General features: G+C 31.7%; 3 protein-coding genes across 9 annotated transcripts; 2 read left to right on the top strand and 1 right to left on the bottom strand.

Annotated features, from left to right (window-relative positions):
- The first annotated feature begins 23782 nt into the window (after positions 1-23782).
- Positions 23783-55872, top strand: LOC139492484 (neurogenic locus Notch protein-like). The gene is made up of 14 exons (XM_071280662.1): positions 23783-23870; positions 24125-24166; positions 25533-25615; positions 26154-26225; positions 26989-27175; positions 27517-27605; positions 29747-29824; positions 30220-30313; positions 35160-35270; positions 35997-36098; positions 37378-37416; positions 41719-41923; positions 45891-46068; positions 55738-55872. Exons 1-14 carry the CDS (start codon positions 23846-23848, stop codon positions 55843-55845), a joined length of 1413 nt encoding a protein of 470 aa, XP_071136763.1. The 5' UTR covers positions 23783-23845; the 3' UTR covers positions 55846-55872.
- Positions 55873-69324: 13452 nt separating this feature from the next.
- On the top strand, positions 69325-77630 carry LOC139492483 (ganglioside GM2 activator-like). The gene is made up of 4 exons (XM_071280661.1): positions 69325-69484; positions 73998-74205; positions 74825-75002; positions 77474-77630. The coding sequence occupies exons 1-4, from the start codon at positions 69391-69393 to the stop codon at positions 77582-77584; spliced, it is 591 nt and encodes a 196-aa protein (XP_071136762.1). The 5' UTR covers positions 69325-69390; the 3' UTR covers positions 77585-77630.
- Positions 77631-85291: 7661 nt separating this feature from the next.
- Positions 85292-143398, bottom strand: LOC139491457 (sestrin-3-like). 7 transcript variants are annotated; one of them, XR_011656543.1, is made up of 12 exons: positions 143263-143398; positions 140033-140355; positions 118338-118406; positions 95906-95935; positions 93463-93633; positions 92427-92609; positions 91392-91577; positions 90424-90556; positions 89744-89978; positions 89210-89435; positions 87865-88653; positions 85292-87645 (listed from the first exon to the last, which is right to left on the bottom strand). XR_011656543.1 is itself a non-coding variant. In XM_071279159.1 (11 exons), the coding sequence occupies exons 2-11, from the start codon at positions 140345-140347 to the stop codon at positions 88567-88569; spliced, it is 1635 nt and encodes a 544-aa protein (XP_071135260.1). In that variant the 5' UTR covers positions 140348-140355; positions 143263-143398; the 3' UTR covers positions 85292-88566. The 7 variants fall into 7 exon arrangements, 4 of the variants coding, with proteins under 4 accessions (XP_071135260.1, XP_071135261.1, XP_071135262.1 ...); XM_071279159.1 differs by having other exon boundaries at positions 85292-88653; XM_071279160.1 differs by having other exon boundaries at positions 85292-88653; positions 143018-143379.
- Between the last annotated feature and the right edge of the window lie 781 nt (positions 143399-144179).

Here is a 144179-nt window from a genome sequence, read left to right as displayed (position 1 = left end):
TTTATACTTATACTTATACTTTGCTCATTGTTGAAAGCTGTATAATGAATTGTAGTACCTGTTGCTGACATTGCTTGCTTTGACATCGGTTGTCTCATTGGGAATCATTGTATCAACACAACCAATAGTATCTTTTTTAATGCAGCACCATTGCATTCATAAGGGCGACAATCTGTAACAAATTACATGCTTCTATTTTACTGTACACTTTATACATGCATAAGTTAATATAACTAATCAAAACCAATCAGCTAGTTAAATGTTCATTGGTTAATCAGAAAGAGTTTAAATTGATTGACAGATGTTCAATCTAGCTCGATATCACAAATTAAACTGTATAAATTAAGTATGCAAGCCTATTCAAACTGACTCTAAAGCAACTTATTTTCGAGGATACTTTATTTCGTATTAACCTCTTTTCTAGCCATAATCGCGACGATTTAATTTCGCGATTTTCATCTGTATTTGGTGTAATTAGACAAGGAAATATCCAGTATTAAATTTTCGCAAAAATAAGTTGGTGTTCAGTAGCCTGAAAATTAGTAGTCAAGTGTGGAATATCTCTGTCAGACTGTAGTCCGATAGTTGATACTTGTATTCAATGTAATTTCAAACACATTAAGATATGTTTTTCCTATACATATAGGAGAAAGAATTCTTGTGTCTCAAGGCAAGAAAACTGGACAGAGTTCTACCTATCATCATAATTATGGATCAAGACTAGGGGTTGACGGAATAAAAGAACCAAACAATCACTTTCATACACTTGATGAATTCGAGCCTTTCTGGTGGGTCAATCTCGGGCAGGTATACAAGATACAGAAGGTGGTCAGTACAAATAGGATGAATTGTATAGGGTGCAGTAAGTAGACATTTGTAAAGTCATAGCTCAACCATGAAATGGTTATTACCTTAAAATTGGGAGGAGCATAGCACCAATGCATCATCCAATGAAAACACTCATACCAATGGCCTGTTTATAATATGTTTGAATCATACAAACCAGGTTTACCTAAACAACTTTGCAAATTAAATTTTATTTCTTATAGTCTTTGATTAAAAAAAAATTTGTATTACAATAAATTAAAAGCGGAGTTACGGTTTATGATTTGTTTAAGGATGATAATATGCAGTTTCAGTGTTGATTCAATGCTAAACAAAAAGAAATTTTATAGAAAATTCACAGCATTTCCCCCTTGTACTCTCATAGTTGGCAATTTGGTACTTGATAGATGGAGGATTATTGCAAGCAGTGCTAGCAATGATTTCCTTAAAACAAAAGTTTATAAATTTAGATATTGTTTTAAACAAATATAAATATGGACCAATTCAAGTACATCTTCTAGGGTGCGCTCGATGAACTGAGTAATTGATTGAAATAAAATTTGCAAACCAAACACACCTACAACATGCTTGTAAATTTGTACTTATCAATAAATTAAGATTGAAAACTTATTTTTAAACTGACTTGTAAAACTAGTTTTACAATGTTTATATTCTGTCACTAGTTCTGATTAATTCTTTGTTTAACGATAGACTCCACCCAAAGGCTTGTGTACCTTACCTAATAATGATTTCATGGTTGAGCTAGCAAGGAAGCTATCCAAAGAATCTACATGTAGCTTCATACTCGTTGGAATCTGCTGTATCACTAAAACATTTGCATCCTATGCACTAATCTCAAAACGATTTATGACAGACTTTCAAGGCACAATATAAACATATTTGTACACATTTACAATTAATATGTACATAATACAACTATACTAAACGAAAGTAAAACATTTATTTCTTAAAGAACTAATGAAGTACAATACTGTTTCTTCTCAATAAAATATTGTTGCTGGTTTTGGCAACTACAGCAGAAACATACACTGTAGTTATAAAAAAGCATATTTTCTTCGTTATCTGATAAAAGATTAAAACGTTCAGTAAAATGTATAGCTTCATGTATCACGATTCGTCTTTAAACTACATATAATGGGGATTAAAATAAAAACATGAAGTTATTCTTCAATATTAGAGCTACAGTTAAAACATGTCCTCTCGTGAACTTCCGTTTTTGCAACCCTTCAAGTTTCAATCATTGAAATATTGCAAAAACACTTTTGTTTTTATTGACAGAATATTTTTTCAGATAATGAATTAAAGTACAATAGTTATTTTTTAACCATTTTTAAGTCCTCCACTTACTTTCCGCTGCATATGCAGCAACTTTGACTCAATTCAAAACTACAGTATAAGTCATAAATGAAATTTTTTAAAATCTCTATAACTTTAAAGCTTCAGTTTTTAATGTTAGTATTACACTTTCGTATGTACAAATTTATCCTATAAATCCATTACGGAACACATAGCCCAATGTCTCAAGACAATTGACCATTATTTAGCGCATGGTGGTTTCAACCCATATCACAAGCTATGGCATCATTTGGTGTAAAAATAATCTCATGGGCCTATTTTGAATTCACCAATGATGGAAAATGCCCTGGTTCTCCAAATACCTACAGAATCACTAATAACTATACCATTGTATCGTACAATATTGAAGAAGACAAATTGTGCTGGAAACCACCATGTGTTTTATAGAGTACATAACCTTTGAACATATATCTACAGTTTTCAGTTTGTTAAACAACAAAAACCTCTATTTATTTAGTCATTTATCTGTTTTTAAAGTCCATAAAAGCTATTTTCACGTATTTGGTACATTACCAGAACTGAAACAAAATTAAAATAATGTATATTAAATATGAATAATAGAACTAGTCTTGCATGACTCAGGTTGGATATGGTTATGACACTTTTACATTTTTTTGCATTTATTACAACTTTATCATATATATGTTATGAACTTCATCTATTGTAATTTCCTTATGTAAAACAATACAAACAATGTTTTGTTACAGATTACTATTTTCGACCTTTCGATTTTTCACATTATATGAAACATGTGTATTTTTTAGATGGCTCATGGTATAATGGCATTATGTGATAAATATATAGAACATCTTTCATTAAGCATATAAAAATTGGCTTCGAATTCCCTACATAATACAAAATGATCAGGTATATGTCTTGGACTAAAAAGACCTGGCCGATTACAATTAGTACATACAACACTTGATAGTTAATAGCGTTCTATCACTTTGAACTTTTTATATTGACATATACTGTCATACGGCACAACACAGCAATCGACAACTGACGATCCTTTTATAATAGCGGAAACATATTTCAAAATATCATGGATAGGATATTGCCCATTCAAATCACAATAGTTCACCGTTTATAAAAGTTCACTTGATATTTCATCACATTTGTTGGCTATCAAATCGGTAATTAAAAGCGGAGTTACGGTTTATGATTTGTTTAAGGATGATAATATGCTATTTGAGTGTTGATTCAATGCTAAACAAAAAAACACTATAATTTGACGCCCACTTGGTTGGTCTTTTCCCTGAATGAAATCGATGTAATTACCTAATCGACTGTTTAAATTATTCACATTAATAGAAAGAAAGGTATTGAATACATTTGCTCCATTAAAACACCAAAGAAATTATCTATATTTACGTATTGTATTGAGAATGTGGTAGATAGATGACTCATACATATTTTCTTACCCCAGGAGTAGATTACTATCTTATCCGTATTTGGCACAACTTTTTGAAATTTTTGGTCCTCAGTGCTCTTCGGCTTTGTATTTGTTTGGCTTTTTGACTATTTTGATCTGAGCGTCACTGATGAGTCTTATGTAGACGAGGCGCGCGTCTGGCGTATAAAATTATAATCCTGGTACTTTTGATAACTAATTAAAGTGTTTTTCATATCTGTAAATTTTACCAATTCCAACTTCGACTAATTTTCCTTTGTTACCTTAATCAATTCTTATAGTTCCTTTTTCAATAGGAGGCCTACATCTTTGCTAGCCAAGGGTTACGATCCACTCCCGCTCTTCAAGAGCAGGAGTGGATCGTAACCCTTGGCTAGCAAAGATGGAAGGCCTACTGCACCTCAGCCAATTTTTACATCTACAAGTAACCATTTGCGGTTGTTTCCAAGCCATGTATAGTTATTCATACACATATCATTATCATTTGCCAAGTGCGTTTTAGCTATGCCGATTATAAACAAATCAAGTTAATTGATATATATTGCATGGAAAACCACTCGTCCTGGTATATGTCTTCTTCCATGTCCATTATTTATATCACTTGTGTTGGTATTTACATCAAATGATCTACTATTATCTTTAGAGTTGTCATGGTGTAGTGTTCTCATTGAGCCGTTCCTAAATGTTTGTGGTTTTCAAGATGCGTCAATTGTTTTACCACTGTTTTATACTTAATACAATGGAAAATGGAGAATGGAAATGGGGAATGTGTCAAACAACAACCCGACCATGCATGGAACAGAAAACAACAGAAGGTCACCAACAGGTCTTCAATGCAGCAAGAAACTTCCATTCCCAGAGGCGTCCTTCGGCTGGCCCCTAAACAAATATATATACTAGTTCAATGATAACGGACGCCATACTAAACTCCAAATTGTACACAAGAAAATAAAATTTCTCGAGGTATACTATTTACACATCTCTGAATTTATTAGATTTTCGTAAAACTGGTTTTGCTTTTAGTGTCGCCTTTTTTATGTCTATATTTTCAACTTCCACAAGTAATATCATAGGTTTTCTTGTATTTTCAACCTTTGGAACTGCCTTATTTATATTTACACTTGTCAGTTTCAACCCGTCTATGACCATGAAATCTACTTCGCTTTTGAAACTGCACCGGTGTCATATGAATATTCCCGGAGATCAACCGCTCTAGATTTCGTATAACAATATAATGAGTCCTTGGGCTCTATTCTTTTTCGTTAGTATTTCTATTATTTGGTATATTTTTCACATATATGATTAAGCAAGTTTTTCAAAGTTATCTTTTAATTAATCTATTTATGAACGTACCATGTCACTGACTTTGGCTTCCCTCCCCTTAAACTCTGTCTTCTGTGATTACCGTGTTGAATTTTTCTGTTCAATTTCTTTCTACGTTACTTTAAATGTCAGTAATTCTTTTCTGAATGTAATGTTGTTTACTTATGCTTTTGCAGCAGTAGTAATCGGTATACAGTTTTCTTATGGTCAATTTTATCAAGTACGGGTCTAAGGGGGTTTACCGCCACTACTTCTTTTACGTATTTTGTGGCGAAATTTGTACTAAGCAGCTCATTAACTCAGGATTTATGTAACCGAGTCTACTCGTTTGCATTACACTTTAAATTAAATTAGTATTGTAGTCAATGTATCAATTTTAAACGAAAATACTTTGTTAACAACATGAGCTCAATTTTTTTCAAACCACCATTATTAAGTGCAGACAATTATCCTCGCCGACTCTCGTGAATGTCCCTCTGATATCTTGAGCCCCTCTCCTCTTAGATTACCAGCTTTGATTAATCATGCCGATTCAAAGCCAATCCAAAAAAATCGAGTCACATGTTAATTTCAGCGACAAAGTCTTATTTTTCTAAAATTCTCTAGAGTCAGATATGTGCATGAATACAGATAAAAGAAAATTAATTCCGTAACAATGAATATTCTTTGTTGTAGCTGGTCGACTCAAGAAAATGGTTATTCATGTCGGAAATAGCTTAGATACGTGTCAAATGAAGCTATGTGGTCAGTTCATTGGTCCAGCTGTACCTAACCAGATCATAGTTACACCGTGTTTTGCATTGCCACAAGGACAAATAGTAAAATTAACCAGTGTTAATACCGCAGCACCAGATTTCTTTCATCTTTCCGAAGTTGAAGTGTATGGTTTTTAGTGTGACTTTTTTAGAATATAAAATTTATTTAATTATGTTTATTTCTATTTAAGTATTGATAAAATTGAGGTTTCAAATGTATAGTAATGATTAATGTATATACATAATCTCAATATATCAACTGTAATAGACGAACCAGTACAGGACACTTTATCTGAATGGATCAAAACTATTATATTATGCATTCAAAAGTGCATGCAAAAACTACGATGTACTATGAGCACAAGGGTTTCTCACCCATTCAAGAACCCTGAGGTTTTGGATGCGTTATCCTCTTTGCATAACAAATATATCGTTGTTCCAGCAAAAAAAAACATCCAATAATATTGTCTACGTAAGTAAAACTATTATTTGCAATGTCTCATAAAAGAGCTTAGAATAAACAGCACAACTGGTACTACTACATATTCTTGAAAGTCATTTACAAACGAGGAAAGGAGTAGGTCCGGTAAGGGCCGTTTTTGGCCTCAAACTTCAAGTTCATCTGACGAAAGATTTTGGACACCTTTTAAACACTTAAATGTCTATTTCAATTGATTCAATTATTTTCTGTGAAAGATTTTAACTGATTCACTCATTATAAACGCCCCGATTCTAGCTTAAATATGAAAAATCTATCAAATATGCCAAAAACTGTCACTTCTCATATGGTTTCTGTCAAAAATGAAAGTGGCCGCATCCGTGTTCATCCTCGACCTTTAAATATGTTATTTTTTATCATTAAACATAACTTACATTTCAATATAAAAAATGAACACGAATGCGGCCATTTTCATTTAAGACGGAAACCGTCTCAAATTTAACTAAAATGCTAAAATTGTGAAGATTTCAGTAATTTAGCATTGGGGGCCCCAATTTTTACAGTCTCATTTGTCGGGGAAAAGCAAATGAGAAAAAAACTCCAACTATCAATTATTAACATCAACCTTTATAAATATTATCTACCCTTTTACAAATATACATGTACCTGCAATCATTATCGATCTATATATCTATACCTCTCACCATATATAATTATTTGAATAAAGTATGTTTTTTATCTTTATTTATTTCTCACAAAGGCTACCTGTATTCATTAAGCAGTTTCAATTTTATCGTACATCAAGTCTTTTGTGATGTTAATTTCAATTACATTAAATTTCTGGTCGAGTGATCATTTACCACGTGCGATTTGTTAAAGGGATGTGTAGTTCATTCATAAAAAAAAATGGATTAATGATTTTGATTCCCAATAAGGATTAATTTCAAAGATATGGTGAGTAAATATTTGTTTATAATATGAACCTGTTGATACAACTTGTCGTGTTACAATTAGATGATATACATGAATACTTACACAACAGAAATTACATGTAGAGAGTTGAGAGCAGTGTACATATTATTATTCAATCAGTATCAAAGAGGTCATTGCACTGACCTGACCACGCAAAATATATATTTATATACAAAAAATGTCACACATAGTAGAAAAGGCTTCGATTTTCGTATTCGGTTTGAGATATTTGAGCAAAAGTTATCATATTTAAAATCACCGATTTACTTATCCCTTTCTTTTGATATTTTGCGATATTTCTAGTTTTCCAGATAACCCATTTCGTGATTAAAAGCACCGTATCTAAAATTTGGGTATAAGATGCATCTGCATTAATGACCCCATTAATTGAGCATAACTTAATGATGCAAGTACCCGAAACATGTGCATTGTAATGCCAAAAACAGCCCATATTTATGTAGCAGAGGCATTAAACCTTTTAAAACATAACTTAAAGTTTACATTTGAATAATTTTGTAAAACTGCTATATTTTGGGGCCTAAAAGGGGTCTTACTGAACCTACTCCTTTTACAAAATCACCAATCTGTCCATCTTTCATTTGGGATTTAACATCAAAGAAAACGAAAAAATTACCATCGTTATACTGGGTACGAAAACTTAAAAAAAATCCATATAAAGAACGATACATAGCTGGATCCTTAAAATGTTCGCTTACACATCTTTCTTAAGTGTAGACTTCTATTCTTTATGCTGTAAAAGGTGGCCTTCGAAAATATTGTGATGAGATGTCTGATCAGTGATGCCAATCAGATGTAGATTCTCGAAAATTCTAAAGATCTACTACTAAATCTCAGATCACAATCTCTGCAATGTTGCTGTAGCAACATTCAGTCCTTTGATTTTTCTACGATATTCACTAATATTCCCTATCCTCAATTTAAAAGATAGACTTCATAATCTCATTTAACAGAATTTTATCTAAAAACAAATGGACTCGAAGATATAAATTTGTTTTGTGAAGGACCACTCTGAATCTGTCAGAAAAAAGTGAAGACACATACACATACACATACATGTACGCATACATATACACACAAACATACATATACACATGCACATACAAATACAGATTCAAATACGAAAACATACGAAAACATGATAAAACAAAAAGATATTTATTACAAAACTACCCCATAGCCGGTTGGAAGGATGCTTCAAAAAATAGATTCAAAATATTACTATTTATATATTAAGTAACGAATAATGATTAAAAAGCTTTCATTCTCAATTGAAACGAATCGTATTTTTCATGTCAGGATTTTTACAGCCGACTATAATGTTTGATACGGATTTTGTTGGGGCTTTTTTTGTGGGATTGTTTTGTATTATTGAAAGCCGTTCAGTTACTTATAATTGCCTTCATCCACTTTTATTTCTTTTGGTAGATAGTTGTCTAATGGGAAATTAAACCGCAATCCAACATCTCATTATTTTTATCTTACATTAAGTTAAACTCTTCTCGTGAACTGTTTAATATCACAATTAAAATAAGTAATTTTTTCTAGAACAACTTCGATAATGTATCGCATTTTTAATACAAATACAGACATTGAGTGAGTGTGACCATATTATCAATGTTGATTATTATTAAATGTTAGATAAATTGTAAATTGTTAATTATTCAACGTAACGTGAACATTAATGTTCTAGATATCATTTGAAATAATCTAGTTGTAATAAACGATTTTATTAGTACATAAATGTTTTATTACAACATTTTAAACGTTTCATTTAAAAATATATTGTGTTGGAATACGGATGTAGAATCAACAGTGTAAAATGCCGATTCTTGCAAGATATGTAACAAAGTCAATATGTTGAACAAAAAATCATACTCAAGTAATTTCAAATAATAAATTCGATAAAAAGGAACAAAGGTTAAAGAATAATATTGAAATATACATAAAATTTGATTAAAACCAGCTAGTTTTTAGTGATGTGATTTTAATCAGATTGAATATACGTGGGAAATGATAAAGTCAATATAAAATTGAAAATGGAAATGTGGAATGTGTTAAAGAGACAACAACCCGACCAAACAGAAGACAACAGCAGAAGGTCACAAACAGGTCTTCAATGCAGCGAGAAATTCCCGCACCCGGAGGCGTCCGTCACCTAGCCCCTTAACAAATATATATACTAGTTCAGTGATAATGAACGCCATACTAAACTCCAAATTGTACACAAGAACTAAAATTTAAAAAAATACAAGACTAACAAAAGCCAGAGGCTTCTGACTTGGGACAGGCGCAAAATTGCGTCGGGGTTAAACATGTTTATGAGATCTCAACCCTCCCCTTATACATTTACCTCTAGCCAATGCAGAAAGGTATACGAATAACGATACGCACATTAAAATTCAGTTCAAGAGAAGTCCGAGTCTGATGTCAGAAAATGTAACCAAAGAAAATAAACAAAAAGGACAATAATACATAAATAACATCGGACTTCTAGCAGTTAACTGACATGCCAGCTCCAGACTTGTTCATTACATGTCGAAATCAAAATTAATTTGAAGCGCATTGATATTTTAAACCATTTAATTTGTGCAATTTTTACAATGTTTTATAAAGACACAAATTGCTAAAATCACGAAAGCCATTTTCATAAAACCTTTTACAGTGACTTGACTGTTAGTGTTGCTATTCACCAATTGCAACTCATTCAAAATTTTGACCCAATTGCAATTTGTTTTATTAAATCAAATTGTTCAACTGGTCAAAAATTTGAACAAACTGTTCAGCCAAAATGTGAAAGTGCAAAGTGATAAAATAAATCATACTTACAATCCTATAAGTCTGTAACTCCACTGTATTGATGTATTTCCTAAATCAGTCTATCAATCTGTATAGTTATATTATTGCCATTACCATACTAAAGGTGAACTGTTTTATTTTGAATTGCTATAAAAATGTCAAAACTAAGCTTTTATAGAGTTTTTCTTTCGAAAAGTATTCTATATTTATAAGAATCACACACTATGTGAATAAAAACATTTCATATTCAGTAAAATATTTTGAAATTGCAATATGTTTGTAGGAAGGGGAAATAATCGCTTTTTGGTTTCAAAAAGTCTTTATTCAAAAGAATAGTATTTTAGGTTATCTCCCCAAGGAAGCATATTGTTATTTCATACATATTTTACTGAATAATGAGGGACATTAATCTTAATTTACAATGGAGAGCTAGCAGAAAGAGCAAATTTACCAGAGCTTAATGTGAGTAATCTACAAGGTTTAATAATCTTTTAATTCTATTAATTTGTTGTTTATCTAAATACTTTTGACATCAGAAATTGTTTTTAACGACAAATAAGTTAAACGGTATATACATCACTTTCAATTCATCATGTTTTGCATTGGAAAAAGCCAATTTTGTCCGGTATGGAATCAGGCTACGATTGACAAAGGGAAGTAATTTGTTTAAAAAGTATATAATAACAGAATCAAATCGGTAATTGGCAAATGGACTATAGGCATTTTAGAAAGGTTATAAATCATTTATTGCTACAGCTTTGACAACTGAGCTAATGATACATTTTGGGACTTATAGTCCAGTAGCAGCGGTAACAAATAAACTCATCATAGATACCAGGTTTATTCTGTATTTACGCCAGACGCGCGTTTCGTCTACTAAAGACTCATCAGTGACGCTCGAATCCAAAAAAGGTAAAAAGGCCAAATAAGAAATGAAGTTGAAGAGCATTGATGACCAAAATGCCTAAAAGTTTTGCCAAATACAGCTAAGGTAATCTATTCCTGAGGAAGTATTTCTCAATTTCATTTTTTTTTTTAAACAGTTGATTTTTAAATATTACCATATCACAATGATAATTCATGACAGCACATGCGAGTGCTATAAACAGTTACAACAACAATTTATAAATGTTTTCAATATTGACCGTTTTTCTAGATTTATCTTCCTTAGAACCCATTAGTTCCAATTTATGGAATGTACTAACAATACCAACCAAGGAATTGTATATTGCTTTTTGATCAGAACAATAAAATTACATTCTAAATTGTTGGGACATATATACAGATGATTGGAAAAGATAAATATTGGTTACAAAAAAAACTACTGCGAGAACTTCAAATGTAGAGAAACCGGGGGCGTTGACAAGGTAAATAAACTCATCATAGATACCAGGTCTAAATTTTGTATATACGCCAGAAGCGCGTTTCGTCTACAAAAGACTCATCAGTGACGCTCGATTCCAAAACAATTTAAAAATGCCAAATAAAGTACGAAGTTGAAGAGCATTGATGACCAAAATTCCTAAAAGTTTTGCCAAATACAACTAAGGTAATCTATGCCTGGGGTAGAAAAGCCTTAGTATTTCAAAAATTAAAAATTTTGTAAACAGTTCATTTATAAATATAACCATATCAATGATCCTGGGGTTGAAGTCATGAAACTTTGCTCAGTGCTCGGAGCACAAAAATCATGTTTGAAACAGGGCTCCAACATTTCTATTGGTTGATTTTGGAGTACGAGTACAATAAATTGACTCGAAAGTTTTATGACTTCAAGGCCTGTTCTGCATGCATCTCATCTTGCGCTATGAGAATTAACATGCATATTCTTGAATTGTTGGGAGAATATATCGAAACAAAAAGTCTTTGTGTGATGATACAGAGATAATTGTCATCCTCGAATCACACTTTGAATATATGCCAATATGGTAAAGGTCTCTGTACATTTTGTATCTTTGTCTGTCAACATCAACACTTTTAGACCGATCTACATACAGCTTTCACACGAAGTACGATTTTGTTCGTCCCATTTTCATGACCGTGCTAGATCATTATTTTGAAAAGACAATTGCCATTGGAGTTATTAGGCTTTGGCAAAATGCTAAGAATTGTAACAAAGAAAACTTATAAACATATCTACTCTGAGACCGATTTACAGAAAGCTCGCAAATTTGGTGGAATTTTTTGCCATTTTCTAGTTGGCCATATTTTACTTACCGTCATTTTGATCTGACCATTTTTTTTAGAAATGTTGGACTTTCTTTTTTCAGAGTATTGTGACAATATAACCATATGACCACAAGTCATCTGAGACCAAGTGAGAGACAGTTCATATACTTGGTCCTATTATTTGTCATATACTTGCCAACGTGTTGAGTTGACAATTTTACACCGTCAATAATATTCGCCCAGTTTGATGAGAGTTATGGGACTTCCAGCTCATTTTAATTTTCGTAACACAATGACGCAGTGTGACATACAATTCCGTACTTATAAAAACGGGGTCAATTCGGTACGGCACAGCAACCTTTTTTCTACCTCTTACGGGTTGAGATGCTACAGGATTTTAGTTTGATCATTTGTAATTCGTAAAAGAACTCTAATATGTTGTCCAATAGTTTTAAAACTGAGAAGAAGAAGTGTTTTTTTTTTTTAAGATTATACACTTCTAGGAATATGATTGGTTATAAGCATCCGCGTGAATACCATGTTTTATCCATATTAGGTTATAAGGAGGTGTTTATTTTCAATACACGGTTAGTGGTAGTGTTACGTCCCTTTATAAAAACAACATGGTGTTGAGGAAAAAACATTTTTAAGGTTTGAACAGACGATTCAATAGACCACTTTCGAGTTCATCCGTCACCGGGAAAAACTCGTAAATTAGGTGCGCTTTGTGACGTCATTTACCAGATAGAGGGAGTCGCCTGTATCCCTAGACCTGCACTATTAACATTCATCAAGCGTCTTGGTGATCATCATTGTGCAGGATAACTAGAAATAATTTTTGTTTTGTAAGTACTTTATCACAATTCCCTAATGACATCAGTGTTGATTGTCAATTATGAGAATTTAGTTTGTCGAATAAATCGTGCAATATAGTATTGTAATTTTCTAACCACTCGCTCATTGGAATAGACGTAACGATGCCCCTAAACGCACGAATAATGTTCACTAAAACCAGAGTTTTTGACGGAAATGTATCGAACTCGAACGTTGTCTATTGATGATGAACGATTGACATACATTGATAAAACGCATTTTTGGCTAACAAGTTTTTAATATTGTCATTTGCTTTTGTATAGAACAATTGTAGTATGTTCTTAATACTCATAGTATTGCAGAGTTGAGATCCTTTTATAGATATAATACCACCATTGATGGTCCCCTATTAGTCTTTGTTGAATTTACACTTTTCCAAAAAAAATGCAGAATCTATTTTTGTTTCAAATAGATAAATACTAGGTATGAGTCAATTCGTATCCTGTCCAGTACTAGAGAAACAATGCCACATAAAGTTTTTATTACTTATAAGAAAATAACAATTACTGAAAGTTATCCAATCAAATTTTGCCTCTTAATTAATCTGTGTGCAAGCTTTGATAACTATGTAACCTCAAGTTTCCAAAATATATTAATGAAACCCCAAATAAAAAACAATATTGGTGCTTTAAAAAAAACAAAGATATATGTTTATGAGCCAGAAATGTTTACTGCAATGAAATGTAGAATAATGACCTACAACTGTCAAATTAAAGGGAATATTTTTTGGGGGACTTTTTTTCGTATGCAACCGGATGTGGCTTACCACTAGTTTTAATATCACATTTTATGATAGTCGATAAGATAGATTCGTTACATAGTGTGCAAGTAACCTTGTACGATATATATGGGGTCAGTAACTTCAATATTGGGATTCGAGCTTCGCTTTCACATGTCTAACCCAATGTGGAATTTACTTACCTAATATATATCGTTTTAGGTCACTAGCACACAATGTACATAATAATGTTTTTATCTATTGATTACTTGTGATTTTGTGCAGAATAATAACAACGGAAATATTCAGTTGCAACACATATATTAATTAGTTTTGGTTTTTTTTATGAATGTAAAATCTTGAGTTATTTCTGAATTTAAAGAATCAGATTCAACAAAACATGTCTTGCCGTTTCACCATAGCACAAAATAGAATCAATCCGAGATCACAATACCATTGACTGCTCAAAAATAGGTTATCAATATTTAAGTAGAGTGGAACAAAATAACAAACTATCCTGCCATGTGACGAATTTATTGATATGACATATGCTAATCAGTCTAGGTATTCATCACATTTTGTGTTGATCGATGTTTTTAAAGGTAACGTGGTCTCATATTGCCGGGTATTGTTTCATATTCATGAACTGGCAGATAAAAGTTACAGGGAACAAACAGGGAAAATGAGCCCATATCAACTATTAAGTCTGATTACTAATATCATAATTGAACATGCAAGACACGTGTTTCGTCTCCAAGGACTAGGTAATAAAGCAATATAAACTAACGAAGACGAGCTGATTTCAATATCAGCAGTATGCATATAGAGACATTATTACAATCGGGAAGTTGGATTTAAATTTTTTGTCGTAAAGTTTAACTATTTTTTTTTCCACCGACCATCATTGTCAATTTATATATGAAAGCCAAGATATCAGGCAGACTTAACTGTATCTGGTGTATCCTTTATCTCAAGTTATATAAGATAGATGCGTAAAACACAGTCACCAACTTTTGAATTATTTAGTGAGAAAATATCACCTTTATAGCGGAAAGTGAAATTAAAATATATTGCTTTTCCTTTTTCCTAAGAAGACCTTAAACATACCAATTTCACATTTTGATCCAACAAAGCCATCGTTACATAAACAAATATCATGTTCACAAGTTCCTCCATTCTCACAATGCTCAATGGAACATGACGCTGAAAAATTGCATATATTTTCCATTTTTATTCGATAGTTTTCTTGATTTATTGTTAATACAACTTACTACTTAGTGTACATTGTTGAAATAAGATAACATTTCTATTTCAATGAATTCCCCATATCTTCCAGTCAAATCAACTGCACATTTGAGATAAAAAAAAAAAAAGTTCCTACAACACCATTAGCAAAAGATGGTGGCATACAGTTGTCATAATGACGTTAAAAATAAATTATAATGGCTTTTTTCATTATTTTTTTTTCAGACGATATAGATCCAAGTCTCCTGTATTGCTGTTGTAAGCTTGATTTCTTGATTATACCCATCATTGAAATAAAGAACTGAATCATATATTGACAGTATAGCTATGTATAGTCTTTACTTAACCGATTCACTGTATTTAGTTACGTGAAGACTTAATTTATTTCTGTTCGAATTCAATATTTAAAATTTAAACAACATGCACATTTTTCTGCAATCTATTAACCGCTTCATGCAGAATAAAAGAGAAAAAAAATTGCGCTAATGTAACAATTTATGTTTAGAAAGAAAATTATATAAATCTTACCTGTAAACATTCGGTGAAGTTTTTGTTCCATCTGAAGTGCTGAATGTTTCATCTCAGACAGGCTTTGGACTAGCTTTTTATAACGTATCTCCAAAATTTGCAAATTGAAAATTCGAAACTGATGTTGAACATTGGTCGGAACTGACCAAACTAAATAGGGATATCCTTAAAATAATTTTTAATGACATCACTATTGTAATGTAGTTCATAATATGCCTATCATTAAGGAACAAACCTATCACTTTTGTTTGTAATCTAAAAAAAACTATAATAATATTTGTGTTTCTGTGAACACAAACTATTTTTAACACCTGCAGTGTTGAAAGTTTTATCATTAATAACAGTATAATCAAATAAAATAAGCAGACGATATAAAACAAGTTATTAAAACACAGGGCATTCTTGAGACATAATACCTAAAATAGTGTTGTCATATATAACCCAATAGCACAATCTCTGAGAGCACAACAACAATTCTAATAGAGTTATATCATCATATACTTTATGATTAAATGTTTATTTCCTGCTACGTGTCAGAAAAATATCTTCCTTGTAAAAGTAGTCTATACATACCAACCCTTAGTCTCGTTTATAACAATTCCGCGCAAACACATAGATTGGGTAGATGGATATGCGTATTATATAACCATTAAGAATATGTTTAAAAACTTAACAAAAAGAAGGAAAGAAAACATGAGAAGGAAAAGAGGTGCTCATGTCTTAAGCTCCTGCTGTTTCGTTTGTAGTAAAATGAAAGGTTTGTTACGAAATACTAGTTATTGTAATTAGCTATTAATTTCCTTTTTTCCTTTAAAAATTATATATAAAAAGATTAAGGGGTTATTAATGTAGCGCTTCATTCTAAAAATGTGCTCACGGTCAACGCTTTAACAACCCTATGAAGTTACAAAAAGAAGCATTCAACACTTATCATTACATGTTTTAGATAGGATCATGGAAACACGATTTTTATCAAGTTTTTTTATCTAATTTACCTGTGCACTTTTTTGTGGGACCTCGTGTCATCGTGAATGATAAATTTTATTGTGTAATTCAATTGATTAAGGAAAAACGCGATATTGCAGTGTAGCCAATCAGAATAACGTATTATAATGAATCATACATCTAATGTAATTATAAGAAAGTAAAACTAAAGTCATATATTTTTGTATTGCAGTTTTTTTAATGGATGCATCCGTTCACTTACCATTTGACCGGCCTTAACAATCAACACTATATCCATCCTTACATTAGACTGCTGGCATTTCAAATACACGTTGTATTTGCTATTTTGATGTGAATTATTTATTGTTATATACCTGTCATTGAAATAGATGCAGACCTTACAAGCTCCAAGACATGTGTCACAAATAGTGAGGTAGTCACCTATATTGATGAGGTAATTTAGCATCAAAATTCATACATGTAGCATGACTAGAATAATCTGATGATTTTCAAATTGAAAAAATTGAAAATCATCCTTTGATATTCATGATGCACGAGAATTATTGTTATATTGATAGGAATATTTTTATGGTCAGCGGTGTTGTTAAAAATGTTGTAAAAGCCGTAGTTTAATGTTTATTTATATTTGTATAAGCATGATAAGTATAAGGTATTATTGCATGCAATGTTATTAACTAGCTGTTTATGTAATGCTCTGGTATATATCAAGTGAAGCTGTACTCTATGAGTCTAGAGCAAATACTGATGCACCGAGAATCTATACCAGGGTCAATACAGCAACAGCTAGTTTTTAACATTGTCCTTAGATGATTTTTATTTTTCAATCAAACTAAGTAACTAACATTTATTTGAGTCGGTATAAAAATTCATACTTGAATTTGTCTCTTATTCGCGATGAAATGTTTTTTTTCTAATTAGACTATTCAAATATTTTATCAATGGTAATGCCCGTTATTGTATCTTCCAAGCATTGTTTCTGGAATAATTAAAACAAAAATTCAACCAATTAGTATCGTCTGCACTTTAATTTGTCATCTCATCTTAATTTACAAAATTAGATAAACAACGTGTCTTATGCATCAATATAGCTCTAATTTGACGATTGATACGTAGACAAGATATAACCAGAAGTATATATCCTGTACTAGCCAAATGGACAATAATAGGTTTTTTCATAAGGTTGCACTTTGTAAATACAACTGTTTCTCAAACCACGCCTCTTTTTGGGAAGATTATAATATTCATAGTTGTGTTAATTTGTTAACGTACTGGCTCCCAGATATGATCTCTATGTTTCATCTCATAGAAACATAAATTGGGACTGTTAGCAGTATAAAAACATACTATTGCGGTTGCGGTGGGATATGAATTCTAAAATAGGCATAAACAAAAGGTAGGGGTAGTACATAATTCTATGTTTTAAACTGTATCAAGTTCAGGCATATAAATGTTAAAAATATGCCACACAGCCCTGTTTTACCTTTAAATCAACATTCCATTCTAGGATATAATTTTTCATGAAACTTCATTGTTAAAATGTCACAGTTTTAGCCGCAAAGGGCGTTCCTATGGTAAATTGCATAGTCGATATTTAGAAAACAATGTGTGCGTGGGTTTTTATTTTTCTTTGATCAATACCACTCACATAACAACATTTTACTATTCAAAGCTCGTTACAGATCACATAGAAAGGAATTTCACTTTTTTTCATAAATTATAATATAATCCTTTTCGCTCCTTGAAATCAGTATAGAGAGAATAATATTGTAGAAACATTATTATTCGTTGGATATCATTTTTTTATGAATTTCAAATTCGTGTTCATCAAAATGCAAATTTTCGGCAAAACCATAAAATTAAATAGATTAAGATAAAAGAGTGCGAAACATTTTGTCAATTAAATGTTTTTAAAACATGAAAATTGTTCAAACACTGGGACTTTTCTATCGTAGCCGTTGATTAAATTGAGAATGAAATGGGGAATGTGTCAAAGAGACCATAAAACAGACAACAGCAGAAAGACACCAACAGGTCATCAATGCAGCAAGAAATTCCCGCACCCGGAGGCGTCCTTCAGCTGTCCCCTAAACAAATATATATACTAGTTCAGTGATAATGAAAGCCATACTAAACTCCAGACTGTATACAAGAAACTAAAATTAAGAATAATACAAGACTAAAGAGGCCAGAGGCTCCTGACAGGCGCAAAAATGAGGCGGAGTTTAACATGTTTGTGAGATCTCAACTCTCCCCTATTACGCTAACCAATGTAAAATAGTAAACGCATAACAATACGCACATTAAAATTCAGTTCAAGAGAAGTCCGAGTCTGATGTCAGAAGCTGTAACCAAAGAAAATAAACAAAATGACAATAATACATAAATACAAACATAAATAAAATAGCATTCTGAATCGTATACCCCTCATTAGTCCTCTGTAGATGCGACGCGCATTTCGTGTTTTGAATTACACATGTTATAAACCTGGTCCTTTTAATACCTTTAATTTGTAATTTGGATGTTTTTAAAACATGAAAATTGCCAAATGTGGTCATTTTATAAATTTTCTGTTTACAAAACTTTTGAATTTTCGAAAAACTAAGGATTTTCTTATCCCAGGCAAAGATTACCTTGTCCATATTTGGCACAACTTTTTGGAATTTTGGATCCTCAATGCTCTTCAACTTTGTACTTGTTTGGCTTTATAAATGATGAGTCTTATGTAGACGAAACGCGCGTCTGGCGTACTAAATTATAATCCTGGTACCTTTGATAACTACTGAGACATTTCTAGCCTAGCCGTTTTCTGCATTCTGAATCATGTACCACTCATTCGTCCTCTGTAGGCGCATCGGACATTTCGTGAATTACAAATTATAAACCTTGTCCTTTTAATACTTTTTTTAAAACCCAAATGCATGCTTTGTTTGTTTTAATACGTTTGTTTTCTGTGTTTTGTTTTGAGTGTAAGGTAACCCAAATTTTGTACTTTGCGGAGTGAAGGTCCATGTTTTTTTGTATTTGTTGCATCGATATTCCAGGAATTGCTAATAACTTTATATGAATGTGTGTACGTTGTTATTAGGAGGTTTCATTTAAATGAAGGGAGAATGAGTGGCAAAGGCTTTATAGCTCCTTGCATTTAACAATGTATTCGAATTAAAAGTCAATGTAATAAAAAACAAATAAACAATAATAAAAATGTATGTATACATGATTTGATCATTTCAAATCATTGAAATAAATAGTTTAAATTATTGCTTGCAGATATTTGTTGATATTATTCCTATTACAAATTCAAGTGCGTTCAATATGTTGCTTGAAATCATTTAGTAGTATACTCCTTGTCCCATCGCTCGCCGTTTACGTATTTAAATTGATGAGATACGCGGCTGTTTTTTTATCACATTGTTCGGACTTCATCAGTCGGCATGTGCTTCTAGCGACAAAAAACTTTCTCAAACAGGATTATAAGGGGAGACTATAACTGGCTGAACAATGCGATGTGGCTGTGTCTTGACTTATATTAGACATTTAACGGGATGTAATATCAAAATAGTCGTTGGATGTGAAATTTACTCTATGGTTCCTTTTCCTTTTCGTGAAGTTTTGGCTGCAACTTGATTTGCATTTTTAATTATGCATGCATAGACGGAGATGCTTACTAGTACAAAATCTAGCTTCTCTTGAAGTTGATGCAATCTTCTCAGAGATTTTGTCATTTTGATTTCTCCAAATTGATTTGAATATTGGCAAAATACTGAACACAACATAATTTGATTTTCATTTGATAGTTGATAATTTGACTTTCTGGTAATCCAATATGCATAATTAAATGAAAATAATAATCATGTTCATAATACGATTATAGGGTCAGAATAAAAGAAATTCACATCAAATAGCAAAACAAATGCAAAGAATGTTCGTAATTTTACCTACCGAATTATACTAATTACCGGGTTATAATAACATGAGCTACACGATGGGTGTCAAATGTGGAGCCGGATCTGCTTACCTTTCCACAGCACATAAGACCACTCCGGTTCGTGTTGCTAGGTCTTAAGTTTTCTATGTTGTGTTTGTGTACGATTGTTTTTCGGTCTTTGTTTTAGCCATGGCGTTGTCAGTTTATTTTTTATCTATGACTTTGAATGTCTCTCCGCAGCGGGTTGTACGAACGTTTCATTAAATTTAACGACTCATTAAAGTGTCATTAGCGTGTCATTAACTAATGTGTCATTAAGTCTGTTGTACAAATAGTTTAATGAAGTAAGAGTTCATTAAAGTGTCATTAAAAATCAATTTATTTAATGATGCATAGGGGGACCATTAAGTGTTCATTAGCAATACAAAATGGCATCCAATATTTTGATTTTCCGACTTGGACGCCAAAAACATGACCGCGTTGATAGAGAACGGATTGATCAAATGCAGGACGAGGAAGTTAGAAGGTGATACAGATTGAGCAAAGAAAACATACGCTTGATGTGTAGTTTATCTAGAGACAAATCACAGCAAGCAACCAACAAATCAGAGGCTCAAACAGTTTATCTACACATTCATTTTAACCTGTCAAAAAACACTGCCATACTGGTATCCCCTGTTTACTAAATGACGTCATATAATATTTAGAATGGAAGCGATTACGGGCACTATCTTTCTCCTGATCCGGTTTCTTCAATCAAATATGCACACCTGCCTGTTTCAACCATGGGTTTCAACTCGATGAAAAACAATACACATATTTTATCAAATGGTATAACAGCAAACAGTATAAATGATGCTAGTCCGAGATTGCTTTGACGTCTGACTGCTTTTTAGGGACTTGCTTTAAGGCATGTGATGCCGGTAGAATCGCAATCAATAGAAAAAAATAATATTGCAAATACAGCGGACTTGGGGTTGTCCTTTCCAATCTCAAAATCGGTAAAAATACATTCCAAAATATCATAAATCATAAACATGTGTCATGTGATTCCGGGAATATACATGTCATTGCTATATATATAGTAGTCGGTTGTTATTTATGAGTTATTGTCATTTTGTTTATATTCTTTTGTTTCCTATTCTGACATCTGACTTCTCTGAAACTGAGTTTTACTGTGCGTACTACTGTGCACAGTAATGAGGTGGACACAGAAGGGATTTAAAGAGGCGAAAACTAGGAACATAGTGCAAAAGACGGGCATTACCCCACTCATCTCTGTTGGAAAATAAAAATGTCAAATACCCTTAATTGAAAAAGTGTGGAAAGTGTGATTTTCAGTGGGTTTTTTTTTTTTTTTTTTTGCCTTTTTAACTAAATAACCGTATGAACTAAGTAAAATCCTTTGACATTACCGAATAGGATCAAAATGAGTTCACAATGAAAAAAATACTATCTAATCGGATAAAAAATAAAATCCAAAACACTTCAACAGGAATCAACCCCTCTGTATTTTAGAAACCGATGACGCCACTCTAAATCTGTTGACATACTCAAGTTACAGAATTTTATTAGCAATTAAAAAAATCTCCATTTAAATAAGTTGAAAATAAACAAACTGTTTATACAAATATGTGAACATTACCAAACCTGACATTTTGCATTTCGCGGGCAGTACGTTGATTAAGCATGCAGTCTCCGAATTTGGATATTTTGGCTTTTTCTGTGGAAAAAGGATTGTTTCAAAGACAAATTAAGAAAGTACAAAACACTTCATGTATACAACATATCACAAATATTTCCGACTTTGTATGGTTTCGGAGGAGTAACACTACATTATACATCTTACCATTTATATTATTCAATAACATTTTATAAAAACAAACCATCTCGCCATATTATGCATGAGTAGATAATTTTATAGCTATTGTTGTGAAATATTTTTAAAACTGACTGTCAGTTCAATGATGTATTTTGCAATGAATAGAAATAAGAAGATGTGGTATGAGAGCCAATAAGAAAACTCTCCATCCAAGTCATAATTTGTAAGAGTAAACACTCATAGGTCAAAGTACGACCTGCACATGTAGCCTTTGCTTAACCCAAAAAGCAACCTATAAAGAGCCTCAAAATTTGATTTATCCTATTTTCACCACAGCCGCAAATTTCTCCAATTAGATCCTGTATTCGCTAGCGATAGACACATATTTGAGCCGGGTTTATAGTTTACAAGAAGCAGATCGGAATCAGTTATGACGTAGAGAGTAATCATTCTAATCGTAATCATGTTCATTGACCATAAGGACGATGAATGCACATCATATAATGACGTTTCGACATCATATAATGAAGTAAACCAAACCACAAAATATAAGATTACAAGCACATAATATTATAATGACACAACCACATCATATAAAGATATTTGCACATAATATAATTGTAACTGCACATCATATAATGATATGTTCACATCATATACGTATATTTGCACATGATATAAGTATATTTGCACATCATATAAGGATCTTTGCACATAATATAAGTACATTTACACATCATATAAGAATGTTTGCACATCATATAAGAATGTGTGCACATGATATATAAGTACATTCGCACATCATATAAGTACATGTGCACATCATATAAGTATATCTGCACATCATATAAGTATATAAGCACATCATATAAGTATATATATGTTCCGGACCATATGAGTATTCGGACCATACGCGTATGGTCATGACCATATGGGTATGAACTCATATGGTACGCGTATGGTCGGGGCAATTAACACTCTGTTACAGTTTACTTTTAATCAAGGAGTTGTATTTTACTTACTTCTCAAAACTATAATATAATTAGCGATGAAAACTAACTATGGCATCAATATTTAATTTTTACGTAGTATTTGAATTATAAAAATAATACATTGTCATGTAACCCTCATTGTTTTTTTAGATAAAGTTTTTGTATTATTGAAACTTTTATAATGTAATTGTAAAAAAAAATATACCTTTATGGTCCAAATACTCATATGGTCCGGCCCGTTGATAACAAAACGAGTATTATACTCATATGGTCCGACCATACGCAAACGGTCGGACAATACGCGTATGGTCGGACCATATGAGTATACGCATTTAGTCCGCGTATGGTCCAAATACTCATATGGTCAGGAACATATGCACATCATATAAATATGTTTGCACATCATATAATGATGTTTGTACATCATATAAGGATATTTGCACATCATTTAAAGGTGTTTGCACATCATATAAGGACAATTGCACATCATATAAAGGTAAATGCACATCATATACGAAAATGGTCATAACAAGACAGTGTTGTCGTTCCTTATTAAGTACGCAGTGTTCGCTTGTTTTATACATGTTAAAGTTCAATTATCTATTCAGATAACTAACAGGAAGGATTTATGTTGTAATCTAAACTTTAAGACTACACACTCTTGCTTTGAATTTCGTTTAGAATTATGTTTATTGATTTAAACGCAAAATGTAAGTATCATCTTAATAATATGATATTCACTTATGGTTAATTAAATGACTTTTTGTTCATAGAGAAGGGGCATGTGAAGGAAAATCGGTCAATAAGGTCTTGATTAAATCGTTTCAATTTCATGTTTTGTTAAAGCTATTTCAAGATACTAGTGTACACTTACAGTAAGCATAAGACATCTTGACTCGTGTTCAATTGCATTAATACTTATGATGTCCTGTCTGAACTTAATGTATTTTTATTGATATTTCAGATATTTTTACACTGGTCATTCTTCGTTGTGTTTTTTCAAACGGTTTGTAAACTTAATGATAAGTAAAGATATCAAAATAGTTTTGAGTTAAACGAATAAATGCATCTTTTAAAATTCAATTAATTAAAAGTTGGGGTTTTGTAACGTCTATGGTTTTTTTTTTTTTGGTTTTGTATTTGCTGTATATATTTTATTCACATCTGCCTTCTGATGAAACATATAATGTATTGTTGGTATGTATGCAACATTCTTAATCATGTGTTTGTAAGATTGTTTGTGACATTTTTTACGTTTCCGTGTATGTATTTCATCATGTCATTTGTGTATATCGATTAACATGTAAAATCTCAAATGTTTTTTGTAGTTTTGATGCATTTTCGTGTTTAATGAACTATACGTCACTTAAATCATTTTTTTAGTTTCGGAGTTTCGATGTTATTCGTTTTTCGTTTACAATCATTTGTTCTAAGGACTTAACAAATTGGTGAATTTTTTTCATATTTGAAATGTATAAAACTAAACTTAATGAATTCAATTTTTTTGAATTACTATAATGATTTAATTATAAGTGAATCTAAATGTCGTGTCTTGACTCCTGGGTTGCATTTAATCTTGGTTGGAACTGTATAGCTTATAAATATAGAATACAAAATGAATACTGTACATGTGTAAGATTCATAGCTCTTAATATAAAAAAGAAGATGTGGTATGATTGCCAATGAGACAACTGTCCCCAAGAGACCAAAATGACACAGAAATTAACAACTATAGGTCACCGTATGGTCTACAACAATGAGCAAAGCCCATACCTCGTAGTCAGCTATAAAAGTCCCCTATATGACAATGTAAAACAATTCAAACGAGAAAGCTAACGGCCTTATTTATATAAAAAAAATGAACAAAAAAAGGCTCCTGACTTGGGACAGGCACATACATAAAAAATGTGGCGGGGTTAAACATATTAGTGGGATCCCAACCCTTCCCCTAACCTGTAACAGCACAACATAAGAACAAACTATAAAAAAAACAGTTAAAAAGGCTTAACTCATCAGATGGACACAAATACAAGTGGACGTGGCCGGGTACATGTACATCCTGACAACAAAAAGACACTAGGAACAGATCTGAGAGTACTCGCAGTTATCTGACAGCTAGTTCAAAGCCACTGACAACTAATGAAAAAATCATGCATCTAAAACTAAGCTATCAATCCGTACACATCCAACATCCAATGAATTTAGTGTAAGGACGTCAGAGAAAAACATGACCTTAAAACTATTTTTCTAAAAAACAACACAGTTTCATGCTTTTGTGAAAACTCAGTACAAATCTGATCACGTTCAATTCTTTTTCATTTTGGTATGCTTCAAGAAGTTATTTTTTGTGTTTTCATAATAAAACATTTTAGCTGAAGGACCATTGTGTTTAGAATGCGACCGTGTAGCCAAGCCTTCGGACTGTAGAAATGTAAAGCGATGTGGAGACCAAGAGGTAACTAAGTAGTCTCATCTTCTTTTTCCCATCTTAAATTGATTTGTTTTAATTGATTTAAGTGTCAGGATAGAAAGTTGCAATAAATCCCATGTAGTTGATATAATTCTTTTTTTTACTTTATAGAAACTGATATTTTGATACAAAAAAGACATGAAACTTTCACATCATTCATCTAAAATATTGCGACATGTTGTTGGTTCGTTGGAATCAGGGCATCACCTACGCAATTATTTAAATTTCTGACAACGAAAGGACTTGAATACAATTGAGGAGAAAACAAATCTGCTCTTTATTCACGTGACGCAATTCTTTGTTCGCATTAGGTTGATATAAAACATCAGGCTCAAGCTCAAACGTTGGAAATAGAAAATATCAGATTGGTATGAGAAAAGAAAGCATTTGCAACATAAAAAATAACAATTAAGGAGCTTTAAGTTAAGGGTTAGCATGTAATCATAGATTACCGAATATTTATGTACCAAAAATCACTTATTATCATCTGTTGAAATGTCTTCAAGTTTGAATGTTATTGTAGTTATGTAGTATTCGGAAATACATTGATACCGATAGCCATGAGTGGTTTGAAGTCGGGTGTAGTAGTACTCAGGTAAGACACCATTTTAATATCATATAACACAATTTTTCTGGTATTCTGAAAATTGATTTTAAGGGCATCGGGATACAGAATGATTTTGATATATACTTAAAAGAGAGCTTTACAGTTGATTTGATAGATGTTTATTACCTTTTAAGTGTTAATCATTAGTTTTTATTGTACATAAATTGCAGTGCGAATCAGGTCATTGGTCTAGTAAGATTACATACTTGTATCTCAAAGGTCTTGTAAGTCTGACATTGTTTGCACGAAGTTGTGCTCAATTTTGAATAGTTAGGCATGATTTTTGAATCGTATAACAGGTAACGCAAGCAAATCAGTTCATATTTGTTGCGTTAAATCATTTAAGTTATAAGTGATGTTAAACTGATTTTCTGCTATGTATTCAAAATGAGTTCATTATGCTAAAATAAAAATATAGATCTTGCCTAGCTTATAACCTTAAAGCTGAACGTTTGGAAACAGCTTGTTATATTCTAGTAAGAAGGAAATAATGATACCTGATAATCCCAAGCCAAACGTTATATCGTTTGAGTCAATTACATCGACGTCATAAATACATAACATTCATGGTATCCAATTATATTATGGAGCTAAAGACATTTGTTTTTATAAAATTTGTTAAATTGGGCTTTTTATTTGTAGCTTGCGTTATCATATTTGTATAATATTAGAAGGTGTAATAATTTTATCATGGAATAACATAACTATACATATTCTTAATTGTCTCTTTATTTCTGTCTCTCTCTGAAAGAAATGTTTTCCGATTACATCGGTAATTGGAAAAAGACTGGATTCGTATACAACCCCGATCAAGTATGGCCTTACAACAATGTCAACGAAACCACCAAGGTCTCTCAGATCAACAGGGGAAACTATAGTATGTGAGAAGTGTTGTACTGGTGATATCTGTAACGCTGGTTCACTATGTCACACTGTGGGTATGTTTAATTGATCTTCATGAGACATCTCAAATTGTATTCTATTTCATTTTAAAAGGGGCATTTGGTAAAATAGAGATTAACAACAGTATACCTGATATTTAACCGTGTTCTTTCGTGTATACTATCGGACACGTTTCTAGAGTTTGGTTTTATTATTTGATTATCTCAATTCTTTTGTCCAGACATATAACAACAAAAATCACATTGACACATATAGTTATTTCAACAGTAAAACATTATTGATATTTTTATTGAAGTTCGAGAAAATGAATAAGACTTTAATCAAATAAAAAAATTGTCGATACTAGTATTATGTTTGCAACATTTTTCATATTTAGGATTTCAACATGAAATGGTATGTTTCAACTGTTCCTGGGCGAGCACTGCAGATGGATGTCACACTATTGAATTATGTGCTCAAGACGAAGTAAGTTTTTTTTGTATTGACAACTGGTTCATGGTGATGCGTATACTGTCAGATTGTACTGTCGACTAACCTGGCCCATATACATATGGAGTTCATGCTAGTTAATGCTAGTTTGACTTTTCAGTACAATTAATTCTGTTTGTTGCAGGACGTTTGATATTTACTTAATTATTTAACCTGCCTATCAATTAATCCACTTGTTCAAGTGTTGACAAAAGAACATGTTCAATATGTTTGTCACATAATGTTTTCAATACAATTAATGTGTATTTTTCAAACTTTGAACATTTTCTTGCTTTCGCACGTTTAAATTTACTTAAGTCATGAGTACACTTTATGCATGGATTTAGTTTACGCCAGGACTCTTTAATGAAAGATAAAATACTCTAACCATATTGCGTCATGGTATGTACTGGCATTGTTATGTGCATTATTTTTTGTCTCTTTTCACCTTCATAACTAATGTCACCATACAGACAGCTAAGACTAGATAAACATATAAGAAGTTATACATTCCTTGTGTAAAATGATTACATTCTCATTATGAATTTATTGGTACTTTGATTTATATAAATGGTCAATTTTGAAAATTGCCGAAACCTTGTGAATGAGTAAGATAAACATTCATTAAGGAATTTGAAACAAATTTATACAAACTAAAGAAATCTGTTCAATACATTTCTGTTGATGATTTTGATGCACATTTCACTTAATTCTTTTTTATGGGAAGTGAACCTGCATGTCCTTACCCAAATCATGATAATTAGTATTCAAAAGAAAATCCAAAATCTTTGCAACCGAAAACACTTTGTTTTTGCTGCGGACGTGCATGTCGCATTTTTAAAAATACCCGAAAATTTCAGCAATCTTTAAAAAAAAACTGTTGCTTTGGGATTTTGTCCGGTACTCAATTTTGAACAACGCATTCAAAAATACGAACCAATATCGTAATAACCTACAATCACATAGAACTATACAAAACTTAAAATACAGTTTCCTAAATTTTCCTTATATTAGAAATAAGAGTCGTTTGAGAAGATATTTTACGACAAGAGTGATGATGTTCATTTGTGAACTTTTCATTTTATGAAAGAACATTCTAGCAACGTCCGTCAGAAGAGTATAAATCTCAGAGTTGATACGATATTCCATTAGTAATTGTTCCTGCTACTTTTTCCTATGTTTACGTAGTAAGTTGTTGCTTACAGGGAAACTACGTACATAAACTGAACCAAAGGCTCATAATGATTTAGTTGAAGTCCATTATGATTTCGGTAATAATCATTTCTGTTTCCTACATATCAGAACTTATCATTAAAGTTTTAATAGCAATGAACAGCTGGGACCGCCGACTTGTCCTAAACATTTCGGACGGAAGAAGTTCCAATGTTGGTTGGTTTCGTGCTGCTTAATCTATAGTTAGTTGTTTAGGACCGTTTTTTACCATGCAATTATTTCCTTTTTTCAGTAGTTTTGTCTGCTAAATTGTCGACTGATTCTGTCAGTTTACTATTTATTTTGTGTGTATTTTTCATAATATTTTATATCCCTTTTTTCTGTCTGTTTTGTTTCCCTTACTGTGTGTATTTGTTATAAATAGTATCGGACATTCATCAAATTGTCATTGAACAGTACCTCTTATTTCTTTTGGTTTTTTTTTCTTTTTATTGTTACGTTTAAACAATATGTGTAAACTAAGGGTATTCTTATCCTCTATACTCTTCAACTTTGTATTGTTTGGCTTTATAACTATTTTGATATGAGCGTCACTGATTGGTCTTATGTAGAATAAACGCGCGTATGGCGTTCTAAATGATAATCCTGGTACTTTTGATAACTACTTATCCCAGGAATATATCACCTTGCCGTATTTTGCACAACTTTTTGGAATTTTTGGTCATCTATGTACTTGTTTGGCTTTACGACTATTTTTATCTAAGCGTCATCGATAAGTCTTATTTCGACGAAACGCGCGTCTGGCATATTGAACTTTAATCCTGGTACCTTTTATAACTAATTCCATATTTTTTAAACTTGTTAAGTCCCAGTATTGTTGACGTTTTGAATAATCTTGGACATCTATAAACTAATAATCTGTTTGAAAGATACATTTGATTGCCACTGATATATTATCATTTCAGATGTGTTTTATTCAGAAGTTAAATGCTGTTGATTACGGCTACAATGCATGGAAAACTGGCTGTCAACACAAAGAAGTGGTGTGTAAATTATGTTTCTTATAACATTACCATTTAGCATGTTATACCACCGTACTACCTCAACGTGTCATGCACCTTTTCACTTCAATGTTTCATACCATCACACTTAAGCGTGAAAAATGCTAATTTCACATACATTTATTTACAAAACTTTGTAATTTAAAGATGTCGTAAACAATTGGCACTAAAAAGATCAAGCCCGTTGATCCGATTAACTAAATCACGTCTGTTGCTTTGTATAAATGATATGTGATAGAAGTATTACCTTTCGAAAATTAATGAATACAATAACTTTGTTTTTAGGTTTATGTAAAGACATAGAAGTAATTTATAAATACCTATACTGAATATTACTTATTTTTTTATATATATTCCTAATTCATTCATTATTCAAGTGCCAGAAAATGCAACTTAGTCAAGGAAATACCTGTCAGGAATCCTGCTGTAGTTCGGACTTGTGTAACTCTCAGTGCATCAGTAACGGTAACGGTAATTATCAATTTAAACAATATAACAACTTTCTTAGAACGCATACTATGATTACCGAAATGGTGATTTAAGTCATTGTCGTTAAACACCTTTTTAGCTCTTCAGTTGTTCTTGGTTAGCGCTGTTGTATTATGAAAGACTGAATTGTTAAATGAATTAAGCCGTTTTATGTTTTTCGTTTTTTGTCATAAACAGCTAGGAGACATTGATGATGAGTTGTTTCTTTGCGCAATTTATTTTATATATTTATATATATCTTTAAAAGTGACAGATGAGATCATTAAACAAAGAAAAAGTCGAAATTTAGAATACGACCTTGGTCTCAATTTCGTTTAAGTGAACCAAGGACTTCAAACCTAAATACCTCAGTCTCTTCCACTTACCATTCATGCGTTTACATCATCAATAAATACAGAAGAAGAGAAACTCTCATGTGGAGTTTTTGTGTTGCTTCTGTAAAATTAAATCAAAGGACATAATGAGAAATTGAGTAAAATGATTATGTCAATTTCTTTTACGGCTACCGAGGAGATGCACGAACAACATAAACAATGAAAAGTCTTCGACTAAACAGGGTCAAATTTGATAGCGCAATAACTGATGAATATAATTTGCAAAACAATAAAAACAATTAAAGCGACATATTGAGAATCAAAATTACATGCAAGAAAATATTTGGAGAAAGAATTTTTTTTCGAAGTGACGTTTATTTTATGACTGGTAACTGTCTTGCAATAGAATATATTTTTACAAGCACAATAATATAAAGATGGGATTGGGTTTGTAATGGTGTTATTATTTGCATTTTCTAACCATGTCAGTTTTTCATCTGTGTTTAAACAACATATCATATGCATATAATTGCTTTGGACTTAAAACATATACGCGAAATAGCTGAATTATTATCTTAACATTTACATACATTTAGATCATAAAAATAAATTAAGTGTAAGATAATGAAATATCATGTAACAACAAATAGTAAACACACTTGAAAACAAACCACTTGAAAACGAACAACTTAAACAAAAACAGTGTAGACGAACCAGGAGTAACTCAACTATACTGACAAAAAAGACATGTGTGAAACTTCAAAATATGCAACATTTTAACAACAAACATAACACTATTTCAAACAGAACTTTCAAAAGAAACATCATAACTGAATACATGCAGGGTTGGCAAAGTATTACCCGCCCGGGTTTTACTGGGCGGGAAAACCCGGGTTTTCCCGGGCTGGGCAATACTCCCTGATATGGGGAATACTGGGCAATACTGGGCAATATGATTTTTTAAGCTTATTTCAACACAAAATAGTAAAGACTTGTTGTAGTTTCATAGTATTATAGCTAAATATATACATTTTATACAGATAACCATTGAGAGTCATTTCTAGAAGATTAAAAATTCAATTTCATTCTCCACATAAATTCCATGTAGGCAAAATACAAGATTTGCACATTTTAGGATTGCTTGTTAATTTCCAAGCATTGTTTCAATAATCATTACACCTTATTGCAGTGTTTATGTGAATTGTAAATTAAATTGCTATATATGCAACCATGATTGCTAAATAAACACCCTACAGGGTCTTGTCATTAACTATTATAGAAATGAAAAGACTGATTATTGTTATATAAACATATCTGTGTTCTAATCTGAATATTCACTTATTAATTAATTTTGTACATTTGTACATCTATCATAAATTATTTCAAAGTAATTTTTCTTACATGTACATGTACATGTAATCCTTAAATTCTTTATACTAGTTATAAATAGTTGAAAAAATAATTTTTATCAGAGTTGGAAGAATAATTCTTTCTCAGATGTATACACTTGTACTTTTGTACATGTATGTATCATATGACTCTCAAACAAGTAAACTAATTATTTATAAATAAAAATAGGTTTATATATATCTTAAATGTATTGCATTTGTGTTTGATTACTGAATCCTTTTTAAAATTTAGGCCAGTATCTTATATTACCCAGTATTGCCCAGTATTACCCAGTAAAACCTAGTAAAACCCGGGTTTTCCCAGTATTTCCCACTGGACTGGGCAATACTCATAAAACCCGGTTTTTTGCCAACCCTGAATACATGAATGTATACACATATTCTACATATTATTAGTTACTTGGTATGTTAGTGACCTTATACGATATATATGGAATTTACTGACCCCATATATATCGAATTAGGTGACTAGCAAAAAGTAAAGTCACAAAAATACTGAACTCAGAGGAAAATCAATTCGGAAAGTCTATAATCACATGGCAAAATCAAATAACAAAACGCACTAAAAACGAATGGACAAGAACTGTCATATTCCTGACTTGGTACATGCATTTTCAAATGTAGAAAATGGCGGATTGAACCTTGGTTTTATATTTAGCATAACCTCTCACTTGTATGACAGTCGCATCAAATTACATTAAACACCGTGTAATAAATTTGTCTTACCGACTATCTTAACATTTGGTATTTTGACTAGCAAAGACATCAGGGTGCTATAAACAGTTTCGTATAAAAAAAACTAGGGGTTATTTCCCAACTAAAAATAGACATGGAGGGAAGTCCCTTTTTATCAACATAATTGGTGAAAAAGTATCATGTTTTTTGTATTTGTTTGTAAAAATATGTTAATTAACTTCAATTAAAGCAGGTTGAATGATTAAAATAATTTTAAGAAAATAGATTAAATATACATGTTTTGAGGGGAGACAACACTGTAAACAGTCTGGTTTTTTTTGGGGGTTTTTTTTGGCAGTAAAAATTGAAAACTTATTTGCAGCCACTGTAGCTCTTTTCGGAGCAGGCGAACGTACCCTGAAGCATGAATTTTTTGAAAGACCAGTTACAAATCTACGAAATTCATAAATTATGAAAAATGTGCAGGTATCATGTCTTTAGGTGTGTGCACATGACCTGATTTCAGTTTTTTTAAGCTTAAATTAGGCAAGGTTTTTCCCAGTTTCTCTGGATAAAACTTTTTATACCATTAAAAGAACACTTTTTTATTCCATTATAAACTATAGAACATTCTGATTCCAGTGATATATAGTTTTATATAAGTATCTTTATTAATCATTCCTACACTAAGGGTCACTTATACATGGTTCCTCAAATATGACGTCATAGAAAAAAAACTGTTGATTGCACCCTCAAGTCTCCAATACATAGTATTGAGATCGTACTTCTATTTGTCTATAGAGGAAACAAATGGCAACAATAACAACCTTTTAACTTAACTTTAACTTAATTTTATGCATTTATTTCAATCGTTCGTTTTAAAATTGTTATACGATGATGACTGATAGTGGAATTACCTATTTGTGGATTCTTATAAATTCTTTATATAACGTTTGGACTATTTTCAATCTCGGTCTATTTTTGATATTTATTCTTACATACTTTTGATTTTTTAACCCTTTATGCTAACATTGCCAATGTAAATTTTAAAATTGTTTGCATGCACATTGAACGACAAATTTATGTGACGTATAAAATTTTCTGACGTCAGACACACAAATCAATGAATGTGTTTGTAATAGATGTTTTTGTGTTTTGTTAAATTGTCCCTTTTAAAATTGTTATACGATGATGACTGATGTACCCATATTGTGTCTGTTTAGTTAACAAATCAATGTAAATATAACGGAATTTGATGAGACTGTCATCAAAGTGACAGGGTTAGCGCTATAAAACCCGGTTTAATCCACCATGTTCTACATTTGAAAATGCCTGTACCAAGTCAGGAATATGACAGTTGTTGTCCATTCGTTTTTGATGCATTTTGTTATTTGAAATTGCCATGTGATTATGGACTTTCCAAATTGATTTTCCTCTAAGTTCAGTATTTTTGTGATTTTATTTTTATTACATGCATCAATTTCTTCGTCTGTTGAAGGCAACAATAAAAACTTGATAGCTTTAACTTTGTTTTATGAACTTATCGCAACCTTTCATCATTAATTTCTTCGTTTGTTGAATCCTTTCAGATATTTCTTCAACACCGTGTCGTTTTTATGAAGGTTTGTGGTATCGTTTTTGTTTTGAAAGGGAAGTAACTCCTTACTAACCTCAAATGGTAACTAACCATGGATTGTAACTAATCCTATTTTTTTAGGACATCCTATATCAAATATACATAGTCACCACGTGTAATCCTTTAACCAATCATATCTCTATAAATCTATAGGAGGTAAGATACATTTGTAGATATGCTTAAATAAGTATTCAAAGTGTGCCTAATTGAAGAATATGTTTTTGACTTTGAAAATAATTTTAATACTTTTTCTTTATTTAAACTGTGTATAGGCGATCAAATTTTAAGGGTGATACCACCATTGATTTTCCCCTATTAGTCTTTGTTAAATTTGCATTTTTCAAAAAAATGTGCAGAATTTATCTTTGTTTCAAATAAAGAAATACTTGGCATGAGTAAAGTTTTATCCTGTCCAGTTCTAAAGAAAAAAATCAAATAACATTTCATTGATATAAGACAATAACCATCATTGGAAGTTAACCAATCAAATTGCTCCCCTTATTTTATCTGTGTATAAGGTTTAGTCACCATGTAATTTAAAGATTAAAAAATTTTCTATAGAAATCTCAAATAAAATATAATGGTGTTTTGAAATACACAAGACATATTTATGACACAGAAAATGTTTTACTGCAATAAAATGTAGGATTAATTACCTACAACTGTCAAATTCAAGGAAATATTTTTTTCGACCTACTTTCGTATACAACCGGAAGTGACGTACCATGATTGGTGGTATTACACCTTTACCAAAATATTCGAAATGTAGATTTTAAATATGAACAGTATTACAGGGTCTAAATGTGTGGACAAGTCACCGACGTGTAGAAACAGTGCCTTTCAAGCGTTTGCATGTCCAGATAAGGAACTTCAAAAGTCGTGCATGAAGTCTTGTGGATTGTGCCGTAAGATATATATTGATAATAGGTTACATTAGGTATATAACAAAGAGAAAGTTATAATAAAAAATATGAATAGGAAAACATTAACAGACATTATTCAAGATTGACGAAAAGTTTTCTATTTTGCTTTATTTCGTAGAAATTTAAAGAAAATGACATGAGATTAATCAACATTGCATTTTCGAACTACAGTTTATTCGTTGGGAATGGCCGATGAAGATTTGAAAAGACAGTCGTTACTCCAGTGGGTACTGATTGTGTACCATACTGTTTTGTACTAATTTAAAGCAGAAATATTATCAAAGACAAGAAAAAGTAACTTGCAAAGATTTTTATTTCACTTTCCTATATATTGATGGTTTCTGTCACTCAAAAATTTACAATTTTACGTCTGAAATATTTCATTGAACTTGAGATAACTGATAAGACCGAGAGTAGGAGGTCTGTTTAATACCTTGTTATTGTTGTTTTACTTCGTTGTGTATATCGTTGTTTAAGATGGACGACCTCAAAATAAAACCAATTATCGACCGAGAAATTAATAAGCAGTATACAAATCAGTATATAAATAAATATAATACTTTGAAGTATATCAAACCATACTCACATGTAAAAATAAATTTGCTTTTCACCTATGCACGGGCATTCTAACCATATATGTTGCCAATACGATACAAGACTCTAACTTCCAAAATGTATAATCTAGTATATTTTTTAAAATAATTACAGACTGTGACCCGAACCCTTGTGCCCATGGGACTTGTAAAAGCAGTTTACAGGGATACAGTTGTTCTTGTCATCATGATTATACTGGATCAATATGTGACAAAAGTAAGAAATATAAGCTATTTTAATACATAATAAGTTTACTTAGAAATATGGTCATGTATTTTAGTCTGCTCACTTTATTTTTCTTCTCATTTGAATACAATTCAAATTTCCGTGCCAAACAATATAATAATCTATAGAATCGTGTAATATAAGCTACACTTCATCTGAAATTATCACAAGCCCGAGGAATTCAACAACCTCTTGTCAAGTTTTGTAGAAATATGAACTACACAACTACTTTTCCATAGGTACTATTTCTGTATAAAAAATATGTAGTATTGGAAAACTACTTTTAATATATTCAGAACTATGTTGTTACTCTAAAATCATTTTAATATTTAGGTACCTGTGTTTGACAGTACTTGATTTGTACTTGACATTTTTAAAAAGTACTTCAGGTTTTGGGTAACACTGTTACATTTTCTGCATTTTGAAAGTTTGTATATTTCAGATCTCGTAAAGTTATAATTTCCAAACATGGAATATTGTTGGGTTTTTTTTCTGTACCAAAGCTTTAATTGCCAATCAATTACTGTAAAATACAGATACCTAAATATTACAATAATTTTAGAGTAAAGAAATAGTACAAAATATATTAATTTGGAACTGCAAAATTGAACACATCGTTTATTTTAATTTATTGATGTATTTCAGGGAGACTTCAAGTATCTGATGATGTTTTGGATACACATTTTATTATTGCTTATGTAATGTAATTTTACAGTTTCCATAAATATCAATTGATTTAAAATGTTAATTAATAAGATATGCAATTGACGAGTTAAAAAAAACATCAATAACCAAATAAAAACAGTTGTCCCCAATAGGGCTAAGGAAATTTATCGCACTACGGATAATATTAAAATTTACGGTACCTATTTTCCTGCACCAGATGCACATTTCGATAATACATGTCTGTTCAGTTCAGTGATGCTCATGGCCAAAATATTTGAACCATTCTCTTAACGGTAGAAAAATCTCATCAAAAGTACGCGGTTTATAATTTGATACGCTGAATATGTTGTATACATAAGCCTCATGAAGGCTGCGCATATCAGAACAGTTGCAATGCAACGAAGTTAAAAATGGCTTGATTTTGAACTGTAACTGTAGTTTATGAATAAGAATAACATAATGATCATCAATTCTAGCTATTTGCACAATGCTGTATCAAACGAACAAAACACTATTAATTAATTAAACAATCTTGTATAGGATTTGCGTTTGAATGTAATAGATGAGCACAACTCAAATTTCTAGTGTGCCCCTTATTTTGCAGAAATTCCTGAAAGACATATTTGGAAGTGGAGCGACTGCTGTACGTATATGTATTGATTCAAATAGGTTAAGAGAATATTAAAACTAAACTTGACATTGATGACTATCTTCTCTCATTTTTTATTACAACTTGACAACAATGTCATACAGCCATTTCAACACCATTTTATCATAGACGTCTAAATATTTGACAAATCTAGGAAAGACTTTGCAATTTGAATAACTTAGGGCTCCGTCCGTCTCATGTTGTTGTTAAATTCACCTAATATACAAATTAAAGGTCACAACTTAAGAAAATTGTAATATATATTATATCCAGACATTTGTAATTGTTGATGTTTTTTTATTGATTGTTTTATCTCTAAAATCAAGTAATGCTTGAATATAACAGAAAATCCTCTTATCATAAAACAGGATAGCTTGTGTAAAATTCAAGACACAATTTTCAAAGAGAGTTCTGCAACACTATCAATGATATTGGATAGAAAATGCTCAAAAAGATTCGAAAAAAAAATTCCTGTTTTAAAAGATTTTGACTTGATTAAGCAAAAAACCAAAACAACAATATAATAAAAACAAATTGGGGTGAAAAAGTGAAACATCACATTTGTTTTTAATTTTTATCGAAGGAAATGTCAATGTCTATTCATTTGAAATCAGTTAAGACATCAGATTCAACACTTAGCCTATTTTGTGCGCTGTATGAATTTTCTACACCATGTGAGAGCAGTTGATACAATTTTGACTTTCAATTTTGACCCCTTTCTTTACAGTTTCCAAACAATGTATCTGCCAGAAATTTGACAAACATAATTGTTGTACTTTTTAATCCACAACTGATTGAAGGTTTACCTAATTTTTATAGTAATATTACAATATCACTGAAACACATATTAGAACATTTAAGAGAATTTCCAGAAATCAGTGATAGTTAATCATTTTTTTTTAATTTATATTACTTTTAACCCAAAAATGCTTTGACATGTTTCCCTCAAATATGTCATATGCAACAATTTTATTTAGTAGAAATTACATGAAATTGTATCGTTTAAGACAGGCCGATTTTTTATTTGTAAGTAAATCTAATCATTCGCGTTTTTATTTTTTTGTTCATTCCTTGTGGGATTTAGTGAGTTGTCAAAGGAACCAGACTCATAGTTTGATACATCTGTCGTGCTTTTCGTCTACTTAAGACTCATCTACGTTTGTAACACATGCCATATTTTGTTTAGATATATTTTAACAAGAGTTAAATACTCGTTCCTTGGACTTTTCTCTTTGACATGCAGTTTACTACAAAATACTCTTTCAGTTATTTGAAAGATGTTACAATATTTTTTAGTAAGAGGTACTAGTATGCATCAAAGATGAATTTAGAAAAAATATTTTTGTTTCTCTGGGTAAAATTTCTTTTGATGGAAACTTAAACATTATTAAAGACATCAAGTTCAAGCAATATTGACATATGCATATATAAAACTTTACTACACCGAACATCGTTTATACATTTTTCGATTTTCGAATTAGAGAAAACAAAGCGAAGAAAAACACCGAGAAGGTTACTTGTTATCACATAAGCAACACGACGGGTGCCACATGTGGAGCAGGATCTGCTTACCCTTCAGGAGCACCTGAGATCACCCCTAGTTTTTTGTGGGGTTCGTGTTGTTTATTCTTTAGTTTTCTATCTTGTGACATGTGTACTATTGTTTGTCTGTTTGTCTTTTTCATTTTTAGCCATGTCGTTGTCAGTTTATTTTCGATTTATGAGTTTGACTGTTCCTTTAGTATCTTTCGTCCCTCTTTTACTTTTATCAAATGAATGACAGATGAAGCAATTTTGAGTCTTTATTTGTTTCATTCTGTTACTTGCTATAACACCGTCTGTTCTAAGTTCAGAGGAATTGATCGGTCTATTTTTGGTAATTCATTTGATGCCTAGAGTAGGAAGAAAGAAAGTATTGGTATTATGAATGTCTTATAGAATCAGATAAACATATTTCATACATAAAAAAAAATAAAACGACATTGATGACTGAATTTTCAACAGATAAGCAAGTGTTTCATGAAGCTTTGTAAAGGATCACACTGATTCAAAAAATCTCTGAAAAAGACATTATCAAGATGCTTGATTTTTTGGTTGACAACGCGTGCCGACAGATTGTCGCATTCAAATGGGAACCAAGTATGCCCCTCTTCTTGTCCACTTGTGTCTTTGTTATTATGAGGCTGACTTCAAACAGGAACTTCTTAGGATGAAAAAAAGGAAGTTGGCAATATCCTTTATCATTACTTTTCGCTATAAAGATGATGTTCTTTCCCTTAATATTCCAACGTTTGTGACTATGTTGAACGCATCTATCCAACCGAACTAGAGATAAAGGATACGAAAAATACAGCTAAATAAAGGCAAGTCTGCTTCAAATCTTGACTTACATCTATAAAATAACAGTGAGGGTCGGTTGAAAAGAAAACTTTACGAATAACGAGATGATTTCAGCTTCCAAATTGTGAGGTTTCCATTTATATGTAGCATTATTCAAGCAGCGCCTGTATTTGGAGTATATATCTCCCAATTAATACAACCAGAACCCTATGCCTGATAAACGAAATTCCGGCGCCTGTCTTTCCTATTACGATTTCCTGGATCAAGTGTTGCTGCTCACAAGGAAGCTATTAAACCAAGAGTTCCAAATGGTGAAGTTGAAATCATCCCTTCGTAATTTTTGCGGACACAATCACGAGTTGGTTGACCGTTATGGAATAACCGTTTAACAGATGATATCAGATATCGTAACTCAATTCCCTTCCCGTTTCATGAATGTGACATATCGAATTAGACTATTTACCGGGTTTGTAATAACATTAGCAACACGACGGGTGCCACAGGTGGAGCAGAATCTCCTTACCCTTCCGGAACACCTGATATCCCCCAGTTTTTGTTGGGGTTCGCGTTGCTCTGTCTTTAGTTTGACATGTTGTTTGTTTTTTACTATTAGTTGTCTGTTTTTCTTTTTAATTTTTAGCCATTGCGTTGTCACTTTACTAGCGACATATTAGTTTGACTGTTCCTCTGGTATCTTTCGCCCCTCTTTTGGTATTGTTCAAGATCGATTTATTGGTTCAAATTTGATTTCGTAATGTTTCATACATGAAAAGAATCATTAAAATTCAAACACTTTTTGGAGACATAATTTATCCTATTTATCCTAGAACCTTTGGCAGTTCTTGCAAATCCTTCAAATTTTGTTTTTAACTTTGATGTGTTTGTTCTTGATATTTAAACTACTGCTGATTAAATTTGACAATTTTTTAATACTTGCTTATAATCTACAGCATTTATAATTTCTTTATAACAATGTTTTAATTAAACTAGGATTTTTGTTCAAGGTAAGGTTTTCTTTTGACACTGATGTTACATTTTTGTTATAAATATAGTATTTAAATTGTGTCATAGATCAAACTTGCTTGTGCAGTGTAGGTTTATATGTTTTTGTGTATATATCTATTTGAACGAGTTTAAGCCAGTTCAAGTCATTTTCTATAGTGTGTCTTTTAATGTTGAAAATTACACCACTATCTCAGGTAAGGATGAACGTTGGCGTCTGTTTAACTTAAAAACCCGCAGCATTTGTATGAGCCTGTCCTAAATTAGGATTATGTGGTCCAGTGGTTGTCGTTTGTTGGTGTGCTTTACAAGTGTTTCTCGTTTCTACTATTTTTTATATAATTCAGACCGTTTGTTATCCTGCTTGAATTTCTTTCGGCTAGTAATTATTTTTGGAGCCCTTTATAGCTTGCTGTTCAGTATGAGCGACGGCTTCGTTTTGAAGGCCGAATTTTGACCTATAACTGTTTACTCTTTGGGTAGTGTTACTTGAATGGATAATTTTCTTATTGACACTTATACCACATCTTATTTACCTTATGATAACAATTGGACATAATTTGATGCGTCGGCATATATCAATAGAACGAAGTTTAAAACATTATACTGTGTACTTAGTTAGAAGACAGGACATATGCTATTCATTTATTAAAGACTTCCTGACTGATAATATTATAGATATACTATCAATAATATTAAAATGTTCAGCAACAAACATTCATTACGACTATATAACATTCTAAATTTGATGTTCAGTTGTTACCAAACCCACACGTTATTGTAGGGAGTCTCAACTTAGCCGGTCAGCCATTCTTGAGAGGCTGGGTCTGAAACGAATATTATATATATGACCTTGAATAATTTACTATGTAGAATGTACTGAGATGTAAAAATACCTTTGACTTTTATAACAAACAGCATAATAATTTAGTCCAACCTTTCTTGTATTTGCAGCGATTGATCGGACTGGAATCGTAATAGATAATTTCGATGTGTATCCAAAGCCTATAAAAATACCAGGAAATATCTCAGTAACACTGAATAGTAGTATTTCTCGCAGGCTTCCAGCTGATTCTCATTACAGACTAAACGTCACAATTGATAAGAAACTTTTAAACCACTGGCATGCGGTTCCGTGTTCAAAAAGAGTCGGGACATGGTAATGCATTCAATTGTTTTATATATATTTAATCCTTAGAAACTAAAGCGGCAGTATTTGTCATCGATTTATAATGTATGCATATTTCATTCGCTAAGTCCATGTATGTAGTGACATTTTTGATTGATATAAACGTAATAAATGTATTGATTTTTTAAGTCAGGGTTTTTTTACCACACATTACTTAAAACGTTTATTTAATTTTCCTTAGATTAAAGCATTTGATTCTGAAATTTGATCGACCTGTAAAACAGTTATTTCAAACAGGATAGCACATACTCAAATCTAACGAATATGTTGTTTACTTAGACTGAAATTTAGCGACGATCGGGTAATTTTATCGATCCTTTAAATAAACTTATTCCAAAACGAATTTTATGTGTTTCCCTCAGTTTTAGTTAGTAAGACGGATTTGTTTGTTTTTTTCTCAATCGATTCATGAATTTCGAACAGTGGTATACTAGTTTTGCCTTTATTTATATTGTAATTAATTCTTTCAATAGTATTTTTATTGGAATAAATATTGATTTTGTTAACAGTAAATTAAAATAAAACTGAATATTATTGTTCTACAAGCTGTCGATACATGTATCTTGGCATTCCACAGTCAGGGTCATGTTGGGTTTTTTTCTTTGCCTGTTTGTGACTTCTTTGCACTGAATTGAATGTTGAATGTGTACTCATTAATAACTTAGTCTTAAATTCATGATTATTTTTTATTAGTTCTTATAAGTTTTGAACTAGCTGTTAGTAAGTGCGAGTACTCTCAGATCTGTATTTAGCATCTTTTTTGTTATTGAGAAATACAAATACCCATCATTGTCTACTCTGTGTTTTGTTATATGTATTTCTGTTTGTATCCATCTGATGAGTTAAACCGTTTTCAACATATTTTTATAGTTTGTTCTTATTTTGTTATGTTAACCACTGTCCATTGTTATGGGGAAGGTAAGCGCCTTCAAACTAGTTTAATATCTCCGCATTCTGTATGTGCCTGTACCAAGTTAGGAGCCTGTCATCTGGCATCTTAAATTTAATGCATGCCAAATTATGATAAAACAAATCCTGCTAAAGAAGTTCATTTGACTTATTCGGATGCAAATATATAAAGCGATACTGTATGGGGCTATGATATCAAGCGCAATCTTTGGTTACAAGGGCAAACCTATTGTAGTACGAATTTAAGGCCGAAGCATGTCTTAGTGTCAAAATGTTTATATTTGGTTGCTAAGGACAGTTAACATTACAATTATTATGTTTTGCAATACCAGATGTTTTCCCCTTCAGAACAAAAATAAGAATCAAACAGACAAACGATTTGTGGTACAGTTGTCCTTTAAAAGTGCATTTCTTCACTCCACAGTAAGGAATTAAATCAAAATTAAAGTTAATCTTCTTCTATTATTGGCTTTCTAAATAAACTCATCATAGATATCAAGATTTTAAAAAATGTATTTTCGCCAGACGCGCGTTTCGTCTTCAAAAGTCTTATTAGTGACTCTCGAATCACAAAGAAGTTAAAAAGGCCAAATAATGTTGTTGAAATTGAGGACCAAAAATCCCAATGTTTTACCAAATACAGCTAAGGTAATGTATTCCTGAGGTAGAAAGGCTATAGTATTTAAAAGATTCAAAGTTATGTAAACGGTTGATGTTATTATTATGAACAGATCAATGATTATTCTAGTTCATTAAGCCAACAGTTTGTACTATACATTTGTATATGAATGTAATCGATGCCTTCCATAGATTTGTTTTTTTTTATTTAAAATGGTGAAATATAATTCTTTTTGTGTGTATCAATTGCATCCTCCTTCATGTATTTGCTATAAGAAAATTCAAAAAGGGGCATGAAAATGTAGCATATTCCTCCTAAATTAATCTAAATGAAAAATAGGCTTTTTTCGTCTAATTTATTCGTAAAATATAATAACAAAGTTCGTGCGACAAAAAGTTGAAAAATATATAATTTTTCGTCCTTAATGCTCTTCAACTTTGTACTCTATTTGGACTTTTAAACTTTTTTTATTCAAGCGTCACTGATGGGTCTTTTGTAGACGAAACGCGCGTCTGGCGTATATATAAAATTGTAATCCTGGTATCTATGATGAGTGTATTTGCAACCAGTGGGTCGATGTTAATGCTGGTGGAGATTTATTTCCCCCAGGGTATCACCAGGCCACTAGTCAGCACTTCTGTGTTGACTTGAGTTATCATTGATGTTCATAATCATAAATTAGTTTTATTAACAAAATTTTGAATTTTTTAATAAAACTAAGGTTTTTCTACCTCAGGAATAGATTACCTCAGCTGTATTTGGCAAAACTTTTAGGAATTTTTGGTCATCAATGCTCTTAAACTTCGTACTATACTTGGCCTTTTAAACTTTTTTTTATTCCAGCGTCACTGATGAGTCTTTACTAGACGAAACGCGCGTCTGGCGTATGTATAAAATTTAATCCTGGTATCTATGATAAGTTTATTTACAATAATTGTTTGACCAATGTTTGGTATGAATATGAAAATACGAACTGTCATACAGAAAACAGCCCATATTACATATATTACATAATCTTGATGTTCATATACACCCACTATAAAGGCAATTTTTATTTTCAACTATGCAAATATGAAGTTTATTGCACACTAGCTCTCATAACTGAAAAATTCACAGGGTCTAAAATGCTAAACTACACATTTACTGTGGTATTCTACATTTGAAGCAAAAATGTGTTCTTCAATGTATTTTTCGGCTACATACAGACATATCTGAAAGGTTCATGTCTTTCACTTAAGTACAAGTACATCAAGTTGGCAGCAACATATACACGTTTGTTAAGTTGATAGGTAAAACTATAAAGTTTTGTTTATAATAGCCCTGCTAGATACTTTTGATCCGTAACAATGGAACTCGTCCTTACCTCGGGACTTTAAAACTTCTTCTGGCTATTTTTACAGACAACAGGGCAATATTCTGGATAGTTACAGATTATAAATGCTCTTTTCCATATTGACCTCGGTATCAACCTGAGTCTTAAGTAGAGGGCCGATATGGATCGATGATTAATACCAGGGCCAATATTGAAAAGACAAGTTATAATCTATTTATCACATATTTTACTTTTGCTGCATAGAGAAAAAAAGGTTAAATTATAACGATAAATTAACCAAAACAGGTAAAATCTTAAAAGATAATCACATTTTCAATATATAGTTTTTTCATTTGCTGCGTACAAACTTATTGTCTCATTTCACTTTATTTTTGAAATGGTAATACACAAAATCAAAAATTTAGCAAAATAAACCTAAATCGATAATAGTTGGTTAGACATTGTTAGTCGTGGCTATTGTAGCTGAATTCCCAATAAGTTATTTTGTTTGTTAATAAACTTGTGTGTACTGTATTCCCGGACTATGTTGCACATTTTTCTGTTTTATAAATACGACTGTATTCTTAATTCCTGGAATGTTATTATTTTACATTAGACACTCTGCGTTTATCAAGTGGATAAAAAAAACTTTGTTGTTTCCAATAACTGAAGAAATTTAAACAGAAAACTTAAAGACAATGACCGTAACAATGATTTTTCATGTAACCACAAAGTGCATACTAATGGACAGGTGATATAATCTTGTACGAAACATCCACCAGCAGTAGCATCTACCAAGTGGTAGCAAATATCATAGATACCATGTATATAATGTGCTACGCCAGATAAGTTTCTTCCACAAAAATCCCTGTAAAATCGTTCAAATCAAGTAAATTGGAAGACAAGATCATACAAGAAAAATCAAGGCAATTATGGCTTGGTCATCTATGATTGGGTAAAAACAACTTCATGTTTCGAACAATTAAAAGCATTGCATATACGCGGACAAGAATGTATTGGTAGTTACAAACAAAAAACGTGTTTACAAAATAAACAAATCTTATAGAATCTTAAATTTCCTTTATATTGTTTTATAGTGTGTATGACGACGTGTGTGAAATGATGACAGAATATTTCAAAAATCACACCTGTCCTAAAATAGTAACGGACCATGGTCTTACATGCAGTTGTCCAGTTAATGGTATCTCATATTTTATAAACAGTTTTACTACACAACTAAATTCTATACCATCTTCATGGTATTTCTTAGCTGCAGTAAGTATTATAAAAGCGCTCACATATCTTCAAACAAATGTACAATTTCAGTTATTTGATTTCTAAATGCGTTTATATTTAACAACAATAATGGTCTTAACTAGAATATCACTTCTTAACATAAGATTACTTATGCCTGAAATCAATCAAGATCTTAAGACAAAATGTCAGACCATAAAAAATAATATCCAGTAGAAACAAAGCAAACGTCAATGAAATTTACTTGCTAAAATACACATCGAATTTTATTTTTTTTAATCTTAAAGCTTATTTTGACATTTTAATTTATGTAAATAGATAAATAGAAAACAAATGATCGTACATAAACAAAATTCAAACGAAAAATATTTGGGAAAGCCGGATGGTGTGCTAAAGTACAGTTGAAAGGAATTCTGATTAAAGTTGTGAAAGAAGTTTTTAGAATTTACAAGTATCGTCTATATCGTAATAAATCACTACTTAGATATAGAAATGCCAACGAGACAACACTCCATCCAAGTAATTTATAAAAAGTAAACCATTATAGGTCAACCAAAACATTCCAGTGTACAATTTTCGTTTCGGGAGGTATTACTTTCTCGTACGAATTAAACATAATACACGAAGTATGTTTAAGAGTACAGGAATTATATAATATATTGTATTCCAACGCCAGATTAAAACTGACGAGGAAAGGTAACATCCTTTCACCGAAAACTTTATTATTGTAGAGCCTGGATGGTCAAGTGGTCAAGCGCGTATGGTATAGTGTAAGGCGATTTGCTGTAACGATATCTCAGTAGCATGAGTTCGAACCCTAGCGAGGGAATAACAAAAAATGCAAACGCAAATTTACAGATCTAACATTGTTTGACGTTTAGACGAATTATATATATATGTTAAAGAGAATTTGTATAATCAGGGATTATGTAGAATCCCTGATTTTTCAGGGAATATGTAGAATCACTAAAATCATTAGTAATTATATATAATCCCTGAAAATTACCAGTGATTTTACATAATCAGTTAACATTTTAATAATTATTCTACAAATTCCCTATAATAATTTCAGGGATTATGAATAATTTAAGAATCCTTTGTTTATTAAAAAAAAATATAGACAAATTATCATTTTTACCTTCATATTCTTGCCAGATGAAATAATTTTGCTTTTAAACACCCAGGGTTTCGAGATAAAGTTGAAGACTTCAAAGTTAATAACATCAAGATCCAATATTTGGATTTTACACCAATAAAATTATTTGATCTGATTTGATTTGATTTGATTTGATCTATTTGTAAATCCACAGAGCATGTTATTTGTGGTACATGTAAAACAAATGGTGAAGAAGATTTTGGAATATCTGCTTTTTTGTTTTATTGTTTTTGTTCAAATTAACAAGAAATTCAAAACAGAGAGATCGTACGCATCTAAATGTATAGAAAAACTAAGGATTGAAAATTAGAACAAAATTTTAGATGAAGCTGGCATTTGGTGTAATATTCTCATAGCAATTCCACAGGGTAAAAATGGAAAGGGAATCCCAAAAATACATAATGGTAATTGTTCACCAAAAGTTTTAAAAAAAAGGGGGATATCGCCTGGCCAAAAAAACATGGTATCTTGCTTGAATCAGTTCGAGGTTGCTTATTCCGTTACCTACAGATATTTTTAATTCATGGTATCTTGCTTGAATCAGTTCCAGGTTGCTTATTCCGTTACCTACAGATATTTTTAATTCAAAGCAATTCAAATCTTTATTGCCATAAAACTACATATTTATAGTGTGTGACTTTAATGAACACTGAAATCTGATTCGATGTGTGAAAGAAATGTTTTTTAAAATGTGGGTATTGTGGTAAAAACAGCATATTATTTTAATATATTGTGTTTACATTTTAATTTATTGTGCCTAACATTTAAAACAAAATACGAATATAATTTTGATATTTTGTGCTTAACATTTTACAATTTATGTTTATATAATGTAATGCTGTTTTAATATGATTTCGTAGCATAAATTATTTGGCTTTTATTTATTTTCTTTAATAAATAAAACTGTTTCTTCATTTCAGTTATTATGTATAATCCCTGGCGTTTTTTCTAGTGATTAAACATAATCCCTGAAAATTTTAGTGATTATATATAATCCCTTAACTGGCCAGTGATTCTACATAATCCCTGAAAATTTCAGGGATTCTACATAATCCCTGATTATACAAATTCACTGTAACATATATATATATAACTCGTCTAAACATCAACCCAACAATGTTAGATTATGTTAGACTCAGATCGACGTCCGGTCTCTAATCGACGCCCGGTCCCTAATCGATGTCTGTTCCTCAACTCGACGTCTAATATTTTGAAACACTCTTATGGACGTCCAATGTAACGTCATGTATTGCCAAAACGACGCCCAATTAATGTCCAATAGCAATAAATAATAAATTACTGCACGTATACTATAAGTTACATGGTTCGCTACTGACCCCCAGCCGAACCCCCTATGGATTTTATTCACCATTTATGGTCCGTATGGGGTCAGTGGTTAACCGTATAACGAATTTATCGCACCCTGGACTTTTTCTGCTGCGTTTTGATGAAAAATAAACAATGAAATACAACAACCGTAATAGATGACGTCACCATTAACGCGTCATGAACCCTTTATGAAATTTACTAACCCCCTATGGTTTCATAGGGGGTCCCCTATGGTCTCATAGGTGGTCACCACGTGACGGCGTTAAACCAATCATAACGTGATAATTTAACCGCGGTGCGATAATTATACATGTACATGTTTTGTAGCTATTGACAATTAAACTTTTAAACATTTACACAAAAAAGTCATACTGTCCATATAGATTTTTCAACTCGAAATAGATGACATACACTTAATGTGTATCTTCAGAAAAAGTTAATCCAATCGATTTACAAAATCGTGTGTCATTCATTTTCATATAACTAAACGCATGTAAGTGTAGGTCAATGAGAAAGCAACCAAACGACAAAGAAAACCAAACGACATCTAGGAGCATTATTCAGTCTTCAACAAAAGACAAAATAAAGAAGTACAGCTTAATTTAGACTCTGTAAGATATTTTTAACAAATGTTTGACCTGAAGTGAAAATTGGCATTTTTTTATGTTGTGCTGTTTCACAACTGTTCTAAGTTAAGTGTTGACACACATGTTTATCCCCAACATATTCTTTATGGGCATGCAATGCAGTGGTTGTCGATGGTTTATGTCGGTCCTATTTGCTTTTCGGAATTGTTTTTTTTTTCTTAATTAAGACCGTTAATTTTCTGATTTGAGTTGTTTACATTATTCATGTCGTGGCCTTTTGTAGCCTTTTTTTTAATCATTGTTGGAAGTCGTACAGTTGCCTATAATTGCTCACATTACTTTATTTGAACTATATGGATATTTGTCCTTTTGAAAATCATACCACATCTCCTTATTTTTCATAATGATGTAATCTCTGAAATTTAAAAATTGATATCACAACCTGTTTACATGCTTAGTCTACTTTGTAATATATATATTTGTTTAAATATATATTATTATATTTAAAGTTCTTAAGGTTTCAGCTGCTATCGCTTCTGTTCAGTTTTGTATTCTGTTTCAAAAACGGACGTTGATTAGAGAAGCTAAAAATTGGACGTCGATTAGAGAGGCATAACATTTGAGCCGTCGATTTGGAATGTTATTTTATTGTGACGACAGATTTGGACGTCGATTTGGGGAACGGACGTCGAATAGAGACCGGACGTCGATCTGAGTTTTACATATATATATAAGAATCAGATCTACGTTATACATTTAAATATATAAAGAAGATCTGATTCTTCATTTTCTCCCCGGGAAACTATAATATAATTAGAAATACACCTTAGATGAGTAGATGATCATTCATGTAAACTTACAAATATTTCTTGTATTGTGTTAGACGACTTTGTTTAATTCCTACGAAGAAAATAACAACGCCCAAAATGAAAACTAATTTTTATCAGCTACAGTTAGACGAGGGGATAAGGCGTCTGTGCAATGCAATGTGGTGTTGTCATAGAAGTGAGAAGTGCCACATATAGGTTTTCAGCCCCGGGAGTAAAGAATCAGATCTACACTATCATTATTAGTTTGATTTTCTTTTCTATGCACTTTGTAAATATTTTAACGCCTGGTATTTGCAAATAAAGTCTGAAAATTAAACCCAACAATATTAAAATTATCACCGGCTCAGGTCCTGTTCTCTCCACCCTCTCAAGATAAAGCCAACCTTTGTGATGAAAATGCTGAGGTTAGCCGATAGATGAAATGTGTGCCACTTCGGACTGCATCATTCTTGGCCAATGTCAGTTCTTGAACTGTTATAGTGAGAAGATATCGAATGGTCGTATTTACGCATTTCCTGCATTTGCTCGAGAAAAATACTCGGGGACTTCAATTAGTTGGTTTTGAACATTAAAATTGTCATTTAATATCGTCAGATTGTGTTTTAGGGCAGAAAGGGATAAATACGTGTTGCGCTATCAACTCGTGGCAATTTTATTTCACATGTCCATATAAACACGTGATCATCTTAAAAGCGTTTTTAGATTGGATGCAACCATTTACGACTGCCACCAATGCAATGGTAATCATTACATCGTGGATCCGAAATTTCTATATTAATCCGCTAAGGGTAAAGAGTTAGGGACTGGATCTTAATCCTTGGCAAGCAAAGATGGTATAGAAATAGTTATCAAAGGAACCAGGATTATAATATAGTATACCAGATGCGCGTTTCGTCTACATAAGACTCATCAGTGACGCTAATATCAAATTATTTATAATGCCAAACAAGTACAAAGTTTAAGAGCATTCAGGGTCCGAAATTCCAAAACGTTGTGCCAAATGCGGCTAAGGTAATCTATGACAGGGATAATAAAACCCAAAATCATACTTCCTTGGTTTCATAATATTAAGACGCCAGAACACAAACGATACATCGGACGAATTCATTGCATGAGAGATATGTTTTAACTTATTGTACCATGAACTTATTGACCAAGTGTAGGTCGTTTAGTTGAGGTTCTATCCATCAAAACTATGAGAAGGAGAGTAATAGGGTGATAATTTTTAACTTGCATCATGCTACGTACGACATCGCTTTAACAGCTGAGATACTACTATAACATGGTTACGTGAAAAAGATACAATGGATAACCGTTGATTCTTGAAAAAGAAACCATGTGCCCGGAGGGCGAATGGTTTGTTTTTCATGAATCGACGCTTATCCATTGTATCGATAACTTAAACTATTGTGTTAATATCTTTTTAAAATTAACGCATATTCTTAATTAGTAGGATTACAATCAATTGAATATTACAACTAAATGGTAAAAACAAAAATCCAAATATGTTATAACACAACACGTCTGTCCTTAAAGATCTTTAAACTATCCGGCATCTTAATAGTGTCTGTTTTTACAAAATAAGATATATTCGAACTTATTTCTATTAAGATGGAAAATGGAAATGGATAATGTGTCACAGGGAATACAACCCTAAAAGAACATATATATAGTGCACATACTAAGTATGTTTCCGAAATTTCTAACAAATAGCCTAATTCTATGCACATCACGATTTTCTAGCATAGGAATTTACGAATTAACAGTGGTAAAATTATTAAGTTAAACAGATGAAATCATATTATATCAATTTATAAAATGGACAAATCATGAGCATGTAATCATTTTTGCTTCAAACATGTGGAATAGCCAAATAAACGACCAAACTCGCTTTTATTGCACAAATTATCCATAATAACATACAAAACCAGAACAAAAACTGAAAAAGTAGAGAATAGGGACAACAAAGATAATTCCGGGATTCGAACCTAAAAATATAAGTCCGTATCTTAAACTCATTTATCTTAACCATGTAACCTCGTGGCTACCTATTTATACTACTCGTTTGCCTATTATGTATATATACAGGTAGAAGCCCTGTGTGTCTGTTGTACCGATGTATATCATATATTCATTTATATATATAAAATAGACATTTAAATCGTAACCGATTGTCAGCCCTCAGCTCTTGTCGACTTGTTGATTTCAGTAACACGTATCAGAATTCATGGACGGGTTCGAATCCCAGTGAAGGCATATAGAAATCACAAAAATTAAAAGTTAAGTTTTTAAAACAATTCCATTAGTGAACAGAAATCAGTTAATAGTTCAATCCAGAATACAGTGGATAGAAGAGGGAGAAAAATCCACAAGTTATTTTTGTGGACTTGAATCTAAGAATTTTACCAGCAAGATTATTCCAACGGTTGAAAAAGAAAATGGTGATATTGTAACTAACCAAAAAGAAATACTTGAACAGGTTAAAATATTTTATGAAAATTTGTACAAAACACGAGATGTTGAATGTTGTAAACCTAAAGATATTGAAAATAGTCTACAAAATGTAAATGTTAGAAAGTTATCTTTAGATGAACAAGATAAAATAGAAGGTGAAATATCAGTTGAGGAAGCTGGTGAAACTTGAAAGAATGAAAAGCAATAAAACGCCTGGATCAGATGGTTTTTCAAGTGATTTTTTTTTATTTTTCTGGCCCGACTTAAAAAATTTTGTTGTAAGATCCTTGAATGCAGGTTATGATAAAGGGGAACTTTCTGTTACTCAAAAACAGGGGATAATTACATGTCTTCCAAAGGGTAACAAACCAAGACATTCTTTAAAAAACTGGCGTCCTATATCTTTGCTTAATACTGTATATAAGATTGGCTCTGGGGTAATAGCAAGAAGATTTAGAACAGTTTTGACTTAACTTATCGATACTGATCAGACAGGTTTTATGAGTGGAAGATATATTTGGAAAATCTAAGATTGATCTATGATATCATGGCATATACTGAAGATAATGATATACCAGGCCTGTTATTGTTGATAGATTTTGAAAAAGCCTTTGATTCCATTTCATGGGAATTTCTTTTAAATGTATTGATTTTTTTTTTAATTTTGGAGATCTATTATAACTTGGGTGAAAGTGCTCTATCAAACCATTAATTCAGCAGTCATTCAGGGAGGAAATCTTTCAAACTTTTTCACTGGTGAAGGGGTTGTAGGCAAGGTAATCCATTTTCATTCTTTGTGCAGACATTTTAGCGTTAAAAATAAGAAATAACAAAAATAGAAATGGAATCAAAGTTCTTCATGTTGAACACAAACTCTCGCAGTTTGCTGACGATACATCACTACTTTTAGATGGTAGTTGAATAATCTTTAAATGAGGCATTATTGGAACTAGATTGGTTTGCTAAAATTTCTATTTTGAATATAATTTTTTCCAAAACTCATGTAATTTAGTTTGGAAGTAAAACGTACAACAGAGAGACACTTTGTCCAAATCAAAATCTTACTTGGGGAAGCACATCCTTTAAATTATTGGGTGTTAATTTTGATGTTGATTTAGATAAACTCGTTAAAATCAATTATGATGAAAATTTTGTAAAAATAAAAAGACTAGTCAAGCAATGGTCTAGACGTAACATTACTGTTATTGGTCGAATTACTGTTGTAAAGACACTGTTGCCAATTTTAAATCACTATCTAATCCAAATGAAGATATTAGTAAACAGATAAATGAACTTTAAAATTTGTATAAGTTTATTTAGTAACTCACCAATTCATAGAGTGAAAAAATATGTAATACAAAAAATTACTGTGATGGAGGCTTAAAAATGATGAATTTACATGCTTTTATAAATGCTTTGAAATATACTTGGATAAGACGAATTTTTAAAAACCATTGTAAATGGCGAAATATATTTTTGTCATGTGTTGATAAAGATAGATTCTTTAGTTGTGGTAATAGCTATGTAAAGCAACTACAGCAAAGTATTAAGAATAAATTTTGGAAAGATGTACTGGGTGCTTGGCAAATGGTAATTGAAAAAGAAATGAATTTTTACGATTAGGAATATTTTCTTTCCAGTCCAATTTGGATGAACAACCTATTCCAAATTGACAACAAACCAGTGTTTTCAAAGACTGGCATAGTAAGGGTATTCTACATGTCATTGAAACTGTTGGGGATAATGGTACCTTTCTAATTTTTTATTAATTTCAGGAGTGTTTTCAGATTGATATAGACATCATGAAATATAATAGCATAATTTCTATGCTTACTAAGACTTCCACAAAAAATAATAGAGGAGATTATAAATTAGTATCTTCTTTCATACCATCAGTTATAAAGACCATTCTCAAAAGCAAAAAAGGATATATGAAGATAGTATTTGGTGCTAAACAAAAACAATACTGTTCCTACAGGAGTAAAAAAAAAGATAGGAAGCAATTTTTGTTTTAGAAAATCAAAACTGGAAAAAGATTTTTCAACTACCATTTGCTATTACAAAACATACTAAGCTGCAATGGATTAAGTATAGAATTAATCATAAAATTCTGGCAACAAATACGTTTGTAAACAAAATTGGGATAATGCAAAACCCATATTGTACTTTTTGTAACACTGAACTTGAATCAATTGAACATATACTGTGGGACTGTTATTATGTACAACAATTTATTGAGCAAACTGAAATGTGATTTCTCCAGAATGGTATTAGTATACCATTTACACAAGATATTTTTTTGTTTGGAAATTTATCACGAATGTACAAAGGTGACCCTCAAAACAACATTTTTCTCTGGATTAAACAATATATATATATATAATACAAGATATTGTAAAGGAGAATTAAGTTTAACAGCATTGATTGAAAAATTAAAGCATCATTATATTTTGGAGAAGAAAATAACAACTAAAAATAAATGTTTTGACAAGTTTAATCAAGCTTGGTGCATTTACCTAGAGGCTTTTCAGGAGAATTTGATGGATTAACAACTACTTAAAATTAGCAGACATCAAACTAATCATCTTTTAATTCTTTTATTTATTAATTCTCTATACCTGTTTTGTTGTTTGTCCTCTTTAATATGATACCATTATAAAATCCCAAAAAGATGTTATTTTCAATTTCTATACATTTAGGTAGGTTGTATTATATTAGATTTATATATATGAACTTACTGTTTGATAACTGTACTGTTGTATATTATATATGTTGGATAAAAAAAAATCAGATTAATTAGTCAATTTTAACTTAATGAAATTAGGCACACAAAGGAAACAAAATAATCTAAGATGATGAACCCATTTCAGCGACAGATTTAGGAAGCGCTGATTCTAGAAAAAAAATTCTCGGTAAATGAATACGCTGGCGTCATCACAATGGTTTGAATACAAAAAAAGTAAAAAGCTACACCAGAAGTAGTCTTTATTCTTTTATAAATAGATATACATGAGGGGGGATAGGACCTTTATCGGGACTCCGGGATCGGGTATTTTTAAGCTCGGGATTTCGGGATTGACCCTTTCGGGATGCGGGAATCCTTTTTTCGAATTTCGGGATGTCGGGATTTGTTTTATTTAAATTCGGGACCTCGGGATTTCGTTTTTTTTAAGTTCGGGATTTCGGGATCAAGACCCCTCCTATCCCCCCTCATACGTGTATTTCTTATTACATATACAAAAATCTTTTCATGTCAAATGCTATTTATTTTCAGGTGGTAAACAAATCCTTCTTTTTCTGTCTTTTTTTTTGAAAAATTTCTTTGTTATTGTAGGGTGATTTTAGAGTGAGGGTAGAGTTGTTACATGGTGGTTATATGATCGGATGCCTAAATGTAGAATGGACAATAACTGTTCCTTGCCATGGATTTTTGTGTGGTTAGATTAATAAACATAACTGGGATTTCTGACTACTGTTTTTTAAATTTTGGTGTTGTTGGATAAACCCTAGCACTCATAAGTGCATATTCAGGAAGTAGACATTTTAATTTATTACCGTCTAACAGCTGAATAGGCGCGACAAATTGAAAGATTTGGGAAATACCAATATATATTATCTGAAATCACTTTTTTAAGTATATTCGTCAGGGAGTAAAATATAAGTCACTTTCAAACGAGAAAACAATGTATTTACGCTGAAGATTATTTTTAATCTTCCTTTGCCGAATAACTTTTGATTGCATTGTTATACAAATTCGTTTGTGCTTTACATCCATGTTTTATTAGCACGTTTTTAACATAGAAAAATAACCACAATCTTTCTCCCATTAAGTAGTCTACATCAGCAATAAAACTCCATCTCCACATTCTCTTGCAACTTCTTGCGTTTCAAAGTACTGTCGACCGTTATAAGTAACAACATGAAAACCGGCGTGTCAAATATGGATGCTATCATAAAAGATTCCTACTCCTGAATGATTACAATTTATATTAAAAAAAAATTGAAAAAAACATGTTTGATAATTTCATGCGTCAGAAACGCTTTGTTTATATATATAAGATACGGATTTTTGTGTTTTTGCAAATGGCCAAAGACACAATACTAATGGCGACAACCACTATAGGTGCAATGACCGCAAGATACATAGATGCATATAGTAAGTTTCCTGCAAATAACATGCGCACAATTAACGTGGAATTAGCTTCACAGTTAACTTGCAATTTATACGTTTACTTCCAACATATTCTATTTCATAATATCACGTACATGACATATAGATATAAATGCAGTTATATATAAAAACATAGAAATTCGGAAACAAAGTTTCTCTTATATTATTCCGCTTCCTTTTCAAAAGAAAAAGGAAATAACTGCTAACAAATAGTATTACTATATGACGGTGGGTATTGCCAGGACTTTGTCAAAACCTTCTCGCCCAAATCGCTGTCCTGACCAATAAAAAGACGTTATGAAACAAATCGCTTTGAATCGACTAAAACTGCTGAAAATAAAACTGCCAAACAGAAGTGTCTTATATTCTACTGGAACAGAATTGTTCCTATTGTACTTTTTGGAACAAGGGATTAATTATTTCACTCACGCTTCAAATGCTTCCTGCTCTCCATTATGTCGCAAGTACAGTTTTCACTTTATTCGCGATTTCTCTTAAATAAATGTTCATTTAGACTACTGCATTTCGAAGTCTGGCTTAAAGTATGTTTTTTTCCCCTTTCTCCACAAACAAAATCATTCGTATTTTAGCTCACCTGGCCCGAAGGGCCAAATTAGCTTTTCTCATCACTTGGCGTCCGGCGTCTGGCGTCGTCTGTTAACTTTTACAAAAATCTTCTCCTCTAAAACTACTGGGTCAAATTTAACCAAACTTGGCCACAATCACAATTGTCCGTTAACCCGGCCAGCCAACCAAGATGGCTGCCATGACTAAAAAAAGAACATAGGGATGAAATGTAGATTTTGGCTGATAACTCTGAAACCAATGCATTTAGAGCAAATCTGTCATTGGATAAAATTGTTTATCAATCAAGATCTATCTGCTTTGAAATTTTCAGATGAATCGGACAACCGGTTTTTGGGTTGCTACCCCTTAATTTGTAATATTAAGGAAATTTTGCCGTTTTATGGTTATCTTGAATATTATTATAGATAGAGATAAACTGTAAACAGCAATAATGTTCAGCAAAGTAAGATCTACAAATAAGTCAACAAGACTAAAATGGTCAGTTGACCCCTAAAGGAATAACTGCCCTTTATAGTCAATTTTACCTATGTTTCTTAAATTTTTGTAATCTTTTACACTGGTGGATTGTAAGTTCCTGAGGGTTTCACCAGACCTGTAGCCAGTACTTCGGTACTGGCATGAAAATACGGACTTTTTGTGTTATTAAAATTTGCTGTAACAAAATGTTATATTTTTTTATAAATTAAGGAATGTATCTCCCTCATGCAAAGCTCTGATTCCTTTCACGGATTTGGCTATACTTTTTTAACCTTTTGGATTATAGCTCTTCATCTTTTATATAAAGTTTGGATTTCAAAAATTTTGGCCACGAGCATCACTGAAGAGACATGTATTGTCAAAATGCGCATCTGGTGCAAGACAATTGGTATCGTTAATGTTATTACAAAAACCTTCTCCTCTGAAACTACTAAAACAAATGTTACCAAACTTGTCCACAATTATCATAAGAGTATCTAGTTTTAAAAATGTGTCCGATGACCCTGCCCGTAAACCATGATGGCAGACATGACTAACTAGAGGCTCTAAAGAGCCTGTGTCGCTCACCTTGGTCTTGTGCATATTAAACAATGGACACGGATAAATTCATGACATAATTGTGTTTTGGTGATAGTGATGTGTTTGTAGATCTTACTTTACTGAACATTCTTGTTGCTACAATTATCTCTATCTATAATGAACTTGGCCCAGTAATTACAGTGGAAAATATTTTCTAAAACTTAACAAAAATTTATGAAAAATGTTAAAAATTAACTATAAAGGGCAATAACTCCTTAAGGGGTCAATTGACTATTTTGGTCATGTAAACTTATTTGTAGATCTTATTTTGCTGAACGTTATTGTTGTATACAGTTTATCTCTATCTATAATAATATTCAAGATAATAACAAAAAACAGCAAAATTTCCTTAAAATTACCAATTCAGGACAGTAACCTAACAACGGGTTATCCGATCCATGTGAAAACATCAGGGCAGATAGATCTTGACCTGATAAACAATTAAACCCTGTCAGATTTTGTCTTAATGCTTCGGTTTTTGAGTTATAAGCCAAAAAACTGCATTTTACCCCTATGTTCTATTATTAGCCGTGGCAGCCATTTTGGTTGATTGGCCAGGTCACGCCACACATTTTTTAAACAAGTTACCCCCCAATGATGACTGTGGCCAAGTTTAGTTTAATTTGGCCCAGTAGTTTCAGAGAAGAAGATTTTTGTAAAAGATTACTAAGATTTAGGAAAAATGGTTAAAAATTGACTATAAAGGTCAATAACTCCTAAAGGGGTCAACTGACCATTTTGGTCATGTTGACTTATTTGTAAATCTTACTTTGCTGAACATTATTGCTGTTTACAGTTTATCTCTATCTATAATAATATTCAAGATAATAGCCAAAAACAGCAAAAATTACCTAAAATTACCAGTTCAAGGGCAGCAACCCAATAACGGGCTGTCAGATTCATCTGAAAATTTGAGGGCAGATAGATCTTGACCTGATAAACAATTTTACCTCGTCAGATTTGCTCTAAATGCTTTGGTTTTTGAGTTATAAGCCAAAAACTGCATTTTACCCCTATGTTCTATTTTTAGCCATGGCGGCCATCTTGGTTGGTTGGCCGGGTCACGCCACACATTTTTTAAACTAGATACCCCAATGATGATTGTGGCCAAGTTTGGTTTAATTTGGCCCAGTAGTTTCAGAGGTGAAGATTTTTGTAAAAGTTAACGACGACGGACGACGACGACGGACGACGGACGCCAAGTGATGGGAAAAGCTCACTTGGCCCTTCGGGCCAGGTGAGCTAAAAATAGTACATAGGGTAAAATGCAGTTTTTGGTTTCAATCTCTGAACCTGAAACACTTAGACCAAATCTGATTTGTGGCAAAAATGTTCATTAGATTTAGATATATCTGCCCTATAATTTTCAGACAATTCCGACAACCAGTTGTTAGGTTGCTGCCCCTGAGTTAGTAATTTTACAGAAATTTTGCTGTTTTTTGCTATTATCTTATATATAATACTATCAATTATGATTTTAACCTTAGTTTACATGATTTCCAAAGCATCAGAAAAAAACAGGTGAGCGACACAGGCTCTTTAGAGCCTCTAGTTATAAATTTGATTAGCTTAAGTGTAAACTTAAACGGACTAAATTTAATTTGATATCTTCCGGAAAAGCATTCCATGATTGAATGGCTGATGAAAGCAAAGATTTCTGATAAAATGCTGTTCTCGTTTATATATTGCATGTCATTAGTTCGGCTAGTGGCAAAGTTATGAAAATAACTATCGAATTCAATTTATTTTGCTTCTAGCCGTAACATTGCTTGCAGATCAGTTGCAACTTGTAAAAAATATAATTTATAGATTCGTTTGGAATGTAAGAAATGACAAAATTGAGATCAATATTTACAAGACATTTTCCTGGAGGGGGCTAACAAGTGATTAATCTGAAGTCTTATATAATGTCAATGCATGTAAAATGGATTTTTAAAGAATAATTCAATCAGAAAATGCTAACTGCTCTGTGTTGCCATAATTATACATGAAAACGTTTTGTACCTTTTTCAATATGAATATTGGAAACAGAATAACTTAATCAAATGGTATGGAACTATACACTACTATTCTATCAAGAACTTACAAAATTTTGGATAAATTTTTAAATGAAATGATAATCAAATATTTACCTTTAGGACCAGACGTTTCAAAGAACATTTTAATCAATAAATTAAACGACAAATGAATTTATGTTGTACTATTTAACCACTGTCCAAGGTTAGGCGAGGCTAGGGATCACGTTAAAATGATTAACCCCGCTACATTCTGTACATATGTGTCTGTACCAAGTCATGAGCATGTAATTCAGTGGTTGCCCTTTTTTTGATTTGTTACATAAGGCCGTTGGTTTTCTCGTTTAAATTCTTTTACATTTGTCATTTCGGGGCCTTTTATAGCTAACTATGCGTATGGACTTTGTTTATTGTTGTAGGCCGTACGGTGACCTATAGTTGTTAATTTCTGGGTCAGTTTGGTCTATTGTGGAGAGTTGTCTCATTGGCAATCATCCCACATCTTCTTTTTTATATTATCAATGATTTTCATATCAACACTGACGTGTTTACTACTGGGCTAGTAATAGCCTCGAGGATGAAGCGTCCACCAGCATCGGTAGCAATCCAGTGGTTTTTAAAACTCAACAAATATACGTGGTTTTAATTATATGCACCAGTCTCGCGTTAAAAGACGTAGCAATGAAGCTCTAAACAAAACCGTTCTATTGCCACATCCAATATAAAGGGTATTTATAACCGAAAAATCGCAAACAAATTGTGCCAAATAGGGCTTAGGCGTAAGTCCTTAGTGTTTCTAACATTTCACCATCCCATTAACAGTAATTTTACAAAACAATTCAAAAACCAATAAGATGAATTTCTTTTTGAATTTTCAATATTTTATGAAAGAAATTGTTATGTTTAAATCGTCCTTACACTTCTTTAACAACCGTTATATATGGATCCACATGGGTTGCATGCATTTGCTGAATTCTGGCAGAATGCAGATTTTGAATCAAAAACTTTTCCCGTATCACAGTGTGATAGCGTGGAATTTCCATTCACACAAGTGTAGTAGATATCACACCTTCCCATCCGTTCACTTTTATAGTTACCATTTGGTCGACCGGAGCATTCGACACCATATCCAACTCCCTAATAGGATGATGGTATTTCATATAAGTCCCTGCATTTGCCATCGTAAGGTGCCATATTGGCTGTACAGGGATTTGGACCACCATAAACATTTCTTCCGTCTCGACATTCAAAATATATCTCTCCAGGTGGCGCAACATATCTATTTCTGTATATCCCGTCTGCGAAACCAATACAGTTAGGTGTAAAATACATGCAGTCTTTACAGGCTCCGAGACAATTATAGCTTACTGTGAGGTAGTCACCTACATTGAAAAAGATATTAGTTAAGCATCTTTTAGTAACAGTCAGGTTATGGCGTTTTACGGTGTTGTACTAAAGTGCATTGAAATATCAGTCACAGAGGAAAATTCTGACTTATTTTAAATCATATAAATGTTTCGTTTTCTACCTTTGATTTTAATAATATTATCATTTTTGAATAAACATGTTCGGTTGTCATTGAGTAGTTGCTTGGACCTTATAGATTAAAAGAATTTGAGTGTTGTTTTTTAATATTATAATGTATAGGTATAAAAGAAAATTATGATTCCCAATTCTAAAAATAACTTTATATATTGTGTGTTTCCGATGCGCTTTTCTTGATTATTTTTCATAATATAAAAAAAATGAAGATGTGGTATGATTGCCATTGCGACAACATTCCACAGGAGACCAAAATAACAACTATAGGTCACCGTACGGCCTTCAACAATTAGCAAAGTCCATACCGCATAGTCAGCTTTAAAAGGCCCCAAAATGACAAGGTGAAACAATTCAAACGAGAATTAATAAATGATTGCTTAAACCAAATATTTGAAAGCCAAGGATACCTTAAATGGTTGTGCAGTAAAATAAAAACAGCATGCAAATATCAAATTTTCCTGGGCGAATTGAAACTTTCTTTCTAATGACAAGGGAATAAAGGGGTCTTGGATTTGTTTTGTTATTTTACCTTTTTACTGAATAATTGAAAAATACAATACGAGAAAACACAAGAAGTTTAATGTCTACATATTTGTAAGACTGTCCTTATGAATAAACGTAACAATGTATTTGTGTTTATGTCTTTATAAAAATGAGTGTAAGATAACATAGTATCAAACTCAAGGAAAATGCAAATCGAAATGTCCCTTGTCAAATGGCAAAATCAAAAGCTCAAAAATATAAAACGAATGGAAAATCAACTGTCATATTCCTATCTAGTTCCTTATGTATCAAGTGATGTATTAAACCTGGTTGTTAAACAAGCTATACCTCTCACTTGTATGACAGCTGCATTTAATTCGATTATATCCACACCAATGTGTGAACAAAACAAACAGACATAATAGGTAAAAATTTCAAAAAAGGGGCACAGCAGTCCTCATCTTCATTACTATAAAACAAACAAACATGTATAACTCTTGTATATATTCAAACTTAGTTCAAATGGCCAAGAGACTCCATTATTCGAGGCCCAGTACAGCTGATAGAGAATACAAGGGCAACTTCAGAAATGGATAGATCATAACACTTTCATTAAATGATTTTTATTCTTCGATTAAACTACATAATATATGAAATGTACATTTATTTGAGAAGGTATTAAATAAAAGCATACTTGAACTTGTCTTTTCTCATTCAGGATTTCTGTTATTTTCATGAGATTTCTGATTTCCCATCATATATGTTATCAATTTTATTGTAATTCATTGTATCTATCAATTACAAATGTAAATATAAAGTAACTGAAATAAAAATTATATGTATACCAAACTCAAACCATTATTTTCGTCTGTATAAAATTTGTCATTTCATTTTAATTTTACGCAATAAGATAAAAAAAAAAAATGTATCAAAATACGGCTTAATTCGACTAGGCGTACAAAATCTTATATACAGAAGTGTGTATCCTGTACTAGTCAATGGTCCAATAATAATTTTTTTTCTGTATTTACAAGTATTTACAAGTTGTATTTTATCAAACGGGGAAACGTCATTAGTATTGCTCATAAGGAATTGTCCGTATAAACAAACTCATCATAGATACTAGGACTAAATTTTGTATAAGGGTTTATAAGTTGGTATCATTCTATAAATTATGACCTTTAAATGTTGTGTGGTCTAGTGATATGTTGTTGATTTTCATGTTCCATGTTAGATTATCATTCATTCATTAAATTCATATTTACTTACATTTATTTTTGGTTTCGTGTCTGGACCCACATTTCACGTCTTTATAATTCTGACAGGACATAGTTGAGAAAAGTTCAGGATAAGGACATTCGTGCAGGTAGGCAGGTCTTAAAACTTGCGGAATGTGAGGGTAAAGTCTGTTTTCTGTTGGAAGAGGGGACACAGCTTGACTGCAGTTATAGTAGAGCTGGCATTTATTTGGATGTGGTATTATTTTGTTGCTGTCGCACTGACATGTTCTGTTAACATCTACAAAAGAAATAAAGCATCATAAAAATATCAAATGAATTAAATCGCCCAAAATTAAATATGTGAAAAATTTAGACATTTATATCAATATTATAATATGCTTTACTAAAGAATAGAATGACATACAATACAACTGCTATCATATTTTTATATATGAATCAAGAAACTACATAAGTGTCCTTACAAACAACGGTATATTGCTGGGTCTTCCAAGTGCTCCACGAAACCTCTTTCTAAATTATTAACATCTATTTTATCAGCAATCAAAGACGGGCTTCAAAGTTATTGTGAAACTGCCTATTCTAGAGGTGGCGTGAATCAGATGTGGATACTTAAAAATTCCAAAGATCTTTTAGAGTACATACAATCTAACTCTCTTTCATCTTGTAACAGTATTAAAACCTTTGACTTTTCTACTCTTTACACCGGTATTCCACATTCCAAACTAAAAGACAAATTGAAAGAGTTGGTATTACTTTGCGTCATAAAAGAGCATGGCCAACGTAGATACAAGTATCTTGTCTTAGGGAGGGATAAATCATACTTTGTAAAGAATCACTCTGATTCAAACAAAAAATTTACTGAAACCGATATTATCAAGATGCTTGATTTCTTGATTGACAACATATTTGTAACGTTCGGAGAACGTGTTTTTCAACAGACTGTCGGCATCCCAATGGGAACAAACTGTGCCCTTCTACTTGCCGACTTGTTTCTTTATTATTATGAGGCTGACTTCATGTAGGAACTTCTTAGGAAGAAAGATAAGAAGTTAGCAATATCCTTTAACTCTACTTTCCGTTATATAGATGACGTTCTTTCACTAAACAATTCAAAATTTGGTGACTATGTGGAACGCATCTATCCCATCGAATTGAAGATAAAGGATACTACAGATACAGTTAAGTCGGCTTCATATCTTGACTTACATCTAGAAATTGACAATGAGGGTCGGTTGAAAACAAAACTTTACGACAAAAGAGATGATTTCAGCTCTCCAATTGTGAACTTTCCATTTCTAAGTAGCAACATTCCAGCAGCACCTGCATACGGGGTATATATCTCCCAATTGATACGATATTCCCGTGCTTGCATTTCCTATCACGATTTTCTTGATAGAGGGTTACTGCTCGCAAGGAAGCTATTAAACCAAGAGTTCCAAATGGTGAAGTTGAAATCATCCCTTCGTAAATTTTACGGACGCCATCACGAGTTGGTTGACCGTTATGGAATAACCGTTTCACAAATGATATCGGATATTTTCCTTACGTTGTGACTACAATCCCCTTCCCTTTCATGAATGTGACCTACCGAATTAGACTATTTACCGGATTTGTTATCACATAAGCAACATGACGGGTGCCACATGTGGAGCAGGATCTACTTACCCTTCCGGAGCACCTGAGATCACCCCTAGTTTTTGGTGGGGTTCGTGTTGTTTATTCTTAAGTTTTCTATGTTGTGTCATGTGTACTACTGTGTTTTTCTGTTTGTCTTTTTCATTTTTAGCCATGTCGTTGTCAGTTTGTTTTAGATTTATGAGTTTGACTGTCCCTTTGGTATCTTTCGTCCCTCTTTTATAGACACTTGTCTTTAAATGATTTTATATGTTGATATCTACTATATTTTAAGATGTATGTGTCACTGAAAAGTTGTTTCAGTGGGACATATGGCAAAACTGCCATATTTGTAACCAGTTTTAAAGTGTTGCTTATGTTTTCCTTTAACATATAATGAAATGCCTTTTGTCACTAGGATTGTATATTGTATCAATTGGCTATAATTTGTTATTTGCAGGGTGGAATTACATACAAGTATACCAATTCAATTAAATGGTGTATGCTTAATGGGTAAGGTGTTATATTTCAATATGAAATGCACTTGTTGATGGGAAGATATACCCATACGAGTTAAATACAAAGTATAACAAACCTATTTCACATTTTGATCCGGCAAAGCCATCGTTACATAGACATGTGCCATCTACGCATGTTCCTCCATTCTGACAAGGCTCCATGGGACATGGCACTATAAACAAATAGATTCTATGTTTATTAAGATGTGACTGTAATCTCTGTTTTTCTCTTATATAAGGCAAATATCAAATAAACAACAAATTTTTATATTTTGTTTTCTAAATCGTAATTTGTACGAGTCCTGTTTATAATTCTATAGAATTAGTTGCGGGTTGGGTTTTTTTCGTCTTCTATTCAAATATACTTTTATTTTTTCTAAATTTTAGAAATGAACATATTAAAGGGGGTAATTTCAATAGTTTTATATTTGTAATACAAATAAAAAGATTTCTTTTCTTTTTTTCTTTATAATTGATGTTGCTTGCCAAACTGACAACTTTCAATATTACAAAATTAATTCCTGACTTTGTTAAGAAAAAAATGAAAAGGGACTTAGCGGTCAATCTGAACAACGTTAATAATGTATGCAACAAACATTCAGTGAATACAGTTGAAAATTGATTTCATTTGAGTTCTTACCTGTGTATATTTTGTGCAGTTTTTGTTTCATCCGAACCGTTGCCTGTTTCACTTCCGATAGTGTTTGAGCGATATCTCTATAACTGTCCAAATCAAGATTGGTATTGCCGAAGTTTGCATTTTGAATCTCAGTTGCAGTACTGGAACATTGATCCGAACTGACTAAACCAATGATGAATAAAACTAAAACGCTACTCAATGACAGCATTTTGTACAATGTTTAAAATTTAGGTGAAACAGTCGAAGTAAATGAACTCTTAGTCTACCAATACTTGTGTATCTGTGTAAGAAAGATATTCTAAAAACTAAAAGTGTGAACGTTTAAGGTAAGAAAATGTCATGATTGGATATAATTATGTCATACCATTAAATACTTTCTTTGGCCTTTTCAACATTTTTTTATTCGAGCGTCACTGATAAGTCTTTTGTAGACGAAACGCGCGTCTTATGCAAATACAAAATTTCAACCCTGGTATCTATGATGAAATTATTAACATATAATCTGCACTTTGTTTTATAGTTCTTAAATTGTATCACAATGTAAACTGCTACATGTATACCCATTTTTTTACTTTTTTTCCTATATTATGTCTGTTTGTTTTGCTGACAATATAAAAGAATTGCATGCCATCACGAGTTGGTTGACCGTTATGAAATAATCGTTTCACAAATGATATCGGATATGTTCCTTACGTTGTAACTACAATCCCCTTCCATTTCATGAATGTGACCTACCGAATTAGACTATTTACCGGATTTGTTATCACATAAGCAACACGACGGGTGCCACATGTGGAGCAGGATCTGTTTACCCTTCCGGAGCACATGAGATCACCCCTATTTTTTTGGTGGGGTTCGTGTTGTTTATTCTTTAGTTTTCTATGTTGTGTCGTGTATGTTGCTGTCTGTTTGTCTTTTTCATTTTTAGCCATGGCGTTGTCAGTTTGTTTTAGATTTATGAGTTTGACTGTCCCTTTGGTATCTTTCGTCCCTCTTTTATACAATTGAAATGTTTAGCTAGCCATAAAACCAGATATAATCCACCATTTTCTATATATAATGAAACGCCTGTACCAAGTCAGGAATATGACAGTTGTTTTCCGCTCGTTTGGTGTGTTTTAGTTTTTGATTTTGCCATTGTAACTAGGACTTTCCGTTTTGAATTTCCCTTGGAGTTCGATATTTTTTATCTATCTTTTCTGTATGTCTATGTACAATCTGTTATTTTAATGTCCCCTCTTTGCACTATGCCACCTTTTTATTCTTGGGAACGTTTACATTGTATAGTGTTTTCATTTTGAGATTTCTGTCCAACGCTGTTTTATGATGATAACTGAAGAAATTTTAAAGTCGTTTACATTCTACGATGAACATGAATTAGAGAAAATATTGAAAATATATAAATGTATGTAATATTCTTGAAGTTCTTCATATGATATGGAGAGAAAAATATTAATGACGATTTAATGTAAAGCGTTTGTAAAATTATTATAAAAAGTAAAAACACAAAAATACTGAACTCCGAGGAAAATTCAAATAGGAAAATCAAAAATCAAAAGGCAAAATCAAAAGTCCAAACACATCAAACGAATGGATAACAACTGTCATATTCCTGACTTGGTACAGGCATTTTCTAATGTAGAAAATGGTGGATTGAACCTGGTTTTATAGCTAGCTAAACCTCTCACTTGTATGACAGTCGCATCAAATTCCATTACATTGTCAACGATGCATGAACAAAACAAACATACTCAAAGAGTAAAAATGTCAAAAATAGGGGAACAACAGTCAATATTGTGTTATCATCTTAATATCACTACATAAACAACAAATGTAACAAAGCAGCACAAAAAGGCATACATCAAATTTAACATTCTCACTCATATTATAAGATTATATGCTAAAGGTCACAGTATGTCAAATGTTTTCTTAAATGTATGTTGCATAAGGGGAATGTTGCTGTTATTGGAAGTTCCGTATCCTTAGATTTTATGTATTCGTCATCTGCATTATATTCTTCTAATAGCTCAATGTTTGAAATATCTTCTATGGAAATGAAAAAAATAAACAATGTCTTCCCTCAGTTTTAGTTTGTAACCTGGATTTGTTTTCTCTCAATTGATTTATGACTTTTGAATATCGGTATACTTCTGTTGCCTTTAATATTATAAAATATGAAGCATCATTCGTAAGTAAAAAAATCCATGTTCCCTTTTTCTTTAATAGAAACTTTGAAGTGTTATGCAATAAATAGACGCGATTTCAACATGAATTTGTATATAAGAAGGCTCAATTGACTTGTTCTATACTCATGTATAGCTGATCAGCATACTTGCATATAATAAACTTTTTAACTCTTACTCATGTTTTGTCAGAAACTATCTAAAAATATTGAGAACCTTTACAAAATAAGACGAAAAGTTCGTAGTTTCTAAAATAAACTTGTAAAAGTGCTTTTATATTTAAGGTCATTTATGATGCAATTTATATATATAGTATCTGATAACGTTTACCTATAAGACTTTTCATTTTACCTTTATAATTACCTTAGTGCATGGTGAACAGACACAGCAATGTAAAACGTGGACAGCGATGTATTCGTTGCCAGACAGGCAATAAAAAGTCCCAAAAAATCACAGATCAAAACGTAAACATGCATACAGTTCTAGATAACTATTTTATTTGAAACTACGGTCTAAATTATTTCTATCAATTCAATATTGATGGTTAATGCACAGAAATCTATGGCAAAGTACAGTAATTTTTTTTTTTTCTAATAGATGTGACTCCTCATATACATGTACAGTTTCTATAATAGAATAAAAATAAAAAGGATAAAGGTCAATAAGTCAGCCTACCAATGTACCGTATGATGGCCATTTGATGTTTTAAGAACGCTTTTGTGTCGATGTATCATTAACACATACAGAACATGACTTTTAAAAAACACTTAATAAATAATCAATTTTCAAACACACATTTTTCTTTAAGTTGGCCTTGTAACAACCCTTCCGTTCATGCCAGTATGACGAATTTGACCGAGCACTTTAGAACCTTGAAGATAAGAAAGATATAAAACGTGGTCTGATAGTTGACAGGCCTACAGATAGAAGAACAGCATGGGATCGTTTTCTGTAATTTTGTTTTTTACTTTTGTTTCCTCTGGTTGTGCATTCATTGCATCTCACAACATATTCAAATGGTCAGACTGTTGTAAGTATATATTTCATATTTGAAGTAATTTTCTCGAAATGGAAACGTTTAGGCAACACTTTTTTTCCTTTTTATAAAAGTGTTTTCTGAACGGGATACAAATATTTTGACGAAAAGAACATTGATGTTCCTAGTTCGGGAAGCAATTCAAGCGTGTAGGTCTGTTTACAAAAAAATAGTTGATGCATGATTTTAAAACATCTGTTCTTATTACACTAATGTTATCATTATTTTCTGTTTCCTAAAACATGGCAAATACTGATTTTTATCTTTGTTCCATTTAAGCTTTCTTGAAATTTTGTTATTACGTTATTTTCATTAGTCTCTAAAGAAGCAATTCTGTCGGCAAGAAACTTGAAAAATTCCGCTTTGTTGTCATCCTCATAGAGAAAACTACTCCAAACCCTTGGCGTTTTACCAGAACCAAAAACTTTCCGTCTAGCCCCAGTTCTTTGTCTTTTGTTTTCGTCCCTGCCTTTAAATAATTACCAACGATAAATGCGTCAGATTTGGATCATTTGATGACAAATCGCAGAATGTTTCAAGTATACACATTTGCTGAGATTTAACACCACATCATCCTGACACAAAGACGGAGGAGCAGTTTGGTTTTCATAGCTAAAGAAGAAATGAAAAGTCTAGAAAAGAGATCGCAATCAGTGTTCAGGTTCTCTAGCTATGTTTTTTGACACAAAAGTTTCAGTTTCATCTTACAGCTTTTATATGGAAACGTTCTTTTTCATCTGGTTAAAAAAAGCAAATTCTCCTTCGTTTCGCATTTGCTTCAAAAGATCGTACTGTTTAGACCCAATATCTTGGAGTTTATAAACTTTATATACATATCTTTTATACCTACTTCTGAATCAACAATTTTCTTAAAAGAGTACATTTTGTACAAATCTGACGACTCTTCTAGAAATGGATTTCCAAACTCGTTCATCACTTTAGAAAGCCTTTAAAGTTTTTCGAAGAAATCCTTTTGTGTTTTCGTAGAGTCTTCATGACGTCGTTGATCTGTTGTAGAATGACTCAATCCACTAAATCTTTCAAATTCATCTACCAGTCTACTAACTTCTGGCTCAGCTACCATCCAACGTCTTCGATTGAACGTATGGTACCCACATCGCTGTTCACGACTCATTATTCTGTGTTTGTGCCTGATCAATTGTAATATAAGAAATCAACTTGCTGGTCTTACGTACAGTAAAAATTACCATTTGCAAATTCCATTGCCACCTGTGGGTTAAGGCAAGCCATATCTTGGAGATAAATCGGTAACCATCAAGCATAATTTACACGATCAAGACTAAGATTGGTATCATGCTTGATATGGACTGTTTGTAAAGTACGATATCTGACTCGTGAAATGAGCGTACTACCGAAAGCACATGAAGTTCTTAATTCATAATTGAACGACAGAATTCAAACTGTGGTCGATATGACTCTTTTCCCTTTCACCCGTTGATCACAACCTTGAACGTTCCAGAGTCATGAACTTTATTTTCTGTCTTTACGCTTTCATAAAGGCTGAAATTATCGATTCAAGCAAACCACATGCAGTTATCTGATGCGCCTGTCTATTCCTAATTACATTTGAACATACATGAAAAGCATCTGCCATTTTAGGTGTTGCAATATCGGCTTGAGTGAGGGCACATGTCCATCCGCTATCACGCAATATATCACTCAGAATTTTAAAACAAGCCATTTTAATGTACAATCCACCAAACATGACGATAAATTTATGTTCTCCGTACAAATATGTCCATTCAAACTGAAATTGCTTAGCCAATACCAAAGGGTTAACTGCAGCTAGAATTGATGTTTGCCCGAAATTTAGAAATTAACCATCTTTTTCACCTTATCCATCCAATGCTTGACCATATACAGAAGAGCCTAGATGCTTAGAGGAATGAATGACGACCAAGATATGTTTAAGAAATTCTTCATCTGTTATAGATGAACTACGATTTCCATCATTTTGCCCTTGAGTGCGTGTAATTCGTTCTAATAAATAGTCTGCGCATGCGCGAAATTGTTAAAAAATGTCATCAAACAAATTCATAACATCATTAAAAAATTCAAAAGCGCCAAGCATGTACTAAATAGTTCAAATGTTTGCGTGAATTTGTAACATTTTTATGCATGCGCAAACCAAGAACATGTCAAATATTCATTTCTAGTATATACGTCACATGTAAGGAAGGTATCCACAAAACCTGATAATATTTTTTACTCAAAAAAGGTCAAAGAAAACGTTTTCCATAAAAATAAGTATTTCAATCTGGAAAAGACAGCCAATTTAGAAAAGGTGGTGGCCATCTTGAAAAAATGAAATTTTCTTATGGCCAGCAGTTTTTTTCTTAAAAAGTATCTAACAATGATACTTCGTGCTAATTTTCATGCTTGCATCATCATTTGCACAATTCCCTTGATTTTGCTTGCTAATATCTTCCACTATATTAGTGTCCGTCGTGTGTAGTTTTCTGTTAACCGTCGTCGGTAGTATAGAATGCTAGTAAATTTTATAATGCAGACAATCTGAGAGACTAAAAAGTCTCGAAATATCATGAACGGCAGACCTCTATTTCTATCAAAATTCATACTACTTCATATTAAAGTTTTTGTCAATTTGAACTATTGTCCATGTGATTTTCTTCAGCATACAAGATCTATAATCATACAAATACACCTGAAATCATCAATTTCTTTTTGTTCCTTCATTGATTATTTTATAACTTTTAGCGTTTTTGTCGTTTATCTTGAAATTGAAATTTGCACACAAAATGTACATGTGTAAACATCGAAAACGACCATGAAGACCACATGTACATATAAGCCAGTAACACAACCTGAACAAGTATTTACAAAATGAAGCAATTGAATTCTTTTAAATTCTGACTGTTTCTTTTGTCAATTCATTTTCTTTTAATGATGAGTCACGGTTATGAAATTGATAGAAAAAGACCATAATAAGTAAATTTATCAAAATGTTACAACAGTATCAATATCATTAAAGCAGCAAATGGCTCATTTCATAAAGTTTTTTTATCAATTTCAGTAATTTTGATATCATCTTGAAAAACAAAAAGTCATACATGGAAATACATGTTACAAGCAAAATCAAGATAACCTTGATCCCTCGCTTGAAATTATGTGTGTAGATCTTGTATCAATAATAATGTTGCTGTTAATGTAAACTATAATGCGTGTTTAAACATATCTTTTATGGTTTTCTTCTACCTCATATGTACAAAAATATCTTCCAATTGAGAAAAAGACTTATTCAGCAGGGATATAGTTATGATACTGTTGTCATGTCACAAAAGATGGCATAGTTTGGCTTGAATATTGATTTACTTATAGGGTCTTTAAATTGGAAATAAACACATTTATTCTAAAACCATGTTGTCGGCGTGATACGGATTAAGTTTTTCTCGTATATTGAATGTTGGTATGATACTAAACCATTGAGATTGTGCTTGGTATTCATATGATGGGGACATAATCTTTCAATCATTTAAATTGAGGTCTGGAGCTGACATGTCAGTTATTGCTAGTAGTCCTTTGTTTATTTATATCATTGTCATTTTGTTTAGTTTCTTTTGTCACTTTTCTGACATCAGACTCGGACTTCTTTTAAATTGATGTTTACTGCGCGTAATTCTGTGTGTTTGTTTTTCTACATTCACTAGAGGTACAGAGGGTTGAGATATCAAAACTTGTTTAACCTCGCCGCATTTATGCGCCTGTCCCAAGCCAGGAGGCTCTGGCCTTTGTTAGTATTGTATTATTTTTAATTCTAGTTCATATATATATTTCGGAGTAAAGTATGACGTCCAGTACACTGAACAAGTATACATTGAAAGCTATTACTCAAGTATATTAAAAATTAACTGATCTTTTATGTCAAACAGACATTTAAGTTCACGGTTGCATTTCTTTTTTAAAAGAAAGCAACGTGTTACCTTGATTAATTAGTCAATTAGTGTTATAACATAATCCAACCCAATCCAAATTACTCTCTTCAAAATGATTCTGTGAACTTCAACTTCAATTTCTTAATATTTTACGTATAAAATTCAAAATGTAGGAACAGCCGGGCATAGGACATTTGAGCAAACATATAAAATGCACATAGGGTCATTTAAGCGCCTGCATCATAGGACATTTTAGTGCCAGAATATTACCTTACCTGCATTGATTTTCAAATAGGATGTTTCAGCGTTCAATTTAACCGAGTTTAAATTAGTGATGTGCATTCGTAAACCTGCATGGAATATTTGTTTCCCACATAGTGTTTGAAAACAATTTGGTTGCATCTACAAACATGAAGCTGTGATAATGCGAATATATATCTATTGGTTTAAATACTGTTCGAAAATTGAAATAGATTGAAATAAGTTCAATGGACAATATATAGTTCTATGCCTGCCCACTTTTGTTTAGTAATAAAAAAAACGGACATACATGTTTTTGGCAAGAATTTAACATACCTTATCTTATATTTCAGCCGATCCAAATACACGTGTGCTCCATATGACCAATTTTGATGTTTCTCCAAAGCCTGTACACGTACCAGGTAATCTAAGTGTAACCATTGTTGGCGATCTTTCACACAGACTTCAGACGAATAGTCACTACAGATTAAACGTTACCATGGATAAGAGTCTTCTTAATAACTGGCACGCTGTTCCATGCGCTAATAAAGTTGGTACATGGTAAATACTTTTTATGCTAAAAATGCTACTTCATTATTTTTTCTTGTAGCTTCATATTTCTATTTACGAAAATAAATAAATGCATCAAATGCACATTTCTTGACAAACTTTTTTTGGAACACATAGATCCAAATCATAGATGACTCAATTGAAAGTTTAACGGATGCATTCAAATCAACGGAGATAAAATGAACAACCGACCTTAAGAATACATTTTTAATTAGGGAGTTCAAAACTTTTTAGGGGTTATTTTTTTTTTTTGGGGGGGGGGGGGGGGGGGCTGATATAACTAAAGCTATAAAAAAGATCTGGACAGTCTTTAGTAGATGATAAAGTAAAAAAAATGAATTTTGTACTGTATATATATATCAGCAACTACTGAACAGAATGAACTCATTTTTTTTTCTTATGGTAGGCACTGACGAGTTGCTTGAGTGTGTTAGGGGTATCGGTCACACACCTACTTTCTGGTGTTTTTTTGTACTTTGCATTTCGAGTGATTAGAACAAAAACTCAACAACTTCGTTTTTAGATTAAGTTTGGAACCATCGCTCATTTGCATTATAAAATTAAAAGTTGTATATAATTCAAAACTTAGGAATAACTTGGTTTTTTTCAGCGTTTACGACGATCCATGTGAGTTTTTACAAACATTCTCTTCAAATCATACCTGTCCACAAGCTTTCCTCGACAATGGTCTAAGCTGTACATGTCCCTTTGACCCTGTCTCACTAAATGTCAAGAATGCAGCCGTAGAAGTAAAAACGATTCCTAAAGCATGGAGTTTCTTGGCTAATGTGAGTATATTCAAGCAATTACATGGCAGTAAATCGTATCTAAAATAGCAGTTAAAGTTCATTGTAACATAAATTGGATTTTTTCCTTTGATGTTTTTATGAAATAATTTGCTTTAAAAGTGTGGTGAGGGAAAACCATGGTATATTATATGCAAATTTATGTTGTACCATAGTTTGCTAATTAAATATGCAAATCGACTAGAATCCAAAGGAAAAAGGCGGAGCTCTTTTCTTTTCTTTTTTTTTAATGTATCCGCCTCTAAAATATTTAGGAAACTGTAAAACGTACTAAAAGGTCAAGATCTTCATTTGTTTTCATTTTATAAGAAAAAGCAATAAATTATGTGTACCACATTTCAAGAAACCCTTTTCAAACTACATAGAATTGTTACGAATTCCCTTAATTTTGGAAACAATTACTAAATGTTTCTTCTTTCAGTTTTGAAAAAAATAAAATGTAAAACTATCATTTCCATTGCGAAAATTAAATTTAAATTCGATTTAAAAAGGGGAGTACCTATACAAAAAGGAATAAATATCGGCTACAAATATCTGTAAAAAAACATGGTTAGGGGACATACACTATCTACGCCCTGGATACGCCACTGTTAAAATATTGTTTTATCATTAAAATTGTGTTTTAATAAATAATCTAATAAAATAACGGAAGAGAAGCATTTTTCAATTAGATGAAAATTCTGTAAAATATGATTAATTTGTATGATACATTGAAAAAAAATGGAAACAATTCTTACCGTCATTAGAATAATGATCAATAATTATTTAATCCTTGTCGCTGGAATCCGACATTTTTGTTTACCTCAGTCTGATGACATTATGAAATTACCTGCGCCTACAATCATACACGGGGCGCAAAACTAAAAACAAATCGGGGAAAATCCGACATTTTCGTTACTTTCTGCAAATTCAGGGGTTCTATTACATGAAGTACACAGACGATCATACACGAAGCCCAAAAGTGACTTGCGCGATCTTCCATTTCATTGGATAAAACTGTAACGTGATCAATTTCCAATATTAGTTGAAGGTCTTGAAGCTGTCAATCATTTTATCTATATTAAAAATTTTATATACCATGTGTCTTACTCATTAACATATTTAAACAAACTCATCCTTCGGATTCGTTTGTTTAAATAAGTTAACTCGTAAAAACCATGGTATATATAGTACTTACCGGAATAAGATTTTTAAAAATCTACATACCTACACACCATCTTCGCACTTCAGATTGAATAGTTAACTTAAACGTATACGTGTGTGTGTTTTTTTGGGGGATAGGGGATCGAACTAAGTAAAACTTACAGAGATCAACTATTCGTGCAATCTCGTTTCCAAAAGGTACACTGTTTGATAACAACTGTTGTATGTACCGAATTTTATTATTATTTTTTTTTATTTTTTTCTTTCTTTGTTTAATTTTTTTTTCACCTTTAATGTTATTTAGCCGTCTGCTGTGCATTTACAAAAACGTTAACATTGCACAGGTTATTCGGTCTTATTTAATAGTTTATTTGGTTCTCCATATCTGTAGATAGATCATGCATGATCAAAATGCATATCTACGCCATTTTCAACTTATTCAATTATTGCTGTATTTTTTTTTTCCCCAAATGCGGATTACAATAATCGTCATGCATGAAGAGGCAGTGATAATTGTCATCTTACAAGTAATGAATAAAATGCTACCTAATGACATTCTCGTATTAAGTTGGTATGGGAGTCTAAATTAAAAATGATAGAATTTGTTCATAATTTGCCAAAACGTAGTATCTATTGATATATGATCAAATATATCATAAAATTGATAGGTCACCGCGCATTTTCTCAAGCTACAGGTCGTGACAAAATGACATATTTTGTATGGATTATACAGGAAAAAGCACCATTATGTGATTAGAAGTTCAACTAAATGATAGAATTGTAAAATAAAATACGAGAAGATAGTTTTTTTCTAAAATGCTTTGAGAATATCAAAAGAAAAGATAGGGTCATCGTGCGGTTTTTTTTCCGGCTAAAATATAAAAAAATAAAAAAAAAACATGTAGATTCCTTCAGAAAAGGCATTATTTCAGAGTTACCTCCCTTAAAATGCCAATGTCAAAATATTAAAATTCAAGCAGAACTAATCAACACTTGTACAGATATTAATATTTATTAGTTATAATCTTATAAATTTGTTCTTTTAAATGCAAATTCACATTAGTTATCTACATTTCTGCATCAAATTTTGTTTAGTATCTTGATTGAAATCTGGACCTTAGACCTTTGATTTTTACAATCCAACATGGCGAAAGACACCCATACCACCTTAAATGTGATGATTGTTAAAATAAAAATACATCTGTTTCTTCTTTCAACATGAGCATCACGATCATGCACGATCACGATGTGTTTTATCTATTGCTTTACTTTACAAACCTGTGATCAATCATTTTGTCTGTCTATTGCAGGGTGATTTTAGAGCAAGAGTTGAAGTACTTGATGGTACCAAAATGATCGGATGTTTAGCAGCAGAGCTGTCCATTACGATACCATGTCATGGATTTTTGTGTGGTCGTTAAGGAAAAGATCCCAAAAATTGAAATAAAGAGAGGTTATATAAATTGACATTTCCTTATTGTTTGGGGTTCATTGCAACTTATTATACATTATCATAGTTGTTTCTTTGTTTGATGAGCGAATCTACCACGACGAATATAGAGCAACGAATAACGTACAATATCTATCGTCGAAAGAGACTTGACCCTGAAAAAATTATCTGACTTTATTCGAATGTATATTTACCAGTATTGGAATTCTATAGGATCAAGAATCATCCTAGTACTAATTGTAATTCCAATACCCAGTGGCGGATCCAGAGGGAGCGTAGAGGGCGTACGCCACCCCCCCCCCCCCTTTTGCTCGGCCTTTTTTTTTTTAAATGATTAATCAGACTTTGCCATTTCCCGTGTACCTTAGTACTCTGGTATTTAATTTTTATGCGACAATTCTTTACTTACTAGAAAGATATATTTTGCTGAAATTTACTGATTATCAAAGTCATGTGATTCGCTACGGTGGAGTTGACCAGTGCGTCGCTCTGTCAAATTACAGTAACACAATGCTTAGGCTGAGTGAGGACGACAATCATTACACCTTCATAGCAACACAACATTGACTTCTATTTCACTATATCACAAAACAGAAAGTAATACTCTATAGACTCTCACTCCACAGCAAATGGGTGTCATCTAAAGTTACTACGAAAAAACCCAAACGCCCCAGCCTATTTTAAAATAACATAGCTGAATAATGATCCCTTGGGCAGTCATTTTAAGCTCTAGATAGATTTAAAGTCGTAAGTAAGAACCAATGGATTTAAGGAGACAGTCTTGGATATTTGAGAGAAAAAAATTGACTCTGATTTTTGCCGTAATGTCTGACCAGAATGTCTGTTTCGCCGAACTGTTATAAGGAATACTTTTTTCAAGACCAGACTGCAACCTGCCTGCTGGGTGTGGCCTTTATAAAAAATTCTGGCCGTATCTGGATTGAAAACAAAAATCTTGTCCACCTTTTTGCTATTAGAAATGAATATTTCCAACAGAATTGTATGGCATTAAATGAACATGATGAATAAAACAGGCATATTTTTTTTGTGGCAGGGATTTTAATGTCTGACCGGAATGTTCTTATTTGATAGACAAAAAATAGGGAGAATACAGCATTGAAAATGTCCAACCCTATAAACACCATTACAGCAACTACAAAATATGCCCCACGCCAGGAACGGTTTTTTTTTTAAAGTGCATATTACTTTATTTTATGCTTTTAGCCCAAAAAAGGGCCCCAAAAAATTTCGCATCGCTCCGTTCGGCGATCTTTAAAAATTTCGCCCCCCCCCCCTTTCCAAAATCCTGGATCCGCCCCTGAATATCTACTAGTACTAATTGTAATTCCGATATCTACTAGTTGAAAAAGGGATATCTATATTTGTACTAGAAGAATCCTGGACAGTACTAAGAGATATATACAAAGAAACAATAAATGAAATATGTTGTTCTTATCTATAATACTAAAATTACGAGGTCCAATTTGTCAGCCGCCATCACGTAAAAACGACGAATCAAAGAATTCAACTTTATATACAACTAATATAGTACAAAGGTGTAGATTAAAAATTACACCACTCCAGGCCCTTTTGTTTTCCGCGTAATTAATATTGCCAATAATTAGGAAGTTCCGGGTCGAGTCCGATACCGATACCAATAGTATAATCACCTGTTACCTATTACCTTATCTGTACGTTCCGCATCTGACAGGCGCACCACCAAACGGTGTATTCAGGATTAATATGTTATATACACGGGTCATAATCACAGGGTTGACACAACTAAATTGTCAAATTGTTACCTATTGTAGTATTTTAATCCGTAAGAATTTCTAAGATAACAATACGAATACTAAAAATCTGGACTAAAAATAAGTTTCAATTTGTTAGCGGGCATGACGTAAAACAGCGAATCAAAGAATTCAACTTTATTTATAACTAATATAGGACAATGCTGTTGATTAAAAAATACTCCATCCAGGACCTTTTGTTTTCCAATTAATTAATATTACCAATAATTGATAAGTTCCAGTTCGACGGGTTCAAACAGAAAGATTTGAAAGCAGAGAAAATTGTGTATCTTATAATCGGCATGACTTTATCAGATGACAGTACTAATAGTATACTAAGATAAGGCTTGCGCATAGTTATATACTTTAATTCAGTCACGGACCCGCGATAGCACGGTTGTGTTCTAGTCTATATAATATTATCAAACTTGCCTGAACCAAAATATTGATAAACTTCTCATGTTTACAAAGTTTTATAAATTAAAAGGACATTACAACCAAAACTAAAAATGTTATCGGAAGTGTTTTGAATTTGTCCATCTTGTTAAGAAGATGAAAATTAATGCAATGATAATTATGATATCTTTCAGAACAAAATTATACCAAAAACATCGTTGCATTTTCAATCATGAATGTTTCAATATTAATATTTAAAAGACAATCTTGTAAACTAACGCAAAATCGGGGTTTGTTCTGTACTCACTCCAAGTTGTAAAGATAATAATGTTTGACTTATCAACAGACCATGCTCAAAACATAAGCAATTAATTATAAATAAAAGAATTTCCCAAAAGTTGATAATCATGTCAGTGCCAATGTACACTCGAGGACTGATAGTCCACCAACAGAGATACCGACCCAGTGCTTTAAAATGAAAAGAACACGTCATAAATTGCATGCGTTCGAAAAGCTTTTCTTGATTTAATACCTTCTTCATGAACGCTCAAAGCCGAATATTTGAAAGATAACAATGAATACATGATAACCTCAAAACTATGTGACCAAAAAGGACCTAAAATAGCCAGATTTGCATCCATTAAATTAAGAATGGAAATTGGGAATGTGTCAAAGAGACAACAACCTGTCAAAAGCAGAAAACAGCTGATGGTCACCAATTGGTTTTCAATAAAGCGAGAAAATCCCGTACCCAGAGTGCTTCAGCTGGTCCCTAAACAAAATTGTGTACTAGTTCAGTTATACTGGACGTGATAATAAACTCCGAAATATTTAGAAGAAACTAAAATTGGGACAGGAGCAAAAACGCGGTGGGGTTAAACATGTTTTTTGAGATCTCAACCCTGCCTCTTTATTAACTCTTACCAATATAGAAAAACAAACACACAGCAATACGCGGAGTAAAACTCAGTTTAAACGAATTCCGAGTCCGATATCAGAGTAGGTAACAAAAGAAACTAAACAAAATGACAATGACAATGATACATAAATTAACTACTAACTGCCAGCCCAGACCGCAAGTAAACTGATTGAAAGAGTATGTCTTCATCATATGAATGTCATAGACAATACCTCCCGTTAGAGGTTCAGTATCATACCACCAAAAAGTATATGAGAACTATATAAAAGCCAAAATGAGTGCCTAGTTTATTCTTCCCTTTCCTTATTTTGATAACACGCAAGTGTTCTACGTCTGTGTATGTTGTAAGAATCTTGAAAGGAAATACAACAGGAGTTGTAGTGTTTCGTGATTGATGATTACATTTATTGTACCTTTGACAAAACAAATATTTAATGAATTACAATTTATGACAAAAGTAAGCAAAGACCCATTGAAACAACATCTGATAAACAAATTTAATAATACTTTTAGATATTTGGATGATATTTTGGCTCTCAATAATGACGACTTCAGTATGTATATTAATGAAATTTATCCTGTTGAACTTACTTTAAATAAAGCTAATACTAACAATGACCACTGCCCTTTTCTCGATCTTGATATTTATATCACTAACGAAAAGCTGAATACTAAAATTTATGATAAAAGAGATGATTTTTCATTTCCTATAGTTAATTATCCATTTTTAGATGGTGACGTTCCCTTGTCACCATCTTACGGTGTTTATATATCTCAACTTGTACGATTCGCTCGTGTATGTAACAATGTTTTAGATTTCAACGAGAGAAATTTATGTATTACTGAAAAATTATTACACCAGGGTTTTCGATATCACAAACTAGTCAAAACATTTACTAAATTTTATCATCGGTTTTAGGACATCATTCGTAAATATAGCTCAACATGCAGACTTCTTATACGTTCGGGTATTTCACATCCAACTTTTTATGGAAATATTCTTTATAAAGCACAAAGGTGTCAGTATTCACCTCAAAAACTAACAAAACCTTTGAATAGACTTATTAAGAAGGGATATAGTTACGATACTGTTGTTAGGTCATTAAAGATTGCATATTTTGGCGTTAATATTGATTCACTTATAGGATCTTTGCATCGGAACTAAACACATTTATTCAAAAACCAGTATTTGGCATGACACGGGTTATGTTCTTCTCAAATATGTTATGATGGTATGATACTAAACCCCTAAAGGGAAGGATTGTGCCTGATGTTCATATGATGAAATCATAATCTTTTAGTCAGTTTAATTGAAGTCTGGAGCTGGCATGTCATTTAACTGCTAGTAGTCTGTTGTTATTTATGTATTATTGTCATTTTGTTTATTTTCTTTGGTTACATTATCTGACATCAGACTCGGACTTCTCTTGAACTGAATTTTAATGTACGTATTGTTATACGTTTACTTTTCTACATTGGCTAGAGGTATAGGGGGAGGATTAAGATCTCACAAACATGTTTAACCCCGCCGCATTTTTGCGCCTGTCCCAAGTCAGGAGCATCTGGCCTTTGTTAGTCTTGTATTATTTTAATTTTAGTTTCTTGTGTACAATTTGGAAATTAGTATGGCGTTCATTATCACTGAACTAGTATATCTTTGTTTAGGGGCCAGCTGAAGGACGCCTCCGGGTGCGGGAATTTCTCGCTACATTGAAGACCTGTTGGTGACCTTCTGCTGTTGTTTTTTTCTATGGTCGGGTTGTTGTCTCTTTGGCACATTCCCCATTTCCATTCTCAATTTTATTTAATAATGTTTATGCTCCCAAATTTGCAATCCTTTCGCTTTCTAAAGAAATTTAAAGTCATGACAAAAAAGACCAGAAGAACAAGAAAGACTCTTGAAAGCGTACGACACAAATACAAGAATTAAATCAATCCAAAATATAAACAGAATACAACAACAGTTAGGTAAACAGAAAAATAAAAACACTGCAAGTATATGGAACACATGATTTATGAAAATGACATACATGAGTGAAACCATCAATAAACACAATACATGAAGAATTGTGTGATAGACATTTTATTTTGTGTAAGGGCAGCCGGCTACACTGTTGGGTGTACACACATTTTTGTGTTTGTAAAAACAAGGCCGTGCATTTTTAAGGACGCCATCATGAGTTGTTGACTGTTATGAAATTATCGTTTCACAGATGATGTCGGATATGTTCCTTATGTCGTAACTACAATACCCTTCCCTTTTCACGAATGTGACCAACCGAATAAGACACTATTTATCGGATTTGTAATAACATAACTTGCAGCAACACGACGGGTGCCACATGTGGAGCTCCCATCTGCTTACCCTTCCGGAGCACCCGAGATCACCCCCAGTTTTTGGTGGGGTTCGTGTTGCTTAGTCTTTAGTTTTCTATGTTTTGTCTTCTCTACTATTATTTGTCTGTTGTCTTTTTTATTTATAGCAATTGTGTTGTCAGTTTATTTTTCAGCATTATTTTAAATTCTAGACGATCTCGTTTTTTTTAATGTGACAGTTTGTGTATGTTGTTTTGATCTTAAAATAAAATATACAAACGGATCTAGTGTTTTTCGATTGATGAATTTGAAAATAACATATTCCAATATTCGTGTTTTAAAAATTGCAATTAATGATTAATTTTGTATACTCTCGGAGTCAAGGGTTGGGAATAAAGAGCAGCACGTTTACATAACTGGTTTTGTAAGATTGTATATACAAATAGAAAATTCGTTCCAAATATTAAAGAATACTTACTGAATTGTTTTAATCCTTATAGAATAAAAGGGATACAATCCGGGGTGACTGTAAAATATATTAAACATAATTCGTGTTATGCAAATCATTTGAATTACAGTTATCTCTCTTTTTACGTTCTTGTGTGGGTTTTTTTTAGGCAAGCTGCTATTTACTAATGCTGAAAGTATTTTTGTTTACGTTAGCAGTAAAAAAAAGCGTTTGCCTTTTAAGAGCAATTTAGTTTGTAAAACAAAGTTCTGCTTTTGTAACCTGAATGCATATTCCCAGTTGTCAGTAGTGTGTTCACACAAGCAACTTGGTCATCGTGTCCAGAAGAATTATTTGACCAAATATAATGTTGTCCTGCTTTGTTTTCAACTTTGGAATTTGCTGTCATTTCCCTCAGAAGTCTTATAAAAATATTTATTCTGTTTTGGTAAGTTAATAGTGAACCGTATTTGCTATAATCAGAAACATACTGTTCCCAGCAATGATGAAGCTTTCTTTCTTTAATTTAAAATCCATAGTTGTTAATAAATGCTTAATGGGACGACATTTTAAAGTAATATCTTAAATTAAGGATAATGAGCTGAATGATAAAACAAACTCATTTGCAAATGGGTGCATTACTTATCTAGATCAAACAACGTTCAATTCTTGACAGATCTGGTCTTTTTTTGTAAATGTCTTAGTGAGCTAAATTGGTATTTACTAGCACAGCTTATAAAACGAGGTTGCTAATATGCTTGGTCTATTTCCAATTTTGTGGTTTTTTTATAGTGATTAAGATTATGACACAATGATGACTGCTGTACCCTTATTTTTGACATTATTTACCAATTATGTCTGTTTGTTTTGTTTACATATCGTTGTCAATATAATGGAATGTGATGCGAGTTATACAAGTGAGAGGTTTAGCTAGCTTTGAAACCAGATTGAGTCCACATAAGAAAATCCCTGTATCAAGCCAGGAATATGACAGTTGTTATCCATTCGTTTGATGTCTTTGATCAATGTACATTTCCATCATTGTTGGATGCATATGACTATGACTATGAAAAAAGCAAACTTTGTTTCAATCTGCCCAGTATTTTCTGATGTAAAATGTTTACCTAGACTACCCTTTGAAGCATGAAGCTGAATTACAAATAGCTTACTCCACAGCCATAGCTTGATTAAAATCCCATTGTCACATTCTACAACAAATTAACGAGATATTCTTCACAGACAGGACAGTATCAAGTATCCATATCAAACCTGAACTAAGATCCTTAACAACTTATTATTTTTAAATGATGGGTGTATTTCATCATTTTTTTGTGGTTTTGCACATAGTATGGATGTTTTTTTGTGGTTTTGCACATAGTATGGATGTGTTGTCACTTTTCAACTGAGTTTTAGAGTACTATAGTTTATAATGTTGTGCTGTGTAAACAATGTCCCAGGTAAAAATCAAAGTTCAGAACTTTTAAACAATTTAACAGTGCAACTTTCGTAAAAATGCCTGTCCTAAGCCACAAAGGAGTGTACAATAATTGTTTTGTTTCTTTTGCTTATTATCATCTTTTGATTTGTTTCATATTTTGCAATCCATTGGCAGTACAAGTTTTTCTCATTTGTAAGGAATTGTATGTCAATCTTAGCTGTTTGCATCCATTGGTATTGGATAGATAATTGTCTCACTGCAAATCATATCATATTTCTGTTTTTTATAGTAAAGAACAAAACATTTATTGGAGGGGCATAAAATATCTACAACTCTTATTGGAAAGATATTTGCATATATAACAAATCATATTTCAAATATTTTTTTTTATTTCAACATTCATTATCACAATATAGAAAAGGTTTTAGTATAATAAATAGAAATGTTCATAGTCAAGTTGGTTTCATATATAACTTCAGGTCAACATTTCACACGAAAATAATATTATCTTTTACATGGAACCTATTTGCTGGTTGATTCTTTTTTCTCTCTTTTTTCAGAGTTGGCTAATTTTTCTATTTTTTCTATTTTCCAAATGTGCCAATAACATCGAAACCAAACATTTAAAATTTTGTAGTTAAATGCAAGAGCATGAACATTTTGTAGCTAATCAAAATAACTCAATGTTTACTGCAATATATATCATGAAATACGTTTTTATTTTTTGTCATAAAACATGAACTTGTTTGAAATTAAATGCTTGGCACATTTGTTTTTTTTTCTTCTTTTTTTTCTTTGAAAAAATAACTTTCTACTCTAGTATTAACAAACAACAACCATGTACAAATTTACATGTAAATATTTAACAATAAATTATTAACCAATTGCCATATGATTCCATGTTTTTGATTGTTCAAAGGCATGTGAAGCCATCATGGCCTGATTTTTACACAAAATGACATCGTTTTAACATGAAGAATTACCAAAGGGATAGATATTATTGAACAGCAATTTGCTGTAGATATAGACAAGATTTGATCTTGCAGCAAAGCCCTAAGCATAAGTATATTTATTTCAGGGCAAATCTGTACTTTTCCATATGGCCATATGAAAAAAAATCTGAAGCTGCAATGCCAAAAAGGTACTTATAGCAAAAAGCCCAATTCTTTCAAATGTAAAGAAGCCACTATACAAGGCCACATTGAAAAAACACACAGAAGCTCCGGATCTAATTTAGTTTTACTTCCTGAATTTGTTCAAGAAGTTTTTAATTATTACATATTTATGTAAGTAAAGGATCTCTAATATACATTTTATTATAATATATTTTCACATCTTTTTAGCACTGTTTTTTAATTTTTGATGCTCTAATTTCAATAACTTAACTAGGGTCTCAGCCCATCTGAAACATTGTTTGAAACCTGATGAAAGCTTTGAATACATGCAGATTTTTAATTCTTTCAACCTATAAACATGATTAAATTGTAATTTAATGTTTAAAAAGCAATAATTACAAGCAAAACCTGATTTGTAATGATAGTTCTCTTTCATTTTTCTTTTACGAAGCAGTTTTGCACCTCTTTTCAACATATTTCCCATTTCAATTTTTTTGTCATCATTCAAATCTTAAATCATGAATATTCAAAGCTTTTATCATTTTTCGCCTGCATCTTTGAGATAGCTTCGACCCCAAATACAGATCTACGATTCCTTAACATAAACATAGGGTACCTAACATTCAATGCCCAACACATTTTGACTTTTATTATTTACATGTTTCGTATGATTGACTATATGATATGATATTAAAATTTGATCGACGGAATGAACCTTCATGTACATGTATTTGACTTTAATGAATGTTATAATGCAATAATCAGTAATTAATTACATTCGATTACATTTGCCATACCCGTACGCTATTCAAAATCGCAAAATTAGACTCTATTAATCTCATTTTTAACAAGCACTCTTCAATTAGAATAATTTTGCATTAATACTGTTCAACAATATAAAAAGTGTTGTTTGGAAATTTGTAATCAGCACTTTTTTTCTTGATTTTTCTTTTCAAAAGAAGGACTACATGCAACTATATAAATTAAAATTTCTCGAGAAAAAAACTTCAAATTTAGAATTAAAATTTTTTTTTTTCTTCTTATAACATTATTAAAATTGATATTTTTCAGAACCAAATTGAACTTTTGGCAAACATGTTTTAGTAGACCAGGAAGACACTATTTTTTGCACCAATATTCAGAATTATGCTTTTAAACTTTAAATAGCTTCCAATAATTTGAATTTTTATCATTAAAAGCACTAAAAAAACTGGTTCAATTATTTGATGAATTTGCATCTTTCAAAAATTTCAGGTTAATAAATAACATGAATAATGAAAACAAAACTTGTAATAAAACAAGCATACATAATAGAAGATAACAGTTACATTGTAAGTAATCTTTGATTTAGTCAACTGAACTATCTAGACATTTATTTTACTTATATATTTGGATTAACAGCATGTTAAAAGTAAATTGTAAAGATCGAAAGTCAATAACTTTTCTCTTATCGAAAAAAAACATCCCTGAGAAAAATCTTGACTATGTATATAGTCTTTTCAAATAAATTAATACTGTTAGACAAAACTTGACAACTTAGTGGCACTATGTACTAACTCGTCGTAAAAAAACATGTCTCTGACAATGTTGACCTCTCAAAGCTCCATATACTGTAAATTCAGAAATTATTGCGAGGTTTTCATAAATGTAAATAATGCGACAATTTGAGTATTGCAACAACATGAACAATAAGAATACTCATTCGGATATCAAATACATACATCTGTACATAGCTTTTCCTAAAATCGCAATGATTAAACTCACAATTTTGTTAATTCTTCAAACATGGCAATAATAAATGCATGCAATAATTTCTGAATTTACAGTACAATGTTTAAATTTGTTCACTACTCAAATACTGTTCAAGTCACAAGCTCATAATTAAAACTAAATCTACCCTAATCATTGCCATAAAACTGACAAAGATTTCACAATCATAACATCACTCTAATGCTTTGTGTTAGAACAGATTTGGCCATAAAAACAAATGGCTAATCTCATTTCGTATAACATGTAAAACATCATTCACGACCCATTTTTAACAAAGACATACATTCTAAATTGCAGCTTAAATGAACTTATAAATCAAGTGTATCTTCATTTTTATACTTGAAAAAATATATATCAACCTTTGAACTTATCAAGATTTCTTAATTCTTTAGAATATTTTTGCTAAGAAAGGTAAAACAAAAAGAACTATTGAAAGACTGAAATTTTATAATGCTGAACATTATACCAATCAAATTCTCTACAGAAAACGTCCCTGGCATTGCTTTTGTAAAATGGACAAAATGATTGAATAAATGAGATAAAAGTGAAATAAGAAAATTAAAATTTGTTAAATTTTGACATCAATTCAGAAAAATAGAGTTTCCCTCTTCATTCGTTCATATAATCTACAATACATTTAAAAACAGTCACAACAAATAAAAACCAGTATCACTTATTAATGAAAGACTATCACAGAAAAATGGCCACTACCCACAATGCACCATTGGCCATAAGACTAGATACATTGTTCGATTGTTTTTTTACGTCATGTGTTGCATCACTGCTCGTAAGGAATACAGTAACTCTCCTTGTAAACGGGCTTCTAACAACATTAAGTTCACATGTACCTGAAAGAATAAAAAATATAATATTATTAACTTATGTTTTTAACTTACTTAATTCATGGAAGTACAGTGTATACAATATTCGCATAGGAATAAGATGGCAGTGAATTTCGTTGGCAAACAAAATAACAGTGTCTGTGGTTTTAAATTTTGTAACATGTATGCTGTATGCATAGTATATAAAATTAGACTTTAACATACTGTTAAGGTTAGTTAAAGCTAATCAACCACATTTTTGGTGTGTAAAGTGTGCAGTTAGTGTTGTCTTAGTGTAACCAACAAATTTTCTTTCTATAATTTTTATAAAGATTCATATTTTTTTCTAATTGGAATATGTTTTTTTAACAACATTATTTTAGTGTTAGATATCATAAAGGTTATGTGCCTATTTTAAAAGAATTAATGTTCAAATATATTTGTTTCTTAAGATTTTTGTTGAAAAAGTCGATTATTTTTAAGCAGGGATTTTTTTCTGTGTAACTCTGATCATCTGATTTTCTCTATCTAAATATACCTACAAGTTTAGAGAACTGTAATTTTATAAAAAAATTTAACGTACCTTTTCAGAATGTCTGAATTCCTGCATACAACTGTCATAATCCTTTTTAGTCAGTCTTTCAGGATAACATGTCACAGTCTTTATGTATGATTTTAAATTCCTATCTAACAATTGGTTAACTTGGGAATAATTAAAGTCATCATGCATAATGCCATACAGGCAATGAATATAGTTCCAAATTGCACATCTGAACGCACTGGTATCAACATTTTTCACTTTCCCCATTCTGTAAAAAATAGAATAACAGTAATTAAAAGCTTGCCACACAATTATAATTTTTGATCTTTTCTATAGAATATATATGTGTTTATTCCAATTATATTCCCTCAGGGGGCAATGACAAAGATATAATTATATTAAAAGCTATTTCAAAAGCTTATGTTCATTTTAAAACAAACCATAAATTAAATGTATATACATGTATAAAAGTGTGACCTTATAGCAGAAAAGCATTCTAAGACAAAAAGGTTAGATTTATCTCCCTTACACCACTAAATTATATCATAACTTGATGTCTCTACAAAGACTACTTACGTGTAGTATGTTAAATTTATGGCAATGTTGAATCGATCTTCTAGATTACTTCCTATGTCTGATAATAAACGATTAGCTAATGAGAATCCATGCTCCTCCCAATTATAATCTTGTGCTCTGAATGTAGGTATAGAGTCAATATTGTCACGTTTAGCAAAATCCTGATAGCAAAACTCGGGATCCTCACAATATTTTAACACTTCTACTCTCGGTGATGGGATCGATGAACTTATTACTGAAAATCAAATTAGTAATAATGTCAATTATATTCGTGGTTATTTCTTCAAGACTATTTAAAATTCATATATAAGTGTATGCGTTTTATAAATTTTAGGTTGCTTCTTTTTAACACCAAATACAATGCTACTATTTCTCTAGTATTACAAAACTTATTGTTTGTCGAAGAGAAAAGCTAGTTTCAGCACATTTGGCAACCAATTTCTGTTGGCGGAAAAGCCTGGTGTCAGACCCAACAAGAATTATTACAATCATTTTTGTTTGAATATTTTGTTCCATAAATCACTGAAGTATCTGGTCTCGTGTGGAGAGTTGTCTCATGGGCATTCATACCACATTTTCTTATTTGTTGTTACAAAAGACCAACTGACATAGAAGTTTACAACTAAATGTCACTGTACAGCCTTCACAATGAGCAACAATAGTATATTTTTGAGACTTACATTCAACACTTTGATTTTCTATTGATTCAAATCTTTTTAATCTTTCTTCCTCTGTTGGATCATCGCTGTCGTCTTCGTTTAATTTTTTCATTCTTTCCATCAAAACTTCTATTTTTACTTCTGGTTCATTTCCCTAGAAATATAAACAAGAAATTTAAAGCACATGAAATAAATATCTATAATTATTTGAATTGAAATAATCAAATATCTTTTACAATTTTCCTGCATGTTAAACAGACTAGGGTAGCCCAAATTGAAGGATAATGGACAGCAATTTTTTTTCCCTAGTCAAAATTGGGGAATAATCAGGTATCTTTCAAATTCTTCCTTTGTTTTAAACAGGCTATTTTACATGTGTAAGCCCAGAATCAAGGTCAGCAGACTGCAATTGTTTCCTTATCAAAGATTAAGAAGAAAAAAAATTTTGAACTTAATATCCTTTTTCTAACAAAGCTAAATTTTATCTACATACACAAAGTTAACCAAGGTCTTTACTTGCGACCAAATATTTAAATCAAGGTCGTCACTTGCGATCAAATATTTACTTTATCGATTATGGTGAATGAAGTTGATTATCTCCACGTTTAGATACAGGTGAGGTAGATTAATTAATACACGATTAGATTTAAATTTTTTGGTATTAAATCTATTTTTAAACACTGGACATTAAGCAAACAACAATTCATCATTCTATATTTAACTTAAGTCACAAGAAATAGTTCTGACGTGATCAGAATATCTTCTAGAGACTGATTAATAATATCATGAATGTAACCTCCTTGTTCAGGTGCACTTTATATTTATATTAAAATTCTATCATGTTTATGTTGTTAACCATCAAGTACCTAATCAAATTATAATTTATTTATGGAATCTTATTACTTACTTGGCACAATTGTGAGAAATAAATATATAATATTTATTTCAAACTGCCCAAGAAATAAAACCTCCCAAGTCATTGCAAGTACCTGTGTGTCACTATCGGAATCGTCGCTCATCGATAACCGGCGGTGTAACGATTCTCCATTATGATCCAGCTCATTCCGTACACCACAACCATACACAAAACTACACATGGCATGGAAGTGTGCCATTAAACATATAGCCTGCATCAATTCTGATAGTGACCAATTGTCTTTTCCTCTTGTTAACTTCTGAAAAAAATAATACATTTTTTTATTATTTAAATTCTTGAAAATATTTTTTTTTTTATGTTTTGGGTATTTTTTTTAACCCTCTCTAGAGTATTATAATTTGTTTAAGTCATGATATTAAGTAAGATGTCCAAATAAATTTTAACAGCATTTTGGACAACAACTCAAAATGTTTCATTTCATTAAAAGTGACAGACGAAATAAAAGTTAGCAGCATACAACCAGTTAATTAGAATGAACAGTAAACCAGACATGACACTTCCTTGACCAGTAGATAGATATGATAAAGACATCATTATAATAATTTAGGATAAAACTCTTCTGGCCAAAGATGACAAGAGTTATAAATACATCGAGGTTATCCAAGTATAAAATCTGTCATTAGGACAGTCCACTCATCATGTACTTGTACAAGTATCTTGTCTAATCAGTAAAATACTTCTACCACTGTCTACTTGTATAGTATGATTCATTTCTTCTTCATAAATGCAAATTCTGCTTCATTTTTGTTGGTATGGTTTTCAAAACAGCAAATAATTATGAACTTGTTCTATTTTATCCTTGTTTTTTTTAAACCAAAAATATTAGACCAAATATTCATATGATTCACATGAGCAACTTTGAAATCTAATACAGCACCACCAGGGGGCTTCCAACTATATGTCCCCTTTCAAATGCATTGATCGCCCAAAAATGGGGTTCCAACCCTGCAAACATCCCCCTGGATCCACCACTGACCACAATCATAGACTCAACTGTCTAGACATTCTGCTTGACCAACATGTGAACAGTCAACCAAAAAGGCATAGAATATAAATTTAGAAATTAAGTATGAATATGTATACTTACTTCAATATGAGATTTATTTATCAACCATGGTCTGTGTGCCATTAATTTGTTAAGTTCAAACAGGTTCCTAATTTTCTTTGGAATATGACTTGGTCCCTTTAACCAATCAGGATCTCCATTTTGTAAGATGAACTCTTCTTCATGAAGGTGTATTAAATATGTACACTGATGTCGTGATGCAGCCTAAAAAAAAATCATATACACCATGATTTATGAACACTATCTAAATTCAATTTTAATACCAAAATAATATAAGTGTTAATGGTACATTCAATTAGATGTTGGCTTGATTTCTGCCTGAATTTTCTCTTCATTTATCAAATAATTCAAAATTATAATTTTCAATGCTCTGGGTTGTTTTTACAAAAATAACACCACCTGGCCAATATTTCTTCTTCAAGTACATGTAGCCTTTCAATTTTAATCCAACAAAGAGACTTTGAGAAAATGAACCCATTTTAATTTAAATTTTCAATATAGCTCTTCAAAATCTAATAAACCCTCTGTAATTGGAGACCGTAATTGGAGACCGTAATTGACATCATTGTATAACCCAATCACGCCACAAGTCACACGAGCAATTTACATTTGTCAGACGTTTAAAAAACTGTGTTTGCGGTAAACCAAACGCTTGTCACTTATATGTAAGTTTGTTAGTTGCTACAGGGCCCTCCCATTTAAATTAGTTTGTGGCTATACATTATTATGTACTGTGTGTGTATTTATACCAAATAAAACAAGACAAACATTGCAAAAATCGTGTTTACTAGTATCTTACTAGAATCAGGTTTTTTCTGCTGACCTTTACAAAATAAATACATAACAAGCAATTAACAGGCGTCTTTGTCAGCTAAAAGTTATTACGACCTAAATATTGTTTTGCATCGAAAACAAATAGTGAAAATAGCGATTGCCATTATTTTTTTTTCATCCTTTACCATTGAAATACTATACATCTATTAATAAAGTCAATAAAAGCATTTTCTGACTACCTCTTTACTAGATTATAACTGTTTGAAGTATTTTTTATCCTTACCATAATGGCGATGTAGTGTCTGTAATGAAATGGTAGAGGTCCATCTCCACGGAGCAAATATTGCTGGGTCCGTAAGAAGTTTTCTAGATAGGTCGGGTGGTACCCCATCAACTGCGTCAAGTGGTCCAGTCTGTTATTCTGTAGGAAAGCGTCTATAAATACCATTTGTGTCTGAAAAGACAGAAAAAAAATAATCATAAGAAATAGTTGATATTTCAAACTAATTCCTCTTATCACACTCACTCACTCACTGGACTTTCAAATTATTGGAAGGAGTTGGTGGGATGGTATTCAAAATTCATAGGCTTCATACAATGACAAGTTTTAAAAAATTTACTTTAATTATGTATACAATTTTTTGTAAGGCAATCTTGGCCAATAAAGTATTCTAAACTTTGTAAAATCTAAAAAAAAAAATAAGAATGGCCAATGATCTAATAAACTTTCTAAAGTCCAATTATAAAAAAATATAACCTTTATTATTACTCAATATTACCCGTTTACAATATGCCAGCATTTGTATGTCAAAGATGAAATGATCAATGTTATTATCTTTTCTATGACAACTACATTTGTGTACATAATCATGCTATAAATTTTAATATTGAACAAACTTAATCAGAGTTATCACATTAAACACATTAAGCAGGTAAATTATCACCTGACAGATGGAAAGTGTGTTTGTCTAATAATTTACAATTATAACACTTTAATTATGGATTTCATAAGTTTATTACACTCTTAATGATATATTACATAATTCGAAAAATATGCCTACAAAATCTATCAATAGAATTCCCTAAACTGCAATATTATCATTAATGTAATCTATCAAAAATAGCTGTAATCAGCAAACCTTGGCTAATTAAGTAATAATTTAATTAAAGTCATGTTTATAAGTTCTGTCAAGTGTGACTGACTGATTGCCTGTCAACTGAGCTTTGACAAATACATAAAGTACAAGGACAGAACATCCATTAAATTCAGTTATATTTGGTAAAAACATTAAGATTCTTTTTACACCCTCTACAGAAATCTATATTTCATATTTTGTGAAATAAAAAATGGTTATGGATTTACAACTTATCTATTTTTCTAAAAAGCTGATTTATTTAAAAATGGAAAAAAAGTCTTCTCCAAAACCATGTGAATAAAATCCAAACTGAAATATTCCTTTCCAAAAGTACTTAGGATATAAACTCTCATCTTAATGTATTTAGACAAAGGTCTTAATAACATGTAAATACATGTACCAATTTTGGCTCTTAAAAAATATAATCCTTTTTCAATTGCTCTTCAATAACTTCTTTTTATCTTATCTTATTTTCCATTAAAAAAAAATGTTTAAAACTCTACCTTTTTATTTTGAAAATCCTGTAGTTGGATCATCATTTTTCTTTCTTTCACAATATATATAATCCACACACAAAATATAACCATTCACTGATATATAACTAAACACAACCTATCTGCTTAACATCCTTAATTAAGAATAACAAGATCCTACAGTTTCATCAGCTATTTATGTATTTCTTGATTGCATCACCCTTCCACAAACCTTAAGCATGTAATTGCATCAGCAAATCTACCCTATACAATTCTTTTTAATACAATCCTTTTAAAGTGGTTTCCTTCCCCTTTTTAAATAGAATTTAAACTGGTGTCAACCGGAACAAAGTTATTGAAGTGTGACCATTGGTTAATATAATTACCTTTTTAACTACTTATTCAAATAACAAACAGGTAAAAATTAAATATTGAATAAAACATGTTACAAATGTATATATTGATTACATGTAACAATTATGTATCTTAACAATGTGGTTTATGCAATGTTTTTCTTCTTCAAGCTGAAGGAAAATATTTGAAAGGAGACATTTTAATTTTTGAAAAAATATAATTTAACTTATATCATAATTGAAGCCTTAGACTTACTTTAAACAAATGAGGATGATTTCTTGAAAATGAAAAATGAAAAACTTGAACAAAAAAAGTTCAAAAGTACACATATTTTTCAAAATGTTGCTTTTGTAACATTCTTGGAGTGAAACAGACTGTATGCATATGTAACAGCCCAGAGAATGGAGCATATGTTTCAGCCCCCAAACTGTTTGCCTACAATGTAGCTTAAAGAATAGAACCAGAGCAAAAATGACAAGATCAAAATCCAGTTAATTATTTTCTAAACACTTTAAATAGCTATGGACCATCTTGACCATTCATAAATAGGACAATAGTGTCCTGTGCTATTTAAAACCTTCTTGAAGAATTTAACTTTATTATTATGTTTATAGGCATTTTTTTCATTTAAACTGCCTTTTGAGCTTATTCTTATTTGGCAATTTGTGGTATACAATCAATGGTATATATGCTTTTAAACATATAACCCTGAATGCATAAAGATTCTGAAACGGGTAAATTTGTTGTATAATATGATAATTACCTGATCTTCAGAAGTGTTGACTGGTATAATCTAAAAAGAAAGAAAATAGATATAATGAAGAATTCGAGCAAATATCATTTTTTTATTAAATAAACAAAAATTAAAATTTTACCATAAACTTTTAAAGATTTTGCTGTACACATCAGAAAAGGTAAAGATTATCACAAAATAACTTTCGGCTGATTTAGTACTTGTATGTAATTTTTTGACAGAATGATAGATATAAAGTTGAGTGAACATGGACATGGGTCAGATAACCAACGATGACCACTGTGCACAGGTTGAAAAAGTTTAATCCCAAAAGGTTTAGTGTCGTCCGATCCTTTGTCCACTAAATTTTAAGCAATCCCAACTTGAATATTTAAGAGATGCCTAATCAGCAAATGTCATTTTAAAGTTTGTTACAAGGAAATGATAACTCAAATTAGACAGTGAATTTCATATTTCATTATCAAATTAATTGAAACTACAAATGTATATTATTAGAGACATGGTTTCACTGATGCAAAATCTTACAATAAGATTATCATTAACAAACCAAATACACAATATTCATATTATTAAATATGCAGCAGGTATTGATTTGGAATTTCCATGTTTTTAATATATTTTAAGGATGTGTCTTACAACACATTCAATATACAATAACTGTTGTTGTATAAATATATTATTACATAACAAAGGGCTTCATTGTCTGACAAGACCAGACACATCCTTTTAAACCGGCCGGTACTTTAAAATAACTTGAATGATTATTTTTACTTTCAAATCTTTTGCTGGAAAAAATACTTTTTTTCAATTATGATAACAACAGAATCCAAAATTCTTTGTTCGACGTCCAGAGTCAAAACAGCTGACCGTAGCACTGACGGACACCTGTCAGGGGGCCTAGCCTACAAATGGGAGATTCAGCAAAATTCCAGTTTACCGGAAATTGGCCGGCAAAACAATACAATTCCTTTAATTTTTAATGCATTTTTAAAGTCATGAAATAAACAAACTAAATATAACATAATTTCAAATAATATTCTAAGTGCCTACCTCTTTCAAAATCATAGTGTCATTTTTTGACAGACGTGACTTTTTCCGTGGATCTTGGAGATTTTTATTTCTATTGCACATACCACAAAAGGGTAATATCACAGTTACTGGCTCCGTATTGCCGTTTATGAGATCAAAGTTTAAATTGCAAGAGCAATTATCAAAGTATCCTGATAGATCATACATTTATGTTTGCACAGAATATTTAACGTGTAGTTCCTTCGTTGGATTTGAATGAATTAAAACAGCTGATAAATTTCAACAATGATGTCAATATATGTAAATTTTATTCATGATGACCTTTACCTCGGGATGTAACCAACCGCCGGTGAGATACCAGTCACATGGTTAGAAATTTTCCACAAGATAAAAAACAAATTACTCACTAAGTTGTTTACTTTTTTCGACGTAATACCAAAATTTGGCTGAGGTTATAAGGGATATATTTCAAAACGTATTAAAATAAGGCGAATAATAGAAACTGTTCATAAGAACAAAAATGTACCGGTCTTACATTGTGCCGAAAGTCAAATTTGATTGGTTTAGAAAGAGGTCGAACGATTACGTGCTATTTATTGGCTAAAACTGGAGGTGTGTATCGAAACGACCTTCAACTTACTAAGAAAAATATAATTATTGCGAAAAAATATCTATCAAATTACGTTTTTAGATATAGATCCAAGGTTGAAAGTACATATTAAGTTAAAAATAAGAATATTTCTCCCGAAAATTTAAATAAAAATGATTCCTCTCATTTTTTTACGATCTATACAAACTACAAACAAACTTATAAACAACAAAGTAACTTTAGTCATATTTTTACTTCATTGTCATAAATAAATTACTTTTTTTTGGTATTTCAAAAACAAAAAAACTTACATTGTAATAACTTTTTGATCAGCTTTTATGAAAAAAGTTAAATATATAATTTTGTATTATCAGAGAAATCAGAGACATATATATATATATATGATATATATGTCTCTGGTTATACTAAAATAAGTTCTAAGGTAAAAGTTATTTGAAAGCATAAAAATATAGTATATATTTATATATGCCAATATAACAGGGGAAAATGTGAAATAAAATTGAGAATGGAAATAGGGAATGTGTCAAAGAGACAACAACCCGACCAAATAAAAAACAACAGCAGAGGCAAAAGCATGTCAATACACCATTATTATATTGCCTAAGAGTAATTTTAAACTAGACCGTTATTTTACTATTTGAAGTGTACATTTTCTATTTTATAAACCCTTACCCTGAGAGAATCATCCATTCAACAACTTAACACCAAATATATCCTGACTAAAACAACGTTTTTATTGTTAATTTTTTCAACATCCTTGTGTGTGGGTAATCGTCTTCTATATATTAAACAACATATTTGTGTGTTCATGGCATTTTACATGTTCATTAATTTTATACTGCACAATCTCATAACATTGTATGATGCAACTGGGAACAGTATATCTATCTAATAATATGTTCCTGGATGCAAGAAGAGGAAGAAGCAAAACTTGAATTTAGGCCAAAATATTAAGAGATAACCAGATCATCATCACACTTTTGTCAATTTGTTTAAATGTTAAAAGCTACTCTTACTTCTAAGATAAAATATAAAATAATATTTTATATCTGTTGTAAGGAAAAAAGTGATTTTTTTATTAACAAAAAATATCAAAATCTGCCTTGAACAAAGGAGTAGGTCCGGTAAGGACCGATTTTGGCCTCAAATTTCAGGAAAGATTTTGACCTCTTTTTAAACACATAAGTGTCTATTTCATTTGATTCAGTTAGTTTTTGTGAAAGATTTTAACTAATTTAGTTATTAAAAACGATCCGATTCAAGCTCAAAATGAAAAATCTACCAAATTTGTTGAAAAATGTCACTTTTCAGATGGTTTTTGTCAAAAATAAAAGTGGCCGCATCCGTGTTCATCCTCAACCTTTATACATGTTATGTATTATCATCAAATACAACTTACATTCCAATATTAAGGATGAACACGAATGCAGCCACTTTCGTTTTAAAAGAAAACCGTCTAAAATTTAACTAAAATGATAGAATTGTGAAGATTTCAGTAATTTAGCATGACTTTATGGTAGAGTACCTGATATATGTGCATTGTATTGTCAAAAACAGTCAATATTTGTGTAGCAGAAGCATTCTACTGTCCAATAAAAAACTAAAAGTTTACATTTTAACAATTTGGTAAAACTGCAATATTTTGGGGCCAAAAAGGGGTCTTACCGGACCTTCTCCTTTCAGCTTTATTCATGTGAATAATCGGACGCCGGTCTATGAACCAACCGTTATTCTCAATCTGGTTATGTCCTAGCTTTAAGTTTCCCCCTTAAAGAGCCTGACATTTAAGGATTTAGCTGTTTACATTTTATCTCAACAGCAGGCCCTACCTATCTGTTATATATAAAAACCTATGTGTGTTACTTGCATAGTTCGGGATTAAAAAATTACAACATAAATATCTTTGTCTCATTTCCCCAGTCCCTTTATTGTATTCTACTCGGTTCACTAGAAATCAAAATGTTTAGAGTGCTTCAATCCTTGCTGGCAATGTTCCTACAGACCACAGATAGCATTATTTTGCAAAGAGATCAACTAAATTTTGTAGAAAATTATGAATTTTTGGTATTTGGTTTTAGCTGAGATTCATTATGATCTGTTATTGCAAAATTTTTAATCTAATTAGAAAATCATTTAACATCATCATTTGAACAAAATTATGTCTAAGGCATTTTTTTTCATAATTCCACTAAAAAAAACCACCAAAAGTAGTCATTAAGTGTCAATGGTGCATCTATAAGATGCTACATAACAAATAATGTTCCTTCATCCAAGCATATCTTGGATGTGCAGGATGAAGGTCATTCTTAGAATATGAGCCTGAGGCTCGAAAGTAATAAATTAGCTTAACTTCTCTATGAGGGGTGAAGCTTACATGTAATATCTCTGTTTAAAGAAACAAACTATAGCTGGCCAGTGACCTTGACCCTAGTATATAAGCACCTGTTCCACAATAACTTGTCATAATTTAAAGCAAGTTTGTGTCGACCAAATATAAAACCCATTGGAAAAAGGGTGGGTCTGACTGATAATCCCTAGGGTGGGAATTAATTACTTTCGAGCCTCAGGCTCATATTCTAAGAATGACCTTCATCCTGCACATCCAAGATATGCTTGGATGAAGGAACATTCTTATTCATATTTCGCCTTCGGTCTCAAGTAATAAATTAGCTTGTTTAAAGTGTAGACACAAACTAAAAACAATTTTTATATAAATGCCAACATTTAATAAAGCATAGAAATCACAAGATCATCCAGTAACTACAACTGAAGAAAAGTGTTTTAGTACTGATATTATTCACTTTCCCTTTTATAGAACTTATAAAAAGTTTTACCATATGTCCAGACTAAGCTGTTGCCATAAAAAGGCATAATGTCTTTAATAGAACATCCTGAAGCTAAATGCACTTATGAAGAGGTTCCTCTAAATGAGTAAACCTTAAAACCTCGGCTAAAATTAGAACTCTCTCTAACTATCTAAACTTTACAAAAAGAATTAGATGAATTCTCTCACATATTTTGTACACAAAACATGATAAAACATTGTCTTAACAACACAAAGTTTTGGTTTATCAAAACCCTTGATCACCTCATTAGGTAGACTAACTAACAGATCTAGTATTTTTCAAAAACTCATGTATATGAAAAAATAAAGTGCCATGTCTCTGAATGAAAAAAATATAGAATGTAAATCTACAGCTGATAAAGATTGTACTTTGGCAGTTGTAGTCAAGGCAAATAAAGACACAAGTATAAAAGACAGTCTTCAATGTAAAATCCTCTAATGAATATAAAGAACTTAAAAAGATAGCACTAAATTCATCTCCATAGTGAAAGAGTATCGAACTCTTCAATTGCAGATTCAGGCTTAAACAACCTTTCACATATGCATGTAGTAAACAAACAAATTTAGTAACATCTAGCTACTTCTTAAAGGATCAAGTCTGTTTCAACATAAAACAAGTAAAATTCACATTAAACATGCTGAATATGAAAAGCTTGTGTTTTACAAAAAATTTTAATAATCAATAACATCCTTTTGAGATGGTGATAAGGAATTGGTTCTCTTTGAACACACCAAATAATGAAATTCCTCAAAAAATATTAATAATGCTTGATCATAGATGCATGATCTCCAAGATGAAGTGTAAATATATTTTACAAATGATTCTGAAATCTCCTGTTTATATTAAAGTGATTTCTGAATAAATACACACATTTTTACCCTACCGCACAATCAACCATTCAGGTGTTGGTCACTTATACTTTTTACAATACACAGTTAAATCAAATCTCTTCCTGACGGAAAGGCATTCTTCAGTATGTAACATTGTTACTAACTTTTATGTTTAGCAGAACTTTTAACTGTCAAATAAACTAAAATTGGTCTTAGCAAAGAAAACAACTCTGAGCAGACCAAAAGGAATAATCAAAAGAGCCTTTTGAACTTTATCACTAATAATTTTCTTTATAATTATCCCCAACAATGAAAAAGATGGGAAAATATAAGGTCTTAAATCTGACCATGAAAAGTACAAACATCTTGTTGGTCAAAAGACAACGAATCAATTATCTACAGATTTGAAAATGAAAACGTGATAACAACAAAACAAATATATCTTCTTTCAATTGCCATCCTGTTGAATCTGTAAATTTTTTAGACATATGATAAGCATCAAAATTTTCTTACCAGGAATATAAAGAGCTGTGATAAAAATGTTCTTTCTTGAACACCAAGCCCAAATAATGAAATATTTGTAGTAAGCATGTTTTAAAAGTGACAAAGAGGTTATACCTCCTATTGCATAATAAATGCTACTGAAATTGTATTTTCTGATTGTATAACTCTCTGTGACTAAAAATTTCTCTCCAAAAGAAAAATATAGCCAACAATTCTAAGAAATCTATATGAAATGAGCGCATGTTCTTAAAGAAGCTCCATCTACCAAATCAAAAAAATTTTCTTCAAATTTGGATCCCAAATCCTTCTAATGAGGCATCTGGTCCAATCCAAAAACTTATTTGGATGGGTCTAAAAATCAATTCTTAATTTCTGATTTAAATCGTTAAAAATTTCACCTATAGATTGATGATAATAAACACTGTAACAACTATAGTGTTTCAACATTATTTCTCGCCATGTTTCTGCAACATTCCCACAGATACTGCATTAAAAGCATGTGCCACAAGACCAATATATGATGCAAATCATCTATAATACAGTTACACAATTCTATTTAAGAAGAATTTCCCAAGGGAGATGATTTTACCATTTCACATCCGTCAGAAAAAACTTAAATAGCTCAGTATCAATAATGAGACAAAGGAAAACAATATGCTTCCAAGGAATGAGTACCAACTTCTCAAAATTTATTCCAAAGCACAGCTTATCAAGCATTTGCACCACTTCTTCTGTATTCACAATACAACCATCTAAATTCTGATCCATAATAAAAGAATCATCAATGTATAAACTATAGCATGTATATACTTCAAGTGACATTATTTCATAAAAATACATAGACAGGTTTTAAAACCTTAGTAAAAACTCTTGATGCAGAAGCCAATCCAAAACAAAGAACATAAATATCATATCAATGTCCTTTCCACATGAATCAGGCAATTGTGATATAATCATAAATGATACTTAAATATGCATCTGTGAGATCTATAGATGTTAGCTCTCTCTCTATATATATATAGATAATCATCCCTAAGAATTACATCTAAACAAAAGATAAATGGTCCTGCTCCAAATGCTGATTAGCCACAAGCTAAGTATGTTTGAATTATTCAAATAGGTAACAGGCCTTGAAGACCCATCTTTCTTAGGAACTAAGAAAATATAGGAAATAAACTGATTTTCCAATGATCGATCAACCTCTTAAATAGCTCCCTTAGCTATCAATTTTTGGACTTCTGAAATTATTTCATCCTTATGAAAGGTGAAATGTATTTTATTCAAATATGTGGTACATCATTAAAAATAATTTTATAACCATTTCTTAATAAATCTAATTTCAATGGACCATTAGTAACATTTTCCAAATCATAATATTTAAGTTATCTACTGTATATAGCAACTGGTTGAGAAATGTGACCTCTTTGAGATTCTCTGTTCCCTTTTGGGAAACCTCTTCCTCTCAATGAAGGGAATTGCCTACTAGTATATGCCCTGTTAACCAACAGAGCCTCCACAGTTAAAAGACTGATATTGCCTTTCCCATAACAGCTGGGAGTAAAATAATTGCTAACCTGGAACCTCTTCCAAGGAATCTAGAATTTGCTTAAGAATCTTTGTATAATCACCAAGTTTGCTTCATGCAATCATAACTAAAAACGTAATAAATCAACTATCACATCAGAATTACAAATAAGTTTTATCATCTAGATATTTCTGAGCATCTCCTATGCGTTAAAATAGAAACCCATGGTCAAACAAACAAATAGAATTTTACAATAAAATCCTCAACAATAGGGGTGATGATCAACCCCTTAATAAAGTATCTCTGGGTTCCCTGCATCTTTGAAACCACATAGTGGGCCTGTCTAGGCAGTGCCATTTCAATCTTGTTATTTATCCTAGACACACTAGGATTCTCACAGTTCTCAGGGTGATAGTATTACTCCTCTATGAACTTGATATTTTCCTGATTTGATATTTACTGACATGGTAGTATTATTAACAGTCACAGAAAGTCCAGAAGAAAACTTACACAGTTTTCTGCCTTTTTAAACAATTTTGGGATTTTCCAAGCAAAATCATGATTAAACTGTTCAACAAACAGGATGAGATAATGGACCATTAATCTCATTTAGAGAAGCCTTAAAGGCTTCTGAAAACCTTAATGCAGGAACAAAAGACGTATCAAAATTCAGTTCCGGCTGGACTATCATCAGCCATGGCACAAACTCCAAAAGGAGGTACATGAACAGTATCATTACAGTAGTTCAGATCAAAATTAGAACTAAATATTCATTAAAGTAAGCCTCTAATGGCAAAATTCGAATAAAGCAGCAGGTTTCTCTACAAACTCTGCTTGAGTTGAAGGCAGAGAAACTGTCTCAAACCTCATGATTCATACATGTTCTTTACTACATTAATAAAAATGAGTCAATGCATCAATATGTATACAAATGTACATGCTTATCTTAAATCTCAACAGCACTATCTTAAGAAAAATTCACAAATCAAGGAGATTTTGAAGCTATACAAGTAGCACTAGATTTAAAAACTTACTTTTGACTCGTTCTGTTGCTTTGTCAATTATTTCCAATTGCAATGCCATTATGATCTTATATAAAACTACTAGGTTTTATAACTGTTTAAGAAGAGGATTTATTCAAAATACCTCTTGTTTTCCTATTAAATTTATCATCTTTAATTTCTAAAACAACTGAGATGATGAAAATCATAGCCATCACCCTTGTAAGTGTAAACATAATTCTATACATCTTGCAAAAGCAATACATTTGCATAATCAAATTCAGCCATTGTAATAAAATAATGTGTACCTGTGCAGGTAAAACACGTGTAAATTCTGAAGAGTACTCACGACCTTCAGGTGAATAGAAATACTTTTAAATATCTACCTGTTTAACAAACAGGTGTATGAATTAAGAAACAAATGTGCTGTACATCGTACTAAGGCAAAAACTTAATGAATATATAAAATTGTCATACATCGTAGACAATAAAATTTTTTAATTAATTTCCATCGACACTTGTCATACATCGTAGACAAGAAATTTAAATTCATTTCCATCAACACTTGTCATACATCGTAGACAATTGAGGAATTATTATTTCTAATTAACAAAATAACATTAGAACTTGTCGTACATCGTACACAAGTTAAATGTAACTTTAGTAACTTTCCCCTAAATCTAAAATAAAAATAAATTAACTAAAACGGATTCAAGTGAAGTGTTCACTTCACCCCTCTAGAAAAATAATGACAAGTTATTGTGGAACAGGTGCTTATATACTAGGGTCAAGGTCACTGGCCAGCTATAGTTTGTTTCTTTAAACAGAGATATTACATGTAAGCTTCACCCCTCATAGAGAAGTTAAGCTAATTTATTACTTGAGACCGAAGGCGAAATATGAATAAGAATGGTGACGATCGAAGGGAAACAAATATTGTACTCTTCCCAAATTAAGTCAACATGCTTTGATTGATGTTATTAATGATGCCAAAAATTTATTTAATATGCTTTGTTAGTCTTGTATTCTTTGTAATTTTAGTTTCTTGTGTACAATTCGGAAATTAGTATGGCGTTCATTATCACTGAACTAGTATATATTTGTTTAGGGGCCAGCTGAAGGACGCCTCCGGGTGCGGGAATGTCTTGCTACATTGAAGACCTGTTGGTGACCTTCTGCTGTTGTTTTTTTCTATGGTCGGGTTGTTGTCTCTTTGACACATTCCCCATTTCCATTCTCAATTTTATTTGAATTGTTTTTTATTCTGTACTATCAACTAAACCAGTTAAAAGAAAAATTTGTTTTTGTTTTCAACCTGGAACTAACTAGTTTTCAAATATTTACTTAACAGTACATCATACAAACAGCATACCTCAAGTTTTAAGGCCATAAGTGACCCAGAAAATGTAAACAAAGTTGATAGCTCTACACTAAAAGTACATAATTTGAGGGCTATCAAATCATAGCATATTTCTATTGACTGGATGTTCAATTGATCATAATTTTTATTTGGTGTTAATTAGTCAGTAAGTAGACTTCTTTCCCTGTCAGGACATTTACATAGTAGGTTTTGAAAAGAGTAAGCTAATTGTGAAGTTGACCATCACTGGAGATTATTTGAGCACTAGTAGTTTCTTTTTTTCATAAAAAGCCATAAAAATATTATAAGACACTGTTCACTCACTGTTATTAACAATGTAATTCCCTTTTTCTTCTTTTTTATGCCTGTTTGTTTTATAATACAGATATTCCAGTTTTGTCTACTAAGCTACATAGTTTTCAATTGCTTTTACAAGCAAAATTTCTACATTGTATAGATACATTTTACATACATTTTGCCTCCCTATTAAGCCACTTTAAGCTTGCCTGGCTGTTGTCACTATCAGTGTTTTCTTGTACAAATTTTCTTGGTCATTATAGTTTTTGATGGATTTTTTTAAATAGTAAGAATCTTTACACAAAACCGTGAACGACTTGGATGGAAGCATCTCATCCTATGTTTTTGGAATTTGGCAGACAAACTTTGGTAATGACAAATGGGCTTTAAAAACTTTTTGTTGTCTTCAATAGTTTTTCTACATAAAGAATCAAATTATTTTTGAATCACAAAAACCACACAAGATGATAAATCTGCAGGAAAGAGATTTAAATCATGTTAGAAAATCATTGTAATAAATGTGACCATGAGAATATATATTGTCAATATATACAAAGATCAGCTGATTTTATAATAAATTTGGTTGTTTGCCTTTAAGCAATACATTAAATACATTAAGTTGGTCATCCAAAAACAAACTAAAGATCTGTATGTAACAGACTATAGATAAATATTGACCGGGAGTCAAATCCACAGGCTATTTTTCAAAATTAAATTACAGTCATCTTACGTTTTTATATATTTGAAAAGAAAATTATTGTTTAAATGTAACCCAGTGTTTTGGCAACTTCTCTTATTTTATTTTTTTAATTTTTTTTTTTTTTAATTTTTTCTTTTGATGTTTTTTGCCAGAAAAATTGAAAACAATAATTAAAACTAAATCAACTACTGCTAAATGAAGTATTTGCTTCTACATCTTCAACGAGAAAATAAACAGAAATTGAAAGGCTAAATATAACATATACATCATTATTTATTTTTTTTTTGGAGGGGGGGGGGGGGGGGGGAATTTTATATATTTGCTATGTTGACATGAATGCAGTTTTGTTGAAACTTTTGCCAAGATAACCCTTTTAAAAGTCTTTAATTCAAATTCAGTTGACTTGCAAAGTACATGTATAATACTTCTTAAGCAGACCAATAATTATCTAATGATAATGGAAAAGTGAAAATTAAAGAAAAATAAATGTTAAATCAATGATTTCAAAGTAAAAATTACAATTAGATTTAACTTAACTCTGAGCCTCTTAATGCTTAATTTTGATTAATTTCGGATAAATAACATCAAAAGCTTGCATCCCATAAAACTAATTTGAAGTCTTGAAAGTCCTTGACCTAGCGTCAAATAATTAAAAGCATCCAGCTGTTAGCAGGTGTTATATAATGTCAATTGTCAGTCTAAAATTATATAATTCATTTATTAGGTTTATATCTCATATCATGGACAAAGGCCAACCCAGTTGTGTACAGATATTAATTAATTAATGTGTTAAATTAATTTCTGGTGTGTTGAAGATCTTTTATTAATATGATTATCAGAATTGTACAGCATAAGGAACATACCATATATTGGGCATCATGAGGTACAAAACCAGGCATCATTTAAATCACAGACCAAGCATTGGAGATCATTAAAGGGATGAACTCGGCAGCGCATTTGGCACAGACCAAGCATTGGACATCAGAAAGCAAATTAAAGCTGGCCTCATTTCAGGCACACATCACACATTGGGCATCACAAGGCACAGTCCAAGCATTAGGCATTACAAGGCACAGACCAAGCATTTGACATCAAAAGGCACATACCAAGCATTTGACATTAAAAGGCACAGACCAAGCATTTGACATCATAAGGCATAGACCAAACATTTAACATCAAAAGGAACAGACCAAGCATTTGACATCATAAGGCACAGACCAAGCATTGGGCATCACAAGGCACAGATCAAGCATTTGACATCATAAGGCACAGACCAAACATTTGACATCATAAGGCACAGACCAAGCATTTGACATCATAAGGCATAGACCAAACATTTGACATCATAAGGCACAGACCAAGCATTTGACATCATAAGGCACAGACCAAACATTTGACATCATAAGGCACAGACCAAGCATTTGACATCATAAGGCACAGACCAAACATTTGACATCAAAAGGCACAGACCAAGCATTTGACATCAAAAAGCACAGACCAAACATTTGACATCAAAAGGTACAGACCAAGATTTGGGCATCACAAGGCACAGACTAAGCATTTGACCTCAGAAGGCCATAAATCGGCATCATACTTAGACACAGACCAGGAAGCAATGAACATAATTAAACACTGTGACCTTAACTAGTTTGTAAATAGAGAGGTTTTTTTTTTTCTCAGGCGACATTTAAGACTTTTATTAAAAACAAGCATTTTTTTTAATGTTAAATGGGAACAAGAAATATTTTGGTATACCCCCCCCCCCCCCCCCCCCCCCCTCTACTTTAGGTAGATTTAAGTCTTTTGTTCAAGAGATATTCATCTGGATCTGCTTGAGCACAACATTTATTTTACCTTAGCATCTACCTGAGCCATGCTTTTTCACACCTTGATGGATTGCATCACATCTAAATATAGAAAATCACCTGACAAACAAAAAGAACATGCAAGGTGACTCTCAATTAGTCAAGATTCTGTACTGTTACATGTTACTTTTAAACAGTTAACAAGTATGAAAGTGCACATGATTTAATCTTTACTCTTTTCATTCATGATATCTGTCATCAATGAATGTGGATGGGTTTTGAATAGATTAGGCTTTTTTTTTAAAACTCTTGATTAAAATTTTAAAATTTGGATGCATTTAAAACAAGAATGTGTCCCCAGTACACAGATGCCCCACTCCCACTTTCATTTTCTATGTTCAGTGGACCGTGAAATGGGATCAGAACTCAAATTTGACATTTAAATTAGAAAGGCATATCATAAGGCAGCAACCATTTGATTTTCTGAGGGGGCTATGGAATTTTTTTCTGGACAAACTTTTTTATCGCCTTTGGCAAAAAACAATTTTTTTGGCGACAAGTTGAAAACAATTTTTTTCTTTCAATTTTACCATTACATAAAGTTGTAACTGAGAAATTAACTGTGGGTAAAACAATTTTTTTTTCTCAGGGTCAAGAACAAAATTATTTTTTTCTACAAAAGCTGGAAACAAACTTTTTTTTCCAAAAAAATCCAAAGCCCCCCCCCCTCCCCCCTCGAAAATCAAACGGCTGCTGCCTAAGGGACATGTGTACTATTTAGTTTCAAGTTGATTGGATTTGAACTTCATCAAAATCTACCGCGACCAAAAACTTTAACCTGAAGCGGGACAGACATATGAACGGATGGACAGAATAACGAACAAACGAACGCACAGAAAACATAATGCTCCTCTAATATAGTAGGTAATGGGCATTAAAAATCTGTTGAAAATGTTAACTCAATGCAAAGATGTTATTAAAAGGGGTTCCTGGTCTGTCTGTCTGTCTGACCCCCGAACATAGTAATACACTTTCAACAATTAAATCTGGTTTTGAGGGCTACATCTTGCTTTCTATTGATTGACTGTTGGTGTTTTAACACCACTTTTGGGCTATAATGTGGCGGACAGTTCTTATGGGAGAAAACCACAGACCTTTGATAGGAAAACTGAAAATCCTAGTCAATTAAGATTGGAGTCAAGTGCACTCACACTTTCCTGGGTTTGAACTGACAACCCAGACTGTTGACTGGCTATTGATTACAGTAGTAGAACTACTTAGACCATTTTGCCACCCAGGCCTCCTATTGCTTATAAGAGAATTTTGAAAAAAAATTGCAAATAGGTCCAATCAAATAATTTGTATCCTAAAGATAGTATAGAGTTTTCAACTTGAATTTTTTTTTGCTTGAGACTCATATATTCTTTCTACCACTATCCAGGATTTTTTTAATTTCAGGTAATTGAATAATTGCTGGTCACTTCAGTGGATCTAGATGAAAACAGTTTTGGATGATTTTATACTAAATATCCATATAGATTGTGAAAAACAAAGCAAATAAATTTAGTAATGCCATTACAACTACCCAATATGACAATGAAGTTAATTTTGAATGCAATTTGACCTAATCAGTTTTAGCTACATAAAATTCATAACCCAATATTCAAACATTTTAATCCACCTTTACAAGTCAGAAGTTTGTTTTTTTTAATCATAGGAAATTAAAGATTTAAAAACTAATTACACACTTAATTTAATAAAAAAGCGCTAGGCAGAAGAGTCTATTTCCTTATGTATATATAACAAGGCCAAAGGAGATTTTCTCGATTATGTTAACACTATGACACCACTAATTCATCCTCATTCAGAAATAATGGAAAATTTACACAATTTTTTATTCTAGTCAGTAGTTTTCCAGTGCTACAAAAAATCAATAAGCCATGATCTATAATTGATGATACTTAAAATATATAAAAAAAAGTTATTGGGAGTCTCAAATCCAGATACTGTAAACCAACTTATTTTCTTGGAAACTTTTTTTCGCGTTTTACCATTTCATGACCACTTCGCGGCTTCTTAATTTCGCGATTTTCTAATTGACTTGATGAAGTTTAAAAAGGATTTTCCAAGCTTTTCATATTCACGACGATTTAAATTCGCGTTATTTTTTTACTCGCGAAAGTCGCGAAAATAAATCGCTCGCGAAAATAAGTTGTTTTGCAGTATACATTGCACTTTTAACATACAAAACACAAGAATTGCATGTTGAAAGCTATGAAATTCATAAGTATAAAATTAAGACGATGTGGTATGATTGCCCATGAAACAACTCTTCCTCAAAGACCAAATAACATTAAAGCCTAATCACTTATACTCAGTTCACCATACAGCCTTTAACCATGAGCAAAACCCATACAGCATATCCAGCTCTAATTTAAGGGCATGACATGAAAAATGTCAAATAATGCACACAACAACTGACAATATTAATCACAGTCTGACCTGACTTGGAACATGGCACATACAGAGTGTGAGTGTGGTTTGAGCTAAAACATTTTATGAGGTCTGATAGAAAGCTAAAATATTGAACCCGGGACGCTGATATCAGGAGCTGCACAGGATTAAAAAAAATTCTGATGATTTTTTTGGTAAATTCATAGCAATCTCATATTGACTAATAAATGATATATAAAATAATTTTGAAAAATGTATATTTATTGCAGAATGATTTAAAAACCAAAATTACCAACTCTTTCAAATTTGTTTTAAACAATATTATATTTTTTTTTTAAATGAAATGCTATACTCATATCATAAAAGTTTGCTATAACTTCATTGAAGGTCTTCATTTAAAACAAGAACGTATCAATAGTACACAGATGCTCCATCCGCACTATCATTTTCTATGTTCAGTGGACCGTGAATATGGGGTAAAATCCCTAATTTCGCATAAAAATTAGAAATATCATATCATAGGGAACATGTGTACTTAGTTTCAGTTTTGATTGGACTTCAACTTCATCAAAAACTACCTTCACCCAAAACCTTAACCCGAAATAGGATAGACGGACGAATGAACAGACTAACAAACAGACACACAGACTAGAAAACATAATGCCCATAAGTGGGCCATGAAAAATTCTGATGTAATTAATTATATAAAAATTTCTTAGAAAAGTAAAGAAATATACGAAATTTATAATGAAAGTCAATGGTTTGACCTAAAAAATTTCATTTTATTTTTGATTATTTCTTTGTGTTGATGGGTTGCTTCTTGCTATCGTAACATTCACATATATATCTGTATCTCTTACATTTTCATATCAACTTTATTTCATAATTTCAATTAATGCTAAAAAATTTAAGCATACGAATGGCCAAAGTATATATTGAAACATTAAGATATATATGAAAGTACTAAACTGAACTAGATTAAGAACCAACCTAGACCTTTCATATCCATGTCCAGTTAACAAAAAATAGTTATTCATATGTCAATCATACGCTGATAAAAAAAAAGACAGCTAGACATATAAAAAACTCGATAAATTAATTGGGGTTTTTTTCATGACTTTTTTTTTGCACTCAAAAGGAAAAGAAATATATATAAATGCTGTAAAAGCCAATTTTTTTTCTAGCACCACATAAATTTTGATAGATAATTGACAAGCAGTTACAACTAGAATAAGCATTAATGGCCCTTTTTTTTATTATTATGAAATCTCTTAATAGTGAGCCGTTTCCTGGGTGTGTGTCAGAATGTCAAAATCATATGAATTAGACAATATCTATCTGACATATGACTTGGAAGAAATACCAGTCAGACTGAGTAATCCTGTAAAAGTGTCAACCATAAAGACATAAGCAGTGGCAGATCCAGGGGTTGCAACCCCCCTTTTTTTTTTACGATCAATGCATTTGAATGGGAGCATGTAGTTGGAACCCCCCTTTACTCTGGGTTGGGAAACCCCCCTTTTTAAAATGGCTGGATCTGCCCCTGATAAGAGTGTAGGTCCATCTTTGTCAATATTGATGCATTATTAATGAAATCAATAAATCTTCCAAACACAAATAAGTTTAACAGGTTCAAACAGCAACCCTACATTACAAATAAACCAAAATGAGATAACTGACAGGTCTTTCTTCTGCGATTGGCTTTCAATAAATTTCCAATAAAAAGTAACAAACAGGCTATTAGACAACAACACTTAAACAACAACAAACCAAAACAACATTGATTATAAAACCAGTCTTTGCTAATTAAATTTTCATTATTGAAATTCATAAAATTCCAAAAAAACAAATTAGGAAAAAGGTTTAAAAACAAATCTTTCAGATTAATTTTCATCAGAATGAAGATCTTTCTCTATGAAGGTATGAAAAGTTGACACTGAAACATATGATCCAAACTTGATTTGGAAAATTAGCTAGGTTACATAAGGCCTCAGATAACAATTAATTCCCTTTGTTCGTGGTCTAGGAATATAGTTCCCAATTATTATATGGGGAATTTCTTCCCAAGTAATCTGTCTACTGTTTTCTTTGAAATGTTTACTATTTGAGTGGTCCTATCAGTTGCATATATATTGAAATAAGTAAAACATGTGGAAAAAAATGATTGTTGAAAGTGAAAGTAGTGATTTGGCCAAAATGAAAGTAGGGTAGAAATCAGCCTTCGTCATTTATTCAAGATTCAAATCCTACCATTGGCATGCTAATAGGGCCCTCAAAAGAAAAAGCACTGATGGATTGTACTGGGACAAGCATATTTTATTAGAATAATAATGGTCTATAAGCAGTTAAACTTATTTCATGTTTGTGGCGGTGCAAATTTTTTAATTCAATTTGACTTTAACTAAAAAATGCATTGTAGCCAAGGGGAAGAATAATTGTGTTCTGAGGCCATAAATATAACAAGGATATCATTTTACACCATTCCTGTTATGCAACATGTATCTGTATGCTTATTTTGAAACACATTTTCAAGATTGGTGTAAACAAACATTAACAAAACAATTCATCTGCCTTCGGTTGTAAAGGAAATGTCGGACTTCGCCGGTACAAGTACATATATCTAGAGAAATTACATAACTGTTGTCACCATGATATAATATTAGTGTGATTACACTTAATACTACCTCTTATATATCTATATTTTTAACATCAGCAATATGTTTTCCATTTCCGAAACGGTAAAAATGTCAAATGTGATTATTCTGAGAGTTTATATGTCTTGTACATGCAATGATATACATTCATTCAGTTAGTGCTAATTCTGAATGCTTGCTGCTGACATTCAAAGGAATTGTTTAGATTGTTCTTAGGCAGAACCGTTTTATGATGCAAATATGATTGGCAACTCAGAGGGAGTAGCAACTGAACCCTTGTAGTGCATTGGAAAATGGGTATATTTATCTACATTAACTCTGGAACCTTGAGTTTATTTTTTAGGTTAATAAAACGAGAAAAGGGATAGTTATCAACAACAGAATTTAAGGATGATAGCTGCTCAGTGTTTCAAAATAACAATTAGCCTTTTAAAACACTGCAAAAAAAAGAAAAGTCCAAGTGCATCTTTTCAAAGATCCTTAAAAATAAATTAATGGGAAATAATTCTCACTAGACTTTTCATACTTTTAACATTGACACCCGTTTTCCTAAAAAAAAAAAATGAAACAAGAATGTGTCCCAAGAACACGGATGCCCCATTCGCACTATCATTTTCTATGTTCAGTGGAGCGTGAAAATGGGATAAAATCTTTAACTTGGCATTATAATTAGAAAGATCATATCATAGGGAACATGTTTACTAAGTTACAAGTTGATCGGACTTCAACTTCATCAAAAACTACCTTGACCAAAAACTTTAACCAAAACTTTAACCTGAAATGGGACAGACGAACAGACGGACGGAGGAACGAACGGACAGATGATCGGACGCACAGACCAGAAAACATATATAATGCCCATAAATGGGTCATAAAAATAAAAAGTATTTTATAACATCTTCAAATTTTTAATCTATATATAATCAAATATGGAAGAAAAGTAGGGGTTAGCAGGGAAAACAAGTGAAACTGCGAGCTACTGCTCACTGATGATACCCACGCCGCAAGTGGATAATTTTAATAGTGTAAAAATATGCAAGTGTTTGGTAAACAGGAAGTTGTTGAGTGATGAATTTGAAAAAGCATCACACAGTATATCAGACTTATATAATCCTTGAAACCAAATTTCAGAAATGCTTGTATTGTAGTTCCTGAGAAAAATGTGACGAACATTTTCAACTTGGCTCTCATGTGTTAAATCAGACAAGTGTTCGGTAAACAGGAAGTTGTTGAGTGATGAATCTAAAAATGCATCACACGGTATATCAGACTTACATTAACCTTGAAACCCAATTTCAGAAATCCTTGTATTGTAGTTCCTGAGAAAAATGTGACGAAAAATATTCATGGGACGGATGGACTGACTGACGGATGGATGGATGGACAGACAGAGGTAAAACAGTATACCCCCCCTTGTTCAAAGCAGGGGTATACAAATTTCTAAAGGCACAAGTACTACATGGATAAAACCAAGGGATTCCAAATATCTGGCAAAAATCCAAAAACAAGAGTAGCGTGCATCCTTCAGGCCACAAATACAAAAAAATTGTCAAGATATATCAAGTATTATTGGAAGTCGAAGTCCTTAACGAGTGACACCTTAATAAAAATAGGTCTATAGTAATATGGCAACTTTATTTAAGGTTATATGACCAGTATGCAATAAACCTATCTGGAACAATGATCTCACAAATGCCAAAACTAGCCAGACTTAGACATTAAGGTAATTTCTCCAGAGAACCTTTATAGCATGCTAGACATGTTGTGAAACAAAACTAAACATCCTTTGATACTGCCTTGTTATGTCTAAAAAGACAAAAAAAAATAAAACTGTGTTATCTGTTACTACATAGACTTAACCTTCCAGTCCCATTTTCAGATTTGCAACAAGAGTCATTAATTATAATGAGGAATAAAATTCAGTATTTGTAAAATAATAAATATATAGGAAATCCTGATATTTAAGAGAATAAACTTAGCATTGATAACTGTCTTTAAAGTATAAAAGTCATGATAGAGGACTTACATGTATAATGGACTAACTTTGGCATTGTAAAATGTTGACAGAGAACTGAATTAACACAGAATTTGATTTGGTAAAGTTGGTATTTGTTTGTATTCCAAACCTTTTAAAAGAAGAGTTTTAACTACATATGTAAGAAGTACTTATAAAACTGAAAGCAAATATTTAGATTTACATGTATCTCTTAGGTGTAGTATGTGTCATTTGGTCTCTTGTGAAGAGTTGTCTCATTGGCAATCATACCACATCTTCTTTTTTATATTATATGAAGCTGGTGCAGACATTTTGTCTTGACATAATGCAGCCACTAATGACCACCCCAAATAAGGGTTATTTAGGCCCTGAATCCCATCTCTAAATAGTATTTCACCAAACATGTCCAATAGATTTTGCAATATTTGAACATTCACTTATACAAATCTAGATAATCAAATGTCATCTTATTAAATGTGAAATTCTGTACCCAAATATAATAGATGGCATTAAACATTATACAATATTTCACTATTATTGTATCAAATTAACAAAAGAAACATAATATCATTAAAAGCTAGTGTTTCCCACCCCCACATCTACCCAACATTGATGCCTGAATCATTACACATGTAACTATGTACATACATAAGTAAACCTGATCATTATAACCTCTTTATGGTCAATTTATATGTATCTTGTTAAATCTTAACAGTTTTTGACAAAGACATTAACCATAGACATGGGGCAAATCAAATTGCAAGCTTGCACATTTTTTTATAGCGGTCATCAGATACAAAAAGATAACCTTAGGCTAAAAATGACATATTTATGAGCAAAAACTGTGTATTACATATAAAAAAGATTGATATCTAACTAGCGAATGGTCATGGACATATGATTATACAATTTTCCATAGATTTTCATAGATTATTAAAACATTGCCTTAAGGTGGTATGAGTGTCTTTCGCCATCTTGGATTGTAAAAAACAGGGAATCTAAGGTTCATATTTTCTATCAAACTAGCAAAATTTGATGCCGGATTGCAGATTTTTAATGTGAATTTTCATTTAAAAGAACCAATTTATAAGAATATAACTTATAAATATTAATATTTGTACAAGTGTAGATTATTTTTGGTCGTTTTTTTAATATTTTCAAATTGGCAATTTAAGGGGAGGTAACTCTTAAACAGTGCATTTTCTGAAGGACTCTACATGAAATTTTCCTATTTTGTCTTTTAGCCGGAAAAAACGTACGGTGACCCTATCTTTTCTTTTGATATCCTCAAAGCATTGTCTGAAAGCAATCTTCTCCTAATTAATTTTACAATTCTATCATTTTGTTTAGTTTCTATTCACAAACTGTTGTTTTTTCCTGTATAATCCATACAAAATTTGTCATTTTATCACAACCTGTAGCTTGAGAAAATGCGCGGTGACCTATCATTTTTATAATATTTTTGAACATGTATCAATAGATACTACATTTTGACAAAGTATGAACAAATTCTATCATTTTTATTTTAGACTCCTATACCACCTTAAATCTATTTTCCTTCTTTTTTTTTCAGGGGGTAGGCGGGATAAAGATTGAAACTATCTAACTAACCAATGGTCATTGACATATATGCTTTTATAATTTTTCATATATTTTCATAGATTATTTTAATAGTGTCTTAAATCTATTTACATTTTTTTTTGGGGGGAAAAGGGGGGGGGGTCAGAATGAAACTGTTAGACATTTGAGTCTGTTCAATCTCAACAAGTAGAATGTCCCAGATATGACAATTCGATATCACACATAGATAATTCTTTCTAAATGTTTTTAAAGTGTTGATGGTTCAAGATAGAATCTAAAAGTCCTTTGCCTTTGGGCAAATATTCTCAAAATAGTATACCATTTACAAATTTGACAAGTATTTAATCTTAACAAAAACTTTTTTCTTTAGTTATTATTTAACTTGAAACTTGGTTAATTTAATCACAAAAGTGCTATTTCATTCTGAAGTTGAGCACTTTGAGAGAAACTGTGGTTAAAACCTAAGCAAAGTTTTATTAAAAATTTTGACTGAACGAAAGTTTAGTAATTTGAACACAAAGTCATGTGTATATTTTTCATTTACATATTTATTTCAGCTATTTTTACGACATTTTGTCAGTATGTGTAATATAAATATAAGGAAAAAGGATATAGATCTCAATTAACTTCTGATAATATTTTATGGTTCTGCTGATTGGTCAAAATTTATACATGTAGTCTGCAGAATATGAAATTATGCAATTTGGTGCAGTTCTTTGAACTCTGTAAATCAGTGCAGTAAGTAGAAATCTATAAATGTTTGGCTTTTCTCAATAAATGTGTTACATAATTTGACTTGAATGTGTTTACTGTAAACCAACTTATCTTAGTGTTAGTAAGTCTTTTCTAGCTTATTTGAAGGCAATATATGGTTACAGTGTTTGTAATTTTCTATTGTGATAACATTATTTGTGCAAATTCATATTTTGGTTCATACTTATAAAGCCCATTGGTGGCTTGGGCTGTTTTTTGCTCTAATTGGTCATGTTGTGGTCTCTTTGACACATTCCCCATTTTCATTCTTAATTCATATTGTACAGAAGCAAAAATGTCTTATACTGAGACTAAAGTCTAATTTTAAACAAACAAATAGTGGTCTTTCAACTCTCGGTGGTCTCTGGGAACACAGGGAAAAGGCCTATTCATTTTAAATTATTAAAGAAAATTGTCTCTCGTACTGCATTGTGTCAGTGAACATAATATGATAGACAACCAGCAAGTAATCATTATTGAATTTGTATAGACTCACAGAACTATTTGGTATGAAGCAACTTGGTCCCAAAGTGGAAGGTTTTGGCAGTGTTATATTTTCTCTTTCCTGCAAAGAAAAAAAATTAAATGTAATTTCATCCTCAAAACCATGCATAGACATAACTTACATCATTTAATAATTCAATTTCCAACAAAATATAAATTTTATTGGACCCTCGACAAATCTGGTAGAGCAGTTAAGAACCTCATTGAAATCTGTTACTTAAGCAGACTGACTTAAGTCTATATTAAGGTGTCATTTTGTATACATTTGCCGTCACTTGTTAATTCACTCCTGGGCCTGCACTTAAAGTTCTAATTATTAAATAACTTAATTTCTTTCGAAATCATATTCAATATTTCATTTGTTACACATGTCGAAAGTATAATAACTTAAATATTATCTGCCAATTTAATTCAAAAGACCTGTCTTCTGAGCTGTCTTCAAATTTAACCTGAATGAAATCTTATCTGTTCTGTTTTGCTACCCTTTAGAGAGCATTAGCTTTCAGTAAGACAGCAAATTCATACAATCAGATAAAACTCTGAAAGACATTTTCATAATTATTCAAAAATGCATTGAGTTGCAGCAAATTTGAGTATAGAAAAATTATAAAGAATATTTTTTCAAACCAGGCTTTGACTTTATTAAAGGATACTAGCATTTAACATAAAGATAAAATGTAATTATCAAAACTTAAAGCATTAAATAACATATATTTGAAATAAAGCAGAAGGCATTGTGTATGAAAATTGAGGTGTTAATTATTTAGTTTATTCTTTGTGGTCTTTCTAAACATGTAAAGCAACCATTGAAGAACTTATCAAAGACAACAGGCTTGTAATTTAGTATACCACACACCTGTTTCATCAAAGAATAATCATTGGCAGAAATCAAAACAGTTGGAAGACAAAATTAATTATCAAGTGTTTTTGAAAAGCAATAATTTCCCAAAAAGGTGTGCAAATGCCTGGGGTAAGAAAAAACTCAAGTGTTTAGAATGATGATACCCTGGGGGGATAAAAACACCCACTAGAATCACAGCACCCCAGGGGTTTGAAAGAGGTTATTCAGACCTACATAATATTTTCAATGAATATAGTATTTATGTAAGTTAAATTAGTAAATATATTTTAAGCATAAATATATGAAGTTTAGGGGGGACTTTTGTGGGAAAATTTAGTTGATAATATTGTAAATCACTAAAACATGATTGGACCTGGATCCACCCCTGCAAATTATATACTGTACAACTAAGATTCTGCACATCAAATACCCTTGATTGGAACAAAAAATATAATTCTTATTCCTAGGGTCAGCTTTACTGTTTACGTAGGTCAGCTTATTATTATTTTTGATACCATGGGTAACAATCTATCTTTCTGCACAGCAGATGTTCTTTCACATAGGACAATTTTATTATGCAATTTATGATATTGCATGTCAATTAACACAGATATATAAACCCTGATCAATCAATTTCAAACACACCAGAGACCTTGTCAATCTCTCTTCACCTTGAAACTTGCACATCATTCAAAATCAAAGGATAAATAAAATTTTATTTGTCCAATTTTTCATCACCAGATAATTTAGTTTTAAAACTTTTCATCACCAGATATTAAATTTCAAAACTTTTCGTCACTAATTTGTATATTTTAATGCTTATTTAACACAAATCATATTTGTGCAAGCATTTTATCACAAACAAATAATGTAACAATTGAAAGACAAGTCTGATGCCCTGTTTGTACAACACAAAGCAGGAGGTCCAAAATTTTAATCTGTCAGCACCCCATGCACTTTGATGTTTAAAATATAATCTCCTGAGTGAGTAACCAAAACCACTAAAAAACACTGTAGAATAACTGCATAGACAAAGCTAGCATATCGATGATATTCTGAAAGCTGCTCACAGCCAGGCGCATGGATGTATTGATATTACATACAAAATATCAGATATCTTTCATAGACACTAAATGTTTTAAAAAGTGAGTTATCTTGGTCTGATTTCCAACATTTGTTCCAGTGCAGACAGGTCAGACTAGCTGCTAATATCTTTAATTCCAATAGCCCCACATAGTGTTAAAACAACACAATATCAGTTACCCATATATAGCAAATTTTGTCATTTTTCTTTGTAATAGAATATAAAATTTTGATTAGAAATTTGAAATCTATTATTTGCTGTGAAAACCAAGAGGCTTATAAGTTCATTTTGGAGTAATCTTTGCTTTTTTTCAACAGTCTGGGAACTAAATTTTATTTTAAATGTGCATCCAACGAATTTTTAAGTCGGATGTCCTTCATAACATGTAAAGTATGCACATGCTTTAGAGAAAGCCTTAGTGACTGTCTAAAAATAGCATTCGATTTGTCACTCCTGAGTCACCCAAAAATATGGTCAAGTTGACAACAAGATTACTAAAGATATAATTTTGGAAAATGACTCAAGTCCCTCAGATTCTGTCAGATTTATTACAGATACTTGACTTTGCAATTTTGGTCTTTTGCAAAATAAAACTATTGACCATGAATGAAATAATATCAAACTGACATGATTAGATAATAAAAAAATTCTTCCTTACTGACTGATAAATTTATAAAATTTAAAAATTACAAAATAAATCAAACAAAACAAAACAAAAAAAAACCACATCACTTCCTCAGCCTGTGAAGCAAATCTTATTTTTGGTAGGTTTTCATTATTGCCAAAATTCCATTGGAAAAGGTATTGCAAAAAAAAATAAAAAATTGGCACTATGTGTATGCAACATTGCTTTGAATTGAAAATATTTATCTCACATTTTTGTCAAATGTTCAAAAATTGTCATAATAATTAAATGCATGAAAAATTCACAGTAATTAATTCAGCCCAAAACTTGCACCAAGTTGACTAGGTACTAATAATATTCAATGACTATATATCTGTTCTTCTGACAAAGTAACTGTATCAAGGTAAGGTGGTTTATGGAGACATTTCCCTTTACTGTCCAATGTAAAAACAGCCCAATAAAGTCACAACGGTCAGTATCAAAGAGAATGCTGTTAGAGTAAATCATTATTTTATGTGTCAGATTTTATTGAAACTTCACAGGAGGCTATACCACACACAATAACAATATTGCAATAAATATTCTTGTAAATTGTACAATATGTGTGACCAATTCATAAAATTTTGACCAAGGTTACTTAAGGTTGTTAAGTTTGTAATAAATATTTTGTTTTATGGTTTGACCTCTCATAACTAAGAAATAATAAAGTCATAATATTTAATATTTCTATTAAGTTAAAAAAAAAAGTAATAAAACTAGTGAACAGTGGCTTTTCAATATTTTTTTTATTATTTTATTCAGACTAAAGATTTTTTGAAAAAGTTGGACATTGGAATTTTACTAAAAGAACATATATAAGGTTTATTATGAAAATTAATATTTTCTCTACAAAATTGGAAATATTTAATCAATATCAAATAAGCAAAAAATAAAGAAACACTTAAAAGACGTAGAAATAATTTGCCTGCATAATTGATGTTGGGTTACAGTTAAAGATAAAGCCGAAAAATATATATCTATTTTTTAAATTATCTAGATCAATAGTCCCGTCGAGAGAGAAAAATAATTCTAGAGTCAAAAGTCGGTAATATGGAAATGAATGGTCTATTGCAAAGCATTGAAAGGCTGCATTTTCATATATATGAAAATTCAATATTGTGCTGGAATGAACGAGAGGCAGATTTAGGGGGGGGGGGGGGGGGCCAGGGGGCCCGGGCCCCCCCCTTTTGGGGAAAAAAATTGGTTGCTTATATAGGGAATCACTGAAGCGTGACTGGAGGGGGCCCCCTCTTAGGTCAGTCAGTGGGCCCTCACTTATGAAAATTTCTGGATCCGCCACTGTGAACGATGTATGATTCTTATATTTCAGCTTTTTCAAAGTTTTAGAAATTTGCTCAATTGCTGTATTTAAGTCTAGGGCTAAAATGGGTTTTACTTTGATGCTAAAATGTCCTATTGATTAGTGTTATTCAACCTCAGCTGACTTAAATTGGGTCACTGTAATGATTTGACTAAATATATTTAGTATTTAACTAAATCAGTATATTTGAAATTGATCTTTTTGTTTAATTAACCTAAAGAAATCAATGTGACAATGCAAATGAGGTCAACAAAAGAATAATAGGGAAGCCTTTAATTTTCATTGTACTATAGGTATGTATTTATGTATCAATTAGGTCAAGAAATTCAATTATAAAACATCTTATTTATTTCTTCTTTATTTTAGATTGTGATTGCCTACAAAAAATTGGGTATGCTTTCATATATTATTTCAACCTTGGGCATAGCTTGACAGTGTATCGTGTGCTTGAGAGAGTTGGAAGCTTGATTTATGATTGGGGATATTAAAGGTTTTTTAAATTGATTGTTGGTTGCTAAACACCTAGTGGAAAACATTTTGTGCATGTTCAGGACAATATGAAAGGGCTAATGCATAGGTAAAAGAACAATCAATATCACATAATTGAATGTCATAGAAACAAGTGAGTTATCTCCCCACTTCTAGTTACAGGAAACCATAAAGGGAGATAACTCATTAATCAAATTCACTGTCGACTGCTCATCAAAATTCAATTATCTTCCATACTTTAATTTTCTTTTTCTTTCTTTCTGCAAGACATTCAATAATTGAATTTTATAAATACTTCTACGTTTTCATTTTACAAAATGCAGTATAGTTCATTGTATGATAAAAATGTTTTTTCAATTTCTGGAAATCCTATATTTAGATTCCTCCATTACCTAATTATCACCATAAACACTATTTTACAGAATGAAGCAGTGAAGCCTGACACTTTTATTGAGCAAAAACCCAGTACATTGTAATATCCAGGAAATTTACAGCCATCAAAGTCAATCATGTATCAAATATAATATGATGACATAAAGAATTGATTATCAAAGAGTAGATTGCTATTTTAGTATAATACTTTTATTAGTTTTAATAAGACTGAGTTTCCTAGTAAACAAGTAATTACATTGAAATATTGGTAATTTTTTATCAGCTTCCTTGTTGATATAGCATGTTATATAATTTGTATCAAATGATCTCATTGGTTGAAAAAATGTTTCTCTATGAATGGTTTCCCGACAAACTTTTTCTAGAAATACAGTGAAATAAGATATAAATACCTGAAGTCAGATTAATATAGTGGCTGTTAGAAAACATGCTTAAAATAAGAGGTAAAACATAGTTGTATAGAATGCACTGTAAATTACCAATAGAGGGGAGATAAGTCATGAAATGTTACTATAATTTGTCTTTTATGAAATTATACAACAAAATTACGTAGTGAGGATCATTGTTTGCTTTATAAGGCTCTGTTAGTCTTTACAATTTTAATGAATGATTATATTCTGGCTTCCAAGGAAACCGATCAAACCACAAGATCTTAACATTGACCAATGAACCAGGAAAATAAGGTCAAGGTCATATGAACCCTATCAGACAGACATGTATGTCTTACAGTCATTCAATACACCAACTATGGTTGACCTTATGCTTATAGTATCTAAGATATGGATTTGACCCCATAAATTTAACCTTGATGATGGATCCATAAAATGAGGTCAAGGTCATGTGAACCTGACAGGCATGTAGATGTTGCAAAGAACCAATATACCAAATATAGTTTTCATATTACTCATAACAAATGAGTATTTCACTGGACAAATAAATGGGGAATGTGTGACTTTGTGTCCACAGATGATGTGCCCTCTTGCATACATAAAGAATGCAGAGCAAATCTGAGAAATGCAGGAGAAAGCTTAGTCTTTTTAGAGTAACATGAAGATTCCATTTATAAAATTTTAAAAACTGACTACATTTGTACTGTTAAAACAATAAAATAGATTTTGTAGGTACAAGAATATGGAAATTTTTTCTGACCATCAATTAATTCTCTCAAAGGATTATTGTATTAATCAACTCTGACAATATATTTTCCACTGAATATTGAACTCTAACATATATGTAAACATAGCTTCAGTGTACATGACGTTGACCACAACAATCGGCATTTAATATAATCTTGTGGTCAATATGTTTAATTGGCAATCCTCCTACATATTTACCCCACTCTTTATACAGTTTAATCAGAGTGTGAAAGCTACATAAATGTAAATACTCATTCATTAGGTTAATAGAACTACTGGACATTTGCCACTATATAATAATTAGTAAGCCTAGGTAATCATTAACCAAGATCTAGATTTAAAATGAATGGAAAATGTACATTATAAATATAGTTATTTTGTGTCTTTTAGGAATGTTTTTCTTCCTCTTCTTAACTCTAAATTATACAAGTAAGAGACATATTTTGCATAGAGTGCATAAATAAAAGGGGATGATTATTCTTGAAAAGTTAGAAAAACACACAAAAATTAGACAAAAGTCTTGGTTTCAGTCATATTGATTAACATTTGTGTAGCTCCTTTATTGATGATCAGTTTTACTGTTTACAGTTTGTTCCTATCTGTTATAGTTTTTGAGATAATTGCCAAAAAAACATTATATAAGGGCAATAACTCCTTCATGTGTTTTCATGGGTTTCGGTCATTTTTACATTTTAGAAGGTGTCAATATGCTCATCCTATGTACATTTTCTGCCTTCTTATTACAGAGTTTAAGAAAACATACAGATACACAAAACTTGTACATTGAGGGCAACAACTCCTTAAAAAATGTCTGATAATTTTGTTGCATTACACCACTCATGGTACCTTTAAGTTCATTTTTTTTTTAATTTGGTCGAAATTGGTATTGGTATTGGTATTCGATTGAGAAAAAAAATCAAAAGTTTAAGATGACAGACATCAACACTGGCTGAGGTAAAACTGGCAATAGCTCACTTTGCATTTTGGCATCAAAAAGTTAAAACCTAATTTGTCATACAATGTTTTTATTTAAGTTTATGCAAATTATAATAAGGTGCTCTATCCTTGAAAGAATTTTCCATTAAGATTAGTTCTATGTTATTTATTATTACTTCTTAAGATATTATTGGCACCCATGGCAAAATTATACAAGATCATAAAATACAACTGTACTTTAAATCTGAACACCTGACAAGAATCCCTGACCCTTGATTTGAATACAATTGTCATTGTATTGTTTAAATTTTTTTCTTAGCTATACAGTGCATAACAATAAAATAAACTTATCAGGGACAAAAATATGATATAAGATAGTGATTAAACTTTTTTCATTTACTTTTTTTTTAAAAGCAGTTTAAAATCTTTTTAAATTTCTATCACTTTTTTATCATGTACATAAGTAAATAAAGCTTTCACAACAACCTGCTTTTTTAAATTCTAATTTTCAACCCACATGTCCTATATAATCGTATGATCTATACTGGGTTAAATTTAATTCAAAAATACTTTGGCAAAGATTTAAAGAAATATACTTTACTAACACCAATACCTATATATATAAGTATAAAAGACAATATAGACTAATAATCTACGATATAGGTTTTAAGATCAGGCGATACATGTACTTTACGTAAACCAGAAATATTCCATAGGATTGGTAATACAATCAATTTATTGTAAACATTTTAATAAGCACTTATAAGTTAAGACCATCGTGTCCGAGTACTGAACACCTTCCCTTATAGCTTATACAATTATCAATATCCAGGGGAAAAAAACAAATCGGTGAAGTTTTAAGAGGAAAGATTTCAGTGCAAATAAGTTAACTGGTTTAAGCGCACGTTTTAAGTTTGTCTTAAAACTAATTATAAGATCACAACATTATCTGTTTATCCTCACCCTCAGTGGCAGACCCAGATCTTTTCATCAGTTGGGACCCACTGACTGGCCTAAGGGGGGCCCCTCTCCAGTCATGCTTCAGTGATTCCCTATATAATCAACCAAATTTTTCAAACAAAAGGGGGGGCAGTCCCCCAAGGCCCCCCCTGGATCCGTCTATGTCACTACTCTATGATAACTGGGATTTTGTTTCAGGTAAATGATAACTTAAGGTTCTCATTAACTCCTAAATAAAAAAATACAATTCTAAAATAAATATTTAATTAGCCAAAAAAATATTATAAAGGAATAAAATTGTTACTGCCTTCCCATTGCTTTTTGTTCTATGAAGCCATATATATATAATAAGTTGGCAAGGCTAAAAGTTGCTTACACAGAAAAGAAAGCTAAAAGATGCTTTCTAAAAGGCATTGAACCAATTAGAAAAGCAAAAAAAGATTAAATCCTAATATAAGATCCTTAGATAGTAGGTCACAGTTAATTACCATTATTATTTGGATTCCATGATTCCATCAATTTGACCATTTTGAGACAATTCTAGGGATATAAAGTTCTAAATCAGTGAAATTAAACTTGATTAGGCAGTAGCTTTTAGCAAACTAACATAATCATCTGGAAAGCTTTTTGCTATTTTGAGACATTTCAAGAGTTATATGTCTGATATATAGACTGCAGTACAGAAATAGTTGAAATAAGAGCATCTTGTTGGTAGTTCATTATGTATAAGGCATTCATGCTCCAAGTATATAATTTCTCATTCAAGAGCAAGATTATGTTATTTAACATTAAATATAGTCTTTTACAGAGATAAAGAAAAAGCCAAAACAGCAGTATTTCAATTCTCAAAAAAGTTTCACTAAGTATGAGATTTCAAAAATCTACATGTAAAATTAAACATATAGGGCTTTGTTGAAAACTTAGGTACTGATGCAAAACTGTAATCAACAAATTTGCTAAATGAAATGTGGTTTTAATCATTGCTGTAAATGTACTTTGAGCTTCAATTTAAAACGGTGGAGTGATCAAAATAAATAATCTTAAACTGGCAAAAAAGTACCTCAGCATTTAAATTACATGGCTGGAATAAAGCATTTGAAAAGGTGTTCTTGGCCTTCTTTGTTAATATTAATGTGGCTTCATTTATTTTCATGGCTACCAATTCTAAATGGTGAAGGGGATCCCAATCTGATTTTTCTCACGGTTCTCAGTACATGTGTGCTCCAAAGCTGTACATACTTTTACAGAAAGATTTGGCAAGAGCATTGCAATGTCAGACTAAATCCATGAAAATATTTATTTCTGTTTTCTGGTATTATTTTGTTGTTGTGATGTTGTCTTATTAACATATAACAGACCTATTTTTGTCTTCATATTGTGTATTTTTAGAGTCTGTTTATCTTTCTTGTAAACAATGTTGAATTTTAAAGTTGAAAATGTACTATTTTTTTTTTGTAGGTCTTTACTTTCATTATAATTATATGCTTTATAAAGTAAAAGACCTACAAAAAAGAAGAAGAAAAAAAACATAAAATGTACCCAGAGAGTCTTTTAGGGACTGCTGCAGAAAAAAACAGTTCAACTATGGCACACACTATTTTATAAATTCTTAACAAAAATTAAAGAGTTGTTGAAAGGGTAATATTGAGAGCAGAGATCATTTATTGCACAAAATTCATTTTTTTCAAAATTTACTTTAACTGTTTAAGCAATACAAAACAGCAAACTGCTCAACTTAACTCCTGATTGAATATGGTCATTTTGGCCTCACCTAGTTAAATCCAGTTTACTGGGCTAGTGGATTTTTTTTAACCTTGACCCTTGACCAGCACTGATACAATAGTACCTGTCTGTTTACCACAAAAACCCTCTCAATTAAGTAAATAATCAGGGATAATAAGCTTTCCACAATTTAAGTCAACAAAATAACGGATGACAAACATTACGCAATAACAACTAGTACTGTGAGTGAAGTAGACATTTAATTTATCCAAAAAAAACCGGTCAATTGTAAAACTGGACAATACAAATTATCAATTCAATAGAAGGTTTTACATAAATAAGGAAAACAAAGTTAATCCCTAAAGACAGGTTAAATCTAGTATTTTCACCAATCCATTATGATGACTTAGCAATTTTTACATGCTGGACAAAACTGGTCAAATGTGGACTGGACACAACTGGTCAAATGTGAACTGGACACGACTGGTCAAATGTGGATGTGTTTTTAACTGTCCTTTTCAATATAGAGGTGATAAACCTGAACAAAGTACCAAAGGTTAATTTTTTGGCAAATAACTTGTCATCATATTTTTTTTTAAATCAACCAATTAAATTATATTTTTGAGATAGTTAATTAAATTATAAAAAAAAAAATATTATCAATAAAATTATTATTTTGACATTTGGTAGGAAAATTAATAAGGTAAAAACGAACATTCAATGGAATTTCAAAAATATGTGCAGTTGGGCATGGTCATGTATAAAGGTGGACGAAACAAGCATTCACATGTTGTTATACTAAGCATACACTTATTTGTATTTCAAAGAAATGGAAAACAGGAACAAGGTATCTTACAGATTTGAAAAGTGCTCACAAGTTACAACCTACCACTGTCAAGCTGCATACTCTATATGAAGTTATTCTGTTCATAAGTTTCTGAGAAAAGTTGGACAAAACTTTTTGTTGGGCAGACTGACAGACAAGTTGACACTAAAACTTCTAAACTTGGTGTACAGTAATGTTACCTGGCACTAACACAGCTGCACATTTCTATTTATGAAAACTGTTGGTTTTTTTCCAGAGTTTAAATGATTAATAATATAGAATGAAATTCAAAACAGTGTGGATGTGGCCTTTGATTGACACATTAAATTCATCCATTGACTGGGACAATTTACGTGAACGTTTGTCTGTAACGATCACTGTTCACGACGTACCTACGATAGACATTTAAACTGTAGGATCACCAAATGTTTCTTAACGCCTTTAATTATAAAATAATTCGAAAAATTAATCAGGAACCTTTATGTTTTGATTTATATAATTGATATAAATCAAAACATCGTGTTATTTCTGATTAATTTTTCGAATTACTTTATTAAGGTGTTGAGAACCTTTGGTGACCCCATAGTTTAAGTGTCTTTAAAAAGTACATAGTGAGCAGTGGTCGTTACATACAAACATTCACGTAAATTGTCCCAGTCAATGGGTGAATTTAATGTGTCAATCAATGGCCACAGCCACACTGTTTTGAATTTTATTCTATTTTTTGGTGTATGTCTATTACCTTTGTTTTCAGTGGTATCAGTATATAAATTTTTGACTAGATAAATTTAAGGTGTAGTCCATGAATCATTTTATCAGGTGTTATGGAAATAGTATCATACTAATATTTTGGACAAAATATTATCATGATCCCAGGTGAAGACTAAAAAAAGCTTACTAAATATTTAGGATAAAACATTAGTCAACAAATGTGGGCTTGATGTTTTCTGTCAAATATGTACATATGATAGATAACAATTAGTGTGCCAAAATTATATTTCAAAATGTAAAATTTAAATGTCTGAAGTGTTTTTGTCAAAGAGTCCTAACATAGCAAAAAGATCTTATATCAGAACTATGTCGAATATAAGGAGATCAAATTTCAAAGACAATGGAAGTCCTTACACACAATTCCTAAAGTTGACATGATTTAAATAGATCCTTCACATTAACAAACAATCTAGAGGATTTTTTTTTAAATTGAACTGATAAAAATAAGATTTGATCACCTCTATTGTAAAAATCCTTGACATATATTATACAAAAATATAATTTTAACCATATAAGATAAGGCTCACAACAGGCGATAAATCATTTTTAGACTTGTGAAAATAAATTACCCTAGATTTTGTGTCATGGTGACTTAAACATAAAATAACACTTTTAATTTGTTTGAATAGGAGCTATAAATTATAAAGTGCAGGTTTCATTATTTAACAAGACATGCAAGAAACACTTAGTTCAATTTTTGTGAAATTCTATTGTTCATTAAAAATAAACTGTTGAAACAGATGACGTAATATTGATAGTGTACTTTAAATGGCAGCACTTTTAACATGCTATCTAACCAATGGAACATTACTTATAATGGCAGCAGGGTTAGGACAAGTTAAATTGTGAGCTACTGCGCTCACTGATGATACCCCCTGCCTAAATGAAGTTGTTGAGTGATTCATGAATCCGAAAACACATCACACAGTATAACTGACTTATATAAATCCTGAAACAGTATTTATTATACCCCCTTTTTTAAAGCTCGGGTATAAAAAATCTACATTTAAATAAGATGTGCCAATGCTTATACAATTGCATAACAAATACCTCTACCGACCTTGATAGACCTAGGTCAAGGGAGATTACTTGTTATAAAGAAACTTAAACTCTTGTTTTTTTATATACATTTGAATGTTTGTTTTCCCGTTTGAATTGTTTTACACTAGTCATTTTTTGGAGCCCTTTATAGCTTGCTGGTCAGTGTAAGCCAAGGCTTCATGTTTAAGACTGTACTTTGACCTATAATGGTGTACTTTTACAAATTATGACTTGGATGGAGAGATGTCTGATTGGCGTACTATCATATCTATTATATATATTTAGTGTGTTAGAATTTATGGCCCTTACAAGTAGGATAGTTTGATTACGGGCAGGGACTGATTAATTAGGACTTACATGTGATACAGAATTTGAAAAATCTGTGTTACAAGTAAACTTGAAACATATTCATGATATTTATAAGTTGACACAAGCATACCAGTGATTTTTTTGTAATTATTTCCCTTAAAAAAGGTCTTTAGTTTCTTGATAGCCCAATATTTATAAAGATGGCTAAGGTTAACATATATCTTAATTTTCAGAACAGTGAAAATCAGTCCCTCACGAAAATCACTACTTTAAAAGTCTCTTATGATTAAGATATGATATATTCTCAGCCATCCATTTCAATTCGGGTTTCAAGTAGTCGAGTCTTTTTATGTTCTATTGTGTTGCACAGTTGCTGTCTTATTACTTCCTTTAAATTTTCTACACAATATAGATCAAAATTTCTTTTAATGATATTTTTTGTTACTTTTTGTTGTCCCCTTTATCTTAAAACCGTTTTCAATTCCCCTGGTCCCTCCTGTTTTACCAACTCTTTCATCTCTTACAGAAACTGGGTTGTGTCTAGAGAAGTATATAAGTGCACTCAGTACAGTGTCACTCAAATTGTCAATCAAGATTTTTATCAAGCGTGTCACCTTTCAAAAAGCTGTTATACAATTATATGTCCTGACATAAACATAGAAGACATGACCACCAATGTGAAAAGGATGGTATCACTAGCTAATTATAAATAATATGTCAGTCACATCAAACTATTTCAAGCTTTTAAATTTATAGGATATCTTAGAGTACAAAAATGTAAGTTAAAGGTTAAAACGCAAAATACATTGTAAAAGCCTAAGTAATAGTTCCTCATTCTATACATACCCTAAGCTATATATAGCTTCGTCTTTTTTCCATATAAATTGATACTTTCAGAGGGGGTGAAAAATTTGGTTGACTATATAGGGCAGATTTTACAATAAGAAGGAATTATTGTTTTTTGTATCCATCAAAAAAGCAATTGCTGAAACTGTGAAACAGACTGTGTAATGGAGTAATGCATTATGTTATTGAATAAAATGTGTCTTTCTGAGTAAATAAAAATAAAAATTACCCTGTGTTTGTGTTTTATGTTAGAATTAGAGGGTTTTCAATTTCAAAATATTGGACATGGAATAGACATCATGACCTACTTTACTGACATCCAGCTTATTTGGAGTGGAATTTTGAAGTATTATTTATAAGTGGAGCCTAATAACATGGACTTATATTTTAATACAAAGTCTTCTTTTGTGTTTTAATCATAACTTTAAGGCAGATTTTTATTGGTAAAGGCTAAAAAAGGTAATTTAATAATATTGTTGCTAACGTCACGTCTTTTCCGTCCATTATGGTATGTCACGATCGCAATTTTCTTGTTAGTTCTCAGACAGCCCATTGTAGTTATTTTTATCCCGGGTTTTATAAATAATTGAAAATAGCAATCATATTAAATTTGGATGACGTAAGGGGGTCAAAGGACTTGAGGAATCAATATCATTGGCTGTTTTATTTTTTGCGAACGTTACTGTTCGAGGTTTCCGTCCAAATCAGTGTCACGTGAGCAACATATATTTATATCTGTAACTCTCCTGTATAGGAGTTACGATATTGCCCTTTGCAGAAATAGATTCGGAGTCAGTTCCTTCACATGATGGGGAAGCAAAGAAGGTAAGTTGTATGTAATATCGTTACAAGAGGACCTTAAATGTATTCCGTCCATCAAAAAGACGTTCGCAACAAAACATAATGTCATGATAGTAGATGTTGCTAATGTTACTATTACGAATTGGTTTCTTGTGTATTCATTTGATATAAAGTACACCTGCAAATGACATTCTGTATATTTAGAAATTCTAAACCAGACTGTACAATTTTATTACTCCAGGCATATTTTAAACATCACTGTGTGCATACATTTTAACTTTTAAAGATGTTGTTGCTCATGTGACATGTCCAAATGTCGCTAACGTTACTAATTTTTTGGTTTCTTGTGTATTCATTTGATATAAAGTACACCTGCAAATGACATTCTGTATATTTAGAAATTCTAAACCAGACTGTACAATTTTATTACTCCAGGCATATATTAAACATCACTGTGTGCATACATTTTAACTTTTAAAGATGTTGTTGCTCATGTGACATGTCCAAATGTCGCTAATGTTACTCATTTTTGTCTCCGTCACATTAGCAACATGAAAGTAGGAGACAGAACACAATACTGTAAAATCTGCCATAGGGAATCATTGAAGCATGACTGGAGCGGGCCCCCTCTTATGAAAATTTCTGGATCTGCCACTGAAAGTAGAATCGACTCGTTATCAATTTAGTCTTCGTGGCTATGGCCTCTAAAAAAGACAATTTTGATAATAAATTAGCTAAACCTATCTATACTAATTTTGATGCATTCTTTTTTTTAAGTTTGTCTTATTTTATTGGAGGCTAGTAAACAACTAAATTGTTAGAATAAAATGTAGATCATACATAGTGTTCATGACAATGCACTAAACTTGTTTTTAAGTTAATCATTTGAGGTCTCATGCGGAGTTTTGATACTGTTTAATTTTTTCAAGTTTTATTTGCTTATCCAAGCCTTTGATCTGCTACTCTTAACAAATACAACAAAATTTATAGTTTACTTTTAATCATAAATCTGTATCTTGAACTGTTAAGGTGACAAAATCTAATTCATACAGAAACTTGTAAATCAGTTTAGCAAGTTAAAGATTTAGTTGTTGGGTTGAAAATCTGCTAAATTACGAAATTTGATGGAGGGATTTTGCTAGCTTTGATTACTAGATAAAATCAGGAAAAAATATACTCTCTCATTAGACTTTTATCAAATAGGGATAGCTTTTAAAAGTGCAGAAAATCAACTTTGCAAAAAAAAACAATTCTAGATGAGTTTGTCACAACAAACAGGACAAAGGCCATGACAAAATAGTTATACCATGGTCAAAACCTAGTCTATCTTAAAGCAAGTAGGAGTCTTATAGTATGTGTTTAAAGATGAATGGTTGAAATACCCCATTACAGCTTATCTAATCTTTATAAATTCAATGATAAAACCTGAAAAAGGTCCTAACAAGATCATACTTGCATCATCAATGCTCACATACAAGACTCTTGAAATAATTAATTTTTAAGATTTCCCTTAATTAAAAGCCATCTTTAAGTATCACAAAAGATACAGAATTGTTCTAACAAGGGAAGGATTAATAAATATCAGTGTAGTTGTTCAGAAGCTGTGTTTATATCTTGTGGTATATCAATTTTCCTGGATTTCATATAGGGATTGATGTCAAGCACAAACTTAAATGTTCAACGAAAAAAGAAATTTTCAATCGATAGGCTTTTATATAGACTTTGACAAATCCATTAAATCAATTATCTACAAAAATATTTTTGAATTGTTTAACACTATTTAATTCTAGGCCCTTTATAGATTGCTGTTAGATGTGAGCTTAGGCTCTATGTTGAAGCTGTACTTTGACCCAAAATGGTTTACTTTTTTACACATTGTGATTTGGATTGTGTGAGTAGTCCATAGGCGGATCCAGGGGGGCCCTGGGGGGCCCGGGCCCCTTCTTTCGTTGGAAAAATTTGGTTGATTATATAGGGAATCATTGAAACATGACTGGAGGGGGCCCCCTCTTAGGTCAGTCAGCGGGCCCCCCCTTAGGAAAAGTTCTGGATCCGCCACTTTAGTCTAATTGGCACAAATACCACCTCTTCTTATTTCTATTTGTCCTCAATCCACGCAATTTGTTCCCTTGAAAATATATGAATACACCATACAGAAAGTGACAAATCACTTTAACTTCCCATTCCGCTCCTCAGAGATACATATTTGCTTTTCATGTCTGATAGATTTTTTTCAAACCCTTTGTGTGTTATGTACTTGTAGCTAGGATTACAAATTGTAAAAAGGTAGGTAGTTAAAAGAAAAGTACACGCTACACTGAGTCCAGACCTTGACAAATAATGACAGCTCAGCAAAATATGCTGGCTGTCACATACATCTTTATTAGAGACAATGTACCTTCTAAGGCCAAATAAATTGTATGTGTGATTCTAGTTACATAAAAAAAAAACGTAAGTGTAGGTTAGGTAGGAATTTTTTTTATTTTATGAGTTTTTTTTACATTAAGTCTATGGAAGCAACATTCTGACTTCAATAGTGCTTAATGAAAAATGACCAAAAAAATATTTGGAGTAGGTAGGCACATATATATACTGTCAGATATACTGTTCCCAGGGGTGAGGCTATTATTTCCACTAAAATGTAGGTAGGATAACTGGAACCATAAATACATTTTTAATTGGCCTTAAAGTCAAGTATTTTACATCAAAGTTAATTACTACTGGGATCAGTACCCGGTCACAGGGTATCTAAATGAAACATACACTCTCAAAGGCATATAATTTGAAACTTACAGTACTCAATATTCATGTTCAAAATTAATCGTTTATAGCTCAGATTACATCAATACATTTTGTAAACCAGGGATTACTGAACTTGCGACCCAAAAATGACGATTGGCCTGGACAGGTGACAAGTTACATTTGTTTACAAACCTCACTGTACTGCATAAAGTATACATGTGAGGTGAAAAAGATCAAGTGCTTATAATGAGTGATTAAGTACAAACGTGATTATAATTACATATCCACTGCGTACAAAAAAAATTAGGGATTAAGGTCCCAACAATGCGAATAGACGATTCTTTTTTTAATTTTAAAGTCGCAATTATAATCTGATTAAAAAGCAATGGTGTTATTTAAATTTATATATTTTTATATAATTCATTTCGTTCAGGTTAAAGACATTTTTAATTATTTAATACATGTACAAACCAGGTGCTCCGCAGGGCACAGCTTTATACGACTGCAGAATGGCGCAGATATCAAACCCTGAAAAATTAGGTCAAGTATGGACACAACATTCAAGCTTGATACAGCTCTGAATTTGGATTGTGATAAAGTTTTGACATTATATGAGTTTCTGACACAAAAAAATGTCAATATCTTACAAATCTATTGCGCAATATTGTGCAATTAACGATTTCTGCTTCAAACTTTTCAAAAATTTGGAATTTAAGAAATTTGGAAAAAAAAAATGAAAAATACATTTGTACTACATGTACCACCACCCTTTTTTGCAATTAGTCCAAAACCTGACATTCCTTCATACATAATTACAAGAACTGTAACGGAGGAATACATTGTATCTGCATGAATATACCCAATTTATGTTAAATGTATTTGAATAACTCTAAAGGTAATACTGCTTTTATATTGTCTTAATTGTCCATTGACCAGAAAAACCTAGTTTTCCCCTTTTTTGCTCCTAATTCCTAAATATTTTGAGCCATAAACCCCCCCCCCCCCCCCCCCAAATCAATTCTGACCATCCCTTTGTGGTATGGAAACTTGTGGAATAATTTCAGAGAGATTCATACACTTAAACACTAGTTATTGTTTGAAAACTGCAAAAATACTCATTTTGGACCCCCTTTTTGGCCCCTAATTACTTAACTATTGGGACAATCACCCCAAAAATCAATCTTTACCTTCCTTTAGTGGTATTGAACCTTCTGGTAAATATTTATAGAGATTCATTCACTAAAACTAAAGTTATTGTCCGGAAACTAAAAGCGTCTTCGGAGAACGACATAGACATGATAGCATAATATACGATGCAAAAAAAAAATTGCAGTAGTATAAAAATTAGAACAGTTCATGTGTCTTTGAGAATATGCGGATCTGAAGGAGGGGGGAGGAAAATTTGCATTTTCTTGGATATTTTATTTCGTGGTTTTGCAAAAGTCTGCATACATTCTTATAGAAAATTTGAAATTCGCTGTTCATTAGAATTTATGGTTCTCAGGTAACCATGGTAACCATGAAATTCACAAAAATTGGTTTCCAGTGAATATTAATGAATCCACAGTAAACAAACTTTGAAAGGATAGAATCCTTTCATTAGTCACTGCTTGGCCAATAATAGCTAGTTATTTTTTCAACTAAATAGCTAAATCAAGTTACTATCATCAAAAGCAGAAGCTACTATGACGTGCTGTCATAGGTCATAGCTTTATCCTTGCTTACACACAATATGATAAATCATGTCAGGAAGGAATTACATGTAAATCCTGTATTATGTAAATAATATTAACAGCTCATTAATAAAGACAACATGTTTATCAATCTAGCATCTTCCTTCTCTATTGTTTACATGTTTGTTAGCATCACAAGTGTAAGTGTACCTAGTACGTGCAAATTGCTTTTCGATTTCGTTCACATTCATTGACTGTTCACTATGTGCAAAGATGATAAACTTTTTATTATTTTGGTAATTCAATGTCATCAACAATTTCTTTCTGAAATTGTTCAAAAACATTAAACAGAACTAAAAAGACAAGGTGTTTGACTAAAGCTCTGACAGTAAGATTTTAGCTATAGACTATTAACCACAGAAACTGGTATTTTAGACTGAAAATGACATAAATTAGTATTCTTTAGTCAATGTCAGGTTTGATTGATTTATAAATATTTGGTTGATCAACGTCCAGTGGCAAGTATTTCATGCATGTTCAGGACGAGAAAAAATGTTTCATTTGAAGGAACTTTCACTTTTCAAAATTAGTAGTAGTACAATAATGATACTATAGTGGAAAATTTGCCTTCAACTATTTAAGTTTAATTACTCAGTCCTAGTAAATAGATAATTAGCTTCAATGAAAGAACATAAATCATATTCATATGAAATTGTTTCAGTTCTTGAAGTATATGTAACTATACAATGCATTATTTGACTGTTATAAAAAACATCATTCATATGATACAAAAGCATGCATTTCTTTCAAGTGATAATTTTTATCTGATAAATCGAAAGGTGATGAAACTATAATTGCTCTGGCAGAAGAGCAGCCAATCTCAAGTGAAGGCAATGACTTGCAGGTGTTGCAATACTGCCAATATTATTTTTGAGATCAAACAAACTTACAAAATTACCTCTAAGGACTTGATGATAAAAATTGGCATGAAAAATAATTTTAGCAACCAGTGGCAAATATTTCCTCACAGTGGCAGATCCAGGGGGTTCTGGGGGTTTGAACCCCCCTCTTTTTTGGACGATCAATGCATTTAAATGGGGACATGTAGTTGGGACCACCCCCCCTTTTTTTAAATGGCTGGATCCGCCCCTGCCTCAGTCCTGCACATCAGGACATGTACATAACATCATGAACATGTTGATATGAATATGAACCCTCAGGTTTGTAATTGAAAGACTTTTAAGGTGCTACAATTTACAAATGTATTTGTAGTTCATAAGGTTCAGTGGGGATTCAGAACTTTTCATAAGGGGGGTCCGCTCACTGACCTAAGGAGGGGCCTGCTCCAGTCATACTTCAGTGATTCCCTATATAATCAACCCAATTTTTCCCACAAAAAGGGGCGGCTCAGGCACCCCAGGGCCCCCTGGATCGCATGTCACCCTGTAACCAGGAAACATTACATGTATTCTGTCTTTGAGCTTACTTTGCTGTTCTTAAAAATTTTGTGTGCTTTGCCTAGAAGCAGTAAATACAAATGTTAAGGTTTTGGATTTGATATAGCTGCGGAACCAAACCCCCAATATCCAATACTAGGCTATCATAGAAATCACTGATTGAGTCAGTTAAATGAAAGGAATTGGATCGAAACCCCAATACATGTCTTACCTTTGTTCCTATGTTCCAGATTCAACTGAACAAATTTCTGCAGTTATGATTGTATGGATCTTTTACTTTGTTTTACTGAATTTGTTTTCATCATGCCAATGAAACCACGGGGGGAAAATTCAATCATATTAAAGAGGAAAGCAATAAGCCAGTAGTATAAATTTGTCTTATTCAGTCCCAAAATAAGGCAGACAGGCATCAGAGCATTTTTTTCATTTTATTCTTAACTCATGATCAGAGGGTAAACTTTCAACAGTATTCTTAAACTCTGTGTAAAAAATTAATGATTTTTATTTTAATTCAATTTCACTATTTCCTTATCTAGATACATGGCTGTTGAAAGTAAATTTCCTAAAACTTAACTATAGGTCATTGTCAGACTGTTGAATTTATTCAAAAAAATGTTTGGAAGAGTCATTGCTCTAGTATTTAACCTTCAATACATGTAAATGTTATGCTGCCATAACTCTAGTAAAAAGATTATCTGTCGAGTGGAACCTGATTTATCAAGGACAAAGTGAAATGCAACTTTTCTATATAAGATACATGTAGTAGATCAGATAAACCATAGAACTAGTACAGTAGCCTAGGTTCTGTGTAAATACATGTACTTTTGAATATTTTTACCACTTCATTTTTTAAGTGGAAGTACATGTTGATCAAGATTGGCAAGGTTAGAAAACAAGATGTCAGTGAACTCTCCGAACTACAGTTTGATCTTGACAGACTATTTTGAGAGCCATATACATAAAAATTTATGGGAGGAAACAAAATTACAAAACGTATCTGACACTTGACTCTACCACAGGTGATGTGTTTGAAGACCCCTTTATGTTTTAAGACAGCTTTCTCTTCATTACTGAATTTATATTTTCTTCAGTACAAGGCTAGGCCCTAAAATGTATGAAAAATATACATTCCTTATTCTGAATGAGTATCAGAATTGAAAAAGAGGTGAAATAAAAATGCTGTGTCAAACTTGCTAAGAAGCAGTGACTATGGAAGTCAATGACTAACCAAACTTAATCATGTTAATCATTCACAAACAAAATGAAATGCTATACATTTTTGTCTGTATGCCTTAATGCAGAAACTTACCATCACCATGAATAAAACTTGTAGTCAATACACACTAATGGCGTACAAAACATTTAATATCCAAATGTCTGCTGTGGCAAGGACTTTTTTAAACAATTGTCCCTTCATTAAGTTTTAGATTCCCCTAAAATTAATTAGGTACAATAAACTTGTTAAACTAATGCTCTAAGAAAGTTACCTTCTATAAGATTCAGCCTTACAAAATGACAAAGACTGGTTCGTCACATTAGAAATTTGACAGGGTTTCCACTTACACTTTTTGGAAGGGTCCAGGGACTCACCCTTTTATTCACAGAGTATTTAAGGAAAAAATATCAGTGCCTGATGATTCAACTCTGCAATACACATATATACTGTTAATGTACTAACCTGAATATCTGCTATCAATTCACAGAAAAACTCCCGTACATCTTCAAAAGGACACTCATATGCCAATCTAACAAAGTCTGGTAAATGTTCCTTCAGAAGAGGATGAGAACCATTTTTCTTTCCATTGCTCATAGATGTACCGTTTTTCTGTCCATTGCTCATATATATGCTATTTACAGGGCTTCCATAACCTTCAATCCAGGAGTCTGTTAGTTTGGATATCATGTTCAGACCCTGTTTTCTAATAGACTCATTTCGCGTAGATAAACAATGAACGAGACGAAGAGAATCCTCATCTCTAACTCCACTTGCCATGGATGTATCTATAAATAGAAACAAAACATACCAATAAATGCTCAATACATAACTATCAACTAGGCACATATACAATGTTTATGAATTTGGTATGATATATATGTTTGTATGTTTGTGTATAACCAATGTGTATTGTCTTGGTATCAATCCTGTAATTTTGGATTTCAAACCAATAAAAATTACTTACTTACTAGGCCTTGGTTCTATACTATATAGTCTAATATACTATAGTCATACACTTGTTCATAATAAGACATCAGCAGCGATTTTTCAAAACATCAAAGAAGAGAAAAAAAATCTTGGTTTTAATTTTGTAATTTGAAAATTGACAAAAACTACATTCTGTGAAAAATGAAATAACAGTTTCATACAAAATTTGTTGGCCTGTTTATAACAATAAATTTGAATGATAAAAAATATGTTTATATGATGAGGCAATGTACACACAAGATAATTCAGTTAACTGGCATTTAGTGACTCACTGTGAAACATGGTAATAAGAGGATACACTCAGATCTTTGTTAATGTCATATCAACTTGGATATTGATAAACAGCGAGATATTAATTTCAGAGTGAATTACGAAAAATAACCATCATTCATTGTGGACATCCAGCACCAAAAAAGGTTTTATAAACAAAATTACCTTGTGTGCACAAATACTGTGTAGTATGTTATGAAATACCATCGAATTGCATTTTTATTGAAAATTCTGACCTCATGTTTATGTAAATAATTTGAAACAGAGCTAAAATCACAATGAACAATTCACAACATTGTAAACTTTACGTCACGATTCTATCCGAATATAGAACCATTGTTATGATGCTGTATTTGGTAAGTTTTAATTGTGACGTAAAAATTGTTATGTGTAATATATTGTATGTTATATAATACATATATTTGTGTGTACACGGTGTAAATGGTTTTTTTTATCAATATTGCATACCTGCCTACGCATTAGTTCTAGAACGGAGAATACCTCTTTTTTTTTTATAAATTTTTAAAATACCCCTTTGGATATATGTCTCCTGCAAGTCAAAATATCCCTTTTTGACAAAAAAATCACTCTGATTTCACCCCCTTCTGCTTGTTTATCTGCATTACAAATTTTCATTAAAAAGACATCCTCACAGATCTCCCAGCTTAGTGGAGCTGATGATTTGTTACTTACAAATAACCAATTGATGAGTCAATATATAACAAAATTGAACATGCTAAAATGTCTTGTCTGCTTACAAGACAAATGTCCTATCTATCTTAATACTGATCAGGTTTAATTTTCTGTTGAAAGTCTTTAAAATAATTGTTTACTACAGGTACCAAATTAACTTGCTATTTAATGTTAGCCAACTTTAAGGCTCTGTGATGAAAACCATTCTTTGACCTTAAAATAATGTTTTTTTCTTTAACAAATTGTGATTTGGATGGAGAGTTGTCTCATTGGTACTCATACCACATCTTAATAAGCTTCTTATTATCTATTAACATCATCAATGATCTATGAAAATGAGGTCAAATTCTAATTTATGTATGCACCCTTCACAACGCTGCCTTTCATTTGCAGCTCATTTTTTGCTCAAAGTAATTGAGAATCTGACCTTACCACAACAACTAACTGACCATTAACTACAAACTCTACAGAATCATTTTTTATGGTTACTCATAATGACATAAAATTCAAATGATATTATAAAAACTAGTACCTTTTACATTTTTTCCAAGCAGTCATGTGCTCTGAATAACAAAAATGATGACAAGGACAACAGCTGAATGCATGTGAAACATTGTAACATAAGTCATCTCCATATATAGGCAAATTTAGAGGATTTTTCAAGGGGCCTGAGCCCCTCCCCTTTTGTGGGAAAAATTTGGTTCATTACAAAATGTATATAAGGAATCTCTGAAGCATAACTGAAGCAGGCCCCCCACCCCCTCTTAGGCAGTCAGTGGGCCCCTTCTTATGAAAATTTCTGGATCCTCCACTGTACAAGGTATGAAGTATTAAAGTATTCTATCTTTGAAATATAAAGCTGTTTTAACAAATAGAAAACTGAATCTTCATGGAAATTATAGTAATAAATATCCTGCCTAGTAATAAGTATGTGCCTAGTATGTGGTATACAAAGATATAATATCATCATGCACCATCTTAAAAGACCTTATTGCTCTTTTACAATCAGCAAAATTTGATTGAGATTTTGGGACATTTAAATAATTGACATCATACAACATTCACTTTTGTTGAGTCAGAAAATTTCTTGAATGACATCAAAATTTTATGGAATATTTAACAGTAATGGCAGGAAAATAACTATAGTGTATTAATTTTGTGTACTTCACTGTCACACCTATGATTTGTATACACACTGAATCATCTTTACAGAAGAGATGCTTGTACAATGTACTGGTATACATGTATGGATGTCCGACCGGTAGTACCTCTGTTAATCGGAGCACTCTTTGAGATCTGCCAGGGTGCAGTGGTATCCCTGTACATCCTAATCAGCATTATTTATGGAGATGTGTCACTTACTTTCATACAACCAACAAAGCGAACGGACCTAGGGCAAACGGTCCCGATACCCCTCGCCCCCTCATATGAGGAGAGGTTGATGATAGGGCCAGGGGGTAACTTGAATTTAATGAAGAAGAGAAGTATTGTACGCACCTGTGAAAATAATAATACTTTGGATACATTAGTTACAGTTATACTTTATACTATCTTTCCTTAAGGTAATTTCCGCAAAAAAGTGCAATACGTATACTTTTTTCACAATCTTTATAAATCAGCTGATCCGAAGTCCTTGTGCCGGATGTCATGACATCTTCTGCAAGGGGGTTTTCCGTTTATTTCACCCGTTGGAGACGATATCTGAGGGTTATATGTGTTAAATTGTGTTTTGTGACACTTACCTTTGTCATTTGTTGAAAAAAATGTCTAATTTTAATGATTTACACGGAAATTTTGTCTATAAATGATAAGTTGCTACCAAAACGTCCATGATGAAATTCATGATGATGCGACGGAAAAATCTAGAAAGAATCCGAGATCTACGTCCTTGACTTTAAAGTGGGCGGGGTTCACCTATAAAGCAACCAATGAAAGTGTTATGCTTATTCAGCAAGACGGAATCAGAATGGTTATCGGCAAAAAAAATATTTAGGGGGGGGGGGAATAATACAAATACACAATCCGACAGACGATTTAACTTAATAATTGGAGGACCCAGTACTATAAAATCAGAATAATAGTCCCAGCCAATGAGGAACAAATATGTTTTGTTAATTTTTAAGCGTTTGTTATATTTTCACATGCAATTTATCTGAATAATCATGATAATTTTCAAAATGACTTTTTGACTAAAAAAATCAAACCTGAATAGAACAATTTTCGTTATGCATGCAAATACAAATAATACCGAAATGTGACATTCATTTTGAATAAACATTCTAAAGTCATAACTAATTTCTATACAAATCCTTGATATAATTCAATTACATAAGAAACATACATTTGTAGGGTGGAGACAGTGGCGGAATCCAGAAATGCTCAGGGGCACACTGCGGACTAGAGGGGCGCTTCATTCATGATTTAGAGATTCCTTATAAAATATACTAAATTTGTTCCACAGAAGGGGGCGACGTGGTCCCCTCTAAGTCCGCCTTTGGGCCTGAGATGATGGGGAAACTTTGCTGAACTGGCGAAAGACAATATCTCAAAAACCTACATGCATTCGCCAAAACTATAGAACAAATATTTGAAATTTATCACAAATATCATGGTCAGCTCCTACTGATAAACTATAAAAAAAAATTAAAAAAAAACAAAA

The sequence above is a fragment of the Mytilus edulis genome, chromosome 10, assembly GCF_963676685.1.
Source record: "Mytilus edulis chromosome 10, xbMytEdul2.2, whole genome shotgun sequence".
NCBI classification, from domain to species: domain Eukaryota; kingdom Metazoa; phylum Mollusca; class Bivalvia; order Mytilida; family Mytilidae; genus Mytilus; species Mytilus edulis.
Note: the sequence above shows the minus strand (reverse complement) of the source record. Positions and strands in the feature narration are given on the sequence as shown.

Excerpts from the sequence above, each read along its gene's own strand:
- LOC139492484 (XM_071280662.1), top strand. The coding sequence starts at position 23,846 with ATGTTTATTGATTTAAACGCAAAAT. Across the intron at positions 27,606-29,746 it reads AATTATGTGCTCAAGACGAA|ATGTGTTTTATTCAGAAGTT; the intron begins GTAAGTTTTTTT and ends TTATCATTTCAG. Across the intron at positions 36,099-37,377 it reads TGGATCAATATGTGACAAAA|AAATTCCTGAAAGACATATT; the intron begins GTAAGAAATATA and ends CTTATTTTGCAG.
- LOC139491457 (XM_071279159.1), bottom strand. The coding sequence starts at position 140,347 with ATGGCAAGTGGAGTTAGAGATGAGGATTCTCTTCGTCTCGTTCATTGT. Across the intron at positions 91,578-92,426 it reads TAAATAAATCTCATATTGAA|AAGTTAACAAGAGGAAAAGA; the intron begins GTAAGTATACAT and ends TATTTTTTTCAG. Across the intron at positions 88,654-89,209 it reads AATTCAGACATTCTGAAAAG|GTACATGTGAACTTAATGTT; the intron begins GTACGTTAAATT and ends TTATTCTTTCAG.
- LOC139492483 (XM_071280661.1), top strand. The coding sequence starts at position 69,391 with ATGGGATCGTTTTCTGTAATTTTGTTTTTTACTTTTGTTTCCTCTGGT. Across the intron at positions 69,485-73,997 it reads ATTCAAATGGTCAGACTGTT|CCGATCCAAATACACGTGTG; the intron begins GTAAGTATATAT and ends CTTATATTTCAG. Across the intron at positions 75,003-77,473 it reads CATGGAGTTTCTTGGCTAAT|GGTGATTTTAGAGCAAGAGT; the intron begins GTGAGTATATTC and ends TGTCTATTGCAG.